The sequence below is a fragment of the Meles meles genome, chromosome 8 (genome assembly GCF_922984935.1).
Source record: "Meles meles chromosome 8, mMelMel3.1 paternal haplotype, whole genome shotgun sequence".
Lineage (NCBI taxonomy): Eukaryota > Metazoa > Chordata > Mammalia > Carnivora > Mustelidae > Meles > Meles meles.
Genome location: NC_060073.1, coordinates 31,053,432 through 31,197,610, shown reverse-complemented (window position 1 = coordinate 31,197,610; position 144,179 = coordinate 31,053,432). Strand labels below are relative to the sequence as shown.

Here is a 144,179-nt window from a genome sequence, read left to right as displayed (position 1 = left end):
AATTTTAATCTTAATAGAAGCAGGGTATGTTTTTTCTAAATCAGAGAACAGCAAAACCCCCTTCCTTCTATTGGGAATTAAGCATCACTCCAAATATAGGCATGCTTAGTTTTTTATTATACAGTGTTTCCATAGGGGAGTGATTGACTAACTACATTGTAACCAGTTCTTTAAAAGAAAGATTTCAGTCATTGGATTTAGAACTGCTTGTTCTGAACTTTGAAGTCACAACCTGACATCCCACTCATTGTTTATCTTGCTATGTGTGCTCTTAGGGTCCCTGCCCTAAATGCTCTGTGTATATGCCTTTTATTAAAGAACGTAGATGATTAGCTTAGTGGGTGTAACTTACTATTAATTCACGGCCTATAAAGACATTAGCTCTCAAATCCCATTCATTGTAAGCAATATTATTTTTTGGCTAACTGGAAAACAATATTGTTAAGTCATTATCTAATTTACTAAGTACCCATTCTGTATGAGTTACTTTGCTTTTGAGATTTACAAAATCTCGGCAATAAAAATTAAGATGAAGATAGGCTAATTATTAACTAGTAGTGAAAATAGAAATTATTTCTTCGGGATACTTGGTCCATTCATCTTAGGTCTTTTTATTTTTTTAATCTTTAAAGATTTTTTTTTTAAGATTTTATTTATTTATTTGACAGAGAGAGACATAGTGAGAGAGGGAACACAAGCAGGGGAAGTGGGAGAGGGAGAAGCAGGCTTCCCGCCAAGCAGGGAGCCTGATGCAGAGCTCGATCCCGGGACCCTGGGAGCATGACTCGAGCCAAAGGCAGACACTTAACAACTGAGCCACCCAGGCGCCCCTATTTTTAATTTTTTTTTAAAGTTTTTATTTATGCATTTAAGAGAGAGACAGAGAGAGCACAGGCAGAGGGAGAAGGAGAAGCAGACTCCACGCTGAGCTGGGAGCCCGTCATGGGGCTCCATCCCAGGACCCTGGGATCATGACCCGAGCCAAAGGCAGCCCCTTAACCAATGAGCCACCCAGGCATCCCCTAAAGATTTTTAAAAAAGTAATCTCTACTCCCAACTTGGGGCTCAAATTCACAACCCTGAGATCAAGAATACACACTGAGTCATTTTTCTCTTTCTGGATTTTTTTTTTTTTAAGATTTTACTTACAGGGGTGCCTGGGTGGCTCAGTAGGTTGAGCCTCTGCCTTTGGCCCAATTCATGGTCTTGGGGTCCTGGGATCGAGCCCCGCATCAGGCTCTCTGCTCAGCGGGGAGCCTGCTTCCCTCTCTGTCTCTGCCTGCCTCTCTGCCTATTGTGATCTCTCTGTCTGTGTCAAATAAATAAATAAAAATTATTAATAATTAAAATAAAATAGATTTATCAACAATTTTAATTAACTAAATTTAATTTATAATTCTAAATTATATCTTTATAAATTATTATTATATTTAATTTGTAGTTATAATTTATAATTATAATAAATTTAATTATTTGTTTGAATTAATTAATTTAATTAATAATAAAATTTAGTAATGATTAATAAAACAGTTTAATTAATTAAAATAAACATAAAATCTTTTTAAAAGGTTTAACTTATTATTTATTTAATTCTTAATTAATTTATTTGATTTTTTATTTATTTAATTCTTAATTTATTTAATTCTTTTTTTAAAAAAAAGATTTTATTTATTTGTTAGAGAGGGAGAGAAAGAGAGCACAAGCAGGGGAGACCCTGGGATCATGACCTGTGCTGAAGCAGACGATTAACCAACTGAGCCACCCAGCACCTTCTGTTTTGTTTTGTTTTGATAGATTTACTTATTTATTTATTTGAGAGAAAGCAGAGCAAATCCATAAGCAGACTCCCCACTGAGCATGGACTTGAGGTGGGGCTGGATACCAAGACCCTGCAGTCATGACCTGAGCTGAAACCAAGAGTCAACTGCTTAACCAACTGAGCAACCTATCTCCCCTTTAGGTGTATTTTTTAAAAACAGATTTTTCTCATAGATATGCAAATACAAAATTTTATATACAGTAAAACATCAAATACATAAAATATATGCATTGTTAAAAAAAATTTTTAATGCCTCAAATGTTAATAGTGATTGCTTTTGGATGGTGAGTTTTTTCTTTTATACATTTCTCAAGTTGCAAATGTTCTAGAGTGTGCAATTACTTCTATTCTAAGCAGGGAAAAGTCAATTTTGCTTAAAACACAACTCCTGGGCACCTGGGTGGCTCAGTGGTTTAAGCCGCTGCCTTCGGCTCAGGTCATGATCTCAGGGTCCTGGGATCGAGTCCCACGTCGGGCTCTCTGAACTGAAGGGAGCCTGCTTCCCTCTCACTCTCTCTGCCTGCCTCTCTGCCTACTTGTGATCTCTCTCTGTCAAAATTAATGAATAAAAATCTTTAAAAAACAAACAAACAAACAAACAAAAAAAAACCACAACTCCTCAGGGCGCCTGGGTGGTTCAGTCGGGTAATCATCCGTCTTTGGCCCAGATCATGATCCCGGAGTCCTGGGATAGGGTTTGTTGCTCAGCAGGGAGCCTTGCTTCTCCCTCTCCCTCTGCCTGCTACTCCCCCTGCTTGTGCTCTCTCTCTTGCTATCTCTCTCTCTGTGTCAAATAAATAAATAAAATCTTTAATTAAAAACAAACAAACAGGGGTGCCTGGGGGCTCAGTGGTTTAAGCCACTGCCTTCGGCTCAGGTCATGATCTCAGGGTACTGGGATCGAGCCCCGCGTCGGGCTCTCTGCTCCGCAGGGAGCCTGCTTCCTCCTCTCTCTCTGCCTGCCTCTCTGCCTACTTGTGCTCTCTCTCTGTCAAATAAATAAATAAGAAATCTTTAAAACAAACAAACAAACAAAAATTCCTTTCCTCTCCCAACTTGCAATCAAAATGCTGGACTTAGCTGCTGGCTGACAATGGAAGCAAGAGACATAGTGTTTGCCAAGACACAGTGTTAATGGCAGAGCCGTGACTAGAAACAAGTTCTCCTACCTTCAAGTCTTCATTCTTCTCTGGCTAGAGGCAGCAGGCTTCTGAGGGGGCTTGTCTGTGCTCATTGGCATATCCTGGCTCCTTCATCTCTAAGTCTGGAATATCTGAGGCAAAAAGAAAACTCATTGCCATGTCATTCTTGGGTCCCAAGACCCTAGCCAATCCCTTTCCTACACCCTTCAGAGTCTTCTTAGGTTTGTTTTGTACATTGTGTCTAGGGGTTTGGGTTACACTTACTAGGAGGAATGGGGAAATGTACTTCTAGTCCATCTTCCTGGAAACAGAAGTCTGTATCTAATTTTGAATTTATAATTTTATATTCTTCTCCTCCTCCTCCTCCCCCTCTTTCTCCTTCTCTTCTTCCTCCCCCCCCCCAACCCTTTTAAAGAAGGTCCACAGATTTGCAATAAGTTTCAAGCCAATTTGGATCCCCCTCCGGTATTGGCACATGGTAAGAAATCACTTAATATTTTTAAATAGATAAGTGATTTGATCCCATGATTAAGAGCTAATGAAATATGGTACTAGATATCTTCAGTATCTTGATATTCTAAGTAGTGCCTTTTGGTCTTGTGTTTTGTTTTGTTTTGTTTTTAATTTGTTTTTATATTTTATTTATTTGAGAGAGAAAGACAGAGACAGCAAGATAGAGCATGAGCAGGGAGGAGAAGGAGGAGCAGACTCCCCACTGAGCAGGGAGCCCAATGCAGGCTCGATCCCAGGACCCTGCGATCATGATGACCTGAGCCAAAGGCAGGCATTCAACAGACTGAGTAACCCAGCTGTCCCTGCCTTTTGGTTTTGGGAAAAAAAAGGGAACTGAAACCAAAAAAGCAGGCAAACGGTGACCAACTGAGGGTGCTACTTAAGGGCTCTCGGGTATGTTTATAATCAGCACAAGATTTTGCCTTTTATCTAAATCTTAAAGAGAAGCCTCACTGGTCATCTATTCCAGCAGTCCCCAAATCCCCTGAAATCATTTAGCAAGCTTATTTCCAGGGCAAAAGAGATGGGAAATTTCGCACACACCCTACTGGTAATTATTAAATTATATACTCTGTGGACTTCCAAGCACCAATTTATAGTTGGCTCTTGACAAACTGCAACTGAAAAGGCCAGAGGAACTTAAAAACAGGGGGAAAATCTTCATCAACAAGTCGATATAATCCAAATGCTCCAAACTTAAAATTATTCAAGCGGAGTGTTGAATGAGACGAGATTGAAGAAAAACACCAGAGATGACATTCAACCATTCTTCCAAACAAAGCAGGATGTTGATACAGTGAGTAAATAGAGATCTGGGCCGACTCCAACTCTCAACCTCTAATGCAAAGGAAGATAGAGGGGCAGAAAGGATGGGTCACAAGACTTTAATGGAGCAGTTCAATCGAAACACCCTCCTCACATTTAAAAGGCCTTCCAGAGCCACAGGAGTTGGAAAGCCTCATGGCAAGACGTTCATGTTAAACAGAAGCCAGCAGGTGGTGTGGTCTCTCCCCACTAGGAGGAAGTTGCAGTAGGAAAGACAATGAACAGTCACACCATGTATATGGAGTGGGGACTGGACCAAATATAAAGTTAGAAAGCTGGCCCTAATACAGAGATTTCTTCAAACACAAAAAAGAAGCTCTCAGGGTGTTGGGTTATCAACCTGTTCCTGTGAATTTACACCCACAAGGGACACCGTGGCTCAGTGAGTTGGGCATCTGCCTTCAGCTCGGATGGTGATCCCAGGGTCCTGGGATCAAGCCCTCCATCGGGGTCCCTCCTCAGCTCTGCCTCTCACCCTGGCTTGCTGGCTGGCTGTCTGTCTGTCTGTCTGTCTCTCTCTCACTGGCTCACTCTCAAAAAAATAAATAAAATCTAAAAAAAAAAAAAGTCAGTGTATGTATTAGAAAGAAATAAGAAATATGGAAAAGAGAGAAAGACCATATTAAGAAAGACCTGGAGTGCTGAGGTATGCTGTGAAAGATGACATTGTGAGAATAGGATGGTTAGGGCACCTGGGTGGCTCAGTGGTTTAAGCTGCTGCCTTCAGCTCAGGTCATGATCTCAAGGTCCTGGGATCGAGTCCCACATCGGGCTCTCTGCTCAGCAGGGAGCCTGCTTCCCTCTCTCTCTGTCTGCCTCTCTGCCTACTTGTGATCTCTCTCTGTCAAATAAATAAATAAAATCTTAAAAAAAAAAAATAGGATGGTTAAGGAGGTCCTTGTTGAGAAAGTGACATTTAAACCAGGAGAGAAGTAAGCGTGTGTTTATTTGGGGACAGAGCACAGCAGATACACTGAGCAGCTGTGCAGAGGTCCTAAGGCAGGCATGTGCCTGATATGTTCATGGAACAGGTGAAAGGTAATGTTTCTGGAATGGAAAGATGGAAAGGTAGAGTGTGCAGAGGCTTAATCTGTGGCATAATCTGATTTACGGTTCAAGGACTACTCCAGCAGCCTTGTTAAAAGACTGAGAAGGGTGGGGACAAAGAGAAAAAAGCAAGGTCAATGAGGAAGCTACTGCAGCAGTCCAAGCAAGAGACAACAGAGATTCAGGCCAGAGTAATAGGAAGGAAGATAGTGGGACATGGTCAGATTCTGGATATATTTAGAAAATGGAACCAACAGGTTTTCTTATGAATTGGGTGTAGGGGGTAAGAGAAAGAGAAAAGTCAAGGATGACTCCAAGACTTTTGACCTAAGCTACTAGAGAGTTGGCACTGCCATTAGTTGAGCTGGAGAAAGTCAGTGTGGAACAGATTTAGAGGGGGAAGACCTGAAGTTTGGTTTTGGACATGTTAAGTGCGGGATGTCTCCTGGACATCCAAGGGGAGATGAAGAGCTGACAACAGATATGAGGTTGGAAATATGAAATACTTAAGATATAATTTTGGAAGACTTCAAGAGGTTTTTACAAACATGAGACTAGATGAAGGAGTGAGTTAATAGAGAAGAGGACAGAGAACCGTGCCCTGGGACACTCGAACATTAGTAGGCAAGGGGAAGAAGAGGAAAGGAGACAGAGGAATAACAACCAGTGAGATACGAGGAACATTCTGTGTACTCAGCTTTGTGTTTGTGGCTCTTGGCAAAGGCTATTCTTACCATTTTAGTGTTAGGATTTTAAAGACCATCTGAAGAGAAGTTTGAGGGGCAAAGGCTATTCTAGAATGATGTTGACCCTTGGGTAATATATGAACAGCATCTTGAATTCCTTTTTTTTTTTTTTAAGATTTTATTTATTTATTTGACAGAGAGAGAGACAGCGAGAGAGGGAACACAAGCAGGGGGAGTGGGAGAGGGAGAAGCAGGCTTCCTGCCAAGCAGGGAGCCTGATGCAGAGCTCGATCCCAGGACCCTGGGATCATGACCCGAGCCAAAGGCAGACACTTAACAACTGAGCCACCCAGGTGCCCCTTGAATTCCTTTTTAATTAGAGAAATTAAATGCTTATGAATCTAAAAAGTTTCGTAGCTTTAAATACCAAGTGGTAATTTTTTAGACTCTATTGCTAGAAGAAAAATAAAGCTATATCCATTTTGCAGGGAGGAGGGGGGGAAGAAACACCATTTGCGAGAGAGAAAATGGTTGATCTAAGGCAAATCCTGGGGCCCTAATAAAATCATGGCAATGATGGTCATAGTTTATCTCTGTTTAGTAGTTTACCAGCCCAAAGTAGTTACACGACTTTGCTAGAAACATTATTGTGTTCTAAATATTAGTTGTGATATGTACCAGCTTTTAATTAATGGAAACTTGCATAGAACAGAAAGAGTAAAAAGTGTCTAGTGTATCTCACTGTTCCATGAGAAGGGTCATTGTTGATTTCTGGCCTATAAAGAACAAAGGAGGTGGACTGTGGATAACTGGAATATTTCTACAAAATACTTATGGTAAACATAGTTTATTCTAATTCTTTCATAGCATCCATAGCTTTCAACTAATAAGAAAATTTTAAAAGTCTTGTATTTGGAATCACATGAAGGGCTACTAATTTATTCCTCAATCTTCTATAATTTAAATACCCAAGTAAAATTGTACAGAAGCTTACCTTAAAATTTTATGCTTCTTTATTTTTTTTTAAGATTTTATTTATTTATTTGTCAGAGAGAGAGAGAGAGCACAGGCAGACAGAGTGGCAGAGGGAGAAGCAGGCTCCCTGCGGAGCAAGGAGCCAGATGTGGGACTCGATCCCAGGACGCTGGGATCATGACCTGAGCCAAAGGCAGCCACTTAACCAACTGAGCCACCCAGGCGTCCCAAAATTTTATGCTTCTTTAAAAAAAAACAAAACTTAGGGGTTACCTGGCTGGCTTAGCGGGTAGAGCATGTGACTCTTGATCTCGGTTGTGAGTTCAAGCTCCATATTTGGTGTAGCGATTACTTAAAAATAAAATCTTCAAAAAGTAATAATAAATAAAAATCTGTAAAACTTAGGATATACCGCTATATCAAGTATACTATGAATAGAGAAAATTATACATTCAGGATGGGTTTTTTGGCTTGGTAATTATTGCATTTGAAATTTTTTTTCAGGCATTCACAAAAATTGAGAGTTACCTACAAACTAGCTTCTGAACTAAATGCTGAGGATATACAGTAGTGAAAAGACAAAAATTTCTCTGGTCTTGGAACTTACATTCTGTGAAAAAAAAGTTCTATCAGGAAAAAGGAAACTTTAAGATTTTGGAGTAGTATTTCTCAAAACGCAGTTCACTGGGACACCTGGTTGGTTCAGTCGGTTGGGCATCTGCCTTCAGCTTGGGTTATGATCCCAGGGTCACTGGGACACCTGGTTGGTTCAGTCGGTTGGGCATCTGCCTTCAGCTTGGGTTATGATCCCAGGGTCCTGGGGATGGAATATGGCATCATCTGGAATACAGCAGCATCAGGCTCCTTGCTCAGCAGGGAGCCTGCCTCTCCCTTCTTTTCCTGTTCTGCCTGCAGCTCTCTGTGCTTTTACTCTCTGACAAATAAATAAATCTTTAAAAAAAAATGTGGTTCACTGACATTCTGCATTATAAGTATCAGTGGTGCATGTTAAATTTAATGAAGATGGGTGCCTGGGTGGCTCAGTTGCTGAAGCCACTGCCTTGGGCTCCGGTCATGTTCCCGGAGTCCCAGGATCAAGTTCTGCATCGGGCTCCCAGCTCTGCGGGAGTCTGCTTCTCCCTCTGACCTTCTCCCCTCTCATGCTCTCTCTTTCTCAAATAAATAAAGTCTTAAAAAAAATTCAGTGAAGATTTGTATAGTTTTACCATAATCTAAAAAATGATGGATACTATCAGGGACATCATCCCAGAAGCAGGAAATCAAAAAGTGGGGTGGGGGGGCGCCTGGGTGGCTCAGTGGATTAAGCCGCTGCCTTCGGCTCAGGTCATGATCTCAGGGTCCTGGGATCGAGCCCCGCATCAGGCTGTCTGCTCCGCAGGGAGCCTGCTTCCTCCTCTCTCTCTGCCTGCCTCTCTGCCTACTTGTGATCTCTGTCAAGTAAATAAATAAAATATTTAAAAAAAAAAAAAAAGTGGGGTGGGAGTAGGAGTCTGCATTTTCAAAAAATGCGTAATGGTAGAAACCGTTATGAGTAGAAAATTTTATTTTAGGCTGTGATATTTACTCTATAAGTAAGGTGCGTATATATATGTATATATACACACCACTTCCTCTATCCATTCATCTATTGATGGACACTTAGGTTGTAAAGCTGTTATTCTTTTTTAAACTCTGTATTTCAATATAAGAATATATCTATTATATGCCTAACACTAGGTACTAAAAGAAATCCCAAAGGTTAAAATATGCTCTCTGCCCTGGACAATTTTCCAGTTTTGTTAGGCAATCAGCATGTGTGTGCTGAAAGCATTAGGTAATATCTGTACAAGCTGGGAGAGGGTGCACTAAATAGTAATGGACTTGGTAAGTGGCATCGGTGGTCAGAGAGGGAATATACCAGAGTACAACCTCTCCAGCAGAGAAGGTGGGTTTTGAGTTAGGCCTCCAGGGTGCATAGACTGTGGTGAGGTAGAAAAGAGGAAATACAGCATTTCAGGTGAGATAAACAGATACAGCACAAGCTGGTAAAAATTATTTGAGATGTTATATAAATTGTCAAAATGGTCAATAAGGTCACCTGTCTTTTTCAAAAGACCCAATACTAGTGTTTGTCAAGACTTGTTTTTACAGGCACCTGGGTGGCTCAGTAGGTTAAGCCTCTGCCTTTGGCTCTGGTCATGATTCCTGGGTTCTGGGATTGAGCCCTGCTTTGGGCTCTCTGCTCTGTAGGGAGCCTGCTCCTCGACCCCACCTCTGCCTGCTTCTCTGCCTATTTGTGATCTCTGCTGAATAAATAAAATCTTTAAAAAAAAACAAAAAAACACTTGTTTTTAGAGTTTGGTATTAGTTACTTTCTCTCCCAAGCAGTGAGGATGAACATGTGTTTTTATTTAGTTATGCAGCCTGGGACAGACTAATGTTAACTGGCCTGTTGAATGCCTGAAACTGGTCCTAAATTGTTTCTTATCTCTGCAAGCAGGAACCAACTGAGAAATTACAGAGGAAATTCCTTGAACAAAGTGAGACCAGGTTTTACTACCACCAGGGGGAGAGAGTATATAAAAAAAGGCCTAACCAGCTGGCAACCTTTTCCAAATCTTAGAACAGCCATTGCCTGGGTCCCACACACTAAACTGGGATTCTAGGGTAAGAGCTTCTTAAGTTTGTATTCTTTAAAACAACCAAGTCTGTATTTTTAGTGTTGTATTCTTTGAACCGCATGTAGGAGCTTCTTCCAATAAGCTAATGAATTCCCACCTAAAAAGCATTCTGATTTACAATCTGATCACAAGGGCATCCTCCTTCTAACCAAACATTATATGTACCAATGGTTTAAAATCATTACAAAATTCCCAAATTTGAAAAAAAAAAATGGGCAAGTATCTAGCGGTTGAATTATTGGTCCCTTAGATCCTTTATCCTTTCAGGGACGCCTGGGTGGCTCAGTGGACTGAGCCTCTGCCTTCAGCTCGGGTCATGATCTCAGGGTCTTGGGCTCGAGTCCCGCATCGGGCTCTCTGCTTGACAGGGAACCTACTTCCTCCTCTCGGTCTGCCTCTCTGCCTGCTTGTGATCTCTGTCCGTCAAATAAACAAATAAAATCTTAAAAAAAAAAAAAAATCATTTATCCTTCCATTTTCAGGCATTCACAAATGTACCCCAGCACTAGACCCCTGGACTTTCTAGCTTCAGATTCCCGTTAACAACCCTCCCTTCCCGTCTTTCCTAACCTTCACTCCCTCTGCGTAGCAAACTCTATCCTTACCCTCCTGACCCAGAGTTACTTCGGAGGCGGCACCGATTTCCTTGGCAGTCAGCCCCGTGACCAGCCAGCTGCCCTCCTAACCATGACCTCTAGACATTGCTCTCCTGGGCCAGATAAAGATTTGTTTGTTTTTTTACAGGGAGGGGTGCGTGAAAAACTCGGTGCATTTGTCATGATGACATAATTTTAAGCATTAACTTTTAGAAAAAGGTACTAAAATTCTGAACATGAATTAACTTGTGTAATCTTCATTAAAAAAAACTCCACACGGGGCACCTGGGTGGCTCAGTGGGTTAAAGCCTCTGCCTTCGGCTCAGGTCGTGGTCCCGGGGTCCTAGGATCGAGCCCCGCCTCGGGCTCTCCGCTCCGCAGGGAGCCTGCTTCCACCTCTCTCTCTGCCTGCCTCTCTGCCTAGTTGTGATTTTTCTCTGTCAAATTAAAAAACAAAACAAAACAACTCCACACCAGGGATACCCCAGTGGCTCAACTGGTTAAGTTTCGGACTCTTGGTTTCTGTTTAAGTGATGATCTTGGGGTCTTGGGATGGGCTCTGCACCCAGCCCAGAATCTGCTCGACATTATCTCCCTCTCCCTCTGCTCCAAGCCCTGCTCTCTCTCAAATAAAATCTTCAAAAAACAAAAACAAAACCAACAACAAAAAACCCCAACAACAAAACTCCACTCCAAGGGCGCCGGAGGGGGCGCTGGTGGTGAGACTCAGTCGTTTAAGCTTTGGACTCAGTTTCAGCTCAGGTCTTGATCACAGAGTCCTGAGTTCAGTCCCCCCTGGGAGGACAAGCTGGGTGTGGAGCCCACTTAAAAAACAAAAACAAAAAAACAAACAAACCCCACGCCAGGTGAGGGCCCTGAGGCATAGAGCAGTTACACCCAGAACTAATCAACGGAGGGACGTCGTTTGCACCCAGGTGGGCCGCGCCTGCCGAGCGCTAACTGCTGCCCGCGCTCAGGAGACGCCGAGCAACGGTGGGAAGCGGGTCGCGTAGGTGTCGGCGCCAGTCACCGGGCCCACACCGAAATTCCACATCACAAGTGGGTAGCGCAGTCAAGGACGGCGGAGGCCGCACCTTTTCCCGGCCCTCGGGCGGCAGGTTACACGCTTCTTCGACAGCCACGTGACCCGTGGCGCGCGGCGCCCGGGGCGGGCCGGGGGCGGGCCGGGGGCGGGCGGGGGCCGGGCGGGGGCGGAACCTGGCGGCAGCCCCGCCCCGTCCCGGGCCAGTTAACTGGCGGCGGAGCGGCGGGCGCCGACTCTACCGTGCCACAGTCGGTGGCGCTGGCGACCTGGCAGCCACGGCCATGGCTACGGTGCGGGAGAAGGCGGCGGCGCTGAACCTGTCGGCTCTCCATAGCCCGGCGCAGAGGCCTCCGGGTAGGTGCTGAGGACCCCTGTCTGGGGCGTGGGGGCGGGGATGGGAGAGAGGGGCTCAGGCTGCGGTTCTCGCGCTGGACCGGGACCCCGCCGGGTCTAGCGGGTCGGCGCAGCTGTAACCACTCGCGCGGGTACCTCTCAGTGTCGGCGAATTGGATCCCCCTCCGGCGGGTGGGCTTCGGCCCGCAGACCCCGCCGCCCTCACAGCCCCGCTTTTTACTTAGTTGCCCAACTTGAACTTCGCCGCGCGCCCGTCAGTGGCCCGCTGCGTGCCAGGCGCTCTCACTCGGTCTCCAGACAGGCTCCACGGACTTACGCGTAGCGAGTGTCTCCGGACCTGGATGGCTCTTTGCCTTCTGTCTCAAGCACAAACCTCGACCCCGCAATATGGCCAGGGACCGAGCGCCTCTCTTGCCCACTCTGTTCTCCAGACTTCCCGGGAGTGATGAGTGTTTTTTGTTCGATGGGAAGGAACTTGGCATAAAAAGTTTTTATTCGTTAAATTTTCTGGATAAGGAATATTTCAGTGAATAGAAGTTTTGAACTTTTTTTTTTAATGGTTCTATGACATTAGGAGAGACGTTGGTGAATTCTGCCACCATATCTTTGGGGACAGCTTGTTTAACCTTTTGCTTTCTTTGAATATCCAAACAAATGAACGGAATGGATAATCAATTATCAATTCTAAAATTCTGATCCTAGCATATTACAACTCAGTAAATAAAGATATTCACACGACACAGCCTTCCCCCCCCCCCCCCCCCCTTTCTAGAGCAGATACAACTTTCCCCCTTTCTGTATCTGCTGTGTGGGATGTTATAGGTTCCCTGTCTGGCAAAAACGTTTCCTTTGGAAAATACCTACTAGTGAAATTGACTCCTTCCTCAAGATGACAGTAGTCAGTGAATTGACTCAGGTCATTTGGGTGCATCTCAATGGTTCCAGTCTTGTGTCGACTCACTAATACTCCTTTTAATCTTCAAAATGCCAATAAATTTGTGATAGCTACTTTTCTAAGAACAAGCACAATATTGACCTTTTCTCAACCAATTTAAAGGATCAGATAAGCATATGATGCCTACATTCAGAATTTCTCTTTGTTTTACTTTGTGAAGAGAAGGGATTCATTCATCATTTGAGAATTCAAAATTGGAAACAGTCTTGGGAAGTCTTTAGGCTTACTTTCTGAGTGAAAGCAATTGCCAACTTTTAAGTGATTAGAACCGTAGCACCCTGTCTTCTCTAACAGCTGAAATACCAGTAATGAGCTTTGGGCATTTGTGAACAGGTTCTTAGATGGCATAAGGGAGTATGTATCTTCAAAAGTAAGTAGGCGACTCTCCGAGGGAAGAGCGGAGGTGCTGGTAAGCAGCTCTAAACCCAAGGAAAAGACCAGTTTGCTGCCTGGCAGGTGCAGCAGGCAGAGAAGGGCCCACTGCCTTTTCTCATTTGTTTTGCTTGCTGGAGTTGGAACCCTACCTGTCAGCATTTGTTAATCCCTCTTCCACCCTTTAGTTCCCTGTCACAGTCCCAGGGAGCACAGTAATAGGAGCCTGTGCTGCTTGGTTCCTGCAAGCAGCTTTGTACTCTCCGTTCTCTATGGAATACTCTTTCCACACCTAAAGGGGCTGTAGTGATCAGGGGACCTGATTTATGTAGAAGAAATGAATGCTATAAGCTAGCCATCAGCACATTATTTGAAGATATTTGCCTTTCAATATAGACAAGAAAGTGGTGTGTTATCCTGTTATCCCTTCATACTGTAACCTAATTCCTTGAATTCACCTGGTATCACTTTTCCAGGGAGCTCAAAGTACTTCCCATATGCTGTCTCATTAATCTGTCTCAATTAAAGTAGGGGCCAATGCCTACTTTTGTGGATACTTCCCTTAGCCTGTTTTAAAATTGTTCTTATTAGAAAAGATTTCTTTTACATCCTTTACCTACTTGCAGCCTTCTTTTTAGAGGCAGTCTCAGGTTTCGCCTGACATCTCTAATACCACACAAGAGGAAAACAAACTTTGGACTACCAAAACCAATATACACTAAAAGCATTGCATATTGGTATCAGTGTCTAGCAGGTTTTCCCCACTCAGTCACAGCTGCCTCTTTGAACACCCAAATCTCAGTTCTCCACATTTATCTCTTTTCATAAGGTTTTGGTTAATGTCCAGTAGATTAGTTCTTTTCTTTTTTTTGTCTTCACAGTTCTGTGAGTAATGTTTTAAAACCTCTTGAAAAAAAAAATTCTTAAAATTCTCTTTAATCCGGGGCGCCTGGGTGGCTCAGTGGGTTAAAGCCTCTGCCTTCTGCTCAGATCATGATCCCAGGGTCCTGGGATCGAGCCCCACATTGGGCTCTCTGCTCAGCAGGGAGCCTGCTTCCTCCTCTCTCTCTTTGCCTGCCTCTCAGCCTACTTATGATCTCTATCTATCAAATAAATAAATAAAATCTTTTAAAAAATTCTCTTTAATCCTAAATGACTTAGGATTTTTAAAAAAATTTTGAGAGAGAGAACACGTGAGAGAGAGAGCATGAATGGGAGGAGGAGCACAGGGAATGGGGGAAGCAGGCCTCCTGTTGAGCAGGGAGACCAACTTGGGGCCTATCTCAGGACCCTGGGATCACAACTGGAGCTGAAGGCAGACGCTCATGACTAAATGACTTAGGATTTATTAGGATTTATTTGTTATTTTCTGATGAAGAGTTAAATCCTCTGGTATGTGACACATCTTGTCTTAATCTGCTGGCAGCCTTTATTTATTGAATTCTCTTTAAAGCCTGACATCCTCCGGTGGTCCGAATAGTTAAAGGATAAACTCTGAAGGTAGAGACTGTCCCCTTAATTCAGAGGAGGGAAGAAGTAAGATAGCTTCCCTTTTCTTTTTACTTTTTAAATAAACTTTTAGAATTGTAGAATAGATTTAGATTTACAGAAAAGTCATGAAGTTGGTATATAGAGTTCCCATCTGCCCTTTACTCATTTTTTCCTTACTATTAACATCTTACCTTTGTATAGTACGTCTGTCACAATTAATGAACCAAAGTTAACACATACTTATGAGCTGAAGTCCATACTTTACTCAGATTTCATTAATTTTTGCCAAATGTTCTTTTTCTGTTCCAGGATCCCATTCAGGATATTACATTACAGGGGCTCCTGGGTGTCTCAGTCGGTTAAGCATCTGCCTTTGGCTCAGGTCATGATCCCAGGGTCCTGGGATGGAGCCACACATCAGGTTCCTTGCAGAGCAGAGCAGGGATCCCGATTCTCCCTCTCCCACTCCCTCTGCTTGTGTTCCCTCTCTCACTGTCTTTCTCTCTCTCTCTGTCAAATAAATAAAATCTTTTTAGAAAAGGAGGGGATATCATATTACATTGAGTCTTTAGGCTCTTCCAGATTGTGACAGTTTCCCACTCTGGAGTTACACGTCTGTTCATTGCTGGGTACTGATGGTAGCCACTTAGCGTATATTGTCTCCTGTGATCCTCACAGTAACTAAGGGAAGTAGACCTAGCTCTTATTTTGCAACAGAAAAGTTAGGCTGTTTGACCAGGATTGCATTATTAGTAAATGATGGGGCCAAGAATAGAACTCAGGTATCTGGGACTCCAGAACTCATGCTTTGGTCTTACTCTTTTTTTTTTTTTTTTAAAGATTTATTTATTTGACAGATAGAGATTACAAGTAGGCAGAGAGAGAGAGAGAGGAGGAAGCAGGCTCCCCGCTAAGCAGAGAGCCCGATGCGGGGCTCGATCCCAGGACCCCGGGATCATGACCTGAGCTGAAGGCAGAGGCTTTAACCCGCTGAGCCACCCAGGCACCCCTGGTCTTACTCTTTGTATCCACAGAAAAGAGCGCTGTGCCTGCTGCATTAACACAAGTTTTCATGTCCTGATACTATTCAGTTAACCCCCAGTTTCTGAGCTGTGGGCACCATTGACATTTTCTCTGTTGTGGGGGCTGGCCTGTGTTTAGCAGCGTCCCTAGCCCCTCCGCTCACTAAGTGCCAGTTGCACTTCCCCTTCCTCAGCCTGGGACAACCAAGAATGGCTCCAGACGTTGCCAGATCTAGGTGACTATAAAATCATTGACTAAGAACCACCGCATTAACCCTCCTTTAAAAATTTTTAGTAGTTGGCAATCATCTACCACTCACAAGCATTGAATAACCAAAGCTATTATGTGAGGCAGTCTAGAAGACAATTAAATAATTTGAACTTTTGCAAACTGTAAGGACATTTGAAAAGCATTAGCTTGCTGTCCAAGTTTTGTGAAAATTGCCTAACAGGAGCTATCTGAATTCTTTTTTTTTTTTTTTTTCCTCTGTGGGGTAGGGGCATTCTAAAGCCCAAGAAGGAAAAGAAGATTGTTACATGTTCATGTAGAAGTAGCATTTTTTTTTCATAATTCTCTGTGCATTTACCTTGCACTGGGGTCCACTTTTGTAATGTGTGTATGATCTTCTCAGGAGGCGAATAATCCTACTAATTTGAAGTGACTATAGAACTGATTTTGCCCTCAGGTCGGTTTCACCAGCAGGGCTGTGGGAGGTGTGTTCCACAGATCATAGCTGAAGCTGATTTTCCCTTTGTAACTTCTGAATAAGTGTAATTTCTTGACATGTCTGCCTTATGACTTGATCTTTTAGGGAATTATTTCAATAGCTTGAGTATTTAGTGTGTATTTGTAGAAGGGAAGATATTAGTATAACACATATATATCAGAGTTCAATATTAGAAATTTAACTTTTTATGGTTGGTAAGCTTTTTTGGATAGCTTTCAAATACGTGCAAAGGACAGGTCTTGGCTTTGAAAAATAAGTATTGCTTCCAAGCAAATAAAGATGAGTGCTTGAAAAATGAATGTTAACTAGCCTAGATTTATATAGGGCTTGTGAGAACACTATGTTATAGATCTAGTTTAAAACAATTTCTGAGCCTCTTGTTAGGCCACCTTCCAAAAAGCTTTTTATTGTTCCTATTCCTCATTTCTTACCATATTTTCTGTGGTGTTCAATGTCCATATCTAAATGGAAATGGGTAGAATTTCAGTCTCTGAAATCCTATAATCCGATGTTTAGACCTGAAACCAACCTTAAACACAGTGTTCAGCTCTTGTATCAGTGAATGAAGAAACCAACCTATAGAGGTTAACTCTCTTATCCGAGGTCATCACAGCTAATCTCTAGACTCTTTGATCCTTTCATCATGATGCTTTTAGAACATTCCTGACCAAAGGAAATTAGGAAGCATCAAGACGCAGATAGTGCTGAATCTGATTTTATTAATTTACTTATTTTAGAGAAGGGGGAGAGAGTGGGTTGGGGCAGGAGCAGAAGGTGAGAGAGAACCTCAAGCAGGCTCCATGCCCAGCACAGAGCCCCATGTGGGGTTCCATCTCTCAACCCTGAGCTCATGACCTGAGCCAAAATCAGGAGCCAGATGTTTAACCGACTGGGGCACCTGGTTTAAGGTGAGCATCACAGGTAATTAGATAGTGATGACTTTTAAAGAAATGTCTAGCTCATATGCAAGTGAGGGCTGGGGACAAGCTGAAACTGAAATTTGATGCTAGACTTACAAAGCACTCTTTGTCTACTTCTGATCTCTTGAATCCTGTCCAGAAGTCACAGTAATTTGTCTCACTGGGCCGTGGTCTGCTATACCCATATTCACTTCAACTCTTCGATGATGAATAAGTTTCAAACCAGCATGTGGGGGATCTGTGTTCAACTGGTGAAGTCAGCATTAAAAAAACAGGTTATCCTGGTGTGGGTTTTGGCACTTGTACTTGTCAAGTGCAGGGTATGTTATGTGTTAAAGTATCTGTATGAACATGAGCTGGTTTGGGTCTGTGGGTGGTGATGCTTGAGGGGAAATATCCCAGGATGCAATGTTGGGAATTAATGGTCAGTGAGAACAGAGGGGACCTGAAAGGGCTGAATTGTATCATGCCTAGAGGACTCTGGAAACATTGTGTGTCTCAGAGGTGCCTACTATCCTGCTCTAACCTGTTCTTTAATCTTTTATACTGTGTTATCCAACCTGCAGAACTTCCTGATTTCCCATATTTAAGCAGCAAGTTAATATGCGGAAATTTATTCTTCTTACTTCCCCTCTGAAGATTAGCCTTTGTCGCTGAAGCTGTGTATCCCCTCCCTCCCACCCCCTCCTGTTGTCTTGTTGATCTCTAATTAGTAAGTGACTCAGCCTTAATTTTTAGGATTTTTATACTTATCTACTTGTAGCTCAACTCTTCGGACTGAGGTGTTTCAAATTTAGTATCATTACCAGCCAGAAGTTTATTTCACTGCTGCTTAAAAGGCCCTCTGATCTCTATAAGTTTGAATCTTATTTTCCTCTCCTCTCCAACTCCCTGTGTACTGTGGCTCGTATGTATTATAGAATTTATGATACCCTACTTTATTTTAGGTCTAATGGCTACAGTATTTATTTATTTAATGACTGCTTTTTTTAAAGGTTTTATTTATATATTGGGGGGGAGCCTGAGTTGGGGGAGGGGCAAAAGGAGAGGGAGAAGCAGACTCCCCACTGATCAGGGAGCCTGATGTAGGACTCGATCCCAGGACCTTGAGATTATGGTCTGAGCCGAAGGCAGGTGCTTACTTAACCAACTAAGTCACCCAGACGTCCATGGCTGCTGTTTCTTTCTTTCTTTCTTTTTTTCTTTCAAGATTTTATTTATTTGACAGAGAGAGACACGGAGAGAGGGAACACAAGCAGGAGGAGGGGGAGAGGGAGAAGCAGGCTTCCCACCGAGCAGGGAGCTCAATGCAGGGCTCGATCCCAGCACCCTGGAATCATGACCTGAGCCAAAGGCAGCCGCTTAATGACTGAGCCACCCAGGTGCCCTCATGGCTGCTGTTTTAAATAGCTTTGTTAAGGGTTCACAATCTTTTTTTTGGGGGGGGGGGCTCACAAATCTTAAAGTTTTTTGTTCTAATCTCATTGGCTCACTTAAAGCTCTTTCACTTAATCCTAGTCTTCCATGAAAAGTTGATGCTAAAACTCTCTGGTGATTTAATATACTTACATTTGAGAACTAGAAAAAGTATGCATTTACTACCTGTGTAACTGGATTTATTTAACTCATGAGCCTCGATTTCCTCAAAATAAGATTATTAACAAGTATTTCAGAGAAAGTTTATCAGAATTCAACAAGAGAAAGCAGAGCTTGTCATATCTATTTAAACATGAGTTGTTATTAATAATAATGAATACTTGGAAAGGCTAAAAAGTGGACATTAAGTTCACTTAAATCTCAGCTATAATCTCTAGTATTTTAAAAAGATAAGAATATTAACTATGAGGGTGCCTGGGTGGCTCAGTGGGTTAAAGCCTCTGCTTTTGGCTCAGGTCATGATCTCAGGGTCATGGAATCAAGCCCCATGTCAGGCTCTCTGCTCAGCAGGGAGCCTGCTTCTCCCTCTCTCTCTCTGCCTGCCTTTCTGCCTACTTGTGATCACTCTTTCTCTGTGTCAAATAAATAAGCAAAATCTTAAAAAAAAAAAAAAAGAATATTAACTATGAATACTCCTTTTATTTAGTTACTGTGGCTGGAAACAGTGCAGCTACTCCTGGGTTCTAAACACCAGGAATGAGCTGGACAGGTTTTAAGATTTCATCAAATGCTCCAGTCTGGCTCTGTTCAGTAGATATTAAATACTGTGCCAGTAGTAAATCTCTTACCAATGTTTATCTAACTGATTCTCCGTAATTCAGTCCTTAAAACTGCTCACATGATATTTGGAAAACTAGCATCAATTATTGCCTTCTTTGTTTGTTACTGGATTATGAAGTATCCTGAATTTTATTTTATTTTATTTTTTTTAAAGAAGATTTTATTTATTTGATAGAGAGATCACAAGTAGGCAGAGCAGCAGGCAGAGAGAGAGAGGGAAGCAGGCTCCCTGCTGAGCAGAGAGCCTGATGCGGGACTCGATCCCAGGACCCTGAGATCATGACCTGAGCTGAAGGCAGAGGCTCAACCCACTGAGCCACCCAGGTGCCCCTGAAGTATCCTGAATTTTAAAATATAAAAACAGTTTTGCTGATTATTTTAAACCAACATGGTAATTGGTAGATAGTTAAATTATCCATCTACTTTTGGTACGGGAAGTATACAAATAGTAAAGGATTTTATGTGTATGCCTGCGTGTATGTTAGTAATTTTCATGGTGAAGATGTTAAAATTTCTAGTAGCTACGAAATGACACTGTACGTGAATACAGTGTGATGGCCCACTGGGATTCTTTTATTATAATATCAAAGACTGAATGACCTACTTAAAATTTATGACCCTAGCACATTAAATGGAGTTTTAATGTCTTTCAGGAACTCAACTTTACCTTCATCTCATACATTCTATTTTCTCTAAAAAGGCAGGAAGGTAGTTTCAGGTAGCAGTTCTTTGGTTATAGCTCCCCTTATTCCTTATATTTATACTGATGCATAGTTTTCCTTTTTACATGACCTTAAGGGAAGTAATAAGTTTTCAACTTCTCTGTCAGAGTATCCTAAAAATATAGGAAGTAATACACTTAACAAAACTGGGGGCTTAAAAATCAGAACCACTGTGTATTCAGAGGATCACTGAAAGTTATAACACAAAAAAAAGGCATACTCTCTGTTTATGTAAAAAGAGAGCAAGCCAGGGTGCCTGGGTGGCTCAGTGGGTTAAGGCCTCTGCCTTCGGCTCAAGTCATGATCCCAGAGTACTAGGATCGAGTCCTGCATTGGGCTCTCTGCTCAGCAGGGAGCCTGCTTCCCCGCCCCCTCAAACCACCCCCCACTCCTCCCCATGCCCGCCTACTGCCTACTTGTGATCTGTCAGTCAAATACATAAATAAAATCTTTAAAAAAAAAAAAAAAAGCGGGGCACCTGGGTGGCTCAGTGGGTTAAAGCCTCTGCCTTCGGCCCAGGTCATGGTCCCAGGGTTCTGGGATCGAGCCCCGTATGGGGCTCTCTGCTCAGCAGGGAGCCTGCTTCCCCTCCTCTCTCTCTCTGGCTGCCTCGCTGCCTACCTGTGATCTCTGTCTGTCAAATAAATAAATAAAGTCTTTAAAAAAAAAAAAAAAGCAAGCTAGCCAGCTGGCCAACGAGCTGATGATTAGCTAGACTCTGTTCCATCAGCTTATTAAAACTGAGGTGCAGTTTTTTCCTCTTAATTGTTTCTCCCTTTCTTTGTAGTTTTGCCAAATATCCATTTATTACGATGAGGAAAAATGTGATAACTCTTTGAAGGCATGTTTTCTTTCTTTTCTGTTTTGCTAAAATCTTGCTCAGTTTCTGTGCTTTTCCTTTCTCTGTGGCAGGCTGCGAGCTCCTGTTGGGCAGAAAGCAGTCTTCCCTGCACAAAGTACTTAACTCCTAAGCCTGCATAATAGGAAGCTTTAAAAATATTAGTTTATTCCAACTCCTGTGTGTGTGTGTAAAACTATCCATCGACCTATTTACCGATAAATGCTTTAAAATGATACCATGAGCCAAATTCCAGTAGCACCTCTTACGGTATGTCTGGAAGTTATGCTTAACCTCTGTGCATCTGTTTTCCATCTCTCAAATAGAGATTATATCTGCCTCATAGCGTTGCTAATGGTCTAAATGTGAGACACTTAATAGAGTTCCTTCCACGTAATTCTTAACTGCCGCAAGGACCTACTTGATCTGCACTCCCCCCACGCTGAAGACTGTTTCTACTCCTCTCTGATCTCACTTCCTACTGTTCTCTCCCTGGTTACCCACTCATGCCATGATGGCCTTGTTCCTCATGTCCTGGCCAAGCACACTCGCTTCTCAGGCCTTTGTTCTTCCTGCTCCCTCTGCCCTTTCCCCAGATATCTGCACAGCTTGCTTCCTGGTTTTACTCCGGCTTCTGCTCACATACCACCTTGTCAGATCTTTCCAGACATCCCCTCCAAAATAGTGTTCTCCTCCTCACCAGGTTTTTTTTTTTTTTTTTTAAAGATTTTATTTATTTCTTTGACAGACAGAAATCACAAGTAGACAGAGAAGCAGGCAGAGAGAGAGGAGGAAGCAGGCTCCCTGCTGAGCAGAGAGCCCGAAGCGGGTCTCGATCCCAGGACCCTGAGACCATGACCTGAGCTGAAGGCAGAGGCTTTAACTCACTGAGCCACCCAGGTGCCCCTCCTCCCCAGGTTTTATTACCCACTCCCCAGCATTCATCCAACATGGGCATATTGTCTGTATCTTCCCACAAAGTAGAAGTGGGTGGGAACGGTACTTCGTTTTGCTCACCGATGTATCTTAGCCCATAGAACGGTGTTCAGCATGTAGTAGGCGCTACTGATGAAAAGTTGGGTAACAAGCTGAGCTCATAACTGTTCCTCATTAATAACTTCGGAAATTGCCGTTTTTGCATAAGGATTGCTTAGACCTGATTATTTTTTTTTTTAAAGATTTTATTTGACAGACAGAGATCACAAGTAGGCAGAGAAGCAGGCAGAGAGAGGAGGAAGCAGGCTCCCTGCTGAGCAGAGTGCCTGATGCGGGGCTCCATCCCAGGATCCTGGGATCATGACCTGAGCTGAAGGCAGAGGCTTTAACCCACTGAGCCACCCAGGCACCCTCAGACCTGATTATTAATGAACAAAGTTACTCTGAGTTTTTCCCATTGCAGGTTTCAGTGTGGCCCAGAAACCGTTCGGAGCCACCTATGTGTGGAGCAGCATTATAAACACTCTGCAAACACAGGTGGAAGTGAAGAGGCGGAGACACCATTTAAAAAGACACAATGACTGCTTCGTTGGTTCAGAAGCTGTGGATGTCATTTTCTCTCACCTAATTCAGAATAAATATTTCGGTGATGTGGATATTCCTCGGGCCAAAGTGGTGAGAGTGTGTCAGGCACTTATGGACTACAAAGTATTTGAAGCAGTTCCAACCAAAGTCTTCGGCAAAGACAAGAAACCTACATTTGAAGACAGTAGTTGCAGCCTTTATAGATTCACAACTGTACCTAGCCAAGACAGTCAGTCAGGCAAAGAGAATAAACTATATTCGCCTTCCAGGTTCGTATGAAATGTTGGACTGTCCTGGGGACATTGGCAGGCTTTCATTTACTTCTTACGGAGAGGCTGACCGGCTTTATGTTCTTTTGGAAACTGTAAACTAGGTTAATGGCTGGGTCTGTGGGGAAATTTGACAGAATACAGTGAATTTCTATTTGGTACCTCCTGGAAATTCCTACTTATTCATATTTTATATTTAGCAGAATAATCAACAGATTTTGATTTTTTTTTTCCTGCTTTAATTCACAATCACAGTGTAAAAACACGTACGAGGGTTTATACCCAAAGGACAACCAGAAAAGGGGAGGGAAGAAGGGAGGAAGGGAGGCAAGTGGGTTATCACTGGAATCCAGGACATGGCAGATGTGAAGTATGAAAGGTATGTGGGACCCAGAATGCAGAGGATTTCATATGACATATGACATAAGGAGTTTGCAATCAATCATACAGATGTTGGGGAGACCACAGAAAACGACAGTGCATCTTAGAAAGGCCATCCTAGCAGCCATATGGACAGCCTAACGGGGAGAGCCAGTTAGGAATCTACTGCAGTACTGCCGTCTGCAGATGAGGGTACAGTGCGCTCCACTGGGGAGGAAGGAATCATGTCAAGGGACACTGGGGGACAACCTATAGTGCCCAGTGCTTGAAATGGGTGTTGGTGATAAGTACGTAACTTGGTTATTTGTCATGAAATAAAACGTTTCCCTTTTATTTCTTTCAGCAATACTTTGTAGAGGTGACCATGTAACCAAAGCTCTTCTAATTCAGATCTGACCCGAAGAGTTAGTGTTACCAACTTTTAGTTATTTTTAATGTATCATGTATCAAATTTGGTGTATTTAGTGTTTCACATATCTTAATGTCTTAACTTTCAACACTCTTGTTTAAAAGATGATAACATTTACCTCTTTATAGAGGATGGAAATATGAGGGTAAGATAGGGCAAAATCACAGCTTTCCAAACGCAGGTGCACATTCTTTATCTGAAACCATTGGAGGCACGTGCATTTAGAAATTTGGAACTTTGGAGGTTTTAAAAAGATTATTTTTTACATAGACGATATATTAGATGGCCCTCCTAGATGGATCTGGGAGAGCATCTGGTAACCAAATGCAGTAATATTTCTGTGGTAAACAGAATAGTCATACTAACTGGGATAAGTAAAGACTATGCGGGCAGGACAGGTCTTGTTGCCATCTGAGTTCTGAATAAACTTCAGATTTCTCACAGCTTTTGGGGTTTCAGAATTGTAGATAAAGGATTACAGGTCTATATGTGGAAAATGATGAGCCCTATCCACCAAAAAATGCCCCCAAAATAGAGACGAGTGATTAAAAACAGTAAGCTGTTAAAGTTAGATTGTGTTTTAAAATTGGAGATCAAAATTTTAGTCATCGAATTACTTAAATCTGAATATTCAAAGGAAGATTTAGCGTATGTATATTTAGGCTTGAGAGAGAAGGTGGATATTTTTGTATTCTACTCTTAGAATTTGCATTTGTTGCGTTTTTGCTCTGAAATACATGAACTTTGTAGAAACTCAGCTCTCTGATAGTGAAGTATTTCTCTGGGCTTACTAATAAACAGTAATTTAAAAAATAAATTCATTTTAGGTATTCAGGTGCATTATTTAAGTCATCTGATATCAAATCAGCAAGTTTAGAGGATCTATGGGAAAATCTGAGTTTAAAGCCTACTAACTCCCCTCCCGTAAACATCTCTGCAACCTTGTCTCCACAAGGTAAGTAAAGATGATAAAAGTAAGAAACAGAAGACCAACTTCAGATCAAATAAGTTATTTAAAACTTTTCAGTCTTAACCTTTATTAGAATTTAAATGTTCAGAGCACAAAGAAAGAGTACACTGTGTATTAAAGCTGTTTATATTAAGTTTTAACAGAGGTCTATTATCTTTAACAAATAGATCAGTGTTGCAACTCTTGAACACTGACTTTTGTCCTATCAGCTGGCAGAGGTTCAAATCTGCAGTGTTTTGCGTGCAGATTTTTATTTATTTAAAATATGCTCTCAGATATTTCTTTTTATAACATTTTATTAGGTTAAATAAAATTTTGAAAATCACATTAAAGCATAAATAGAACTCTTATGTTCTTCCTTGTCTGTGGCAATGGAATGTAGATTAATGACCGATTTCCACCTTCCCTCCCCCATCCCAGTTGTGGAAACCCTGAGTGGAATAATCTGGAGCCAATAGTTTCAGACCAGTTTTCAGATGGAATAATGAATCATTCTTTCTTCCAAAGTCCTTATTAACATGTTATATGACTTGATCTCTTATCTCTGCCATATTGGTTTTACAGTAAAAGAATGAAAAGAATTCCTGTCATCCAAAGTCTGTTCTCCTACACTTTAAACAAATCTTGAATTGTTTTATGAAACCACTTCATAAATAAGATTGACTTTTTTTTCCTCTTCTTTTTCCTCTTTCTCTTCTTTTCTTTTCTTTTTTCTTTTGCCACAAATTTATACCTTAGACTTGCCTGGACAAATAGCATGGTGAGCATTTAGTAAATATTGTTCCTTTTTACTTTGTCATTTTCCCTGTGTAGTTATTAATGAAGTATGGCAAGAAGAAACAATTGGACGTCTACTGCAGCTTGTAGACCTTCCACTTCTTGACTCCTTACTCAAACAGCAAGAGGTTGTGTCTAAAGTTCCTCAGCCTAAGAGGCAACCTGACTTGGTCAACAGCAGTAACTATCTGGATCGAGGGATACTCAAGGCTTACAGTGACTCTCAGTATGTGGAAATACATCTGTCTCAATAATTTGAGGGTGTTTGTAGGAAAAGTCATAGATGGTGGTTTTCAGATAATCTTTTGCATTCTTCCATCCACAGCATCAGATAAGCATTAGTTGATAATTATCAGGACTTGGGAAAGTGAAGAACAAAATGACCTTGGTCAAAATCAGAGATCTAATTTTCATCATTTTTTATATTCATTTTTAAAATTAGATTTATTGATTGATTGATTTGACAGAGATCACAAGTAGGCAGAGAGGCAGGCGGGGGGGGGGGGTGGAGGGGGGAGGCAGGCTCCCCGCTGAGCAGAGAGCCCGATGCGGGGCTCCATCCCAGGACCCGGGGATCATGATCTGAGCCGAAGGCAGAGGCTTTAAACCATTGACCCACCCAGGCGCCCCAGCTAGAGAGAATCTTAAGCAGGCTCCGCCCTCACCATGGAGCCCCGAGGTGGACTTCAGTCCCACGACTCTGAGATCATGACCTGAGCTGAAATCAAGAGTCGAACACTTAACTGACTGAGCCTTCCAGGTGCCCTGCATACCTATAATTCTTATAAAAAAAAAGAAATAATTTAAATCCTATTTCTATAATCTAGTGTTTTTAAAGATTTTTTTAAGTAATCTCTACACCTATCATGAAGCTTGAACTCACAGCTCCAAGATTAGGAGTTGCATGAGCCACCAACTGAGCCAGCCCAGGTGCCCCATATTTCTACAACCTGAAGCAACATATGAAAACATTTTACAATTACCTTACATTTTAAATACAGTTAGAAATTGTGCTGGAAGTGACCTTAGAGATCATCTCACCGCATCCTACAATGACCTTGGTGAAGCTGATGTGCAGAAAGCTGACATGACCTGCCCAAAGTAATGCCCCTGGGTGCTGGCAGAATTTGTTGTCCTGATTCCTAGTGGTAGAGCACATGATTATTCTTTTTTAAAACCGTATACAAAATATATATAAATATATAGTGCATATTACCAAGTTGAGTACTAGAAGTTATTCTAGAATTCTGTTTCTTGAAAGGCACTGCTTTTCTGAGGTTACCCAGGTGGCATTTTAAGAGTAGAGTGTGAATTTTGATATCCTTTTCAGTTTGTCTTGTAGTGGATAGCTTCTGTTTCCTCTTCAAGAAGAAAAAGGAAGATCTGTGAAGCCAAATTTTTTGTCTGTGATACATGATCTAGCTGTATTTTAAAAAGAATTATACATATCTATATCTAAGTCTATGGAAATTTATCCTCATGGCAGATTTGAAAGAGGTAGTACATTAGGTACTGTGTGTATATTTGTTATTCTTTGCTTTTTAAAATAATTTAGATAATTTTTTAAAAAATAATTCTCTTCTCCCCCATAGGGAAGATGAATGGCTCTCTGCAGCAACTGACTGCTTAGAGTACCTTCCAGACCAGACGGTGGTGGACATAAGCAGAAACTTTCCTGAGCAACCAGAGAGGATAGACTTAGTGAAAGAACTTCTGTTTGATGCCATTGGCAAATATTACAGTAGTAGGGAACCTCTGTTAAATCACTTATCTGATGTTCATAATGGCATTGCAGAACTCTTAGGTAAGTAAGATCTTACTGGATACTGGAATTTGTCTTTTGGAGGAAACAGGAAAAAAGTTAATTATCCTCCAAATAAACCAAAGTGGTACTACTTCAAGCTCGAAGTGGATCTGGATTAATCCATGGAAAGTATGTTTATTCCAAAACTTCTAGGGCTCACTTGGAAGGAGGCTTTAGCAAGCTCTGCAGTTATGCAGGAACTTCTGGTTGGCACAGGAGAAAGCTGCCCTCATTCACTGGAAGTTTAATAGGTCTAGTGTGGTAGTTCTCTTCTTTAGAAGGCTCTACCAACACCTCCACTCCCTGCACTTCATTGTCTTCAAAGCTGCAGAACTCTGCCCCGCTACCAGTGAGCCAGACTCTTCCACATGGTTTGTTGAAAACAAATTGGGGTTTCAAAGACGCCTTTCCATTTTTCCTCAGGTAGAGTTGGCTATATCACTACTTTACACATAGTGTACCCTGGAAATGTGTTGGATTAATGAAGAGCAGGCTGGGGATTTATTTACAAAGCCAAGAGCTTGATTTAACATCCTAAAATGATTATACAAGGATTTAGGAGTCTGCCTTGATGGTTGACATTGGTCATTTATTGTAATTCCTAGTCGTTTGATTTGGTTTTGCTTTTGAAAATAGTTTTGAGTTAGTTTAGTGTTTTGCTTCAGCTTTACCTTGAATTTTGTTCCCTTCGATAGTCATATTTGGTCAAAATTAAAAGCAGTTTTTTCTTTTGGCTGAAGTGAACGGGAAGACTGAAATAGCATTAGAAGCCACTCAGCTCTTTTTAAAGCTTCTGGACTCCCAAAATAGAGAAGAATTTAGAAGACTACTGTATTTCATGGCTGTTGCAGCACATCCTTCTGAATTTAAATTACAGAAAGAAGTAAGTGTTTTGTCTAAATGTGAATTGTATTCGAGTAGTCTTAATACAGGACTCACATGTCAAATCATTTCACACTGGCATCAAGTATGCCATCAAGTATGAGTAGTGGCTATTAATATTCAACATTGCCTCTTCTATTAAACTCATTTATTTGTTTGTTTGTTTATTTGAGAGAGATCACAAGTAGGCACGGGCGGGGTGGGGAGAACCAGGCTCCCTGCTGAGCACAGAGCCCAACGCAGGGCTCCATCCCAGGACCCCGAGATCAAGACCTGAGCTGAAGGCAGAGGCTTAACCCACTGAGCCACCCAGGTACCCCTATTAAATTCATTCTTTTAAATATACACTGTTGGGTATGTTTTGTTTTATTTTTATAGAGCGACAACCGAATGGTTGTGAAAAGGATATTCTCAAAAGCGATTGTTGACAATAAAAATTTATCCAAAGGCAAAACTGATCTTCTTGTACTCTTTTTAATGGACCATCAAAAAGATGTTTTTAAGGTAAAATTCTGAAAGTAGTTAAATTGAGTTTATGTAGTAGATAACTGGATTCAAATCATTTGAATAATCTCTTGTGTCCCTTCTCTTGCTCGCTGTCTCTCTCTCTCTCTCTCTTTTTTTTTTTTTGTTAAGATTCCAGGAACTCTACATAAAATTGTTAGTGTTAAACTCATGGCCATTCAGAAAGGAAGAGATCCAAATAGAGACACAGGTAATGTGAGAAATACAATTTTCATGATCTTCCAAAGGTAAATCCCTAGTGTTTATTTGAAAGCGTTTTGTTGTAAGTAGTTGCACTTCAACCAGACTTTAAAACTCCTCAGAGTTATCCAGACTTAGCAGAGAGAGTCCTTATGTCAAAAAGGTAACTTGACCAGCGTTAGAGACTGAGCAGTGTTTAGCATCTTCAATGCATTTTACAAACTGGGGAATAAGAATACAAATGTAAAAATATTGCTTTTTTTTAAAATCTGAGGAATAGAGTAACTGAACTTTTTACTTTTAATCTTAAAGGATACATATATTGCCAGAGAATTGATCAAAGTGATTATTCTGACCATACACAGAAGACAACCAAGGATGAACTAATGAATTTACTAAAGACTATTGATGAGGATTCAAAATTGTCTGCCAAGGAGAAGAAAAAATTGCTAGGTCAGTTTTATAAGTGTCATCCAGACATCTTTATTGAGTATTTTGGAGGCTGAGTTTTTAATGTCTGTATATAACTTAATGTATTTTAAGAATAAATTATGTATCCTAAATATCTAATCACATTTGTAATCTTAAATGTTCTAAATATGAAATTGTACTTAATAAAACATTTTTGTATAACCTCCCGTGTCTGAAACTATTAGATGGTGTATTGCTGTTAAGTATTGACCTCTTTAAGGTGAGCTGATTTGTAAGTACTGTGCCCAGTACTTTATAGAACATCATAGAAATTTAATGAGATGACATTGCAGTCAGAAATTGAACTGTCCTAATGATTTCAAAAACTTCAACATCTTTTAAAGTTTATTGTGGGAACATTCAAGCATATATAAAAATGGGGGAGAATAGAATAATAGAATAACTTCTACTCATTTTCCAGTTTCAACAAGTGGCAACTCATGGCCAGTCTCATATAATCTATATCCCCATGCATTCCTTGCTCCCACCCTAGCAGACTTCAGACATCATAACACTTCATCTATTAAATTTCAGAATGCATGGCTAAAAGATAAGGACATTAAAAATATAACCACAGTATCAATATTATGTACATACGAACCCACAGTTCCTTAGTACCACCAAATATGCAGTCAACAGTCACCTTTTCTGATCTCAAATGATTTTGACACTTTATTCCAATAGGGATCCATTAAGGTCCATAAGTTGCAATTGCTTAATGTGCTCCTTAAGTCTCTTAATTTGTATGTTCTTCTTTTAACTCCTTTCTCCTCCTCTTCACTCTCTGCCTTTCTCATTAAATAAAACTGGTCAGTTCTTGAGTTTCTCCACAGTCTGGATTTTGCTAATTGTCAGCCTATACTATCTTTTATCATGTTCCTCTCCTATCCTGTACTTACTGTGAACTGGTGAAAATCTTCAACTTTTCATCCAAGGTCATGATCATTTTGGAACTGCACTATCAAGATATATTTCATAAATAGACAAGCAATATAATATAATTTGAAACCATTCATCCTTATAATCAAAAGATCAAAAGGAAACTGAATTTTTCTACTTAGACTTTTAAGGAGATGTAGGGAGGGGCACCTGGCTGGCTCAGACCTTAGAGTGTGACTCTTGATCTCAGGGCTCTGAATTTGAGCTCCACGTTGGGTGTAGAGATTACTTAAAACCCTAAAAGAGCAGTAGGGAAAACTTAGATGGGCCAAAATGCTAGCATGTCAGTCTTTTATTTTCTAGCATCTGATACTGACAGTCTTCCAATGGGAGAGAGTTGAGGACTCTCCAGTGTGTCTGTGATCCCAGTCCTCCTAATAAAGCAGGGAATAACTGTCAGCTTTTCTTGTTTTCCATTTTTGTTTTTATAGACAAGGGAAGGCAGCTGTCTTTCCCTATGTGAAAAAGAGAAGAGAAGCCGGTTCGTGATTTAAGTGTGGGGAAGTTTGCAGAAACTATGGAAAGTGTGGGGAGACCATATTCAGAGTGGGGAGGTGGTTCTTGCCCAGCTGCACACTCGAATCACCGGGGAAGCTTAACAGTTCTTCCCTGGCTTCACCCCTGCAGTCTCATCCTGCCCACCCCACCCCACCCCACCCGCAGGAGATTCCAAGATGTAGTCAGGGTTGAGAATAATCTAGAGACAATACATTAATATAGAGCAACTGTGTGTATACTCTGACTTGCAACCTTTACTTGGCACATAATTGAATGATTATTTGGCAAACAAAACTAATACTTCTACTTCAGGGGAAGCAGAACTACCTGTCTAGTGATTATATTCATGTTCCTAGAAGCAGGGGCATCCTAACAATCATTTCATGGAAAATTCTAGCAAGATCACAGTTTACCTCAAACTTCCTAAGCAAGGGTAGAATAAAGTTTTAAGAAAAATTGGTCCTGTTTACTGCAAGCATGGCCAAAGTTTTAAAGGGTGGGGGTCCTGTGCTACCCTGAATGCTGGGGCTCCCTTCCTGTATCACAAAACTGCCAGCTGCTTGCTGTGTGCCCTCATCCACTTTTCTTCTATGATCTCCCATGGGGGACCCAGCCCCACTTAGACACCCGATGGCTAAGTGATTGAGCCTTGCCATCACTTTAGCTGGGTAGACTAGGGCTAAGCACTGATCCAAGGACAGCTTGCCTATAGGCAAATGACTGATTTTGCACAAAAATGAGCTTGGCCAAGGAAATTCTATATAGAAAAATTCGAATTAGGAGGGAGAAACAACTAAGAAAACAGAGAAACCAATCTGTGAATCAGAGGAGTGCAGGAGATGGCAGCAAGGAGCAGAGGTGTGATGAGAACCATCCTGTGTGTCTTGGGGAGATGATCAAACAGTCCGGCTCTCTTGAACAGCTGCTGGCCTTCTCCTTCCACACCCTAAGTAGCCTTGCAGTGAGATCCCTTAATTTTGAAGTAGTTTGAGTTTCTAGTGCTTGCAGCCAAAAAAATCAAACAAGGTGTCAATATGTTTTTCATATTCAAAGGAAACAATTCCAAATATATCAAAAGATAACAAGTAACCATTACAAGTCAAATCAATGGTTTTGATATTGTAACACCATCCCCTCCACAAGTGAAAATTGTTTATATTAATCCTTCAAGGAAGGTAGTGGACTCTCTCTCGGGGTGTGGATCTCTCTGGGGAGGTGGTTCTTGCGGGGCTGCACATTCGAATCATCTAGAAAGCTTAACAGTTTTCCCCTGGCATCACCTGCAGAGTTTCAGATGATCCTTTGAGAAGGCCCACACCCCACACTATTTTAGGGAGTAGTCAGGGTGGAGAACACTAGTCTAGAGACCCTATGGTATATTAGTCTGGACTCTGCAATGAGAGCTTAATGTTTTCTTGACGAATCTTTATTCCAGTTAGTTGAGTATCTTAAGGGTATCTTCTTTTTTTCTTTTTTTTTTAATAGAGAGGCAGGCAGAGAGAGAGAGAGAGAGGGAAGCAGACTCCCTGCCGAGCAGAGAGCCCGATGCGGGGCTCGATCCCAGGACCCTGAGATCATGACCTGAGCCGAAGGCAGCGGCTTAACCCACTGAGCCACCCAGGCGCCCCTCTTAAGGGTATCTTAAGGGGTTTTTTTCTCTCTTAAAGTGAATCCTCATCTGAGGACTTTAACGTGTATGTTATTAAAAAAAAAAATACCTAATGTTCTAGTTCGTGAATGACTTGAAGGTATACCGTCCTCAGCCTTCAATACTTTAGGAATAACTGCCCACGTGTTATCTATTTAGTAGTGTTTGAAAAAACTAATTTCACGTCATCTTGTTTTTCTAGTTATTTAAATTTAACAGGTTTTATAGGCTATAGGTAGGAGACTTGATTATTACCTTCATTATGTTTAATTAAGGCATGCATGACTTATGCTCAGTCGTATAGCATCTTTACAAATGAACAGTTAAGAATCACATAGCTTTTATTTTTTAATTTTAGGTACAAAAACGATCTCAGTTCACGTAGTTTGCTATCGTGCCGCTAAAAGATGAGAAAAGCATGTGGGGGGTTTTTTGGAGCAGCCTCCAGTCCAGTGCCCAGATAATCACGGCCCCCACTACCTGTGATGAAGGAGATGAGGCTCCAAACGGGCTTGTCTTAGCACGATATTTTCTTTTTCTAGAAAGCAGTTCATAAAATGCACCGTGCCCACTGTTGTTTATGTTACCTACACGGAGTTGAACCCACACGGGAACCGTCCGTCCCTTTGCCTTGCGTCTCTTCGGGCTGAAGTGTGGCTCTATTGACAACGTGTAGCAATCACTTAGATAAAGGAGAGGAACCCCAAACCAAAATGGCTCTGTGCCGTTAAAGTGAGGCTGGGCTATCTAAGTGGTTGGCATGGCTTTTTTTTTTAAACAGCCCAAATGAGGTAGAATAAGAAACTACGTGTAGCTACAAAATATGAGGATAATATTGAAGTTTGAAATCCCGGGCAGGGAAGGCTTTGAATGAGGTTGCGAATAAGCGGCCTTTTTCTTTCATTGGACAGACTCCGCGCAGGCTCTACCACGTGTTCCTCTCCCGCCTCACACTCTCTTAGCGGCGCCCACCTTTCCGTACGAAAACATGGCGCCGCCCTGCGTGGGGCAGGGACGACCTGTCTCCGAGCCACCGCCCGCTTGAGCGCAGTCGGCCGACTCGGAGCCTACCTCTCGCATCTCCGTACGGAAACATGGCGCCTCCCGGCTCGAGCCCCCGCCCACCGAGCCCCCTCAGCCCTCACCGGACCGCGCCTCCCGCCTTTCCGTACGAAAACATGGCGCCGCCCTACGAGGGGCGGGCGCCTCCCTGCTAAAGAGCTGCCGCCTCCTTCCCGACGCTTGAGGAGCGGCCACACTGGCCGCTACCCACCCGAGCCTGGCTCGGAGGACCGCCCGCAGCGCGGCGAGGGATGCAGCCTCGGAAGGACAGAGGCTGAAACGTCCCGTGCTCGCCGCGCATCGCTCCGCGCCTCCGCCGCTGCGCCGGCGGCCGTCTCATTCCCCGCCCGAGCGGCAGGAGGGCGAACTCCGCGGCAGGTGAGGGAAGAGGATGCAGAGGCTGGCAGCCCTGCGGGGCGCGCGCGGGAGGCGCCAGGTGGCATTCCCAGGCATTTCTTCGCCCCGTCCGCGCCGGTCGGGTCCCGTGCTGTCGGGTGGAGGCGAGGGAGAAGCAGGGGCGGCTGCGGGGTGCGGCGTAGGGCGGCCTTTGTCCCACCCCCTCGAGGCCGTGCTCCTAGCGCGCCCCTCTTCCATCGCTTGCAGCCGGCCCGCCACTCCCTCGCCGGCCCGAACAGTTGTTTACAACGGAATCCGGGCGCCGAGAGTGAGTGGCACTGGGTGACAGAGGGAGCGGGTCCCGGCGTCGGCGGACCGAGCGTCTTTCCTTGGCGGAGAGACCCTTTCTGCTGGGGAGTGTCTTGTGGCGCCCTGGGCCGGGCGCGTAGCTCGGATAGAAGGTCTTTCGGGCCAGTGCGAGGAGCCTCCTACCCTGGTTCCCTTTTCGGGCGGAGCCGGAGTTGGTGGTGATTGTTGAATGAATGAGCACGCTGTAAGCAATCCCTGGTTCCTGTAGCCCGTAATTACAGCTACCATTTGTGGGAAGCCTGAGGTGTGCAGCTGCTGTTATGCACATTCCGTCGTCTCATCGTCCCCCAAATCGAAGAAGTAGGTAGCTGCATTTTACAGAAGAGGAAACTGAAGTTCCCCAGCTAGTAAAGAGCCAGAATTGGAACCCAGGTACGTCTGAGACCAACGCCCATCCTTGCCACACACGCTGACATCACAGAGATGACACAGCTGTCAACAAATACTTAACGGGCATCTATTTGGAAGATAGGCTTACACGGATGGAGCATATTAGGAAATGTGGTTGGTGCTGGGCACGAAGAAGTTAAAAATCTAGGTGAAGAGGTGTGTGTGTGTGTGTGTGTGTGTGTCTGTTTTAAATAAAACTAGCAGTTTTACAGGCTCGCCCCAACCCATCTTCCCTCTTCATCTCCTGCCACTAGGTCTCTTCATTTTCGTGTGCCTTCACATTTGCCCTCTGAGTGAAATACTCTCCCTCTCCACCTCCTCTCTCACTCTAGACATTTTTTAATTGGGTGAAATCCTCTCTTTCCAAAAGAACAGCTCAAATGTCACCTTTTTCCGGAAGGTTATCCCAGCCTTCCTCCAGGCAGAGTTCGTGTCTCTGTCTCCTGTGTTCCCTTAGTGGTTTCCTAGCATGCCACCAAGACCTAAGCTTCACTCTGTTTCCTTCTGCGCATGTTTCCCTCTCCAGACCTATTTAAATAAGTATAGATAGATAGATAGATATAGATTTTTAAAAAAGATTTTATTTGACAGAGACACAGTAAGAGAGGGAACACAAGCAGGCGGAGTGGGAGAGGGAGCACCAGGCTTCCTGCCGAGCACAGAGCCAGAGTCAGCTGGACTTGGGGCTCGATCCTAGGACCCTGGCATCATGATCCGAGCCGAAGGCAGCTGCTTAACGACTGAGCCACCCAGGGGCCCCTAAATAAGGATATTTTGAATTGGATTTAAGGCAAGGATGCATGCCAGATGTTCAGTAACTAGCCCAACAAGAGTTCAGGGAAAGGTGCAGACATTGCTGGGAAGTGCCCTGGGAGGAGTAGGACTTGAGCTGAATCTTAAAAAGATGGGGTTAGTTTACTAAACTGAGCGTTGGAGAAAAGCATGCCTTGCTCCTCACTGCGCAGTAGGAGTTACTTCATCCTTTCTGAGCTCATTCTCAGCATGTGAAGAGGATAAAATTAGAAGTGTGTGTGTGTTTGTCCTTTCTCATAGAATATGCTGGCAATGTTATCTTTTGGATTGGAGCTTATCCAGAGCCTAATAGGATTTGGGACAGAGGAGATGGGTGTCTGGAGTGGGATGTTAGAAGGTAAGGGGAACTGCTTTAAAGCCATCTTCATATTAATAATACAGGCCTGGAAAAAAAAAATGCAGGCCTGAAAATGTCAATTCCAGTAACTTGATTTTATTTAATGGAGGGATCTGAAATTTCAGATAATTATATCAAGTGATGCTTCTCTGTTTAATGTGCCAAAGAGAGTCTGCCAGACCTTTTGGAAGCAGTCAACATTTCTTTTGATCCCTGGATTACCATCCAGGTGTATAATAAAGACTAATTAGTGTTTATGAAATGTTTTGTGATCTCCAAGTGCTGATGGTACAAATTCTAATTATTTGCAGTATTGTGAATGCAGAAACTTTGTGTCTGTCTTCTCCCTTAATTAGAAACACCTTAGGAAGAGAGAACTCTAGGGGAAAACCTCGGGAAGGAAAAACTTGACAAAACTTCTACAGTAAAAAGAGGCTACAATTTCAGGCATTTTTTTTTTTTTTAACTGGCCCAAACCAATGTGTTAAATATTATTCCTGTTCTAACCAGCAACTTAAAAAATTAAAGCCCCACCCAACCCCATACATTGTGGTTGTTTGCAACTTCCTCCTTACGGTCTTTTCCTGCTCACTGACAAGAAGTTAATAAAAATATTTGCCCCGCATATTCTTACATGCCTTTTAAGAGTCTACCTTCTATGTGTCATCTCTAGTCATCCACACAACAGAATCAGGGAAGCAGCTCATCAGCCCAGTGTATGGAAGCAGAAGTTAAAAGCATGGTTTCGAAAGACTTCATATGAGCTCTCAGGAATGAAAGTAGTGATGAATTGAATCACTCTTTGATTAAAATAGAAGCGGGCGCTTGGTAGTATTATCTTCCGACAATGTAAGGTCCTGTCCTGTTTTCTTTTGACATGGTACTTAGGAGTGGGACAAAAATAGTCAAACTTGTCGCTCTGTATGGGAGGTACTGGTCCATAAATTTGATAAATCACAAGCGTCATTTTAGAGCTATCTATTTAATCATTGATATAGAATATGATAGCTGGGAAAGAGCTTCACAAGCCCATTCATTTTCACAGGTGAGAAAATTGAAACCCAAAGAGAATAAATGATTTGCCCAGAGTCTTACTACTAGCTAGTGACAGAGCCAGAATATTTGGTTCACTTTTTTTTTTCTTTCCTAGGAAAGTGAATTAAACTTAATTGAGAATGTCCGAAAACCCTGACAAGCCCAATATAAATGAAGCAGGAAAATCAAAATCGAATGATTCTGAGCAAGACCTTGAAGATGCTGTGAAAGGTTCTGATGCCGCTCTACAGAGAACAGTAAAGTCGGGCTCTCCCAGCACCCAAAGAGTGCAGAGACCTCACTGTAAGCAAATTTGACTTTGGGTAGAAACCCTAATGTCATGTTTTGGGATGATATTTTGATTAGACTTCCTTGTACTTGTGACCCTGACCTGGGTCCTAGTAATATAACATTGCGGATAACTAGTAAACTATAATATTTAAGAATAGCAAGTTTCTCAACTGGCAGCCTAGTCATGTGGGTTTTTTTTTTTTTCCAAGATTTTATTTATTTATTTGACAGAGAGATCACAAGTAGGCAGAGAAGCAGGCGGAGAGAGAGAGGAGGAAGCAGGCTCCCTGCCAAGCAGATATCCTGATGTGGGACTCGATCCCAGGACCCCGAGACCACGACCCGAGCCAAAGGCAGAGGCCCAACCCACTGAGCCACCCAGGCGCCCTTCTTTTTTTCTTTCTTTTTTTTTTTTTTTTAAATTTCATTTATTTATTAGAGAAAATGCCCGGTGGGGAGGCAAAGAGCAAGAGAGAGAGAGAGAGAGGAGCAGACTGAGCAAAGAGCCCTGCGGGCCCATCCCAGGACCCATAGATCCGGACCTGAGCTGGAAGGCAGATGCTTTACTGAGCCACCCAGGCGCCCCCCACTTGTGGGTTTTCAATTGCTTGAGAAATTAAAATTTTAGGATCCTGTCCAGAATATTCCTGTCTTCCTGCGGTCTCCGTGGCATTCCACTTTCTCTGAAGTGCTCTGAGAAAGAGGGTGGAGTGCAAATTGTAGCTTTAATTTAAAAAAGCGTCTGAAAAGTCTGAGGCAGGTTCCAGCCAGGACTGTGCTTGTGCAGGTTAAAAAAGAAATAGGTTTTGAATGTGAGTGAGGTCACCACACCCTAACTTCATTGCCTGGGGGCTTAGTTCCCACGAGGCTGAGGGGATTCAGTTTGCTGAGTGGTCGGTGAAGTCATTTCAGAACCCTGGCAGGGAGCCGGCCTCACGGATGAAAAGGTGGTAATTTCCGCAAGTATTCCCAGCAGTCGCCCCAACTCATGTCTTTTATTAAGAATACTTAAGCTTTCTGAAGTGAGTCCAAAAATGAAAGTTTTAAGAGGGAGTGTCATAGTCTAAGAATGTCAGTGCTGATGTTATCTCTTTAAAGTGGAGGTGATCAGTAGTTCTTCATATTTGAAAGAAATATGAACATTTTTGGGGTTTCAGGTGTGTTTCTTTTAAAATGATCAGGTAGTTTATTAGTCCACACAGTACTCTTTTCTTTCTTTTTTTTTTTAATTACGGTTTACGCCCAGTGTGGGGCTTGAACTCACGAGCCCGAGAACAAGAGTGGCATGCTTTACTGACTGTTCCAGCTAGGCACCCCTCAACAAAGTATTCTTTTTTTCTTTTCCTTTTTAGATTTTATTTATTGGAGAGAGAGCACGCGCACACACATATACACACGGGTGCCCGTGGGGCAGGGGTGGGGAGGTTACCAAAGAGAGGGAGGAGCAGACTTCCTGATGGGCAGGGAGACCAACACAGGGCTCAGTCCAAGGACCCTGAGATCAGGACCTGAGCCGAAGGCAGATGCTTAACCGACACTTAACCACACGGGTGCCCCTCAACATAGTATTCTTATTAGCAAACATTATGGGCTCCATTTTATTGTGGCTTAGTATCACGTAAATTTTGATAGATATACCAGTAGGTTCAGGAAAACACGCTGTTGATAAGTCTGTCATGCATGTGTTACACCTTACAGAAAAAAATTATTTTTGCGGAAAAAAATCAGGTTCTAGCACCCAAAGTGTACAAACCTCACTGTACGCAAATATGGCTTTGGTCATACTGGTCTCTAATATGTATAGTTAGAAAGCTTCTGTTGTCTCATTTTTGTTTATTTTTTAAGATTTTATTTTTATGTAATCTCTATACCCAGCGAGGAGTTTGAATTCATAACCCTGAGATTAAGAGTCCCATGCTTTACTGACTTGAGACAGCCAGGCATCCCTGTTTTCTCATTTTAATTTTTTTATTTAAAAAAAATTTTTTTTAAGATTTTATTTATTTTTTCAAAGATTTTATTTATTTATTTGACAGAAAGATCACAAGTAGGCAGAGAGGCAGGCAGAGAGGCAGAGGGAGAAGCAGGCTCCCTGCTGAGCAGAGAGCCTGATGGGGGCTCCATCCCAGGACCCTGAGATCATGACCTGAGCCCAAGGCAGAGGCTTAACCCACTGAGCCACCCAGGTGCCCCTGTTTTCTCATTTTTAAAATGAGGAAAATACACTTATCTCTTAGGATAGCTGTAAAGATTAAATGAATTCATGTAAAGTGTTCAGAATCATGCTTGGCACCTAGTAAATGCTCAATAAATATTAATTGTTAATACTACTGGCATGTCATCTGTAGCGTTTAAAGATACCAGGACTGAGTGCTGTAATTGGGTTGTATATGGCTGACATGATGGTTTTATCACCTACAGTTTCTGATAAAGGAGGATCATTGGTATGGATCTTTAGTCATTCTTTGATTGATGGCCTTGCTTTGGTATCCTGTCAGTCTAATGGAATGACTCCAAATTAATGTCAAGCCAACATTAGACTATATTATCTGAGACTGTATGTAGTTATGTTCTTAAGGCAAAAGTGCTTATCTTGGGACCCATGATTTTTAGGGGTTGTAGGAACAGCCAGAAAAGTATATCAACATTTGTGTGCATATGCATTTTTTAGGGAAGAAAGTCATGGAAGATCTCATTAAATTCGTATAGAAGTCTATACCAAAACGATATATAAAATCAGTGCCCTACAATATTGCTCTGGCTTCCTTGTTCTTTTTCCTTATAATAATAGGTAGGCACAGGGCTGTGGACCTCTGTGTCAAGCTCAGACCCTATAGTCTGGGGACCACATCAGGAAGCCTCACTCATCACCTAGAGCATAAATAAGAATTTATAAAATATGAAAGAAACTGCAGACATTTGAGTTTATAGTAACTGTAAAATTACTTCTGGAATTCTATAAATTAAAATGTAAATAGCAAAAAGATAATCTTTAGCCTTGCAAATTATAATAGAGTAATATTTTAAGGGCAGAATTGCTATTGGTAACTGGGATATTGTGAATTATAAAACAAGAAAACTCTGGGTTTTGGCCAGTTCCTGGCAAAGAGCTCCTTTGGAATTTCCTAAGTGATGAGCGCTAGAAAGGTATCTTTTGTTATGTTAATGAGTGACCTCTGGAAAGCATTTAGGTCACCCAAGGATGGGGGCTAGTTCCTAGGGGGACCCAGTCATATGATTAATTGGAGGGTTGAAACTTTGTTTTTCTTTTTTTTTTTTTAATTTTAAAGATTTTTTTTTTTTTTTTTTTTTTTTTTTTTGGTTTGTCAGAGAGATTGAGAATGAGCACAGACAGGCAGAGGGAGAAGCAGGTCCCCCACCAAGCAAGGAGCCGGATGTGGTACTCCATCCCAGGTAGCTGGGATCATGATCCCAGCGGCTTAACCAACTGAGCCACCCAGGCGTCCCAAGGGTTGAAACTTTCAGTCTCATCCCTGAAACTGCAGACTGGGGAGAGGGGCCGGAAGTTAAATCAATTGTCAATGGCGAGTTTTGTTGTTGTTGTTGTTTTTTTTTTTAAAGATTTAAGAGAGGAAGAAAGCGGGAGCCTGGGCATCTGGGGGGAGGGGCAGAGAGAGAATCCTCCAGCAGATTCCCTACCAAACAAGGAGAGAACAGGGACCCAGACCCGGGGTTTGATCCTAGGACCCTGAGATCAGTACCTGAACTGAAATCAAGAGTTGGCCGCTTAACCAACTGAGTCACCCAGGCGCCCTGCCAATGGCCAATGATTGAATCAATCATGCCTATATAATGAAGCCTCTATTAAAAACCCCAGAGGACTGTGTTGGGGGAGCTTCTGGGTTGGTGAACACGCGGTGGTGCTGGGAGAGTGGGGTGCTCTGAGCACGGACACTCCTCCCCCCTTGCCCCACCCATCTCTTCATCTGGCTGCTCCTGAGTTCTAGCCTTTTATACTAAACCAAGGATCTGGTAAGTGACAACGTTTCTCAGTTCTGTGAGCTGCTGTAGCAAATTAAGCGACCAAGAGGAGGGAGTCATTGGAACCTCTGATCTATAGCATAGGGGACACTGTGGACTTGGAACTGGGGCAATTTGGAGAACCCAGCCCCTAACCTGTGGGATCCCATGCTACCTGAAGGTAGATAGTGTCAGGACTGAATGGAATTGTAGGACCCCTGGCTGGTGTGTGACACCTGCTTGCCTCCACACACATTGGAATTTGGGTGCAGAACCTTTAGTAGTGATAGAGAATATTGAAAAAGAAAAAATGGCTGGCTTGTGAGAATTGGTTAGCCCTAATCTGAAGTGGCGATTTCATTCTAACAATGATCTGCTCCTTAAACACAGAACTCCTCAGAGGAAGGGTCAGTCAGCTGTAACTCAATGTCCCCTCTGAGATTCTCTACTTCCATATGCTTCTCTGCTCACAAAGCACCTTCTGTGCTGGTGTTTCATCACTGATGGCCAGTGAAAGACGCTGTATTCAGAGGAAAAGCATCAATTGCTATTTCAGTTAATATTTTCCATTTAGCTTTTTGGTTTATTAAATCAGGTCTTTGTGAGTTTAATTAGTAGATCCCAGGCATCCTTAGATAAAGGGATGACACTAAGTTCTTACATTTTAAAAAAAGTTTTTATTCTTATTTTTTTTGAAGATTTATTTATCTTTAGAGGGAGAGAGAGAAAAAGGCACACACGTGCATGTGGGCAAGGGACGGACGGGGTTAGGGGGAGGGGGAGAGTCTTAGGCAGACCGCAAGCAGAGCATAGAGCCCAAGGCAGGACTCAATCTCACAATCCTGATATCATGACCTGAGCTGAAACCAAGAGTCAGAGACACTCAACCGACTGTGCCACCCAGATGCCCCTAAAGATTTTATTTTTAATTAATCCCTATATACAACATGGGGCTCGAATTTACAACCCCAAGATGAGAATCGCATGCTCTACCAACTGAGCCAGCCAGGCGCCGCTGTGAATTTAATTAGTGTATCCCAGGCATCCTTAGATAACTGGATGGTACTAAATTCGTACATTTTGGTTTGTTTATTTCAGTAATCTCCACATGCAGTGTGGGGCTTGAACTCACAACCCGGGGATCATGCCGCAGGCTCTTCCAACTGAGCCAGCCAGGCTCCCCTAAGTTCTTACATTTTTAAAGCTCATTACTAGACTTTGAATTATGGTGTGTCTGTGTTCAGTCAGTATTTATTAAGTGCATGCTGTGTATCAGGAACCCAGCAGTGAGCCAGCAGGTCCACACGGTCTCTTTGCTCATGGAGCTTGCTGTCTAGTGAGGAAGACAAAGTAACAAGCAAAATTCTACACAGCACTCTAAGTTCTGTGGATAAACTTGACCCTTGCTTCACCGCACTCACTCTATAGTAGTTTGGGTGACATTTGCTATTTGAGAATTTGCAAACACAAAACAGTCAACCCTGTAATTAGTATGCAGTGAACAGTTCCTGTGGGTGTATATCCATAACGTATCCTGATCATATCTTAGAATTGTAGCTCTTATCACTTTTGATCAGGTACCCTTCATTAATAAGTTTGATTTTTTTTTAAGATTTTATTTATTTATTTGACAGAGAGAGAGAGATCACAAGTAGGCAGAGAGGCAGGCAGAGAGAGAGGAGGAAGCAGGCTCCCTCGGAGCAGAGAGCCCGCCCGATGCAGGGCTCGATCCCAGGACCCTGAGATCATGACCTGAGCCGAAGGCAGCGGCTTAATCCACTGAGCCACCCAGGCGCCCCAAAGATTTTATTTATTTATTTGACAGAGAGAGAGATCACAAGTAGGCAGAGAGGCAGGCAGAGAGAGAGGAGGAAGCAGGCTCCCTCGGAGCAGAGAGCCCGCCCGATGCGGGGCTCGATCCCAGGACCCTGAGATCATGACCCGAGTCGAAGGCAGCAGCTTAATCCACTGAGCCACCCAGGCGCCCCAATAAGTTTGATTTTTAAGTAGTCCCTAAATTGGGCAGTGCCTGTAAACTGGTGTCTGATGTTCTCAGCACTTAGTACAAATGGTTTTGTCCCAAGTATGCCCAAAACCCTGAGAACACACTAAACTATAATTTGGAAGTCTCCTCTTTCATAGAACATTCCTTCGGTTGTCTTCTTTTTGCATATTAGTAAATAATGGCCCTGGAAGATTTAAAGATTTAGGAGCAGAGGGAGACGGAGAGACAGAATCCCAAGTGGACTCCCCACCTAGTGTGGGCCTCCTCGCAGGGCTCGACCCCACGACCCTGGGATCAAAACCTAGGCGGAAACCAACAGTCAGATGCTTAACTGACTGAACCAGCTAGGCGCCTCTAGCCCTGGAAGGTTTAAATGACTTGTTCAAGGTCACATTCAAGAGTCTTAGTTAGAGGGAATTGAATTTCTCCCTGCGTGCTCTGTCCATTGTGTTTCCTGACTAGGTAGCATGAGAACAGTGTCTATTTCTCATCACCCAAATGCCCCAAATTGTTGAAAAATGGCAAATTTACCGTGAGAACTGTGTGTGTTTGTTTTTTTTTTTTCATAAGTTTAAGATGATCAGACATTTGAAGATTTTTTTTGTAAAACCAGGGCTAAAACAAAACTTGGAAGCCTTGGTGACAATCCTGAGCCTCTTTAAGTCGGTGGAGCGTGTGGCGCTTGATCTTGGGGTTGTGGGTTCAAGCCCCACATTGGGTGCAGTGGTTACTTAAGAAAAATAAAATCATTTTTTTTTTTAAAGATCTTTCTTTATTTGACAGACAGAGATCACAAGTAGGCAGAGAGTCAGGCAGAGAGAGAGAAAGGGGGAAGCAGGCTCCCCGCTGAGCAGAGAGCCCGATGTGGGGCTCAATCCCAGGACCCTGGGATCATGACTTGAGTGGAAGGCAGAGGCTTAACCCACTGAGCCACCCAGGAGCCCCAAGAAAAATAAAATCTTAAAAAAGATAAGAGCTCTATGGAATTTAATAAAATCTTTTAAAAATTTTATTTATTTATTTGACAGATCACAAGTAGGCAGAGCAGCAGGTAGGGTGGGGGGTATGCAGGCTCCCTGCTGAGCAGAGAACCCGATACGGGCTTGATCCCAGCACCCTGAGCTCATGACCTGCGCCGAAGGCAGGGGCTTAACCCACTGAGCCACCCAGGCGCCCCTGGAATTTAATAATTTCTGATGCTTGCTGTTGATAGGCCACAGTGGAAGTTCCATTTTCTGATAAATGGAAAGAGAAAATATTAGCTTGAATAAATTTAATAATCAGTATGCATATAGCAAATTCCTGCTCAGTGCCTTTGAATTTTTTAATCGACTTCATTGAGGTATAATTTATATATAATGAAGTTGAATTTTAAATATGTATTTGAGTTTTGACAAATGTATTTACAGTTGTGTCACTGCTGCCACAGTTATGAGCTGCTGGAACATTTTCATCACCTCCCCAAATCCCCATGTCCCTGGACAGTGAATCTTTCTTACCATTTGATCACAGCGTTTGACCTATTTAATGTATTGTTGAATTTGCTTTGCCTTATTTTGTCGAGGATCTTTGCATCTATGTTCATCAGGGTTGTTGACCTGTAATTTTCTTTTCCTGTAGTGTCTGGTTTTGGTATCAGGTAATGCTGGCCTCATATAATGAGTTCCAGCCTTTGGCAACCACTTACTTGCTTTCTGTCACTATAATGTTGCCCTTTTTATGATTTCAAATAAATGGAATCATACTGTATATAGTCTTTGTATCTGACTCGTTAACTTGAGATGATGCTTTTAGGATTCATCTGTGTCTTTGCATGTATTAGTGTATTCCTTTGTTATCACAGGGTAGTATTCTGGTGTATGGTTACAATTTGTTTATCCATTCTGCCATTGATGGACATTCGGATTAGTTCTAGGTTTTGATTGTTAGGAAGAATGCTGCTATTAACATTTGAGTACAGGTCTTCACATGGCCATATGTTTTCAGTTTTCTTGGGTGAAGACCTAGGAGTGGGTTTGCTGGGTCATGTGGTAAGGGTATGCTTTACTTTATAAGAAACCAAAAACCAGTTTTCCAAAGTGACGGTACCATTTTTCATTCCCATTGTTTATGTATGAGAGTTCCAGGTGCTGCACATCAATGTCAAGACTTGGTATGATCAGCGTCTTTCATTTTGGCCATTCCAGTAGGTGTGTAGTGGTTTCTCAGTGTGGTTTTAAATTGCGTTTCCCTGAATCGAAAAGGAAAAACCTACAGTTTTCTACCTGCGTGGGGCAAAACCCTGTCCTTCCTCTTGGGTTTTCCTCCTGGGTGTCTCTTTTACTACTCACACAGAGTATATCACTTCTAGTTACCCAAATGTGTGGGGTTCCCCTCTGCCGCCACCACCAAGCAATTTTCACACCAGCTGGGTGTCTTACATTGCAACTGAATTCTGACACTGTTTACCCACAGATACCATCAGATCTTACAGGTGAAGGGCTTAGTCCCACAGGAATACTGCCACCCCCCCCCCCCCAGTCCCTCCGCTTTGGCCACCAGTCACTGTGTGCTATAGCCTCGAGATTCCACCGACCCGTCCATGGATTCTGTTGATTTGCTAGAGTGGGACAGAACTCAGGGTGACACGGTTCACCGGTTTATTAAGGTAAATACAGAAGATGAACAGCTAGATGAAGAGCTACCTAGGGTGAAGTGTGGGGGTTTCCTCCATGCCGGAGCTTCTGTCTCTGGAGTTGGGGAGCATCACCCTCCCAGTATGGATGTGTTGGACAACCTGGGAGATCTCTGAACGCCCTGCTATTGGGACTTTGCGAAGTCTTTCTCCTGTAGGCCTGATTAATTATTAACTCCATTTCCAGCCCTTCTAACCTCTCTGGAGAATAGGACTGAAAATTCCAGCCTTCTGATCCTGGCGTGGTCTTTCTGGTGACCAGCCCCCATCCAGAAGCCATCCACGAGCTCATTCAGAGTCACCTCAAAAGAACAAAACCTGTTCCTTCTGCTTATCGCTTCGGAATTAACAAGGGTTTTAGGAGCCTGCTGTCAGTGAGGGGGTCGAAAACCAAATATTAAAATTAGATGTTCCTGGTGTTCTTATCACTTAGGAAGTAAGAAGGACTTTAGGAGTCTTGTGCCAGGAACCAAGGGCAGAGACCAATGTACATATTTTCTGTTATCTCACACTGATGATTAATGATGGTGAATAGCTCTTCGTTGCCTACTGGCCACTTGTGTATCTACTTTAGAGCAATGTCTCTTCAGATCTTTTGCCTGTATTTTACTGGTTGTCGTCTGTTTTTGTGTTATAAGAGTCCTTTCTGTATTCTACATACAAGTCCTTTATCGCATGTGTGTTTTGCATAGATTTAGATTCTGTCCTATCTGACATGCCTTTTCATTTTCTTTGTAGGAGTCTTTCACAGAATAAAAGTTTTAAATTTTGGTAAAGTACACTTTGTCAATTTTTTTCTCTTAATATATTGAGTTTTTGTATCTTACTCTAAGAAATTTTACCTAATTCAAGATAAAGATTTTACCTATCTTTTCTCCTAGGAGTTTTATAGTTTTAGCTCTTATATTTAGGTCTGTGGTCCATTTTGAGTTCCCTTTTACTTATCATGTGAGGTTAGGGTTGAGGGTCATTCTTTTTTTTTTTTTTTTTAAAAGATTTTATTTATTTATTTGACAGACAAAGATCACAAGTAGGCAGAGAGGCAGGCAGAGAGAGGAAGGAAAGCAGGCTCCCTGCTCAGCAGAAAGCCGGATGTGGGGCTCGATCCCAGGACCCCGGGATCATGACCTGAGCTGAAGGCAGCAGCTTAACCCACTGAGCCACCCGGTGCCCCGAGGGTCATTCTTTTATATACTGAGAACCAAGTGTTCCAGCACTGTTCAGCTAAACTAGTCTTGCCTCGTTGACCACATGTATATGTATGTATGTATGTGTGTGTCAGTCTGTTTCTGGGTTCTCTCTTCTCTTCACTGGGTCTGTAGATCTATCTTCATACCAAAAAACACTGTCTTGATTGTTGTAGCTTTAAAGTAACTCTTGAGATCAGTTAGTGTAAATCTTCCAACTTTATTCTTTTCCACAATAGTTTTCATTTCTGTAGGTCCTGTGCATTTCCATGTAAATTTTAGAATCAGTTTGGCATTTTCAACAAAAAAACTTGCTGGGGTTTTTACTGGGATTGCATTTTATGAATAGATCAATTTGGCAAAAATTGACATCTTAATAATACTGAAAATTTTTATTTGGGCTTTGATTTTTGGATATATTTTGCTAATATTCATGAAGCAAGATTTATTTATTTACTTATTTATTTAGTATTCCTATTATTATTCTGTGGAAACATTAAAAAGACTTTTTGTTGAGTATTCCCAACTTCCCCTTACATGACTCAATGAAGATTTTTACCAGATAGGATATGAACAGCTCTTAGATTTAGTTCCTTTTTTTTTGGTGAGCAAAAGAAAAAAGTAAAAGAGGAAGGTAAATAATTTTTGAGTAACCTAAGAAGATCTTTATAACTGCTAAACCCTGTGCAAGCCAGTGACACTATTTATCTCATTTTAAGCCTAGGTCTTATCCCCATTATAGAAAATTAATATACCTTCTTAATTATCTTCTAGGTCAGTGCTTTTCAAATTATGGTTTCAAAACATTTTTAGTATCACATACAGGGTAGTCTAGTGGCTTAGTTTTCTGAGTAGCATCTGATGTGCTAAACTACTTGATTGAATTTTAATTTGGGGGAATTCGCTCCTGGTGCAGTATTCGTGGTGGCACAAAATGTAAACCGATGATGGGAACAAATGAGGAAATCCTAGATCTGGGGTCTCCTTTCTTAAACTTAGAACAGGTTAAAAGCAAAGAGATTAGAAAACACCCCTCTGCTTCTTGGACAATTTGATAGTCTGTGACTTAAAAATCTTACCTAAGTCTCAGTTTCATTTAGTCATTTCCACCGACCAGCCTTAAGTAAAAAACCGGCTATTTTCAATGTTGGAAGTGGTCTCTGTTTTTAGTTTTCTAGGTTAAAAAGAAAAAAAAAAAAGAATCAGGTAAAGTTCTGTTGTTTGAAATTGCCAGAGTATTTTCATAGAGGCATAACCAGAATTATTAGCTGGTATCAGAACTACTGCCTTCTCCTCACTTTAATGGAAATTTTCATCCAGAGAAGCAAATCTCTTACACTGGGTTTTGTTGCAGCTAGTCCTCCTCGATTTGTGACAGTAGAAGAACTTCTAGAGACAGCGAAAGGAGTCACTAACATGGCTCTAGCCCATGAAATTGTAGTAAATGGAGACTTTCGGATTAAACCAGTCGAATTACCAGAAGACAGGTAAGGCGGTTACTGAGTAACCTTGTTTAGTGGAACTCTGCCATTTCCCAGCTCTGAAAAGGTCTTCTCCGCTTGATGTCAGCATATTCAAATGTATTTTTTCCTTTTGGACGTTGTTGCTAAAAAAAATCCCTCAGTATGTCTGTGCTTGGAATCACTAGTGTTTGGAAATGGATCTCAGGACCACTGATCACAAATAAAAGGTCTAGGAAATCTGTAGACACCTTTCATGTCAGCTTCCCCCTACTGCATAGGGCTTAGCTGTCCTATCTTGTGTTTTCATTGTATTGTTTCATCCATTTCTTGTAACTATCACATCGTACTATGGTTGTCGGTTTACTGTGTTCTTCACCAGACTGTAATCTACAAAGACAAGGGTTGTACGTTATTTTCTACGTGCATAGCACCTGGCACACATCATATTGAATCTAGACCTCTTGAGTGTAAAGTGTACCTTCTAAAATGTATTGTCATAAGAAAGAAAAATCATTGCCCATTATAACTGTGCAAGTGTCGTGATAAACATTGGAGGAGGAATGGCTGCTGGGTTGCCAAGCTATCGTGTCACACACATGAGCCTTTTATGACTTTATAGACCTTTCTTCTCTGTTCTGCGAAGATAGTACTTTTTCACACTAATAATGAAGAACTACTTGTTTTGCTCTCACAATATAAAGACTTTGGTTTTTTGAAGATTTTATTTGTAAGTAATCTCTACACCCTACATGGGGCTCAAACTCCTAACCCCGAGATCATGCTCTACTGACCAAGCCAGCCAGGTGCCCCCAGAGACTGGTTTTAATGAAATGTTATATGTTAGTGGTAAGAGTTCAGTTCCTAATTAAGCAAGTATCACATAGATCACATAGGAATAGGATATTTTCTGGAAATAAAGTTCTTGAGCATATATATATGCCGAGGTGTTATCTTAAACTGCTTAATCTTAAATATCTTAAGGAACTTGCAGCTTTCCGGGAATATTAAAACAGCTCTGAACTTTTCAATATGCTTTTTAGCCTATGGCACTGTTATACGCTATTAATTGGCCCAATGTCATCTGTCAAGTGAGTTGAAAGTTATTCTGTCCAATGAGGTATTTATTGAAATAAATCACTAAATTTAAAATAAGGTATGTGCTTGGTTTAAGTATATCCAGGAAATCTCTCCTTCATTCAAATTATTTTTAAAATTTCTCACCCTCAACTTGTAGAATTTGTGCTTTTGGAAGTGATTCGAGACTCAAATATTTTATTTGCTTGTGGTTTTTTTTTTTTTTTTTTTTCCATTTGTTTCCAGTTTGGAGAAGAGAGTGAAGGAGATTGTACATAAAGCTTTTTGGGATTGCTTGAGTGTCCAGCTAAGTGAAGACCCTCCCACATATGACCATGCTATCAAACTTGTTGGGGAAATCAAAGAGGTGAGGCAAAGAGCCCATTGTGGTGCTTTTCTGGTGTGTTTGGAGTAGTCAGCCTTTCTGTGTTATTGCACCAAAAGACTCGAAAGAAATTAAGGATAAGTTAAAACTTGTACTTGCTGAAATGTGGATTAAGCCTATTTTTGGCTCAATGCGCTTTTAAAAATTTGAAACAAGCTATGATAACTTGAAGGCTTTACTTTTGTAAATGAAGTTGTATTTGTGTGTATATATTTTTTTAATATTTAAAGATTGATTTATTGAGAACAAGAGAGCACACGTGGGAGCAGGGTCAGAGGGAGGGGAGAATCAAGCAGACTGCGCTGAGCAAGGAGCCCAACATGGGGCTTGATCTCACAACCCGATGACCCTGAATTCATGATCTGAACTGAAACCAAGACTTAAGGACGCTTAACTGACTGAGCAAACCAGGTGCCCTTAAAGATTCATATTTTTAGAAAGAATTATTTAAAGAAAACAAAAGTTATAATTTATAATGGCCAAAAAATGATTCAGTCCATGGGATAGAGAAGGCATTATGTAGAAGTTAATTCTTTTGCAAATACCTTTAGCAGTAGTATCAAAGAAATGTATCAGTGGAAATTGACATCTATGTTGGCTCAGAGGCTCACATTAATTATGTTGTTTCTCACTTTTAACAGTTTATCTTTTATCTGAGGGACTGCTACATAAGCCTTAAATGGAAGCTTAAATAACTAATCTAAATGATTTGCAAACAGGGCACCTGGTTGGCTCAGTCAGTAGAGCACGCAACTCTTGATCTCAAGGTTGTGAGTTTGAGCCTCATGTTGGGCATAGAGCCTATTTGAAAAATAAATAAATGATTTGTAAACATGTTTTCTATCCACTGTTAAATAAAAGGTTAAAATATGTACCACAGTAACAATTATATTACAGTAACAATTGATAAGCCCTTATTTGGGTCATTGTGAATTCCTTTGCATGTACTCAAAAATGATGTCTGACTAAGAAACTTTGATTTAACTTAGCTGTGCTCTTTTGTAGACTCTCTTATCTTTCTTGCTGCCTGGTCACACTAGACTGAGAAACCAGATAACAGAAGTCTTGGATCTGGATCTGATAAAGCAAGAAGCAGAGAATGGGGCCTTAGACATTTCCAAGCTGGCAGAATTCATTATTGGCATGATGGGGACCCTCTGTGCACCTGCTCGAGATGAGGAAGTCAAGAAACTAAAGGACATTAAGGAAATAGTGCCCCTTTTCAGGTACAGGAATCATGTTAATCACCTTCAGTGTGCTTAAAATACAGAACCTTTTCTCTTTTTCTTTTCTTTTTAGATTTATTCATCTTGGAGTGGGGGGAGGGGCAGAAGGAGAGAGTCTCAGACTCCATGCTGAGCGTGGACACAGGGCTCGATCAGAGTCTGTTTTCAAATTTAGAATTCAAGTGTAGATACAAGTGAATTAAAAAAAAATTAAAAAAACAAACATTTTGTAAAATACAGTAAAGTAGAAAGAAGGAAAAAAAATCATCCATAATTTTACCATCTAGAGGCAAAATCACTGTTAATCATGGGGTTTTTTTTGTTTGTTTTTTCTCCCTCTCCCTCCCACATTTTATTTTGAAAAATTCCAAATGTACAAAAAAGTTAAAAAAAAAAAAAGAAAAGAAACCGTGCGGTTAATATTCACGTATCCTTTACACAGATCTCCCAGGTTTTTTGTTTGTTTGTCTTAAATATTTATATATTTGAAAGAGAGGGAATGTGGTGGGGAGGGAGAGGGAGATAGCTTGGAGCCTGTTGTGGGGTTCAGTCACGACACTGACATCATGACCTGAGCTGAAATCATGACAGATGCCTTAAACAACTGAGCCACCCAGGTGCCTCCAGACATTGCGACATTTTACCCTTAAACCTTTGAGTAGGTGTCTCCCAAAAATGTGGACATTCTTCTGTATAATTAAAAAAGAGGGTCATCTTGCTGGTTCAGTCACTAGAGTGTGTGGCTCTTGATCTCCGGGTTGTGAGTTCCAGCCTTACATTGGGTGTAGAGATTACTTAAAAATAAAATCATAAGCAAGGGGCATGTTAGTGGCTTGGTTGGTTAAGTGACTGCCTTTTGCTCAGGTTAGGATCTCAGGGTCCTGGTATTGAGTCCCACGATGGGCTCTCTGCTCAGTGGCCTGCTTGTGTGCACGTTCTCTCTATGCCAAATAAAGAAAATCTTAAAAAATAAAAATCTTAAAAACAAAAAACCAAGACAGTAAAGAAATTTAACATGAATATAATTGTATTAACAACAAATAATTCATATTAACTTCCTTTGGTCTTTTGGGTATTTATTTTTAAAGATTTTTTTTTTTTTTTTTGGTTTATTTTATTCATGAGGGAGACAGAGAGAGGCAGAGAGAGAAGCATGCTCACTGCTGAGCAGGGAGCCCGATGTGGGACTCTATCCCAGGACCACCCTGGGATCATGACCTGAGCTGAAGGCAGGTGCTTAACTAACTGAGCCTCTCAGGTGCTCGGGTGTTTATTTTTAAACATATATAATTATGATCAAATTTATATAATTTTTCAAATAAATGAATTAAAAAAATTTATATAATTTTTTAAAAGACTTTAATTTATTTGACAGAGATCACAAGTAGGCAGAGAGACAGGCAGAGAGAGAGAGAGAGGAGGAAGCAGGCTCTCAGAGCCCAATACGGGACTCGATCCCAGGACCCCGAGATCATGACCTGAGAGGCTTTAACCCACTGAGCCACCCAGGCGGCCCTATATAATTTTTTTTAAAGTAGGCTCCACACCTAAAGCTTTTACGCCTGACCCTGAGATCAAGAGTTGCATGCTATACCAACTGAAACACCCCAAATTTATATAATTTTTATGATAATATTATTGACAAACAATTGACATGATGCTGCATGAGAATTTGACTTTTGGCCAACTGCTTAGCTCTGTTTTTCCTGTAAACAGATAAAGGTGTTCTGCATCAAAATGCTACCCTGCCACATTGCTTGTGGGGAAAGTGACTCTGATTGGTACATTGCATCTGGACTGAAAGTAATGATAATGAACTATACGTAGTGACTGGGACACCACACTTTGGAAGTCCTTTAGGGGAGTAGCTTTTATAACAGGTCATGTCCCTAATGGAGACACTAGAAGCCATGCCGTAGAATTATTACAAACTCTATTAACACACATATATACATAAATATGTTAGCCGGGCAGCCCCCACACGTCTGCCTTCTCTCAGCTGTTACTGTAACCTGAGTGGTGCTGCCTTATTGGCCATCTGAGTGACTAGATGATACCAGACCTCGTGAGCCCAAATGCTCAGCTGACTCTAAGAAGTCCTCCTGGTGGCCATTGCGGGCCTGACTTTTTCTATAAACCTTACACCCTAATTAGGGGCGCCTGGGTGGCTCAGTTGTCAAGTGTCTGCCTTCAGCTCAGGTCATGATCTCAGAGTCCTGGGATCGAGCCCCGAATTGGGCTCCCTCTTCCACGGGAAGCCTGCTTCTTCCTCTCCCACTCCCCCAGCTTGTGTTCCCTCTCTTGCTGCCTCTCTCTCTCTCAAATAAATAAATGAAATCTTAAATAAATAGACAAACAAACATACCATAACTATTTCACTTTTTTTTAATTGAAAGTGTCATTGAGATAATTGTGTATTTGTATGGAGTTGTAAGAAATAATACAGTACACTTTATCCAGTGTCCCCCGAAGCTAACCTTCTGCAAAACTGCAGGGCATCACAACTAGACTGTTGATATGAATACAATCCAGTGACCTCACTCAGATTTCCAGTTTTACTTGAATGAGTTTGTATATGTATATTAAGTTTTATATAATTTTATCCCTGTGTAAGTTTGTGTATCCATCACTGCATTCAAGGTCCTGGGCAGTTCCAACACCACAGGATCCCTTTTGTAAAACCAATGTAGATTATTTCTTAAAACTCCCCGTAAGTATTTGCAATGGTTACAAGATATTTATTTGCATAGATATGGGTAACTATTGCCCTATTAAGATGGACAATTAGAGTACATATAATAACTTTAATCCTGTTATGAACATCCTTGCACATAAAACTTTTTTCTATATTTTAGGTTATTTCCTAACTTTAAGTTCTTTAGGGTGTGAGAGCACAAGCAGGGGGAGCAGCAGAGGGAGAAGGAGAAGCAGACTCCCAGCTGAGCAGGGAGACGGATGCAGGGCTTAGTCCCAGGACCCTGGGATCATGACCTGAACCAAAGGCAGATGCTTAACCAACTGAGCCACCCAGGAGCCCCTAAGTTCTTAAATAGGATTCCTGTGTCAGAGGATAGGAACAGTTTTAAGATTCTCACTGCATGCTACCAAGTTGCTTTCTAAAAGTTCCTTTTATTTTCAGCTTTTTTTTTTTTTTAAGATTTTATTTGAGAGAGAGCGTGAGCATAAGCGGTGGGTAGGGGGAGAGGGGCAGAGGGAGAGGAAGAAGCAGGCTCCCTGCTGAGCAGATAGCCTGGATGTGGGGCTCGATCCCAGGACCCTGGGACCAGGACCTGAGCTGAAGGCAGACACTTAACCGACTAAACCACCCAGGTGCCCTTTATTTTCAGCTTTCTTGATATCCTTATGTAAGGGTTTGGTTTGTTTATTTCTTTGACAGAGAGAGATCACAAGCAGGCAGAGAGGCAGGCAGAGAGAGAGGAGGAAGCAGGCTCCCTGCTGAGCAGCGAGCCCGATGCAGGGCTCGATCCCAGGACCCTGAGATCATGACCTGACCCGAAGGCAGCGGCTTAATCCACTGAGCCACCCAGGCACCCCTGTAAGGGTTTGGTTTGTATAAAAATGCTCTGCATTGTGAAGTTACCTCAGGGTTTAGAAAGCATTTGAAACACCTCCCAAAAAGGGGCACCTGGATGGTTCATTCCGTAGAGTGTGTGACTCTTAATCTCAGAGTCATGAATTCAAGCCCCACGCTGGGTGTGGTGATTACTTAAAAATAAAAATCTTATTGGGGCTCCTGGGTGACTAGTTGGTTGGGCCTCTGCCTTTGGCTCAGGTCGTGGTCCTGGGGTTCCAGGATCAAGCTCTGCCTGGCTTCCTGCTTATCGGGGAGCCTGCTTTTCCCTCTGCCCCTCACCCCGCTCGTGTTCTCTCTCTCTCTCCCCACCTCTCCGTCTCTCTCTCAAATAATAAAAATATTTTTTTAAAAAAACCTTAACCAAAAACTCCTAAAAATGAATGTGTTTATTCATGCAACAGGCTCTTACTGAATCTCTCTCATGCAGTGGGCCTGGTGCTAAATGTTAGAACAGTTAGAAAGAGCTTCTAATAAGGCCAATTGAGGGGTTCCTAAGAAGTGAGTCCTCTGGGGAAATAACTTGGAGCAAACGCAACCTAAACTCAAATTCCTACTGAGAAGAGAAGGCCCGGGGAGCCTGGCAAAAATGGGAGTCCGTACACTGTTGAAAGAGAGGCACCTGAGTGTGGGCCCATGTCAGATCTTCTCATTGCTCAGGAGAGGCTGGAATTGGACGTCTTTGAAAACACGCTAGGAGCACAAACGCTTTGATGGGCTACTCCAGTCAGTGGCTGTCAGTGGGCAGTTTCTGGCCGTCACTGGTCTGCAGTAGGTGGATTTAGGGAATCGCTAGGGAATGCTCAGAGGAGAGGCAGAATGTGCCCTGAAGAAAGGGGGCTGCCCCTTGTACTTGGGAGGTGGACAGGATGGCAGGGGAAAGGCCACGAATTGTTCTCAGACTGTGTGTCTTTTCCGTAATAAACACCCGCACGTAAGGTCATTGTATCATAGTGTTAGGTCAGTCCCAGAGGGCATCAGGGGGACTCAGAGGACATTTGACCCTGTTCTTCCGTCCATGTGGGGCCACACCCAAGCCTATACCTTGGGTTCTCAGCCACCTTCAGCAAATAGGTCCCTTAGCAGCTCCCAGCCTCTGGAGAGAGAGGTATGGTACCTGACAGGAAGGATTCGAGGTGTCCTGAGCGTCGGGTCAGGTCTGCCCGTCGGGCACATTCAGAGTGCGAGCTTGCAGTTCTGCTGCAAAACTGGAACCGAAAGTGGGCCCTGAAACGAAGATCCCGGGGGGAGAGAGGAGAGAGTTCTTATTCTTTCTTTGCTGGGAAAGTGAATTAGCCTGTGTGACAGTGAAGACTGGGTGGTCCCGTGTCTACCCTTGACTTCGGGTCCTGGCTGACCTTCCTCTGTGCCTCCAGGAGGGCCGTCCCAGTGCCAAGGAGCGAGTTCCAGCCTAGACAGGCAGTGGGGGAGCCGCGTTTGCTTGGAGGTAGGCCGTGGGGGAGTGGGGACAGAAGGCAGCTTAAAAACTTAGTCTTTTTAATCTGTTACTTAAATTTTTGTGTTCTCTAAATTTTTCTTATTTTAAATTTATTTTTTATTAAATAATCTTTTTGCCCCATGTGGGGCTCAAACTCACGACCCCAGGGTCGAGAGTCGCATGCTCTACCTGCTGAGCCAGCCAGGCGCTCCCGCTAAATTTGTTTTTCTTAATCTACTTGCTGCCCTTTTTGAGATGAAAAGCCTCTCTCAAATCTGCTGCCTTCTTTCCTCCAAGACAGTGCTTCCTTGACACGTGCCCACTTCTAAATGCTTTTCTTCCTTTTCTCTCAGGGCAATTTTTTCCGTGTTGGACCTCATGAAAGTGGACATGGCGAACTTTGCCATCACTAGCATTAGGCCGCATCTCATGCAGCAGTCCGTGGAATACGAAAGGAAGAAGTTTCAACAGCTTTTGGAGAAGCAGCCAAGTACGTCCGATGCTTTGTGGCTCCTGCACTCTTTCTCCATTTCAGGGCCGTAGCTGGTTGCACAACGACACTGTTTGCCAAATAAAACTCAAATTTTGTATGGGAGCGTTCTGATTTCAAGATCGAAAAGCACCAGACTTTGGACTTGACAATGGACAAACAAGAGAAACGGAAGTAGAATATAAGAAAAGAAATTTAAAAGAACGAAGAAGTCCTAAATTAGGTTTTTTTTTTAACTTTATTTTTTTTTTAAAGATTTTATTTATTTACTTGACAGACAGAGATCACAACTAGTCAGAGAGGCAGGCAGAGAGAGAGAGGAGGAAGCAGGCTCCCCGCTGAGCAGAGAGCCCGATGTGGGGCTCGATCCCAGGACCCTGGGATCATGACCTGAGCTGAAGGCAGAGGCTTAACCCACCGAGCCACCCAGGTGCCCCCTAAATTAGGTTTTTAATGAAAATATCAGTTTGGGGTAAATCGTATGCTTGGCCTTAATTTTTAAAACATGACAGACTTCTTGTGACTGTTTAATTCACTTGCCCTTGGGGCACCTGGGTGGCTCAGTGGTTTAAGCCTCTGCCTTCGGCTCGGGTCATGGTCTCGGGGTCCTGGGATCGAGCCCCGCGTCGGGCTCTCTGCTTGGTGGGGAGCCTGTTTCTCCCTCTCTCTCTGCCTGCCTCTCTGCCTACTTGTGACCTCTCTCTCTGTCAAATAAATAAATAAAAATATTAAAAAAAAAAAAATTCACTTGCCCTTCTCTCAAAGGTACAAGAAGAAATTTTACTTTGCCTCCATTCTATAGGCAGAAAATCTTTCTGGTTTTATACCCGAAAAAGTCTCATTTTCATAAGCCTCTCAGATGACTGCAGGAGTACAGAGGACTATAGCACGCAAAGCTGTGTTGCATTTCTCGGATGGTTTTGGGGGGGTTCTCTGCATTGACGGCTGATAGTCCTGGTTAATTACAGTCTTTGGATCCAATTTATTTATTTATTTTAAGATTTTTATTTATTTGAGGGGCACCTGGGTGGCTCAGTCGGTTGAGTGTCAGCCTTTGGCTCAGGTCATGATCCCTGATGATCTCTCTCTCCTTCTGCTTGCCACTCCCCCTGCTTGTGCTCTTGCTCTCTCTCTCTCACTGTCAAATATAGAAGAGCTTAAAAAAAAAAAAAAAAAAGATTTATTTGAGAGAGAGCATTGCCAGGGGGTGGGGCAGAGGCAAACAGAGAGGGAGAAGCAGGCTCCCCGCTGAGCAGGGAACCAGACATGGGGCTTAATTCCCAGGACCCCGAGATCATGACCTGAGCTGAAAGCAGATGCTTACCTAACTGAACGCCCCTGGATCCAATTTATTATGAGTTCCATTTAGCCACTAACTGGGGTGGTTAAGAAAGAAAATGGTGGTCTCTGCCTAGATTGTGTTGCTGGCCAGAGCAGGTGCTCATCCCGCCACAGACAGAGAAGGCTGAGCTGGCCCGGAAGGGGTCAGGACAGAGCAGAGCAGAGGAGACCATATGGGGAGAAGAGCGGCTAATGTTCCCGGCACATACACAAGGCATGGGCTGGGGGCGTGGGCCTTCCCGCGCATAACCCTCCTGCCATGAGCCACTATTTTTTTAATTCCAGTTTATGGATGTGGACCTCAATTTTTTTTAAAAAGATTTTATTTATTTGACACAGAGAGAGAGATCACAATAGGCAGAGAGGCAGGCAGAAACAGAGGGAAGCAGGCTCCCTGCTGAGCAGAGAGCCCGATGCGGGGCTTGATCCTAGGACCCCGAAACCATGGCCTGGGCCAAAGGCAGAGACTTAACCCACTGAGCCACCCAGGCACCCATCGATTTTTTTTTTTAAGGTGTTTTATTTATTTGACAGATCACAAGTAGGCAGAGAGGCCTACTTTTCTCCTACAGGGAGAAAAGGAGAAGCAGGCTCCCTGCTGAGCAGAGAGCCTGATGTGGGGCTTGATCCCAGGAGCCTGGCATCATGACCTGAGGCAGAGGCTTTAACCCACTGAGCCACCCAGGCGCCCTTGGACCTCGATTTTGAGAAATTTTTGACCAGAATGGATTGACCGCCTGGTTGATTTTCTCGCCAGGGTTGTCCTCAGGAGGCATCCAGGCTGCCAGTTTTCCAGGCCAGAGAGCCTTAGTGTGAGAGTCCGGTGCCAGCAGCCAAGGGCCTGGTGAGGAGCTGCTGCTGTGGCCCCTGCGCCAGTCAGGTGCCCCCTGCCTCCTCACATGTCCACGCTGGGGGACTACAGAACCTGCCGCCTGCAGAAGGCTAAAGGGACAGCACGGCTGCCCGCCAGGACCTCTGCGCCGCTTGTGCGTTGACACAGGTTCTTCCTGCATGTTCCAGGAGCCGTCAGAGGGATTTTCTTCTCTCGTCATGTGGATAAAAACCTCCTCTTTCTGTTGTGCCCCCTCAGAATCCCTGGTGCATTTCTTAGCTTAGAAAAGGAGGGAGCACCCGGGGGCAGATGAAAGACACCCGCTATCCTCCCGGCGGTGCTCCGGATGCCGCAGAAGCCGCATCCTAGGGGTGGCAGAGCTCCCCTCCCTTAAGGTTGAAAGCAAACGAGCTTGATGGGAGACTCAGATCCAGACAAGGAAAAGGCCTCATTTTCAATGTGGAGGGTACTTTATACTGGGAGACTCTTGCCTGTGTCTCTTCCTGTGTTTGGGCAAGAATTTTTGCATCTCCCTGAGCTGGAGTCCTCAGAGCCCCCCCCCCCCCCTCTGGTGGTGGGGGTGGGGGAGAGGACCACAGTCTGCAGGACGGCTGTAGGTTGCCTGGTCTGGCTGTGTGCTTTGTATTCACTATCTTATTAATCCTCTGAACTGCCTACCAGGTGGTGGTGTCCATCTCTTTGTAGGAGGAATCTGATCACCCTTAGCTGATAATGGCAATACTGTGATTTAAACCGAGTTCTGTTTGGTTCCAAAGTCCGGACGTATTCTGTATTACTCAGTATATACGACACCTTCAGGGTGATCGTCCCTAACGCCATTCCGAGAAGTGTCCCTCCTGAGTGTCATGGTAATGTGGGTGGCCTTGTTTTTCAGATTCCCTGGACTTTGTCACACAGTGGCTGGAAGAAGCCGCAGAGGACCTTATGAATCAGAAGTATAAAAGTGCCCTGCCAGCTGGGGGAGGGGCGGCCGGCTCTGGGGACTGCCCCACGCCAAATCCTGTGGCTGTCCAGAATTATGCATACCTGAAGCTTCTGAGATGGGACCACCTGCGGAGACCTTTCCCGGAAGTAGGTGCTGCAGAGCGGTCTAACTGCTCGTTTTTTTTTGTGCGGCAGAACTTTGAAAAAATAAGTTTTGCGATGATACAGTTCTCTTACCAGAAAATGTCCCCTTTTAAATTGAACAGTTCGGTGGGTTTTCATCAATTTACAGTTAGAGGACCAAAGCGTTTTCATCACCCTAAAAAGAGACCCTGTGCCCTTTCCCCACTCCCCTCCCCAGTGGCAACCACTAATCTACTTCCTGTCTCTATGGATTTGCCTCTTCTGGACATTTCGTATAAATGGGATCCTGCACCATCGGCCTTTTGTGTCTGGCTTCTTAGACTGAGCATAATGTTCATCCATGTCATATGTATGAGTACTTCATTTTTTGATTGAAGTTGTATTTTTTTAACCGTAAAATATGCATAATACAAAATACACTGTCTTTTTTTTTTCTTTTTAGTTTTTTAAGTAAGCTCTGCACCCAGCGTGGGGCTCGTACTCACAACCCCCAGATCAGGGGTTGTGCACTCCACCAAGTGAGCCAGCCAGGTGCCCTAAGATTTCCCATCATTATGTATACAGTTCAGGGCGTAAAGGACGTTCTCACGGTCGGGCCACCATCACCACTGTCCTCTCCAGAACTTTCCCGTCTTCACAAATTCAAACTCTTTTTTTTTTTTTTTAAGATTTTATTTATTTATTTGACAGCAGAGATCACAAGTAGGCAGAGAGGCAGAGAGGAGGTGGGGGAGCAGGCTCCCTGCTGAGCAGAGAGTCTGATTCGGGGCTCAATCCCAGGACCCTGAGGTCATGACTTGAGCCGAAGACAGAGGCTTAACCCACTGAGCCACCGAGTCATCCCTCAAACTCTTTAAACACACCTCATGCCTCCCTCTGCCTTGCCCCTGGCAACCACCGTTCTTCCTGTCTCTGGGTCTGAAGACTCCAGGTGCCTCATATGAATGGAATCCTACAGTGTTTGGCCTTTTGTGTCTGGCTTCTTTCACTCAGCAAATTGTCTTCAGGCTTCACCCGTGTTGTGGTGTGGGTCAGCGTTTTCTTTTTAAGTCCGGACAACACTCCACTGTATGTTCCACATTTTGTTGAGTCATTCATCAGTTGACAGACGTTTGGGTTGTTTCCACTTTTTGGCTACTGTGAACTGTGCTGCCCTGAACAGTTTGTGTACAGGTTTTAGCAGGGGGGCATGTGTTTGCAGTACTCTTGGGTGAATACCTAGGATGAGAATTGCTGGGTCACATGGTGACTTGAAGTTTCACACTCAGAGGAACCGAGTTTTCCCCGAGAACTGTCTACTCCCCCCACCGCACCCCAAGTAGCCGCACCACTTTCCTGTCCCCCAGCGGCGCGCGGGCCTTCCAGTGTGCACCGCTGAGCCGCTGTCCTGTTTTTACATGACTTGATTAGAACCATAACAGTGATGTCGCTTTTCAGTCTTATGTAAAAAATACTGCTTCCCATTCCATGTGCAGGATGAAAAAAAACCAACCATAAAGGTTTTTCACAATAAGTACTTCTTACTAAGAAGATGGTAAACAAGGGATTTCCCCCATTTTTGTCTGTAACCTGCTGGTTTGGTGTGTAGACTGCCTCATTTTTGAGGGCCCTCAGGCTTCTTATCTCTAGCCTCAGAAACTGCTACTTCTCTAAATCTTTCTCCTCTAAGTTCCTTATTTTTCCTTTGAAGACGCTGTAAGCCCACAGCTTCACTCTTGCCTCTGAGTTCCCTGTTCCGTGCCAAAGGAGGCTTTAAAGAGGGTGTGGTGTTGAGGGGGCTGGGGAGGCCCCTTTCCGAATGGTGACATGTTCTCTCCTGGAGGGCAGTTCGCAGCCTGACATTTCTTTTAAAATACTGCTCTGAGGAAGATGGTGTTTTCGTTGGACACCAGTGTCTACCCTCAGGATTGATCGTTGGAAATGTTTTGTACCCTAAACCCCAGTCCCGCACAAAGCCGGAATGCTGCTGTGTAACATGGTGAAGTCAGGGAAGAGGCTGAGTCTGGGGGAGCATCGTTGTTTAACAGAGGATCCTGCTCTTTAAGATTTTTAAATTTTATTTGTTTATTTGACAGAGACACAGCGAGAGAGGGAACACAAGCATACAAGCACTGGGGAGCCGGGGAGGGAGACGCAGGCTCCCCGCTGAGCAGGGGGACCCCGGAATCATGACCTGAGCCGAAGGTGGACACTTAACGACTGAGCCACCGGGGGCGCCCCCAGGATCCTGAATCTTAAAGATAGTTTTCAGTGCTTGAGAAGAACTCTAGGCTAAGACCCTCAGTTGTTAATGTCTTGATTTGGTGTGCCAGTTTCCTATAGCAAGACTGGCCCTTCACATTTACTTGGGTTACCTGTAGAAACTCCCATTGGAAGGGATATCTCGTCAGCCTTTCCAGTGTTCTTTCCTTCATCCCACGCAGGGCACTTTGACCTGGTAGGACGCATGGATGTCTGCCACGGGGGATGCAGTCGGAGAAATTCACTCACTGCTTTCTGGGTGGCTTTGGTTTGTTTTCTGTCATTCCTCCTTTTTCTACTTGCCATTTCTTTTTTTGTTTTCTTCATTCACTTGCCGACTCTGAGGGGCCTCCTTTGTGCTAGACAGTGAGGGGGACACCAAGGTGAATCATGTAGGGTCTCCCTTCCAGCAGCTTCTCTCCTCCTTCCCTCCGGGGCTCTGGCTGGGGTGCCTAGCTGCCTGGTTTGCTCTGGACTGGTGTTGGCGGGGAGAGTGGTCACAGGAGTTGGGAGTTCCAGTTTTAAAGCTGGGGTGGCCCTGGACAAACCGGGGTGAGTTGGTCACCCTAGCCCCATATCTCATTACTCTTTCCTGTCTAACGGTAGAACTCCTAGTTACTGAGTGTTGGCTCCGCCAGCCCACTTTAGATCCATGGCCTTCCATCTTTAGGACATTCCTGCGAGGCAGGAATCCCTGGTCTGCACAGGGCTCAGGCGGCTGAAGAAGCTGGCGTGAGGTTATCCTGCGTTTCAGTGGCGGTCTGCCTCCGGTTCTCAGTGGGCTCTAGGGCAGCCTTCCTGGGGAGAAAGCGGCTCTGAGGGGAGGGATGACTCACCCCTGACTCCGTTAAGCTCTCAAAGGACTGGAAAATTCTGAGGGAACCTGTGGAGGCATGTATGGGGCTGTGGCCCCACCGCCCCCTGCTGGCCGGCCTGCATCTCCCGCTCAGGGATGATTTCTGCCGCATCCCTTACAGACCGTTTTGATGGACCAGGCTCGCTTCCAAGAGCTCCAGCTGCAGCTGGAGCACCTCACCGTCCTGGGAGCCGTGTTGCTGGTCACGTTCAGCATGGCAGCCCCAGGAATCTCCAGCCAGGCCGACTTTGCTGAGAAACTCAAGATGATCGTGAAGATTCTGCTAACAGATACGCATCTGCCGTAAGTGCCCCCTGTGGGACGGCTGGGAGGCAGCCGTGGCAGAGAGCTGATGGGGGCGGGGTCTCCCGGTGCTGGGGGGGTCCCCGGGGCCGCTCTCTAGGACCGGAGAGGAAACCTTGCTCTCTGGTTTTATCCCCCCAGCAGAACTGATTTGGGTTCCTAGGAACGGCGTCAGCCTCGATTCTGGGGTCCGCGAGGCTCTAGGAGGGTGGCTTTCACATGTTTAGGACCAAGACCCACCGTAAGAAATTCATTTTCCGCTGTGTACATGCTTCAAGCCCACCTGTAACTGGAGTAAAAACTTCACACAGGGAAACTTAACCCAAACCATGCTTAGTACAAATTCTTGTAACATTAAAAACAAGAATACTGCTTGCTGTCCACTGAATTGCTCTCACAGCCCCCTAAGAGTTTGGGTGGCACAGCCCTGGGAAAGGTCCTCTAAGAAGTGGGCGGCGTCCCCTGAAGTTGCCAGGCCACAAGCAATTTCTGCTTCTGCCCAGACGGCCCGTCAGGTCCATGTGGTTCACGGCCCGCAGGATATGTTTTACTGGTTCGATGTAAATACTGCCTCTGACAGGCCCGGTTCAGAGGATTCCTTGAGGAGGATGTCCCCATACATTCTCATCCTTACGAAACGGAGGCCTTTTCCTGCTGAGTTCGCACAGAGCTTGCCCGTGCTGGGTGTGGTGAGGGGTGTGTGCACAGACCAGCTGAGGCTGGGAGGGGTTTGCTGAGCTGAGGCCCTGGCACGTCACTAGGTCTGTCCCCCACATCGTCTGTCCCTCCCCACCCCCCAGCAGACCTAGTTGTCTACTTTTAGAGCTTCCGATGAGGGGCCCTGTGTGGGGCTTCCATACAGGGGTCCAGCCCTGCGGTGTCCACCCTGGCTCTCGGGTTGGTACCCTCAGAGTTGGTACCAGCAGTGAGTCCCCGGGGTCACTCATTTGTGCCCATGACTCCTGCTGTACAGAGGGTTTAGGCCCAGAACAAAGGCCTCACAGGACACCCACCAGTAGGAGGACTCCCCACAGATACTCCAGGAGAGCCCTTGGGGGCTCATTTTTTTAACTTCAGGATTTCAGTGTCATTAATTTCTTAAAGTAGTTAATACCTTCCCATATTTCACAAATCAAAAGGGACAGAAGGATATCTAATGAAAAGTTTCTCTTCCCGTTCTGTTCCACAGCTCCCTGATTCTGGGTTCTTGCGTGTTACTCCAGTGGGATTCAGGATACTCGTAAGGCAGTTTCAGGATTGTTTCAGCACACAGATGCTAGCAAGAAGTTGGGTTTAGGGTTGTTAGCGCTGGTATATTCTGAGCCCTTCCCTTCCCATTGTCCTTTCTAGTAGAGAGTGAGAGGGACTCCTGAGTCAGGTGTCCGCAGCCTGGAAGGCTGAGGGCAGGGAAGAGAGTCCTAGACTTTCTCTTTGAACACGATAGTCCATGCACTGACTCAGATCATGACTCTTACCAGGGCTCAGGCTCGCTCTTGGCCTGAGCTGGGTGGATGTGCACTTTGCTTACCGGCCCTCTCCTCCCTGCCTTCTCCTCCCTGCCTTCTCCCTTCTCTTCTGTACTCAAGCTCCTTCCATCTGAAGGACGCCCTGACTACCATCGGGGAGAAGGTCTGCCTGGAGGTGAGCAGCTGCCTGGCCCTGTGCGGGCTCACCCCCTTCACCACGGAAAAGGAGGCCGTGCTCAAGGGCCAGATCCAGGCTGTCGCCAGTCCTGACGACCCCATCCGCAGGATCATGGGTACGTTTGTCGGGGGAAGACGGGCAGCAGGGATGTGCCCTTGGAGGGACTGGTGGACCGGCCCCTCTGAAGAAACCTAGAAGGTTTTGGTAGCTTATGAGTGCTGATGAGTGAGGAGAGAGTAAGTAATCACCACGGCGAGGGCAACCCAGAGTTCTGGACAAGTGACGGGGCAGCTGTCATTGTCTGAGGGCTCTGACTTTGGAGTCTCAGGCTTTGTTCAGAACCCTGCTCCAGCACTGTGAGGTAACAAAAAATAGAAGTATTGGTCTCTGCACACCGCCCCCCTCCCTAGCTCAGGGCTCCTAAAATTCTTGTAGTTTCCTAAGTGATAACAGCACTAACGGCATCTTTTGTTCTAAGATTGGTCTTTGACCTGGATCCTGACATAGAACTCTTAAATCCTTTGGAATTTCCTGGGTGATAGGAGTGTCTTTTGTTTTAATGAGGCAACTCTGCTTGGGCTCTGAAAGACCAAGCCAGGATTAGAAGCCTGGAATTTTCAGCCTCCTCCACCCCCTCCAAGAGAGGAGAGAAGCGCTAGAAATGCCCATGATGAAGCTGCCATGAACATCCCAGAAGTACAGGGTTCGGGGAGCATCTGGGTTCTGCACGTAATGGGAGGGCGATGTACCCCCACCTCCACAAAAGCGCCTGCCCTCAGGACTCTGTGTCTTTTGTTCTGGTTTTCATGTGTATCCAAATCCTTTATTGTGTAATAAGCGAGTAAACAGAGATGTTTCCCTGAGTGCTGTGAGCTGTTCTAGCCAATAATCAATATCCAAAGAGGAGGAGGTCATGGGACCCTCCAGTTTGTAGCTGGGGGGTCCTTGGGGACTTACTGCTTGCAGTTGGTTAGCTTCTGAAATGGGGGCGGGGTGTAGCCTCCTGGGACTGAGCCCCTGGCCTCTGGGGTGTGATACTCCCTCCACGTAGTGTCAGAACGGAGTACAGCAGTGGGACACTCTGCTGCTGTTGCAGAGTATCGCTGGGTGGGGGAAGCCCCTGCCCTCGGCGCGCTGCCCTGACGTGCTCGGGATGTGCCGTGAGAGAGGAGGAGAGCAGGGCTTTTCCTCAAGCGCACCAGCGCTGTGGCCCGAGCGGGTGACCCGATGTCTGAGGCTCCTCATCTCTAAAAGACATAATACCGACAGCCCTGTGCGGTTGCTGGGAGGACCACAGGGCATTAGGTGCATAAAGCACTTATCAGAATAACCCCAGCCCCTCGCAAGTACTCGCTAGAGAGGAGCTGCTGGTAAACAGCTTTCTGTGCTGGCTGTTACTCTTCCTCATCCCAGCCACAGCACTAGAGAAAATTCTGTTCACTGGTTGATCGAAGAATACAGTGTTCCTCATTTGGGGGCGCTTGGCTGGCTCAGAGGACGTGACTCTTGATCTTGGAGTTGTGAGTTCAAGCCCTGTGTTGGGTAGAGAGATTACTTAAAAATTAAAAAAATTTTTTTTCGTCTACGGGTGCCTGGGTGGCTCAGTCTGTTAACTGTTAGACTCTTGATTTCAGCACAGGTCCTGATCTCAGGGTTGTGGGAACGATCCCCGAGTTGGGCCCCGCACCCAGCACGGAAGACTGCGTGAGATGCTGTCTGTCCTCTCCCTCTGCTTTCCCCCCACTTGCACTTGCTCACTCCCTCTCTCAAATAAATCTCTAAAACATTTTTTTCATCTCATTTTAAAAACTCCTATTTCTCTTTAGTATAACTTAAATGTGAAGTCGTTCTTCAGCTACTTTATGAAAGTGAATAGGCGTGCAGCAGAGCAATAGTGAATAGTTAGCAGGCTTCAAGCTAAAGCTGAATGATCCGCGGTTACTGGATTTTAGGTTGGACAGAGGCTGAACCAGTGACGTGAGTGTCCTTCTACCTCGGTGACTTCCTTTCTATCCTTAAGTAATATTTTATGGAAAAAGTTCCAGGGATCGAGGGTTTTTTTCAAAATTACTTCACCCCAGCCCTACCTCGCTCCCAGTGTCATCTGTGGGTCACTCAGGAGGAGGGTCTTGCAGAGAGAAGGACCGTCAGGATTAGTGTTAGTGACTGCGGTAGAGAGGCACGGAAGGCGGTGAACAGCCCGCGGGCTAACCCGGGGCTCCGTGTCCTGCCGTGCTGAGTAACAGCTGATCCCAGACCTGCGGCTAAAAACCAGCCCCGGGGTAGGGATGCTGTGAGCGTCTCCAGTTCTGCGTGAGGCTTCCAAGCTCTGAGAACCTTAGAAAACCAAACTAACTTGGGGACAGGGGTGAAGGGACCCATCCGGTCTGCAGTTGCTCTGTCACTGTGCATTGGGGTCTGAAGGGCAAAGGCTGTGTGCTCCAGGGAGGGTCCCGCAGGGCAAGTGGAGGGCGTGCGGCTTGAAAGAACTGGATGAATATAGATGCGCCTGTTGCTTTTCTGAGAAAATCTGCGAGAAGTGTGGCTTTGTGCCCTTGGCTGATGAGGACAGTGCAGAAGCGGCCTGGAGAGGAGGGACTTACAAAGCATCGGCCTGTGTCGTTCCTCAGAGTAGTACAAGTTCGCAGATGCCTGCAGCTCCGTGGCCTGCCCTGGAGGCGTTACAGAGGGAAGTTCACGCCCTTACATGTGGGCTTAGTGGGAAAAGCTCACAAACCCATGATGCTGGAATCTTCTTTTTTTCTCTTTTCATTTTTGACCTTGTAATTCCTGCTTTACCTCCCCCCTCCCCCCCCCCCGCCCCATTTCTTATGTGCTTTTCAGCAGTGGCTCATGGTGGTCTCCGGGTGTCTTTCTCCTCAGCCTGTCAACACTGCAGTCTCCTTTTATTGATTCATACATTTATTCTTCCTTTCCGAATGGATTTCGAGCTTCTCCTGGGGCCAGGTCTCCTGCCAGGCTTTGTGCTGCCGGGGGGCGGGGGGCACTTCTACCCTAACGGTCTAGAGCAGGAAGGGAAATGTTCTAAAGGGGCTGAGTGTTGGACGTGCACTTGCTGTGGTCCACACCTGGTCCACGGGGTGGGCAGGGGAGACTTCCCCGGAAAAGGGATGTCTAAGCTAAACACTGAAGCATAATCAGAAGTTTGCAAAGTCACCCCGAACCAGAAGCAACCAGCTGCCTTCTTTTCTGTCACAGATTCCCGAATCCTGATCTTCTTAGAAAGCTACCTTACCTCGGGTCATCAGAAGCCACTGCCCACGGTACCTGGGGGATTGGGTCCAGTTCAGAAAGAGCTGGAGGAAGTTGCTATTAAATTTGTCCGCCTGGTCAACTACAACAAGATGGTCTTCAGTCCCTACTACGACGCCATCCTCAGTAAGATCCTTGTGCGATCCTGACGCGCCTGCGCTCTCCGGCGGCGGTATTAGCCTCTCGATACAGAATACCTATTCTCCACTCTCGTGTTGCTTTGGAAAATGGCTATTTAGTACATTTCTGTGTAACAGCCCTGATTCCAAAGGGAAGAATACTGTGTATCACTGTTGAAAAGGGTTGTGGAAAAAGGCCCTGAATTCCAGTTTGAAGGTTTGTATTTATGAGTGCAAGTTTACAAATCAAGAAGATTCTTGTTGTCTTGCGTTTGAGGGGGCACTCCGCTTTTAAACAGTTGACAGCCGCGTGTCTGCACCCGACTCTGTCCTGATTACAGCTGCCTTGTCTTTCCCGGGGGGCTGGGGCCTCTCTTCCACCATCTGGGTAGTTTTCCTTTCAGACACCCAAGAAGATCTTCCAGCCACCCGAGAATGAGAGACCAAGCTATGACCGTGTTGAGACTTTGCCCCCTGCCTGGCACCGACCCTCACTCCCCCCCCCCCCCCCCCCGCCCGGCACCGACCTTCACTCTTCCCTGCTCCCTGGCACCGACCCTCACTCTTCCCCCCTGCTTGGCACCAACCCTCATTCCTGGCACTGACCCTCGCTCTCCCCATCCCTCCCCCCAGCTGTTTTGTGTTGGAAGGGCTATACCAAGGCTTATTGCCTCCCTGTACCCCTTTGATTGCTTTCTCCCTGCCTGGCCTAGCCAGAGCTCCAGAGCCCTTTTGTTCTAGAGGGGAGTTAATTGATTTTAAAAAGCTTATTCTTTTATACAGAATTATTTCTGAGCCTGGATGATAGCAGTTATGACTTCTGGGATCTAGAGAAAGGAAATTACTTTGACTTTTAAGCTTTGAAAGTTAAGGAGGAAATATTTTTTTAAACCGTATACATGCTGGTGTAATTTAAAAGACACTGGAGTTTTTACTGAAAAATTCACTGATACAATACACAGATGTATTGATTGGATTCAAATTTCAGAAATAGATTTAAAGTGTTTTAGATAAAACAGTATAGCGTAAGCTCACTTATTTCTGGGATAAAGGAAATCCTAGAAAATCCCTGGTTTGGGAGCAGTATTTTTTGAGGAACTTCAGTGACTGGAATTCCTGACATACCTGTCGTGTGGCTGAAAGGGTGGCTGGGCTCTCACAGATGACCCACTCTGTTAGAATAAAAAGCAAAAGGTGTGTGTGCGTGTGAGTGTGTTTACGTGCGTGTTTTAGACAGGGACACTCTATCAGAAGCAGAGCCATGAAGTTGGGTGTGAACTCCAAGTCCAGGAACAGCACAAGGCAAAATAATGCAGGGAATCCCTCAAAGTGGTGGGGGCCACGGTGCGGCCAGAGGCAGGCGTGGTGGCCTCCCGCCAGAGGAACGTTTGTTCTGTGACTGTCGAGTGGTACCGAGCTTCGGGAGAAGGTACGCTGGTGCTGGGGCGGGGGGGGGGGGACGGGATTTCTCCAAATCTATGCTACAAACTATGTTCTAATAGTGTTTTCTACTTGCCATCAGAAAAGTATGCCACGTTATGTGGTCAGAAGTCCTATAAAGTTTATACTCAAGGACAAATCTTCCCTGGTTTCATTGGAAGTGAATAGAAATTCAATAAGTAGAACTTCAAAAGGACGAAATCATGTCTTTTATAGTGTGTCTTCAAATGAGGTCGCTTCTGGAATTGTTTCCGGAGCTGAGGTTGCTCTGTGGCAGCCGTGCTTGTTGGTCCTGTGGGCCCCCCAGCCCCAGGCTGAGAAGCCCGAGCGCGCTTTAAGTAGGCTCCATGCCCAACATGGGGCTTGAACTCACCACCTGGGGTTCAGGAGTCACATGCTCTACTGACTGAGCCTCCAGCCTGTCACAGCCTGCCCCCCCCACCCCCCAGCACTCTTTCATACTCTTGCCTGCCTCAGCCTCTGAGTGTTTGGGGTCTTGTCCTGCCTCAGCCAAGGATGAAAGGGAGGAGATTTACCCTTCGTCCTTGGGTGAAGGGGTGGATGACCACTTCCTGTAGTCATTCTTCCTAAATCTTTAAAGTTCTTTTTTTTGCTGCCTTTTCTAAGGGTTCACTTTTTACCAGATTTCCCGCCCCCCACCTTGGGTTCCTAAATTCACAGAGTTAAGTTTGTACCATTTGAAATCTTGATGCATATTTTACAGGGACCCACACAGACTCTCCTCTCCCTGCACCCCCCCCACCCCTACCTCAGTGTCCACTGGCAGAGTTCTCCAGGTAGCAAAGCCAAGAATGAAGGAGGCAAAGTTCAGAATCACAATATTCATATTGAATTTTGTTGTTCTTTGAAGACAAGTAAGCTACTTCCTGGAATCTCCTAGGATTATCACTAAGGGCCGGGAAACTTCATTTAGCCCCTCAGGAAATGTTTTTTGAGCATCTCCTTGTAATCCACGCCCCCCCCCCCCCCCCCCGCCCCAGCTCTCCCTCCAAGATATGTATCCTTTGGAGCAGAACTTATCCTTCAGAATTGAACTGGTTCTATATAATGCATTCTGATTGGATTTGACGTGATTTTCTACCTAACAGGTTTGTGGAAACAAGCGTGTTTTGGGAAAGTGCTGGGTTTATTTGGCGGTAGTGCTTTACTGTGGATAGAACAGAGCGCCTTGAGAGTCCGGTCCATCATCGCGGCTGTGTTCGATTGATCTGATGGTCTCACGGACGAATGAGCGTCTCGAGCAGTAACTGGTACTTTGTCAGCTCTTGGTTGTGTGGATGGATTCTCAGCCTAGGTGTTTTTTGAAAATCTCATTACATTTGTTTTATTTATTTTTTAAAGATTTATTTATTTATTTTATTTGACAGAGATCACAAATAGGCAAAGAGGCAGGTGGGGTGGGAGTGGGGAAGCAGGCTCCCTGCTGAGCAGAGAGCCCAACGCAGGGCTCCATCCCAGGACCCTGAGATCATGACCTGAGCTGAAGGCAGAGGCTTAACCCACTGAGCCACCCAGGCGCCCCTGAAAATCTCATTACATTTAAAGCAAGCTGTACAATGCGATTGTTTAGGTAACCATATAACCCGACTGAAAGTATACTTCAGCTATGGTTGTCTTACTGATTGAACGCAGTAAGCAGGTACATAAGAGCCCTTTTCTCGGGAGAAAAGTTATGAATAAGTCTGACACAGCAGGCTTATAACGTGCAGATACTGGCTGATGAGTGGTGGGTTATTTAGCAGTTCTGGTTTTGGGGAGGTGCTTATGTTCATTTCTCTAAAACCGCATGATTCCTGGGAATCAAGAGGTGTTGGTGCACCACCTTTCCTGCCGAGTTACAAAGGGAAGAGGTATTTGCTCTTTGATTTCCAGGGATTTTCGGCATGCTCTGGTTTCTGTGTAGAACGTTTGCATTCATTTTCATTTTGAGGCCGGGTGGTAGAATGCAGAGTCTGGGAGCTGCCAGGAAACCAGAGTTCTGACCCCATTTCTGTTACATACTAACTGGGGCAAATCAGGACCTATGTCTAGCACATGTAAAACGAAAGGAATAGACTTGATTGTTAAACCGCTTTCCAGTCCTGACATTCTGTGATGTCTCGGGGGAGTGATTAAGTACACTGTAGTAGGATCGGGCCCAAAGCTCCTGATTGAGAGGACCGTCTGGGTTGGAGCCCCTCCTCTGTTGCCTTTTTATAAGTTGTGTGATATTGGGCCAGTCATTGTCCCTCGGGCTCCTGCGTTTTCATGTGCAAAACGGGGAAACGACTCACTCACACTTCCTGTGAGGATTCCATTTGAGAATGGATATTAGAATGCTTTGTACACGGGAAGGACTATGAATTGCCTTGTTAACAACCGAGGAGAGCATATAACCCCCTCCGCGTAGGTGTACCTGTGTCTGCACTTCGCTTCCCTTCAGTCAGTGCATTTTGCAGGCTGGGCAGAAGGGTTTCCTCCTGTCCTGGGATTTGTGCTTTCTTCCGTCATCTCTTCTGCACTAAAGCTGGTCTTCCCGCTGCTCCTCTCCCTACTTCCATCACCACCCACCGATTCCTCCCCACTCTCACCTCTGTATTATTTGAACTAAACGACTGCATGAGTGAACAAATGAAGGATGGCAGATGATTGGCTATGAAACTCCTATTTAAAGGCATTTATCTCATTGAAAACATAATCTAAATAAAGAACCACAATGATGTTTGCAACTGTGTCTTAATATTGGATTTTGTATTCTAGAACTATTTCGTTCGTAGTGCTTAAGACCACTTCATGGGATGGAGGAGGAGATACTGTGTAAGCTCAATAACCTCTTTTAATTTGTCAAATGCTCACTGATTCCTTCCAAAAGAGCTAGAGCCCTGAAAAGTAAGTGTCTGGAACCTGTTAAACAGGCAGGATTTAGTTGTTCCCAGCACCGCTGGGGTTTCAATTTCTATTGCCTTCAGAACCTAAGAACTAGGACTCATGTGCAGGCCTGGTTTAGGTTTGAAATCAGATGTGTCTGATGTTAGTAGCACTAGCCACATTTCACCATTTTTACGTTTTTTTCTGAACTAAACACCAAGAATGGTTTAAGAGTAACTTCTGACTTAAAGAGCAACCCCAGAACTGAAGAAGCGCCTTCATTTCCGTTGTTTTCATTCCTGCCGCCTCCGCTTTCTGAAGTACTGTTTTCGTCGTGCTCAAAGCAGAACTCTGGTCAGGGTTCAGGGAGGAAAATTTAGAAAATGGATGAATTGTTTTTCTTGGCTTTTATTCCCAAAGCTTGGTAAGCTGACCCTTTTGTCGAATATGTAAGATTTTACTTAGATCAGGAACATGGTACCGGAGTTTTGTTACTTCGTATAAATGATCTGTCAGGACTTCTGAAATTTTTATTAAATAGAACTTCACTTAAAAAATAGTAAGTAGAGGGTGCCTGGGTGGCTCAGTGGGTTAGGCCGCTGCCTTCGGCTCAGGTCATGATCTCAGGATCCTGGGATCGAGTCCCACATCGGGCTCTCCGCTCAGCGGAGAGCCTGCTTCCCCTCCTCTCTCTCTGCCTGCCTCTCTTGTGATTTCTCTCTGTCAAATAAATAAATAAAATCTTTAAAAAAAAAAGTAAGTAGAACTTCCCTTGCTGAGTGTCAGGTAAGAGGACTACCGACATTAAGGAAGTTTGCTTTGGGAACTGAAATATTGTAAAAAATTTATGAACATGGTAACTATGCTTTTACTGTCGTGTACATGAACTCTTGGTTTTACGTGCTAAGCACAGGCCAATAGAGGGTTATAAAATTACCAAATAAATTTATAATTATTGATCAAGGTTATTGTGCTGACAAAAGCGTATCTTTTCATTCTTTTCTAATGGTACAAATTTGGTTTTGAGGTTTTACATTTACTTAGTAGCTACTACCTTTTACTTTACTAGGAGTGACAACACAGAGAAAACCTCTCATGTGAAATTCAGTGCTAAAGGCTAGAGTTTGATTTTGTTCAGGAAGGACTTAGAGTCTTTCATCTTACTGGATTCTAGAATTCTCTAGAAAATGTCCTTGCTTTTGCTTTTATAAAAAGGAAAAATATGGATATCTTTTGGAAATTTCTGGGTCTAGCACTATGGACACAGGAGAGTTCCTGGACAAGTGAGACCGGCTGTACGAGCATCTGCACGTTAGAGTTCCAAAAGTAAGTGCAGATTTCTAACACCATGCTGCTTGATCAACTGTGTCTATAAAAGGAATGATCAAATATGCAGAATCATGTTAAAATCTAAACATTCATATATGTATAGCAGAACACTGGTTTCTCCTAACAGATAATTCTTTTTGTGTTTGAAGATCAAACGACATTCAGGGGAAAAAACACCTTAGAAATAAATGGAGTAGGAACAATTATAATGCCCCACTGGCTGCTCAGTGGCACTTTTCATCAAGGTCGGTGCGCATGTGTTTTCTCTTTATTACGATGCTAAAAAAAAATCATTTTTCATGGATTCACATAGCTTTGTTTTGTCGTTCATGCAGACATTACAGGCATTTGAAGCCATTTGTCTTTAAAACACTGCCCAAAGTAGCTGGGTGATGGACACTGGGGAGGTATGTGCTATGGTGAGCGCTGTGAATTGTGTAAGACTGATGAATCAGACCTCTGCCCCGAAAGAAATAATACATTATATGTTAATAATAATTAGAAACAAAACAAAGAAAACCCAGAAACACCCAAAGATAGCACTTCAGGAGAGCCTGCACCTCTGTATTTTAATTCCTAGGAAGTTATTTGGTACTACTTGTGCCTTTCAGATTGTTTTGATGACAACCATATTAAGAAAAAGCTACCCAGCTTAAAAACAATACTTGAGAGGATAATACACTCTGAATTAGAGCCAGCTGACTTTGTTTATAGGATAACATTTTAGCCATAATGGGAAAAATACAGGAGACACACGCTTTGAATTATGTCAATATTACCTAGCTACATATAAGCTTATGCAAGAAAAAGATTCAAGATAACGTCTTTTCCATTACAAGCAAGAGTTTTGTAGAAGTATTTGAAGCTGATTTTAAAATGTATTTAATCACTTTTGAATTCAAATTCTAAATTGCATACCCAATTTGTAAGTTTCTTTATAACTGTTATACTTTTCCTTTTTTTCCCCTTCCTTTTAGCTTTTATTCTAAATCACAGCCCTTAGGCTCAACTAGTTCTGTGTCTAGTAGTTTTTCTAGAAATGAGTCAAGAGGAGGTAATGTTGCTAACAAAGCATGAAACCGAATTCTTGGGACATAGAATTTAATGCTGTCTGCGCGTAGCTCCTGAAGAACATGTTCTTGAGCACGGGGTACCTTCTGAAATACATTTGTGAGAACAAGACAGTGGGTGGTGAGAGGAATTCCCACACATTGCTTTTAAGAGACATGAAAGGTAATGTATCTGCCTCAGACTGGGGGAAAGGACATTCATATTTGAGGATTTCTGAAATGTTTAATTTGTCTCTTAAAATCAGATCCCTCTGTTTATAGTTAGCACTGAGGCCAGGAGAGGACAAGTAGGTAAGTGTACATAGAGTAAATACAAGGTGACTTTTCTTTGTATTGGCTGAATAAGTAGCTATTTTAAATAAATTCTGAATGGAAGCAGCAGGAGGCATGACATTTTTGAGATCCTTTTATTTTTTTAAAGGATTTTTTTGTTTTAAAATTTTAAACTACAAAACCGGTTCCATACATTCTGCCATAAATAAAAACAAACAATAAGGCAGGACTCTACATAAGCAAACAGAACTGTTTTCAGAAAATGTGATAAAATGCTTTACAATCATAAGCCATCCAGTTTTTAAAATAAAACTGTCGAAAACTCACAAATCTTCAAGCGGCACATACAAGACACCCTTGAAGAGGGAACAAAATGTGGTTCTATCATTTTGTGCTGTTCTCACATTTTTGAAAACCTAGTTTTGCTTAGAGCACAGATCTGTTCCATATTCTAAAATTCACACAGGTTGGTTGGTTTTTTTCTCAAGAACCATATGATAGAGGCACCAATGACAATACAACTTTGTCTCCAAGAACCTTGTAACAAAGCATTGTCTCTTTCAAACATATGACTTAAGAGGCAAAAACGGAATCCTGCAGTATTCTTCCAGAGGCTGGTTGGAGCCCGCCTCACCGAATTCGCTTCTGCTGCCGCGCTCTGTAGATGTCATGAACGGGGGGGACGACGGCTCCCTTTTCTTCATCGTCGTCGGAATCCTCATTGGGCCTCTTGACCGCTTTGGTGAGTACGGTGTTGCTCTCCACAGGGCCGTTCCCCTCCACAGCCAGCTCCGGGGCGCCGCCCGTAATGATCCGCACGGCTTCCTCGACAGCTGCCCAAACCACACAGAAAGGCCTGTTGGGGGCGCTGCAGAGTCCGCTCTGGGGAGAGACTCTGCAGGCGCTACCTGAGACATTCGCGGTTGTTTTCAGAACCTGCTACTGGGAGAGCAAGGGAGGGCAGTACTGATAACTACATAATTAGAGGAAAAGACAAAAGCGGCTCTTACAAGGACTTTCAGAAGCCCAGTGTCCTAGTGCGTGTTCCCATGAATAGAAAAGACCTGCTTTTGTGAGGTTTTAACTCAGTGGGATTAGATGTGAAGGAGCCTCTCTGTACCAAAGAGGGTTTGATCGCTCTGAGGCTTCAGGGTACAGCGAGATGGCTAGCTGGATTTGGAAACTTCAGGGGCAAAGAATAACGATCTCCTGCCTAGAAGACGGAGTGAATTCGGCCCTAAAGCGGAGCCTTCATCACTTACTATTTGGTATCTTGCATCTTCGGAAAATTTCCATCAGTTCATCCACTTGTACAAAAGGACCCTATTTTGACACAAATAAATTTTAATCCCCAATAATTGACAAGTTGAAATCACACGACTTTACATCTTCCGTAAAACCAGAAAAAGCACACGAGTATTATAACCCACAGAGCAAGTACTATCAAGAAAATAACAGTAAACAAACCTGGAAGCAGATGGGAGGAGGGAGAAGTTTCATTAGAACGACGGCTGCAGGCGGCACTGGGAAAACGCCACCGGGAACAGGGTGCAAGCCGGGTGCTGTGACACAAGGAGAAGAGGGAATCAGACAGGATGGAAGAATTTCTACACAGGGCTAAAGTAAATCAGAAGTAATCTATATAGAGAGTTCTAGGTCGATGTTGCTTTGTTCTGAACATTTTAAATTGCCTTTCGTGCTTGACCAGCTGAAGTGGAGGAGAGAGCGCCCTCTCACCCCGACGGCCGCTGGGAGGCAGAAAAGTAAACACTCCAGGGGTGCAACGTCAGTCAGTTTTTGTCAAAGACCATTTCTAAGCCTCGTTAGTCATGTGTGCGGCAATCCTGTTTAAAGTCGGTTACTCAACAGCATGTTTAATCATAAGGGCCTTGTTCAAATAGGATCGAGAGGCGCTACTACCCATTAGTGTAAGTAATACCAGACAGCATCGCTGGAGTGAGTGTCCAGTTGTACAGGTAATTTGTAGGGAGTAGCATTTCTGCCCAAGCTGGTTGCTGGAATCTGAATCGTTGAGGGTATTTTTTTTTTTTAATATTTTCTTCACAAAAAAAAGATTTTTTTTAAGGACATTCTTAACTCAATTTGCGGCAAAGATTACAGCCAAGTCACTTGTCATAGTGACCCTGAGTCTAATAATTAACCTGCAATGGAAAGGTCACATCAGTCCCCCCCACCTCTGGATTTGAACCAACACACAGAGGTCTCAGTACTGGGTCTAAAAGTCATGGCTTACGTGCTAAATGTCGTGGCTGAAATGGAATCATCTGCTGAGTGTCTGGTTTAGGGTATTCTGGTTTTCTATCCACTTCATCTTTCAGAACAGGCACTATAGAAGGAGCTACCACTGGGTCTGGAATGATAGCTGCTAGCTTAGCACGGGAGACATCCTGAAAATGCAGAACAGAAGAATCCTAAACCTGAAAAAGGGACTTGAATATAATTGTGCAACTCTACAATCTTGAGGATACACTGAGAATAACTGGGTTCAAACCACAGAAAGAGAACTGAGAGGGAACAGAGAAGTTCCTCTGCTGCAGGCACTGGTGTCAGGCCGCCTGTCCAGAGCCCCTTTTGCCCTCACAGAGGTCGAGAACATCTCACTTTCTCAGAATCTGCTCATATGCCACCTCATGGTGGCAAATCTCAATAAGTAGGCCCACTGCGGATGGCTTTTTTTCTCTTCCCCCTCACATTTTATACACATAGGGATATATTTAATTCTCCCCCCAATAAAAAGAGTTAAAATAGAAATAGAAGATGGAGAATTCATATTTAAGAAGTAGTTCAACTTGGAAATAGAGCTCTGTTTTCATTAATTTCCATTTTCATCTTGGCAAAGTTGAAATAGTACTTGCTAATAGGTGGTCTTAAAGGTCTTTTGCTTTTCATTGAGAAGTTAAACTAGAAGCTAAATTTCCTGATCCCTGAGCAGTCAGAGTAGTTACAGAATAGGAAGCTGGGACTGGCACAGAACTAGGGCTTCCACCAATGAAAAGGTCTGAAGCTTCAATTATGGGTCATTTTCCCCATTTAAATCTGGTTCACACACCAAACCAGCGAGACACAGGCCAGAAGAGGCTCCTGAGGAGAATGATGGTCAAGAGTATCCTAATGCTGGTTGGCTTAAAGGGACCCAATCTAGGATCTGTGGCTATAGCTTCCCTTTGGACTTCCATCTTGGTCTTTGTTTTCAAGACACAGGAAAAATCAAGAAACAATAGAACAATGTTTTTCTCAGCAAGGGCTATTTCTGGAGCTGCATAAACATTAATCTTAGCCTGAACAGGTTCAGGGGCCAGATTTCTTATGATTCTGTTGTCTATATAGATAAATTCCATTCCCAGATAAGCTAATTTCCCCAAGAACCCTCTGAAGTACTATGTTAAAATACAAAACCCCCCTCGGGAACTCTATGGACTTATTAACAAGCTGTGAGGTTTCTTCATTATGCCTACAGAAGCTACATTTGGTTTAAGGTCTCTCAAAACATGTTCATCAGTTTTAAGAACTACTAGAAAAAATGTAATACCTAAAATGACATTTTTTCTTCCTTCCACAATACCTTCATGTGCCCAGAAGACAAAAGATACAGGGCACTGGCGATTTCAGGAGAAGGCTGAAATTGTTAAACCTCACTCTATTATTTTGTTCAGTACTTTTGATACTTAACATTTCATAAACTCAAGGAAAAGCCCTGAAGTTTTTTCCCATTTTCTGGAAAATCTTTTCTAAAACTAATTTCTAGTTCAGAATTTGCTTTAAATGGATGTGTATCCATAAACTATTCTAAAACATGGGGCAAGTAGGGCTACTACATATCTCTTGATCCCAAGTACATACCTTATAACCAAGTGCTTTTAGTTCACTTGCCGAGCAAGGATATAAGTCCATGAACTTATATCTATCCACCAGTAAAGCTGTTTCTTTGCCTTCATACTCTTCTTTGAATGCTGTAAACCGTCTTTTCTCCACTTTGAGTATGCTAGCTAGATCACCAATGTTACTTTCAAAAGCTAGAAATCGGGCCCAGATTTCTCTGTAATAAATACAATCAGTACTTAATTATTCTAGGTTTGGAATAGGGAGTCCATTCACAAAAAAAGCCTGAAGTTCCCTCATCCCTTTTTTTAATTAGAAAAAGCTCTTTTTTAAATTAAGATTTCTAAACTTAAGGACAGTAAAACATACCTATAGACCATCATCGTTACCTAGATTTAATCATTGTTAATATTTTGCCATATTGGTTTCACCTTGCTTTTGCTTAAGGACTTGAAAGTAAGTTATAGATAACACTTCATCCTGCACATTTGTGTGTTTAAGCTTTTTTTTTTTTTTTTTAGATTTATTTAGCACATTTTCCTATCCCTTTGTGGTAAGAGCCACATTTACCTTAAAGAGGGTAAGCTCTTGGTGGAAGAGCTGCAAAAGGAACATATACAACTTCCAGTTTCTCCTGAGTAAGGTGCCTTCACCACTTTTAGTGGCATGAATTATGTGGAATACAGTCTTCACTCAATGTATGAATAAAAATATATTCTAAAATCTAACATGCTTCCTTTTGTTTTCTCATTAACATGGGTTATTTGGGACATATTTGTACCTCAGAACTGTTGTTAACAGCCAGAATTAATTTTCTGAGACTCAAATGTCACTAAACACGTTTGTACTCAAGTAACACACGGAATGCCTACTGCATACCAGGAACAGGACTACTATAAAAAGCCTGTGTTGGCAGACATTATTTGATGAGCTAAGGTTTGGAAAGGTTATGAAATGTATCTAGGGTATCATCGGCTGAGCTGGAATTTGAACCCAAGACTCCAAAGCCGTATTATTTCCACTGTACCACTATACCATATTCCTTTTTGATAAAACTGACCGTCAAAAGCATAAACCAGGGATGTAATATAATCAAAAACAAACTTTCAATATGTAAGAGTTTTTGCCCTCAACTATGGTAAAATTTTCAGAAATTTTATTTGTATCAATTTCTAGGGCATAGTAAACTAGGAAGAATGTTAAAATATTTAATAATAAATGGCTAACACCTCTCTCAATTCTACTCAGTATATAAACATTTTTTAAAAATCTTAAACAGGCAGGTATTTGTAAATTAAGCATCAAGAGAGAAGGGAAATTTCTTCTGAAACTTCTAAACATTCATCCACAGATCACGATTCAAGTATTAAAACTGCCATCAGAACCCGACCAACAAGTTTTCCCAACAGCTTACCCAGACTTCTCAGGAGGAAGGCTTCCAGAGGTTAAGACTCGTTCAAACAAAACTCGGGTATTATTGTCCTCTAGGATACAAAAAAGACTTTAAATATTGAAAAGTTACATTTTACAATCAATAGTGTATTTACACATGCTTCATCTCGTTCCTCACAAAATCCTCTGCAGAAAGGTAACTATTTCCCCAGTTTTTGTAGATGAATTAACCTGGGGTTCAAAACGATTGAGTTGGGGATGCCTGGGTGTCTCAGTCGATTAAGTGGCTGCCTTTGGCTCAGGTCATGATCCCAGGGTCCTGGGATCCCATCCTGCATCAGGCTCCTTGTGCAGTGAGGACCTTTTGCCTCTGCCTCCCTCTGCCTACCTCTCCCCATGCTTATGAGCACGCTCTGACAAAATCTTAAAAAACGATTGAGTTGACCTGGCTTACTGTTACTGAGTACAGCTGCAACTAGAAGCCAGGTCTTTTTTTTATCTGTAGTATGGCCCTCCTTCTATATGTACTGCATTTATGACAGACGATTTATAACTGGTATCTGTGTGAGGTATCCCACTGGCCTTTTTTCTTTTCTTTTTCTTTTTTTTTTTAGATTATTTATTTGTGAGAGAAAAAGAGAGAGTATGAGTAGAGTGAGGAACAGAGGAAGAAGCAGACTCCCGCAGAGCAGGTAGCCCAATGCGGGACTCAGTCTCAGGACTCTGAGATCATGACCTGAGCCAAAGGCAGATGCTTAGCCTACTGAGTCACCCAGGCAGCCAATGAACGTTAATTCTGTAAGAGAAAATTTCTTTTTAATTAAACGCTCCACTGTCTCAGTTTTTGGAGTTAAAGTCCTTTTCCAGAGTATAAAATCACTCAGCTAAAATACCAAATTGTTTTTAAGTTTTATTCTTTTTTACTATATAGGTATAAAGAATGCTGTATATTTAAAAAATATCAAAGCATTGATAGATAGCTGTGATATCTAACTCATTTAAATGGCACATAATTGTACATTTCTTTCTTAAACCAACTTTTTTTTTTTTTTAAGATTTTATTTATTTGACAGACGAGATCACAAGTAGGCAGAGAGGCAGGCAGAGAGAGTGGGGGAAGCAGGCTCCCTGCTAAGCAGAGAGCCCGATGCAGGGCTCGATCCCAGGACCCTGGGATCATGATCTGAGCTGAAGGCAGAAGCTTTAACCCACTGAGCCACCCAGGCGCCCCTCTTAAATCAACTTTTACGCCAGATCATTTCTAGTCAAGAAATTACATGTACTGGACTGTGGGTAACTAGACTAAATGAGACACATACATATGTATTCATTATATGAATCCCTCAGCCCTGTGCCGGGTATAAGGTTGGATCTTAATATTACAACAGGGTAGAGAAATAAAGATGGTAATAAACATAACGTTTCTTTTTGAAATCTCTAATAGCCTCCAAGCATTTCACTTTACTACTTGGGCATCTTTGAGTTTTGGTGGCTAAATATTTGTTGTCTGTTCCTCCACTCCCGACCCAGGAAATAAGAGATGAGCATGAACAACTCTTTTTCCCAAGTCTGAATTTGTGGCTTTATCCTACTAGTGATGGGACTTCACTGATGAGGTATTAAAGACCATTCTGCAGAGTCAAAGGCATCTACCATTACTCAAATATAAATTTATGGTTGTTAGGCCACAAATATTTCCTGAGTGCCTAGTATATGCCTGGTTCCAGTGTGATGACCGAATTATAATACATTTAAGCAATATATTTTCAGAGAATGATACTGAGGGTTTAGTATTAATTACATAACCATTATAGATCTAAAACTGACTTACCATTCAGGTGGGAAAGATAATCAATATAGGCCAAGACATATTCTGGAATGTCTCCATATTTCTTTAGACCCAGCTCAAAAATCTTAAAGGCAACAGATTTGTCCTGGAAGTAGAAAGGAATGTACTGATTTCTATGAAATGTCAGACAAGATACTCAAAACAATATTAAAACTATGACACCTAAGCAAGTTACATAAAGTATTAAAATGGAAATTAGAATCATATTATGGAAATTAAAATCATATTAAGTAAAAACTGCTGCGTTCAAAACCAAGGTGTTTAATAAGGCATCAATTAGCAGACAGTGGGGATTTGGATGATGCTCCATATAATTTTACACAGATACACTTAGACTTCCTTTATGATGCAGAGCAATTAAAACTTAAGGACAGAAACTAAGACCACCTTTCTTTTTTTTTTTTTTTAATGTATCTCAGATGAAAGAAACTATTTTACCTTTCTATTTTATTTCATCACTTACCTTACTACAGTAATACTCCATGAGTGCTGCAGTAACATAGACGTGGTGGCGGGTTCTGGTATCTTCTCTTGCTTTTTTAAATATCATTCTTCCAGATTTGATACCTTCTGCTCTTCTTGCAAATTTCATATATTGGATATATACCTATGCAAAAAAAAAGGAACTTGTTTTCTACAGATTAGGCAGAATGTGATCCCTGTAGCATCCAAAACAATCTCACCTTATTCTTATACTAGTATGTTTCCTGTATTAAATACCCAAGATACCAGAAAGTAAGCTTATAAATAGTGCTCTCTTTAAGTCCACAAGCAATTTTTTTCTGGTATTAAAGATCATGCAAATTAAATTTTTTAATGCAAATAAATTTTTAAAAATTGATACATAATTCACATACCACAAAATTCACCCTTTAGAGTGCACAATGGTTTTTAGTATATGCATGAGGTTGTACAATCATCACTACTATCTAATTCCTGAGTATGCAATTAAATTTTAAGGAGGTAATAAAAGTAAAACCATTAGAAAACATTCCATTAATAAATACCAACACCTAGAAACTCAATATTTAATCTAATACAAGCATGTTTAATAGTATATGTTTAACTTTACATTTTCTTGGTTTATTGCTTTAAAAGCCCACTAACTCTATTTTTCCAAAGACCATATAATGTAACTTTACTGATAAACTATTAATGAGTCATTTTATACTAAGCACCACAGAGTGCACAATACATGATAAATATGTAATATTTGTTCAATGAACAAATGTTTCTGGACTAAGAGTAGAGTCCTGATTTGCCCAGTTTTCATGATGTCAAACTATGTTACCCAGTTTTGATAGATGTATGGATGAGTAGGTGAATGAACTATGAGTTCCTTAAGGAGAGGGATTTTCTCTAGTTTGTCATTATACTTCTGGAATCTAGCATGGTGCACAGAACAGTTCACTAAGTGAATTTTATTTATATTTATTTATTTTAATTTTATATATTTGGCAGAGAGAGACACAGCGAGAGAGAACAAAGGCAGAGGGAGTGGATGAGGGAGAAGCAGGCTTCCCACTGAGTAGGGAGCCCGATGTGGGGCTCAAGCCCAGGACCCTGGGATCATGACTGAGCCAAAGGCAGGCAGACAATGACTGAGCCAACCAGACTCCCCTAAGTGAATTTTTTAAAAAATATTTTATTTATTTATTTGAGACAGGGATCACAAGTAGGCAGAGAGAGAGAGGGGGAAGCAGGCTCCCTGCCAAGCAGAGAGCCTGATGCAAGGCTCGATACCAGGACCCTGGGATCATGACTTGAGCCGAAGGCAGAGGCTTTAACCCACTGAGCCATCCAGGCGCCCCTGGAAATGAATTTTAAAATGATGAATAAATGCAAGCAATCAAAACAGTGGAATCCCAATACAAATAAACCAAAAAGCAGAACAGATCTGACTTCAGGAAGAGGCTCTAGAGCTGCGCCCACCCACCAGTGCCCTTGCCCTCTGGATCAAAGAACTTCACTGCATTCTAACAGAAACTCAGGGCTTTGAAAACCACTATTATGGAGCAGAATTCAGGATATAGTGAGTTTCTGTCTAATTCCTTCCCAGAATGTTGGCTTCTCTTGTTCCCACTTATTTAAAAAGAAATATTTATTAGGCAACAATTATGTGGCATAAATGGCTTTAAACCATAATCACAAGGAAGGTGTTAGAGAAAGCACCACTGCTTCATACAGCTGCATTAAAAAAAAAACCAAAAAAACAAAAAAACAAAACTGAGGGGATGCTTAGTTGGCTCAGTTGGTAAAACATGCGACTCTTGATCTCAGGGGCTGTGAGTCCAAGACCCACACTGGGTGTGCAGCCTACTTAAGAGTGGCTCAGTGGGTTAAGCTTCTTCTGCCTTCGGCTCAGGTCACGATCTCAGGGTCCTGGGATCGAGCCCTCCATCGGGCTCTCTGCTCAGCAGGGAGCCTGCTTCCCTCTCTCTCTGCCTGCCTCTCTGCCTACTTGTGATCTTTCTCTGTCAAATAAATAAATAAAATCTTTAAAAATAAATTAAAGAAAACAAGAAAGAAAGAAAGAAGAGAACAGATCAGTAATTGACTATGAAGGGGTCACTTGAGGGAATTTCTGTGAGGTGATATAAGTGTTTTGTATCTTAATTGTGATGGTGGTCCCATGACTCAATGTTACTGGCCTAGATTCATAGAACTATACCAAAAAACCAGTGAGTTTTAATATATGTAAAGTAGGGGCGCCTGAGTGGCTCAGTGGGTTAAGCCTCTGCCTTCGGCTCGGGTCATGATCCCAGGGTCCTGGGATCAAGTCCGGCGTCGGGCTCTCTGCTCAGCCGGGGGCCTGCTTCTCTCTCTCTCTCTCTCTCTCTGCCTGCCTCTTTGCCTACTTGTGATCTTTCTCTGTCAAATAAATAAATAAAATCTTAAAAAAATATATGTAAATAAAAATTTTTGTTAAAGCTGCCTGCAAAGGTGGTAAAGAGACATAATGTTACTCACCAAGGTTGGGTCAATATCCTCAATTGCCAGAAGTCTGTTATATATACTGTGAACTTTCTCATACTTCATGCGACTCTAGGGTGGTAGAGAAGAAGTAGATATAAGTAGACAGTCATAAACAAGCTGGATTCGAGCTCTGAGGAATTTAGAGGCTGTACCCCACAATGGCACCTGCTTTGAACATAAATATGTAATGAGCTGAGGACTAATAACTGTTCATTTTGCATCATCTCTACCAAAAGCAATATGCCTGGCAAAGAAGCAGCCAGAAAAAAAGTTAGTCTTGCAGTAAAAAATACAATTATAAGAAAGTTCTAAATATTGTTACTGACCTCTTCATAATCTGCATATGCAAAATAAAGAAGCATATTCTTCTTTAATAAAGTGCTTATAGCTCTTTCATATATATTAGCAGCTTCATCACTAAATAATTTGGCATTATTCATATCCTAGGAGAAAAAAAAGAAAGTTCACTCTTCAATAATTTTCATAGAGTTGAAAGAGAATGAAACAGAAACTCACATATATACATATGGATACATAGGCACTTCTGGATTGTAAAAAAATTCCAAAGACTTCTTAACACACAGAAGAATCATTCAAGTATTCTAAATGGCTCATCATTTTAATAGATTAAAAACAGTTCCTGTATTTTAATTCTGACTAAGGTAGCCACATATAACAATGTCACTAAGCTTTATATTTTAAGATTAACATTTTCAATACCTATACTTCATTACCAAAATTCAGTGTTGTATTTTTAGCAAATTATTGCTCTATTAAAGCTATGAAAAGGCCAAAGATAGGGAAAGGAATACGTACCCCCTTTTCTGCAAGCAGTTTACTTGACTGCTCAAGATACTGGGCAGCTTCATACCAAATATCAGGGTGATGGCCAAGTACAAGCAGGCACTGTTCATAAGCAAACATAACTAGGGAAGACATTCACAACATTTAATTAATTAAAAAAATATTATTTATGAAACTATCAGTACAAGCATCATTACTAACTTAGTAGGCTAAAACAGCCCTCAATTATGAATGATTAGAAATAAAACTGTAATGATTTCTAGCACCATTATCTACCGAAGCCCTCTCTACTCATCCATCATTTATCAAATTAGTACTTATTGAGCACAAAGTATATGCTGGGGAATGTGAGAGATACTGAATGTATCAGTGACTAAGACTTCTTATACTCAGGGGTGCCTGGGTGGCTCAATCACTGGGCATCTGCCTTCGGCTCAGGTCATGATCCCAGAGTCCTGGGATCGAGCCCTGCATCCGGCTCCCTGCTGGATGAGCCTGCTTCTTCCTCTCCCTCTGGCTGCTGCTCCCCTGCTGTGCTCTCTCTCTGTCAAACAAATAAATAAAATCTTAAAAAAAAAAAGACTTCCTATACTCAAGGAGTCTGTCCTGTGTTGGAAAGATATCATGAAGACAATTATAAAACGTAATAACTATTATGACGAGGAAAGTACAGTGTACTCTTGAACCTGCAGCAACAGAACTTTGCATAGTTTAGAAACTCAAAAAAGGCTTCCCTAAGGAACTGACATCTAAAGCAAAACCTGAGGAAGGAAAAGAATCTGGTCAGATCAGAGAGTAAGTGGAACTCAGAAAGGAACAGGGAACATAGTGTAGACAAAGGAAATTATCTGCAAAGACTTACAGATAAGAGTAAGGCAACACTAAGGAGTTGTTTAAAGTTCCAAATTCTAGTTCTGACAGTAGCAGAGTTGTTTCTATCAGACTAACTCTCCTAAAAATAAAAATCATAAACCAAAATAACAAAAAAAAAACAAAAAAACCCAAAAACTATTTCAAGGCATGGGAGATTGATCTAAAGAAACTTATGGCCAAGACAAAAACCAAAAAACATTGAACCCTTAAAAAATCAGAACCACACAGGGTAAGGTCCATATTTAATATGACTTTTCCCCTCAGGGACACATCGCTGTGTGTACATAGTTCTGGGATAGCTAGATTTCAAGTCAAATACTGAAGTCTTATGGGCTTGAGGGAAGTAACATGGCATTCTGAGCTATGAGAACAGGTAGAAAGTTAAGGGGGAAAATCCTCAGCAAAGAGAGAGCCACAGAGAATGGTGCCTGAACATCTGAGCATAAATGCCCTCAAATCTTTAGTTGGCCTCAAAAATATACTTACACAGAGAAGAATACAAAGAGCTCAAGTAGAAAGCAAAGCTGGAAGGCTAAAAGAGCTAAATAGGTTTCTTAGCAGCTGCCCACTGTAACGGAGATCAAGTTTAGAATTTGAGTCCCATCAAGTTAGAGGTTCTGGGCAAACACCTTGAACTTCCCACTCCATTTAAGGAGTAAAGACTGTCCCAGGACAAAGAGATTTACCATAAAATTAAATGCAAAACTAGATCCATCCTAACAAGGTCTAGGTGATCTGTCAATAATTTAACTCCCTGCTAAAATAAAACTCAATATTTTTCAGAGGAAGATGAGAGAACCCAGTCTTCACAATTTATCATCTGTACATCTGTATAATGTCCAAAATAAAAATTTTAAACATCTAGACTCTGACAAAATAGGAAGATGTGACCCACACTCAAGAGATAAAGGAAACAATTCCATGATGGCAGACATCTAGAACTTCAGAACTACTCTTATAAATATGTTCAAGGATATAAAGAAAAAGGTGTTAATAAACACAGAATCTCAACAGAGAAATGGAAACTATAAAAAAGAAACTATAAAAAAATGCAATATATTTTTTTAAGTAGACTCCATGTTGGGTATGGAGCCCAATGGGGGTTTGAACTCATGACCCTGAGATCAAGACCTGAGCTGAGATCAAGTTGGATGCTTAACCTACTGAGCCACTCATTCACTCTCCAAAATTCCTAGAATGGAAATATATAGAACTGAAAAGTATGATATCTGAAATGAAGACTTCATTGGATGGGTCCAACAGCAGATTGGATATGATAAAACAAAGGTCAGTGAACATGGATGGAGAAAGATCTATAGAACTTATTGAATCTGAAGAACATAAGAGAAAAAAAGGACTGGAGGCAAAAAATAGCCTATGGGATAATATCAAGTGGCTGAACATATATGTTATTCGAGTCCCAGAAGGGTTAACCCTGTTACCTCTTTTTGTGATAAGTGTCTGATCTTCTGTACGAAGAGGGTTGCTCTTTTCCCACTGTATGTATTTCTTCCACATATCCACCTGCTGGGCTTCTTGGGGAGTATTCTGAGGAGGCACTGAGGGAGCATTGCGGTCCAAACCTTTCATTACTGTCTCATATTCCTAGATAACAAGCGTTTAGAATTCTGTGGTGAGCCTCGGAACAACTCAGATATATGGAATGGAGTTGATCAGTTTGGAATACTTTGTTCAAAATGCTTATTTTCCCCAAATACCACTTGATTAATATAATCTAAAAACTACTAAAGAACAGAGAGAAAGATAACAGAGGATGACTTACCCAAGAACAGGTCCTCAGGCCTGAGTGAACAGAACATCTCTGGGCCCTTTCTATAGGTGATCTAGGAGGTCACTCTCCAGGACAGAGGAGTTGACAGATCAACATGACTGATGATCTGGTGGCATCACTACTGCCATCTTTGGAGAAACTGTCTTTTAAAATTTCAATAGTTTGTATTACTAGGCTATCTTCCCTGCCTCTTAATAGTGTCAATGAATGGAAAGGTATGCACATAAGACAAAAGTCTCATCCTAAGAGCTATGAGACCACAAAGTAGTATAGTATTCAAGTATGTATGAGCAGATAGGAGGAAAGCATAGACCTCTTCGTCAAATGCAGGTAGAACCTTGTCTCCATGTCCTGGTCAGGTATTTTTAAAAGTTTCTTCCAAACGTGATTTGTTCTGTTTTTATCCTTTAACATGTGTGTAAAGAGGCATTTCATTTCAAATATATCTACTCAGATGATGAAATTGTCATTGGTTAAGACTGCTAATAATTGAAAATGCCAAGAGGAACATTAAACAGGGAAAGCTCTTGCATAAACAACATACTCATTAAAAGAAGTGATCTGTTGGAATTCCATACCTTTGCTACACGTCTAGCATTCATGTAATCTCGACTCCGATCTTCAATCATTTTTTTAGCTAAATGGATATTGATACCCTAGGAAAACAAAGAGAAATGTGCATTATTTTAAAATTAAGTATGTTTTAAAATTAGTACAATAAGTTAATTTATGCATTTACTAAATCATTTTAAACTCTATATTTTAAAACATTTTGTTAATAAAATAAAGGTCAATCACATTACATGCTTCAGGGATCAAGGAGGATCTGCTTATATCTGTTAGGAGGGTGTAGTAAGTCTCCATGCGTCAGGAATTTCTAAAGATAAGGAATGATTTGGAAAGAGTCTATTATTTCATATAAAATTCTATTAGTAAAAAAATGCTATACAGATTCATCAGATTGAATAGCCAGCACTTTGCTTTAAAATCCCATTTCTAACTAGGTCTGTGTAACTTTTTTTTTTTTTTTAAGATTTTACTTATTCATTTGAGAGAAAAGAGAGAGAGCATGTGTGAGGGGGAGGAGCAGAGGGAGAGGGAGAAGTAGACTGCTCGCTGAACAGGGAGCCCTGATTCAGGACTCAATCCCAGAACCCTGTGATCATGACCTGAGCTGAAGACAGACGCCCAAAGGACTGAGCCACGCAGGCACCCCAAGAAAACAGTTTCAACACCCTACATAGTTCTTCCTCATCACAATAGATATGAGAAACTTGTAACGATACAGCTTATTTGGCATGTATGTTCCTATATATAAGCTGATTAGCTCAGCTAGTTAAAAATATGCCAGTGAGACAAAGATCTTGGACTGCAGCTCCACTGCAAGCCAATAAATCACAGCACTGTAACTACATGAAAGACTTGCAATGCAACTAAACATGCCTACTGGGAACAATTCTAATAAGGTCCCATTTCATAAGTGATGAATGACAATGTGTATATATGACTGTGTGGATATGGTTTAGCATTGATTATAAGTGGTTTTGTAAGAATTACAATTTCTCCCAGGGTATTCTCTGAAAAATAATTCAGTAATATTAGAAGACTCTCAAAACCTTACGAAAACATTAGGAGTAGTTCTCTGATTACAATCAATATAAAAACAGACCTGTGTAGCACCAATATCCAGGTACCTTATACTAGAGAGGCTAGAATCCGTAAATCCACTACCTAAAAATTAAAAATGGCTTAGTTATAATAATGAACTACTCTGGCTAACTTACCTCTTCATACTTGTTATAGTCTCTCCAGAGTTGTTCAATGTTGATCATTGGATTAACACAACCTCGTTGATAAACTCTTCGGACAGCTGTTATTCTCTGATTTTCTGCGTAAGACCCAACAGCTTCCCTGGCATTGGATAAAAAAATGCCAACAATTATATTGTAGCTAAAGCAACTGTTCACATGGAAGGAAAAAAAAATCTATAAAAATACTTACACGCCTTTTAAGAAATTGATGTAATCCACCCAAATCTAAGAAATAAAGTAAAATGTCAGTATCTTTCTTGATATTTTCAATATATTAAGCGTAAATATGGAAATAACTTAACTCTACCTGATAAGACATAATTTCCATTCCAATTTTATCTAGTGCAAAGTCATATGCTTGAGCCATTTTTTCTCTGAAATAAATGTGAAAGACATGTTTATTTTTAAGATTTTATTATTTTTTTAAGATTTTATTTTTAAACAATCTCTACATCCAACGTGCAGCTTGAACTCATGACCTCAAGATCAAAAGTCACATGCTCAGGGTGCCTGGGTGGCTTAGTCCTTAAGTATTTCCTTTGGCTCAGGTCATGATCCCAGGATGCTGGGATCCAGTCCCACATCAGACTCCCTGTTCAGCAGGAAGCCTGCTTCTCCCTCTCCCACTCCCCCTGCTTGGATTCCCCCTCTCACTGTCTCTCTCTCTGCCAAATAAATAAAATCTTAAAAAAAAAAAAAAAAGTCACATGCTCTACCAACTGAGCCAGCAAGCCACCCTCCTAAAGATTTTATATTTAAGTGATCTCTACACCCATCATGGGTTTCAAACTTATAACCCTAAGATCAAGAGTCATAGGCTCTACTGACTAAGCCAGCCAGGCGCCCAGAAAGACATGTTTTTTTAAAAACAAGTATTTGTTACTAAAATATATCTACAACTAAAACAAAACTGAAACTAAAACTAAATCTAAAATTTATCTACAACTAAAAAATATATCTAATACCGACTGGCTAGCTCAGTTGATAGAGTATTGACTCTTGATCTTGGGGTTGTGAGTTTGAGACCCATGCTGGATGTAGAGATCACTTAAAAATAAAAACTTAAAAAAAATTATAACTTCTGATCATATGACCAAAACAGCATTTGGACCTCTGTATAAGCAAAAATATAAAGATATCTTTGTAAGTACATAAAGAAAGCAGTTCTTTTATGTTTAGTCTGTCGATGTCATTAATTTATGTACTTTTTTTGTCCTGTTTGTGAGCTTATCAAAGATAAAGCCCATGTTTCACTTAACCTTGTATCCTTTAAACTGCCTAATCTTGCATGTAGCAGATTCAAATGTGGAAATATCTTGTTCTCTGATTAAGGAGGTAAGTTATGTCTGAAGATGTATTAACTCTGAAGTAAAATTTACGAAGAAAGAACTTCCTCTTCAATATAAGATAATAAAAGATAATGAGGAAAAGGAAATACAGAATTCTAGTTACAGAAATAACTTGCCTGTTTGTTATACAAAAGATGAACTATTTGAGAAAGTCCATTACTGAGTTTTCATGAGGATGGATAGGTGGGTGTGAGTCATCATGGGGAGTTACGCTACAAGAGAACTGTCAAAGACACCTTGGAATACGTAGGCAGCATACTGCATAGTAAGCTGCCAAGAGTAGTGCTATGACAAGTAGTAAGATGTTTTCTGTGGAGTTTGACAAGTCTGCCAACAAAGTGACTTGGTGTTGCAAATGTAGTGTTTTGAAATAGAAGGGCTTGGGTAAAGGGCTAGGGTGATTCAATTCTCCAGGATAAGACTTTCTTTGAAGCACTTGTTCTGAGTTTTACTGACTTCTCAGAGAACCCTGAATTTCTGAAGTCACCCCAGAGTTAAGAGAAGGTGTGAGTTTATGTGGGACTGACTGTGCCTGGAGAGGAATTGTTTTCTTAAGATCTTTTTTTAACTTACTTGTAACTTGGCAGTTTACCCTTGGTTTCTCGAACATATGAAAGATAACACTTCCATAAATCAATGTGCAAAACCTTCATAAGGCATCTCTGAAATAGCTATAAACACAAGAAAATATTATCAGAATCCACTGTTTAAAAATTCCACATGTACATGGGCAAAATGGAATATTGAAAAAATGAATTCAGCTCTTTTCATGAATTTATCTTCTTACAGATAAATGGCAAATTTAACAAATCCCTCCTATTTTCAGTTTAGATAATCAAAATCATTCTGATGACTTTTGCCAGTGGAGTATATTTTCTTTTCCAAAATTTTTATTATGAACATTTTCAAGCATACAAAAAAAGTTGAATAAGTACAGTGAACTCCTATATAATCACTACCTAGTGATTGTTGGGTTGTTACAATTGTTACAATCGTAACAATTGTTACGATTTTACTTTATTTGCCTATGTGTGTTAAGTCCTAAGTTACACTTCAACATAAAATTGAAAATATGTTTATGAGGACTCACCTTTTCAACCTTGTCATAATTTTTAGCTTTTATCTAAAGAGAAATAGAGAAAAATACAGAATTAACATTATTGTTTCTAGAGTATTAAAACACCATGCCAGAGTTTGACTAATCTTGCAAATTCATCCCTACAATTTCCAACTAATTCTGCTTTACAAAATAATAAGAGAATTTTGAGCATGACATGGATAATTATGCATTATAAATATGCCTTATATAAACTGAGTCTACACATACTGCTTTTCATATAATTATCTGTTGAAATTTTATTTCAGATTTTGTAAAATTATAGTCACAAGGTAGATACAGAAATATATACAAGGCATCCTTGAATAAAGCCTCATACATCTACTAAAGACAAACTTTACTTAAAGCTTTATTTTCTTTGAATAGCTAGAACAATCTGAGTATGGGAGCAAAAAGATTTGCTAACTTTGACTACAATTACATTTTAGTGACCCAGTCAACCTACTATATTCTAGGCACTGTGGTAGGAACTGTGGCTACCACAGTGAACAAAACATGCATAGTGTCTGTCTGTGTCCTCAGAGGACTTAGAATTTTATGGGGAAAAGTAGTGCCAAAACGGGGAAATACGGGATGCTACGGGTACACTTAGGGGGAGTATAAAACTCAGACTTGGGGACGTGCAAAAAATGTCCTGGAAAAGGTGAAGATGTTAAGGATGAAGGTAGTCTAGTAAAGAAAGGGAGGAGTTATTCCAGGTAGGAAGAATAACATATGCAAAGACCAAGATTAAATATTATTAGCTACCCCTTTCTCTGAGTATTTTCATCAAATGGTAGGTGGATAATTTGATTGGTTTGAGACATCTTGGCTTGTGGTCCTTTTCTCTTAGTCTTTATAAATTTTCTCTTTCCTGCCTTAAGGTGATGCAGATAAAAATTTTACTTTTTTTCTTTTGCTGGTGACTTGTTCTTTCTCTTCAGAACTTGTAAGATTTCCTCTTGATCTTCAGAGTTCATAAATTTTAAGAGAATATGCCTAAATTTTGCACTTTGAGCCAGCTCAGTCAAGCTTCGGAGTCAGACCTCTTGGGTTTACATTGACTATCCACTTAACCTCTTTTTTCCTCATCTGAATAATGGGGATGATAGTGCCTATTTTGCAATGCCATTAATAAGGACCCTGAGTTAATGTGAAGCCATTAGAATGCTGCCTGGCAAAGTGAGGACATAGTAATTGACATTTATTATTCTATTAGCATAAATTCTGCCTGGAATTCAGCATGCCCTTTCAAGTTACAGAAACAGGTATCTTTCAGCTCAAGAATTTTTTTAAAAAATTACTGCCTTTTTTCCATTTTTTTTTTTTTCCTTTTAGAACTCCTTTTATACGCACTAGATCTTGTTGTTCTATTCTCAAAGTCTATTAAGTTTACCCTGTCTTTGAATTTTGGTCCAGGTTTAAAACTATTTCTTCCACTATATTTTCCAGGCCAATAATTTAGGTCTCCATGTTATCGTTTTCTTCCATTTGACTTATTGCTATAGTAGTTCAAAAATAGTGGGGTTTTGGTTTTTTTAAAAAAAATACTACACTTTTAATATTGCTGTGTTCATAGCATTTTGTTGAAGTTATTGTCACTCCTCTGCTTTGTTAGGGGCCTGTCCCAACAGTTTCAGCTAGCACTCCTTTCTTGTTGCTGGATCCTTAGAGGTGTAGCTGTTTTTTTCTATTCACTGAAGCTCCATGTTGGCAGACCTGGGTAGCGACCCTTTCTCTACCATGACAGCTATGTAGCAGGTGTAGACAGCAAATAGGCTGTTCATAGTCCTTGGGCATAGAACCGAAAAGAAATCTTTGCTCAAGAGTAGGAGGATTCAGCCTGCTGGTTTTCCTCCTTTTCAGTTTCTTGGAGTCAACATCCCTCTGGGGGTAGAAAGGCAGTTGAGGCATTCCAAATAATTTCATGGGTCAGTTTCTTACTTTTTGCCTTAAGTTCTCCACCAGCCATCTTCTTTGAGGCTGCCATAAAACCTGAGGTTTCCTTGCATTCCCCTGCTTGACTGATTTGAAAGTGGAAGCAAAGTCAAATTCAAGTGATCAGTTTCCCAAATGCAGATGACAAATTATATACAGTTCTCACAATTGGCCAGGACAACCAACACTTAGAGAGAAAACTGGCAAAGAATATGAATAGGCAATTCCCAGAAGAGAAAATGCAAATGGTTAAAAATAATGTGGTAATACAAACTTCCAAAATGGGAAAAGCAAAATAATAGATATCACTTTATACCAATCAGTATGATAAAAGCTTAAAAAGGGTATTAATACTACTGAAGTGGTATGAGGAAAGGGAGTTCATCCACTGCTCAAGAAAATATTGTTATAACCTTTATGGAAAGCCTTTGCCAAAATCTATTCAAATAAAAAAGTATACTTTTTGACCTAGCCATTCTGTTCTCAGATCTACCCCACAGAAACAAAAGCACGCAGGATACAATGGTGTTATACACAGTTATTTACTGCTAACTTCACAGCAGCAGAAACAGTTAACAAAGTAAATGTCCAACAGTAGGGAAAGGGTTTAATAAATTATGGTGCATTCACACCATGGAATATTATATATCCATATAAAATGAATTAAAGCTATATGTAACAGGTAACTTGGGAGAGTTTCCCTATGATTTTATAGAATCAAAAATGATTAAAATATGTATGTAGAATTCATTTTTATGAAACAGTGATCAAAAATAAATCGACTTGTACATATCTATGTTTGTAGATGATTTTATGAGCGTGGAGATAATATGGTATACACACAAAATTGATAATAGTTATAGCAGACAGAGTACTAAGGGTAGAAAGAATAGAGACAAGAAAAAAGAGGCTGTACATATATGATTTCATTTATGCACTTAAGTTAAAAAAATCATTTTTGTGTAAGAAATATAAACCAAAAAAATCTGGTTTTTTTTTTTCTACATGAATTGGTCCTCTATCTTGGATTCATTATTTATTGCTTCAATTGGTATTACATTCAATGTATGTTTGTAGAAAAACTGTAGAATTCTCTGGCCTTGAATACCTGGTCACTGATTATCATTTATTAATTCAACCAGTAAATATTCAATAGCCCCTCTTGAGAGCTATACTGATGGCTATAATGTTAATACATAGCAGCTATAATCTTACTTTTTAAACATTCAAATTCTAAAAGTATCAACCTGTTTTGGTAAAGCAGTGTGATAAAAATGAAAAGAATTTCATCACCTTGTATCAAATACTGGGTTTCTCACAGCATCAGTGTTGACACTTATAAAACAGGAACGATAAGAACGTGTCCTATAAACACTTTCCAAGGATTGAAAAGAAAGCATCTAGATATTCCAGATGTATAAATTATACCAATTAACAAAACTGTGATCTAAAGGAGTATAAGCTTTTCATTACATATTCTTCAAATAGAGCTATATAAACCCAATAACCAAAAAAGCAGTTGTTATAATTGACTCCATTTGAGAGAAAAGCAAAGGTTATGCTGCAGATCATATTCAAATTCCATTTTGGTAAAAAATTCCACATTGGTGAAAAACCAGCACAAGAACATATGAACAACCAGCTTACTAGTCCATTTTTCTTCTTTAAAACATTATCATCCTAGGTGTTACTAACTAGTATTTGCATGAAAACATCTTACCTAGAAGTTAAGTATTCTTAATATTTAGCAGTTATATAGGCTTGTACAGGAATCTACCTCATAACATAATCTTAAATTTTTAAAATAATGAAAGAAAAAAGAAAATAATGTAAATTCTAGATACTGCCTTAAATTTTACATCAGAGACTCTTGCATCTGTCATTAACCAAGGGAAAATGCCTCCATTTAATAAGCCCATTATATACATACACATAATTTTACAAAGCTCACTAGAACTTGCTCATATCTATTAAAAGTAATGTTATGGGGGCACCTGGCTGGCTCAGTTGGTAGAGCATGGAACTCTTGATCTTGGGGTCATGAGCCTAAGCCCCACATTGGGGGGTAAAGTTTACTTAAAAATAAATAATAAAAGTAACATTATGTAATTTTAAAATGAAACTAACAGGGGCTCTTAAAAAATTATCTTTCTTTTGTCTCCAACTCTCAAACTTAAATGTGCAATCACCTGAGTAGTGTGAACTTCTGGAGCCTGGGTGGCTCAGATGGTTGTCTGCTTTCTACTCAGGTCATGATCCCAGGGTCCTGGAATCCAGCCCCCCATTGGGCTCCCTGTCCAGTGGGGAATCTGCTTCTCCCTCTCCCTGACCCTCCTCCCTGCTTGTACTCTTGCTCTCTCAAATGAATATTCTTAAAAAAAAAAAAAAAAGGAAGTGTGGACTTAAGTTTTTTAACAGGAATCCCAAGTTATCCTAATGCAAAGATGTTTTAAAGTGTACGGATTTATACCAAAATATGAATAACTTATGTGTCAGTGTGTGATGAAATGATGATTTTTTCAAAATTTCTAATGTGGTTATATTATTTTTATAATTTAAAACATGATTATAAGAAAAAATTAAGGATAATTTCTAATACATATTCCTCTGACATACCTACTGTTTATCATATAATTACAGTATTACTTTTTTTGATAAATCATTTGAATTTTACCAATACATGAAAAGTTGCTGTGGGGGACACGAGTAAAAATTTTTTTTTAAAGATTTTTTTTAATTTGTTTGTCAGAGACAAGAGAGCGCACTAAAGCAGGGAAAGTGGCCGGCAGAGGGAGAAGCAGGCTCCCCACTGAGCAAGGAGCCTCATGTGGGATTCTATTCCAGGAACTTCAGATCATGACCCCAGCCAAAGCCAGACACTTAACCAACTGAGCCACCCAGGTGTCCCAGGAATAAAAATTTTCTAGGTGTCAACTTCCTAGGAATCATTTTTATTTTATAAAGGGGGAAGAGAGATAAATAGAATACTACCAAGATTAATTAAATTTTAAATTGAATTGAATTTGGGGTTATCGGGGTTACTGGTTATTTGGGGCAGGGTAAAACAAGTATAACACTGAATAAACACAGATCTATCCCTAACACTTTTTTTTTTTTTTTAAACATTTATTTGACAGAGACAGATCACAAGTAGATAGAGAGGCAGGCAGAGAGAGAGAGAGAGGGAAGCAGGCTCCCTTCTGAGCAGAGAGCCCTATGTGGGACTTGATCCCAGGACCCCGAGATCATGACCTGAGCCGAAGGCAGCGGCTTAACCCACTGAGCCACCCAGGCGCCCAATCCCTAACACTTTTGAACATTTCCCATTTCCAGTCATTTCTTAATTTCCACAGTTATTTCCCAAGCATTCATTGAATGTTGTCTTTTGGAACTAAAACTATCCTCTGGGTAATTATTGGACATGACTTACAGCAGATTATTTAATTTTGCAAAATATAAACTGGGTCAGCAGTGAAAAAAAGTTTAATAAACCTTTGACTAACTATGGTAACATTCATTTTTAACAGGTTAGATTAACTATGCCCTTACCTGGAATATTTTTATATGGAAATCTAAAGGAGCTCCAACATTTAGCTGTTCAAAATTAAATTAGTTTTTTCTGGCTGATGTTGGAAAATTTTTCATATTTCACTGAACTTTTTATAAAAAAAGTTTGGTGTAAATGCCTATAAAACTAACATTTTTCTTATCAAATAAACCTGTATATATCAATAGCATTTTGACCTATTTTGCCAAATTCATTTTTTTTCTTATATCTTGGGAAAAGAGATCCCATAACATCAGAATATTTTAAAAAACATTATTTGCAAAATTGTCAATTATAATAATAATTGTAAAATTAATTTTAAATGGTTCAAAAACATATCTAACAAATAAACCCAAATGACAGGGTAACTATTAATAAGCAAAACAATCTAAAAGGAAATCTTTACATACTTTTTTAGGTTTTTACATAGTAACCAATTAAGAAAAGTCAGTGCTTATGGTTTGGTTTTCTAAGATTTTACTTTTCTCTACACCCAACGTGGGTCTCCAAATTACAACTTGAAATCAGGAGTCTCATGCTCTACCAACAGGCCTCATCTCAAGTGAATTTACATGGCAGTTGCTTATTATAAATGTGATGAATAATTGAATTAATTATAAACCTGCATTCCTAATTTGTTCCCCACATCTTTTTCAAAGTAAAGCACAGGCACTTTTGTGGAATTTAAGACAATATAAACTAAGTTTGAGCTACAGAATTTGCCTCATCCTGCTTGTCTTAATTATCCAAAGTTTGGGACTCTAAACCTGAAAGTTGAAAACAAATGGCATCCTAATTATAAACCCTATCTTCCAATCCTTTACTCTCCCACTGCTCTCTATCTTATATCCTGAGGAAAAAGTCTTGGAAGATTACAGAATATAAGTAGTTTTTAAGGAATGTGGGAAATACTGAAGAATGACACTTTAAGATATATCAACAGTTTTCAAGTTGTTGGAGTAGCTGCAAAACATTCTCCTTTCCACCACCCAGTCCCAATATCAGCGAAGGACTGTCTTCAAATAAATTCATTTTTATTTAAACGAATAATGGCATGTCTACGAGGCAGGCTCTTTTCTAGCACTGGAGATAGTAGTAGATTAAGTTTTATAACCCATTGAGTTCTATTTTAGTGAAGGAGCCAGGTAAATAAAGAAACTAGGTAGTTTTAAATTTTTGTTCATCTATACTTCCTATTCTTTCCTATATTATAGGGTATTATTTCTATAACATAACTTTTCTATTAAATGTAGTTACAAATGTATGCCAACATACACATATACAGATTTAGATAAACCTGTTTATGCCCCATAAATTTCAGTTCTCCAAGCATTTAAAATGTGTCACAGAAATATGTTAAACATGAGTGGAAAGTATAGACCATTGTTATAGTCTCATTAGGATTGAAATTAAAATGTGCTGAGTAGGGGCACCTGGGTTGCTCAGTCAGTTAAGCCTCTGCCTTCAGCTCAGGTCATGATGCCAGAGTTTTGGGATCAAGCCCTGCATTCAGGCCTGCTTCTTCCTCTCCCTCTGCCTGCAGCTCTGCTGTATGTGCTCTGTCAAATAAATGAATAAAATCTTTAAAAGAAATATGCTAAGCAAAGATGTGATTATCTTCCGTTCTAGATCCATTTCAATAATTCATGCTAACCGCATTAAGTATTAATTGACCTTCCACTTTTCTGAACTATAAAGTATCCTCGGGGCACCTGGGTGGCTCAGTTGGCTAAGCAACAGCCTTCAACCCAGGTGATGATCCCAGAGTCCTGGGTTCCAGCCCTGCCTTTGTCAGGCTCCCTGATCAGCGGAGAGCCTGCTTCTCCCTCTCCCTCTCACCTGCTCGTGCGCGTGCTCTCTCTCAAGTAAATAAATAAAATTAAAAAAAAAAAAGGAGTATCCAGTGTGTGCATAGAATTTATGAAGTGGATATGAAAACAGGAAACTGAGCTCTATTAAGGAGCTTATAATCTACTTGGACACATAAAAGTAATTATTGGAAAGAACAGAGGACTAACTTGAAATTATTTTGTCTATGTTCCATGTCCTATAAAATTCAGAGGAAAATGAGTTCTATGCAAATTGGAGTTAGCAAGGGAAGTTCCACTGAGCAGGCGAAATCCGGGCCATTAATAAGAAAAAAGGTTTGTATAAATCAATGACACGAGTTTGTGGAATTTTCTGTGGAACAGTGAAGACATCCCCAGGAGAAAGAACACGTACCAGGAAAGCAGCATGGCTAACTGTAATAGAGGTCCACTACAAAGGGCCTAAAAAGCTAAGCAGAGTTTAAATCTGACACAAAAAATTGGATGTCACCAATAAGGAACATAAACAATGGCTCATCAGTAGTAGGGTGGGAGGTGCAGGTGAGAAGACTGCAATGGCATTAATGCTATGGGATGAAGCAAGCAGGCACTAGCTGACAGAATAATAGCTAAGAGGCTGTTGCTGTCATCCTTTAGTAGCCTGAATTTGGGGGAGGGGAAATAGGAAGAGAAAACCAGTAATATAGAGGGAAGAGCAACAGAAGTCTTTTTTCATGAGAATAAAAATAAAAAATGTTATGGTAGGTGTTGTGAAGTTTAGTTTTTATTAGATTTAATATGAGATGACCATACAAAGGTACCTGACTAGAAACACCTTAGTCAGGAAATAAGGTATTTGTTTTCAAATTAGACTGGGGATAAGGAATCTGTATTGTAGTCATTTGTTTTAAAAGAACTTACATATATATACCAGAGTCTATAATGCCTAAGACATTAGGTATATTCCCTAAAGCAGAGAAAAAGAACAGAAGCCTAACGAGTACATAAGATAAGAGAAAAAGGACAAAATCCCATCTAAGTAGTTAACATTGTAAGAAAGGGAACTGGTGAATGGTAGGATATGCCACAGGTCAAAAGGAATGTGGGAGTAAAAAAGATCAGTGGATATGGTAATAAAATTTAAAGCTTATCTATTACAAATTTAAATTTAAAAGTTGAAAGAATTAAACTTGTTGGAAGTTGAAATCAAAATACTGCTAACACTAGCAGCATTTATTAAATATTTAATGTATGTTAAGCACTATTCTAATAAGAGTATATAGACATATTAACTCATTTAATCCTAAAACACCACTCAAGTAAATAAAGTACTATTTTCATTACTTAAAGATGAGAAAACTGAGAAGGTTCAGTAATTGCCCACAATGGCACAACTGAGCTCTTAACGAGCTCAGTTATTAACTTATGTTAACTTATATTAACTTATATTAAGTTATTAACTTATAACGAGTCACTCTATATTGCTTTTTAGCAAGATATATGTATGAGGATGTTCACTGAAAAGACTGCTTCTAATACACAAATTTGGAACCTTAAATGACCAAAGGCAGAATGACTAAATTATGCTTTGTCTATGGGCTCAGTGGGTTAAGCCTCTGCCTTCAGCTCAAGTCATGATCTCAGGGTCCTGGGATCGAGCCCCGCATCAGGCTCTCTGCTCAGCAGGGAGCCTGCTTCTCCCTCTCTGCCTGCCTCTCTGCCTACTTGTGATCTCTGTCTGTCAAATAAATAAATAAAATCTTTAAAAAAAAAATTATGCTTTGTCTAAACAATGGAATGGGGTATACATATATACATAAAATTCAAAAGCAATGATGTAGATTTATAATACTAAATAGAAATATCTTCAATATACTAATTTAAAAGTGGAATTTAAAAAATACATACACATTTGGTATGTTTTTTTTTTTTTAAAGATTTTATTTATTTATTTGACAGACAGAGATCACAAGTAGGCAGAGAGGCAGGCAGAGAGAGAGGAGAAAGCAGGCTCCCTGAGGAGCAGAGAGCCCCACGTAGGGCTCGATCCCAGGACTCTGGGATCATGACCAGGGCTGAAGGCAGAGGCTTTAACCCACTGAGCCACCCAGGTGCCCCCACATTTGGTATGTTTACCCATCTACTTATCCTCCTCACCACCACCCCTAACTCTAGAGTACAAGAAACATAAACTAAGGAGAAACGCACACAACACTGTTATCACTGGGAGAATTGAGAGTTGTCTCAGTTACATATTTCCATAACACATTTTCTGTTAACACAATTTTACTGCAGTAAAGAGTTGGAGAGAAAATCATAGTTGATTTGGGGCAGTGAACTCTTCTGAGTAATTTTACTGGTATTTTTCTCTGGTTATAAACATCTCTATTTTAGATTCATTTTTAAATGCTCTGAAATTCTCAGCCAGGCCTACAAAACTAAAAAAGTTAAGTAAGTGATAGGTAAATCAGGCAAAATTGACTTCAACCAAAACCACCAAAGCTAAAACTTTCAACTAAATTTTTTTTTTTAAAGATTTTACTTATTTATTTGATAGACAGAGATCACAAGCAGGCAGAGGCACGCAGAGAGAGAGGAGAAAGCAGGCTTCCCGTGGAGCAGAGAGCCTGATGAGGGGCTCGATCCCAGGACCCTGGGATCATGACCTGAGCTGAAGGCAGAGGCTTTAACCCACTGAGCCACCCAGGTGCCCCTCAACTAAATTTGATTTTGCCCCAAATACAGGGCATTTGTCAACAATCCTCACTTGACATCTATAGACACAGCCTGTTTTACTTTATGTCTATAAATTCTTTGCTCCCAGGAAAAAATATTTTGTCAACATTATGCCAAACATTATTTTTCAAGAATATCCTTCAAATTTTGAGTAAGGAAAATAGAGCAGGATATTTCACTTTTTGAGCAAAGTAATTTTCTCATTTGATATTTAAGTATCAAAATCACTTATTTTTTTAAGTATCAAAAATCACTTATTATCAATGGGCTCAATTGGTTTTGCTACTCTAGCACCATTATGCCACCTCTCCATCCTCTCAAATCTGCCTTGTGGGACAGAAATCCTTACATTAGAGGCACCTGGGTGGCTTAGGCAATTGAGCATCCACTCTTGATTTCTGCTCAGGTTATGATCTCAGGGTTGTGAGACTGAGCCCTGCGCTCCTTGCTGGGTGTGGAGCCTGCTTGAGATTCTGTCTCTGTCTCTCTCCCACCTCCCTTTGTCCCTCCCCCACTCATTCTCCCTCTAACCCCCCCCCCCCCACAAAAACCCCAGTACATTAAAACTGAGAATGAGAAGTATGTACAATCGTTTGAGATCTTTCAGCTAGTAGGAACGTCAAAAAACCAATTTTATAAGCTACTGATCGCAAAAACAGTTATCGATCCCAAAATATGCACCCTGAGTAATGCTTAAGCAGAAGTACTGATTTGCTTCCCTCAAATGTCTAACAGCTTCTTTCCAATCTATTTATACTGTTTTCTATGCTACCTTAGTTTTCAACTTTTATGAATTGTCCTCTTAATAAAATGAAAACCCTTCCAGGCTAACTTAAAAATACTATTCAGTAATATAACTTCTCTAGCATTATTACAAGAACTTTATGTATCACCTTAGAAAGTATCTTACTCCACTCATTTGCTGAGTTAATCTTCCATGAGTATAGTTATACAACTTTTTAAAAAACATGTGGAGTGGAATTTTTTTTTCCAATGATCTCTACACCCAAAATGGGGCTCAAATTCAGGACCCAAGATCAAAAGTCGCATGCTCTTCTGACCAAGTCAGGTGCTTCTAAAGGGGAAAATTTTTGAAATGGAAAACCATTTACTTAAAACTCTTTACAATTCTTTCTTCTCTTAATATATTTCTCACTACATAAGCAATTTCACAAATTGAGAATTATCATGGAACAAAAGCCGTAGTCACTCCTCTACTGTGAATCATTCTAGTTTCACTAATCAATTTCCTTCCCATTTTGATAAATTCGTAACAGTATACCATTTTGCTTGCTAATTCTCAATGACATCATAAGTTTTTCCATTCATTTCCATTTTTCCATTCATTTTATATATGCTTTTACATTGCTAAATCAAGTATAACATTGATACTAGATATGTAGTTATCATGGGTAATGCATCATCTGGACTTTCCTAAAATCATTTCTGGAAAACAAGATTATGCTTCCATAAAAAAGTGGAATAAATTTAGTGGATTACATTTCTCTAGTTTTGGAGCAACTTGCCTACTCTTCAATTTCTTTATCAACAGATTCATGAACGTAGAAAAATCCCATTTCTACAAAACTTACACTGCATGCCTCAGCCTAAAATATTACATTTTTAAAATCAGTGCTTCTATTCAAATACTTTTAATTTTAGACCAGAAATTATAATTAAGTTCTGCAACTCTGCCCTTCATATCCTTCTCATTAAAAAAAAAAAAAAACCCAAATCAACATTTGTATCACTCAATTCAGCTTTCTCAATCCTACATGCATAGTTATTAAAATGACCTAATTCCCTACTGCATTGAAATATATGCTAACCAAATAATCTCCCAATCATCTTTCCCACCAAATTTGTACATTTATCTAATCTTTTCCTCTCTATTCCTGGGCAAACTATACAGTGGCCATTATTACTAAAATTTGGAAGCAATTTAAAAGGCCCTTACCTGGCTCATTTGAAAGATCATGGCAGCAACTTTTGATAGTGAAATAACAATTCTAAATAGTCAATCTGAAGAAATTGTTATAAATGTGTAAAGGTAAAATCGTATTTGTTAAGTTTCTTATAAAGCAAAAAAACGGAAAACGATATAATGTACAAGAATAAAGGACAGGTTACATAACACATTATCTAGAATGGACTACTTTGGCTTAAAAGCAATTTGGTATAAGTAACACAGGTAGAAAATCTTAGTTATAAAAAGTCTTAAGATTTTACACATAGGTACACATAGAGAAGCCAACAGTGGAGTAAGGTAGTAGCAATATGATTTTTTCCCTTTAAACTTTTCTAGCTTTTCTGTAATAAACATGTATTGTGTTACCCTTTTAAAAAACTATTTGTTTTCCCTTTTAAATAATGACAAATTCACTATCCTTCTCATCTCTTTCCTCTTAACTTCCATTTATTTGATGCCACTTCATTATGCTTGACCTTTAAAATTGAGCCATTTCATTCCAAAATTTTTATTCACCCACATATTTAGCTTTTGTGACAACTGTATACAAAAGCCTGCTATAAGAACTGTTTTTCAGTATTCCATTGGCTCATATGAAAATGTCATCATTAAAAAAAAATCCCACAAAGGCACTGACTTTCACCAGTTTATTTTGCAGCACCTAGAATAGTTCCCAACATAGAACATTCAATAAACAGTTGCTAAATTGAAGTTACTTGTGGAATTAATATTACACTAATTTAAATAACTATGGAACTGTAAAAACATAAACATGTAACTTTTATAAAAAGCTATGAGTTCTATAATTCTTGTTAAAACTTGAACTGAAAAACCCAACCTCCATAAAGTGGTCCATAAAGAATATTATACTGTCAGTCAATTTAGAATAACAATTTTATAAAATAGATTAAGGACTGACTAAAATGCTAATATGGATTTTGAAAGTAGATTTTTCACATGGCTTAGATAATTCCATGCAAATACCCAAATCAATTTTTTCATTAATTCTTTTAAAAGTTTTTATTCCCAATGTAACACTGCTTCAAATAACCACGTGAAAGATAAGAAACTGGGGCTCCAACATGAGGTTTAAATAAGTAGACATAACTAACCAATTATAAAGAAATAAGATTGAGACCTGAATCTTCTTCTTCTATGATGGATTAGGTTCCAAAATTCAAATTCTGGTTCTATTTTATGAGTTAAGTCCTACTTTAAAATTTTAAGTATTTATTATCTCCAAAATGTTTATAAAATAACCTAATAGGTACTTAAATTTTAAAACTTTTTTCCTTACTTCATAAAGTTCCTAAGTGACTTTCTCTAAGCAGGCCTATAAAGGCTTAAGAGAAGTATGCCCTATTTTTCTGCAATTTATATAGTTTGAAATGTTTGGCTTATATTTTACATTTTATCTCCTCCAAATACATGTTTGTGAGGATATTTTCCAAAGTGATACCACCAAAAGTGAAGAATTAAGCTCAAGTTCTACGTGGAACGCTGCCATTAAGGTTTCAGGGGACAAGAACGAAGGATTATGGTGGCATTCTTGTTATACAAAATAGACCCCCACGGTGCTCACTTAAATGTAAAGAAAGCTGAAGGGGGGAAAAAAGCTGAATAGGAAGCTCTGGATCAAGATAATATTTTAGCTTATAAATGAAGTCTGGAGGCTTCTGTCATCTAATAAACAGATGGTCATTTTTTCCCAGTGGATTCTAATACAGGTCTACTTTTGCCTGGGCTTTATGTGACAGGTTAGTGCAGCTGTCAGATTATCAATGTTTGTGACACATAGGAAGTAACAGGAAAATAAGTTTCCTACTGCTCAGAGTCTCTAAGAAGCTGAGCTGACAGCCCTTTTCTAACCACTACCTAAATCTAAGGGAGGACAGAAGCCTGGGACAGGACCATTCTTGCCCGAGCCCCATGCCCTCATCCAACAAAATGCACACAGACAAGGCATAAAATAATGTAGGGATGGACTTCCAAATTGCTACATTTGAGATACACTGATAGATAGGAGGGGATGCATGTTGGAAACCCAGACTTTATAAGTGTTTAGTTACCTCAACAATTGGGAAAACTAATTTTAAAATGTTTAATATTAAATAAATCAACAAGTAAAAAAGTTTTACGTTAAATAGTACAAATATAATCTATGTAATATAAAATTCACTTCAAAGTGATTTCCATAATTCTTAAAAGTGCCTTCATGGTTTTGATGCTTGTTTTAAATTAATAGCTGAAGAAAATTTATACTGTGAATCAAGACTGTTCTTCACAAATATTTTATAGTCAAATCAATTTAAGGGAAAAAAGCAAGTAACTAGCAAAAGTATACCCTTACAAAATCTTCTTAAAGGGGCACCTGGGTAGCTCAGTCATTAAGCATCTGCCTTTGGCTCAGGTCATGATCACAGGGTCCTGAGATGGAAACCCTCATCAGACTCCTTTCTCAACTCCCTATAGATGCTATTCTGCCTACTTGTATGCTTGCTCTCTCTGTGCCAAATAAATTAATTAAAACAAAATAAAAAATTATTTAAAACTATTATTACATTCCGGTATTTGAGTTTTCTCACATCTTTCTAATGTTGAGTTGCAAGAATATAGAAAGCTCAAGACATGTGAGAAAAATAACTTGTAAACGTATTTAAATGGGATATTACAGGGTTGATCAACTAAATGAAAAGCTAAGCACAAAACATGTATTTGAAAAAAAAGTATATTGAGAGCAAGTCAAGAACACCAAAATAACAAAGAGAAATACTGGCTTTTCATCTCAGAGCATATTTATCATTTCTTCCAATTTGTCCCTGAGAAAAATATAAGCAATCAATAGAATATACTATTTAACTTTTATGTCAAAATTACTTCAACCTTTAAATAGCAAATTGTGAAGAATCCCTTAACTCCCCCAATATATAATGTTTTCGCAAATAAGAAAAAGCAAAACAGAAAAATGTGGTAAGGGTATCATATCAGGGCTCAGAAAAAGAAATTCAGTCTTTAAACATGCAAACATGCTCAATCTCATTCATAAGAGAAATGCAAATTAACCACACAGAGATTATTTACCTATAAATACTGGCGAAAGTTTTAAAGTATAATAATATATTGTATTAAGAGGATGTGAGGAAGTGAAGTTTTCCAAGGATTATCAATGGTATTGCTACCACCTCTGAGAAAGGGAATTTGGATATAGAAAATTCAAAAAATCCCACATACTCTTTGATCCAGCAACTCATCTAGAAACTTGATCTACAAAATATTCACACAAATGGAAATTACATATAGAAAGACATGCAACGGAGGCGCCTGGGTGGCTCAGTGGGTTAAAGCCTCTTCCTTCAGCTTAGGTCATGATCTCAGGGTCCTGGGATCGAGCCCCACATCGGGCTCTCTGCTCAGCAGAGAGCCTGCTTTCCCCTCCCTCTGCCTGCTTCACTGCCTACTTGTGATCTCTGTCAAATAAGTAAAATCTTAAAAAAAAAAAAAAAAAAAAAAGACGTTCAATGTTCAATGCAGTAATGTTCATATTACAAGAAGTCTGGGAAGAACCTAAATATCCCTCAGTAGAAGATGGGTTAAGCAAAAAAAGCACTTGTAAAAAAAAAAATTTACTTTTAAAATTCATTTTAAATAATTTAAAAAAAAAGCAAGTGCAAAATATAAGAGGCAATTATTCATATAAAAGTACAGGAGAAAAACATAGGCTGAACATACTTCACTGAGAAGATGGGTGGCTCAAGGACAGGCAGATGAAAAACCTTTCGCTGTAGGCCTCGCTGGTAACTTGGATTTTTTAACCATATTTTTACAAAATGTATGTACTTTAAAACCCTAAACAAACCCTCCAAATACTCTAAAAATGTACAAAAGACATGGGATATGTATTATGCATGCAGAAATTAATCTCCCTATTTCACTCATTTTTTAAATTAAGTAAGCCCTTCACCCAACATGGGGCTTGAACTCATGACCCTGAGAACATGAGTTGGATGCTCTACCAACTGAGCCAGGCAGAAATTAGATGTATAATACTGTTTAACTATTTAACTAACAATATATTTTAAGGCAAATAATTACTTTTTCAACTTCCACTTATTAGAATTTAAGCATTTTAAAAAGAAATCTATCACAAACTGATGAAGTACAGAAGTATTACCATAAAAATTTAACTCATAATTTTCAAACATAAAAATGGTATTAACTAATGAAATAAAATACTGGTATAATTCAAGATTATTTAAGAGTGTTTTATCAGGTATTAATAATACTTAACTACTATTGAAATGATTACAAATGGATAAAAATATGACTGAAGGTCAATACACTGTTATACACAAACTTTATAAGCTTCGGCACTAAAACAATCAAATAAGATTTATCAAATTTATAATAAACAAAAAAATTCGTAATTGCTTTCTTCTTAAAAAATGAAACTAAAAATAAATATTAACTACAATTCTAATAAAGGCCCACTCCAGAGAACTTTCATTACAACAGAATGAATTTGGGGGATAAAACTTAATAAGAAAACAGATATTCAGGGTAACCTCATGGATACTTAAAATTCCTTAACATTTATTTTTTTAAGCTTGAGGAAACTCTCTATATAATTGGAAATGTCCAAAAATATGTATCTTTGATGATGCTGATGTTGTTTTATTAATGTTGCCTAGAATTTCTTTCATCTCCATAAAGACTTTTTTTCTGGATATAGAGCTTTGACAACTATTTTCTCTCAGCAAATTGAAGTGCCAATTCCAATGTCTTCTGGCTTCCATTGCTGCTGTTGGGAAGTTGTTGATCAACCTGCCAGTCCTTTGCTCATTTGTCTTTTTGTAGATAACCGTTGCTGTGATTTTTTTGGTCTTGTTTTCTATGGTTGCATTTTCATGTATCTAGGTAGAAATTTTCTTTTTTTTTTTTATTTGGGATCCATTGAGCATCCTGAATTCTGGAAAATTAGTATTTAGCTCTTCAAATTGTGCTTCTGCTCAATCTCTCTTCTACTTCTGAAACTTCAATTAGACACATTTTCACTCTATGCTTTGTGTCTCTTAATCTTTCATATTTTCTATATCAAACTCTAATCTGGATTTCTTCAAGTCTCTCTTCAGTGTGCCTCATCTGTTTTAACTCAATTCAACCTTAACTGAAGTCTTTGCTGATCTTTTTCTGCTGTGTGTGGTTTCCTTACATGCTGTTTTTAATAATTGAAACCCTTCTCCTTGGAAAAATATTTGTGGAGATTTTTTTAATGGCTTTTGATGAAAATACATTCTTCCAGAAAGGGTTTGAGTAAACTTACTGGTTTATTAAGAGCCTAAACTCAGACTGAGTCCACCCTACATTAATGGGGTTTTTGTTTTTGAACCACCCAAGTGCTACTTATTTTAACCACAAATCCATTCAAGGGCCAACTCTGCTGTATCATATCAGGACTTCCCCATTCCACTCTGGTCAGGATCACAGTAAATGTCCTCAGTCTCCTCAAGTTAGGCTGATAGCACAGAGTTTTTTCTGGTTCACTGTCATCCTGAGTATTACCTACACAGTTTTAAAGGGGAAGAATATCTTGAGCAGACTTGAGCCCCGATTTTTGTTGCCTGAGCTCTTGGAAGCATTAACAGTTGCAGCTTGTGTTCTCCCAGTGTGGCAGACTCTCAGGGTAAAAACAACTGAGGTATTCTGCTTATCTCCCAGTGCTCCTATTTTTGTTTTTCTGTGTTTGTTTTCCAGTTAGTTTTGGCCTGGCAAATCCTTACTATCAGTTCTTCCATCAGGCTTTTATCAAATTCAGTCCAGCAGTCTTACTTGCTTTCAGTGAGAGCTGATCTGAGTAATGAAGTTCACCAAACTACCCAAATCTTCAATGTTTCATACCATCTAGCTTTCAAAAAACTTGGGGAAAAAAATTGTATACAAACTATCTTGAAAAGTAACTTAAAACTTTAAAATCCAATGTTCACTGAAACACTGAATCCCAAAGTTTAAAAAAAATATATAGAATTAAACAAACCCTATATTACAGAATTCCCAAGTAAGTGTAATTCAGTTCTCTGAAACACTTCATGAATCCAGCAATTTGAGTTTAATGTTTGCTATGCCCAAGTAAGTGAAGCTTGGGTGAAAATCACAAGAACAAAAAGTAAAATGATAACTAGTATTTAACACAGAATTCTATAGCCTTTTTTTTTTTTTTAAAGATGAAAGCTAAGGTAGTTATCTTTTATATTTATTTGTCTTTAAAAATAAATCTACATAAAGTTGTTTATGGATTTAAAAGGCCTTTATATATTTCAATATTTAATATTTTAATGTAGTATTTTATTTTTGCAAAAAGAATTCCCACTCATCAATCAGATGTTGGCATTGTGTACATACATCTTAGTCAAAGTTGTGAAAGGGGCTGGGGAGTTAGAATGTCTATGCTTTACTAATTTGACAAAACCACCTGTGAAATCTCATAAATCAACATGTGAAAACTCAAGTTTTAATCATATATATACACATACAAATGTCTCAGAAATTTCACTCCAATATAATACTGCCAAAACTTTATTATAACTTGCCAGGAATTTATTTTATACCAAGTTTTAAAGTTTTATCTGCAACTATTTCAGAATCACAAGCAATTTTTTTAAGTTACTTCAAAATGGTAGGTAAATTAGTAATACCCTTTAAGTTGAGCAATTCTTTAAAAACACTTTTGTGTGATATATCAAGATAATTCTAAATAGCAATAAAGCTTAATCTATGATACCTAATCATCTTAGGCTACCAGACAAAAACATTTCCTTTGCATTCTTAGACAGACTGTAAGAACACATTTTTTTAACCTGATAACAGTAAAGCTACTGGATGTTTAATTTTATTAAAAAAGGATACATTTTGTCATAAATTGGTACCATACTCTGATTCTTAGAAATTAAAATTCAAGGGGCACCTGGGTGGTTCAGTTGGTTAACTCAGGATTCTGGACTCCTGGGATCGGTCCCACATTGCGCTCCCTGCTCAGGAGAGTCTGCTTCTCCCCCTCTCTCTGTCCCTTCCCCCAAAACTTGTGCTCACTCTAATAAAATCTTTTTAAAAATTGAAATTCAAGTTGTAAAACAATATAATCTCAATTTTACTTCCCACTGCAATTTTTCGTCCAACAAATATTTAGAGTACCACTGTATGTCAAGCATCATTCTCAGTTCCAGAAACCTAACAGAGTACAAAAGAGAAATTATAAACACCGTTAGGTATTTTTTTTTTTTTAAAGATTTTATTTATTTACTTGACAGACAGAGATCACAAGTAGGCAGAGAGGCAGGCAGAGAGAGAGGAGGAAGCAGGCTCCCTGCGGAGCAGAGAGCCAGATGCGGGGCTCGATCCCAGGACCCCGAGATCATGACCTGAGCCGAAGGCAGCGGCTCAATCCACTGAGCCACCCAGGCGCCCCACACCGTTAGGTATTATAGGTGAAAAAAATAGGAGATTTGAGTTTTGATAAGTTGGGAATAGGGTGGAAAGTTTTCATTCAGTAGCCATAGCCGATCTCTCAGTGAAGATAACACTTTTTCTTGCAGATTTGAAGAAAGCAAAAGATTTACTTAAGCAGCTATTATCTTTAGAGCAGACAAGAGAGCCAATCTGTAAAGAAAAGCCTGGAGCTGGGAATATGTCTAGAACATTTAAGGAGACCAGGGTGACGAAGAGACTTTACTACGTGAATTATGTACCATACAGTTATCAAGCACAAAATTTTATACTGAATCTGGTATCCCAGTATTTATCCCTCAAATAGACTAATTAAAAACTAATCAACCTATCTGCATTTGACTAATAACTGATGTTTAAACATAAAATTTACAGATATGGGGGCGCCTGGGTGGCTCAGTGGATTAAGCCGCTGCCTTCGGCTCAGGTCATGATCTCAGAGTCCTGGGATCGAGCCCCGCATCGGGCTCTCTGCTCTGCAGGGAGCCTGCTTCCTCCTCTCTCTCTGCCTGCCTTCTGCCTATTTGTGACCTCTCTGTCAAATAAATAAAATCTTAAAAAAAAAAAAATTTACAGATATGAATTCAGTTAAAATGTATGAATTTTGTTATTGCTATACCAAATTCCACTTGGAAGAGAACCCTAGTTATTGTAATGGTTTTGAAGGTTCCAGAAAGCAGCCAAACCCAATCAAGAACCAGAACTCACTAATTCAGTGATCAAAGTTGCAGTATAATCCTCAATTACTCTTACAGTTATAAAAACACTATTTCATGTAATACCATTCTAAAATGGGGCACCTGGGTGGCTCAGTGGGTTAAAGCCTCTGCCTTTGGCTCAGGTCATGATCCCAGGGTCCCGGAATCAAGCCCCGCATCGGGCTCTCTTCTCGGCGGGAGCCTGCCTCCCCCTCTCTGTCCCTGCCTCTCTGCCTACTTGTGATTTCTGTCTGTCAAATTAATAAAATCTTTAAAAAATAAATAAATAAAATAAAATGGGGCACCTGGGTGGCTGAGTCGTTAAGCGGCTGCCTTTGGCTTGGGTCATGATCCCAGGTTCCTAGGATTGAGCCCCACATCGGGCTCCCTGCTCAGCGGGAAGCCTGCTTCTCCCTCTCCCACTCCCTGTGCTGTGTTCCTCTCTCGCTCTGTAATAAATATCTTTAAAATATATATAGATCATTATCACATCAATATAATTATTAACACTTCCCTCCTTATTAACTTAACATACTGCTGTAAGTAGACAATACTCCCACCCTAATAATTTTTGGACTTTACGAAAATTTGAAAACTTAGAAACTGGCACAGATTTACCAAAAATATGTTTGGAAACCAGCTGTTGTGCTTTTTTCGTAATTTTAGCCAGCCTATGTATTCCAAAAATATTCACAAGGCATCAGGACATGAGTTCCAGGGTTTTCCTCAAAATAAGTTTCAGTAAGTGTAAGTGGCATTTAAAAGCCTTGGTTAAATGTCCCTTTGGTTCAACAGTCCCTTTTATTGCACACTTGCACATTAAACCCCATGTTTAACCAAACTGAGGTAGTAAAGTCTCAAATTTCTTTCATTAATAGAGTTCATAAAACGAATGAGCAATCTTTTCCTGTGCATGTCAATCTAGAAACTCTACGTTACTGAGTAAACTAGACACTGGTATGTGGTGTCCTAGGACTGGCATTTAGTAGAAACATTTTACTTATAGTGAAAACTTTTCTAGGAACCAAACTGTTTAAAGCAAATGCTCAGGGGAGTCTGGGTGGCTTAGTAGGTTAAAGCCTCTGCCTTCCGCTCAGGTCATGATCCCAGGGTCCTGGGGTTGAGCCCCGCATCGGGTTCTCTGCTCAGCAGCGAGCCTGCTTCCTCTGCCTGCTTCTCTGCCTACTTGTGATCTCCGTCTCTCAAACAAATAAATAAAATCTTAAAAAAAAAAAAAAAGCAACCGCTCAGATTTTATCTACCTATAAAAAAAAAAAATAACTAGTTTCTACCTTTGAAAAGAATTTTTCCTCCCCCCAAAAGAACATTTGGCCAATTGTTACATTTTCCTCAAGCTATTTTGAAGACTATTTCAGGGAATAAAAGGTTTCATAGCTTCTTAAATTCTCTTAAGTCTGAAATGCCAAGTTAAAATTAATGAAACCAAAAGAGAATTTCTAACCAGCATGTATCTGTCTTTGAAAAGTGAAAAGGAAACTTCCACTCAGTTAACATCTAAATTTATGTAGGCGTGACTTAAAACAAGTACCCAGAATTATGTTTTCTCAACTTGCTGTTTTCCTAGAGCAAAATTACATTCACCTTACTATTTAAGCCATTAAAGTTTCAGATATTCAGGCTTTTTCTCCAGTTCTATTTTCTAACAGCTTGGGTGCAATTATTAACTATAGAGCTCATGTTTTTGTAACTAAGAAATATTTCAAGTAATAGTCATAAGTCATCTGGTCATCTGTTTGAAATAGTGGGAAGGACTAGAAGTGAAATTCAGCTTACCAACAATCAAGCTGTTTCAACTGCTCAAATAAAGCAATGTTCTTTTTTTCTTGCCTCTGTTGAGGCCTCAGCACTAGTGGTTCCCTTTGCAGGGATTTACAAATTTCAGGCCTGTTTAGAAATCTTGCTGTTCTACATTTCCTGGACCACCCTCCCATATTGTTTTCTCTACCATAGCACCTATCAGCCATATTGTAGTTTCTCTACTACAACAAACTATAAACTTGTTCACTGAGATGTTCATAGCATCTTGGTGTCTAGCATGCATTTATGCTAGAATTAACCTGAAAGTTAATTCCCCCATCTTCTCCTGATACATTTAGTGAAAGCAGGACCTGAAATAACATATTTTCATGTATTTTGCTTAAGGCAGGACCTGAAATAACATATTTTCATGTATTTTGCTTAAGGCCAACTACATAAAAACCTATGAAAATATACCCAGTGACTTTTTGAGAATCTGTAATTCAATAGTCAATTGTACTACAGAAAGAGTATAAGACTTTGGGAAATTTTAATGAATATAACCCAGGCAAATGCATCAATAGACATCTGTTAAGTCTTCATTCTAGTAAACACCCACTGATTCAGGGTACTTTTAAAGAACCCACATATAGGGGGGGCGCCTGGGTGGCTCAGTGGGTTAAGCCTCTGCCTTCGGCTCAGGTCATGATCTCAGGGTCCAGGGATCGAGCCCCACATCGGTCTCTCTGCTCAGCAGGGAGCCTGCTTCCCCCTCTCTCTACTTGCCTCTCTACTTGTGATCTCTCTATATCAAATAAATAAAATCTTAAAAAAAAAAAGAACCCACATATAAAAATACTTGCCAAAGGGTTTGCTAATAAAATTCTGCATATTTTAATCTGCACATAATTTTCTAGAAGTTAAAGCTAGTCATACTTTTCTCCCTATTCAGAAAGGATTAGAATAAACATCACTGTATACACTGAAGTGAATTTCTACAGTTCTTCAATTATGAGAAATTTAAAACTGCAGAACTATTTTATAGGTAAGTAATTTGAATTTTTACATTTCATAGATTTATTTAGGATCAATTGTGCAGTATTAGGAAGATGAAAAAACAAGATATTACAGTATTCAAAAATATTTGTACTCAAAAATATTTAACCTTCTAAGTCTGATAAACTACAAATTACCAATAACTGGAAATTTTGGCTCTGTTTCAGTAACTATGACTTTCCCATTAACCACAGAAGTTAAGATTCTCGGCGTCCCTGGGTGGCTCAGTCATTAAGCATCTGCCTTGGGATCCGGTCAAGATCCCAGGGTCCTGGGACTGAGCCCTGCATCCAGCTCCCTGCTCAGCAGGAAGCCAGCTTCTCCCTCGCCTACTCCCCCTGCTTGTGTTCCCTCTGTCTCTGTCAAATAAAACCTTTTTAAAAAGTTAAAAAAGAAAGTTCTGTAACTTTTAAAAAGAGCACTAAATGTTGTGCCCCTCTGACTTCAATTTTTCATGAGTTTTTCCCCCCATAATTTCAAGTAAAGATTTCCCCTCCAACCCCCCCCCCCCCACACGTAAAATAGTCTATCCTACCAGAAAGACTTATCTTGCAAGACTTCCACACTTCTATGGAAAGAAAAGGTTAACTATATAGTAAGCAGATATTCAAAGGCTAATATTCTTCACTAAATCCTAAATTCTGGTCTTGGTTTAAGAAAATTCCACCCTAATAAAACTCACTGCTCATTATGTAGAAAGTAAAATGTACTATTCTCATATTAATGTTGAATATAGTTTTAAAGACCACATCCTTACAAATTAAAAGTCCAGAAATAGTAAGATTTCTGTTAGTGTTCAGAATTCCTTTGTTATCTGAAATTATATCAAAATACAGAAGGTTAAACTTTTTTAAAACTGTGAAAGGTTAAAATACATAGAGTAACAAAGTAGAATTTTAGAAGATGTTACAAACCGTAAGATGAAGCTGCATGGAAGTTATGGTACCATGCCAACTTCTAAAACACTTTTAACAAATGTATGTGGTTGTTGAGTGGCTATACATAATCTATTTTTCAAAGAACTAGATGCTCAAACCCAAGAATTACAACACTTGACTATAAACCTCTTTCCCACTTTAAGCATGAGTTCTGTTGATGCTAACAAAGTTGTTTAAATAATCTAAATCTCAGAAAAGCTGGTCATCTGAAAAAAAAAAAAAAAAGAGAGGTAATACACACATACCTCAAAAGGTAAACTGTGGTTAATCAAATATCCCATATAAAGTACTGAACACAATGCCAGAGTATATTAAAAGAACAATATATTTGAGCTATTACCATTGAGGTAATCATAATAAAGGAAAAATCACTATAGTAAGATACAATTGAAAATCAACTATGAATTTGTAAAATGTAACTTGAACTCTTTACTTCTAAAAATCTGTTCTAGAAAAATCTTTCACCTCCAAAAATATTACTTCATTAGGTAATGTCCACAGATTTTTGTTTTCCATAAAAGTTTTGTAGATCTACAACGAAAATACAAAATGAAAAAACATTTGCTTACATTTAAGAACTCCAATTCAATTCCATGCATATTTTAGGTAAGAACTGCAACAACTTTAAGTTATTGCAAATGTATTTAAATTTAGAAATTTAGAAATTAAATTTAGAAAATAAGTCACCTCTTGGTAAATATAAAAAACTCCCACCTTACTAACATTACATTTCTAAAGACAACTTTTGTCTAGAAGAGTTAATGGGACTTTTCCATTTTTATATAGATTATTGGAAACAATACTTGAATTCACATTAGTTTTTCCTATTCAGATAGGGAAGAGATGAAACTGAGAATGGAAAAACTGTGTGGTAAATTTAACTTAAACACAAAGCACAGGAGAAAAATGATCATTATCGGGGCAGCTGGGTGGCTCAGTCGGTTAAGCAACAGACTCTTAATTTCAGTTCAGGTCATGATCTCAAGGGTTGTGAGAACAAGCCCCACGCTGACTCCACAATGACCACAGAGCCTGCTTGAGATTCTCTCTCTCCCTCTGCTTTCCCCACCCCCTGTTCACATGCAATGTCTTCCTTAAGAAAAAAAAAAGTAAGTTTAAAAATTGGAGCATTGCTGGGGCGCCTGGGTGTCTCAGTGGGTTAAGCCTCTGCCTTCGGCTCAGGTCATGGTCTCAGGGTCCTGGGATAGAGCCCCACATCGGGCTCTCCGCTCAGCGGGGAGCCTGCTTCCTCCTCTCTCTCTGCCTGCTGTTCTGCCTCCTTGTGATCTCTCTCTCTGTCAAATAAATAAAAATTAAAAAAAAAAAATTGGAGCACTGTAAGGGGAAAATTCAAATAATCTTATCACAGAAACAGGAAATTTTAGAAAAAACAAAATCTGGGACAGCTGAAAAATGTAAACATGAGCTGCATATTAACTTGTATTAGAACACCACTTTTCTTTTTCAGTGTGATAATGGTATTGTGGTTATGCAGTAAAATATTTTTTATATAAGCAGAGAAAGATAAAGCAGGTATGCCAAAACATAACATCCAGTCAAGGTAGAAGGTCTATAGGTATTTAATATTCATGTTATTTTTTCAGTTTTTCTACTTTAGAATTTTCATAATAAAAATCTGAAAAGGGGAGAATACCCAGCCGGTTCCATCAACTCTTATCTTATGGGGTTGAGTCCCACATTGGGCATGGAAGATACCTACTTAAAAATAAATAAATAACCTGGGGCATCTGGGTGGCTCTGTGGGTTAAAGCCTCTGCCTTCGGCTCAGGTCATGATCCCAGGGTCCTGGGATGGAGCCTGGCATCCAGCTCTCTGCTCAGCAGGGAGCCTGCTTCCCTTCCCCTCTCTCTGCCTGCCTCTCTGCGTACTTGTGATCTCTGTCAAATAAATAAATAACCTGAACCTTCTTATAAACAAACAATGGAAGAGCTTAAAGTACAAAATCCTAGGTCACCAGATTTCAAATTCTGTGCCATTTCTATTTCTCCATACTACCCTTTATAACCTACAAATCTCCCACATTTCTTTCAAGAAATGACCAATTCTTCAAACATCTTTTCTGCACTACCAAAAATTGACAATGCCACTGTTGCAGTAACAGATAATCAGGGATAAATGTACTCCTGCAGTTGAGACACAAAGCAAATAACCACCCCTACAATTAAAGGACTGTGTTGCAGACACCTATATATAAGTTCTTTTGACTTGGAATGTCTATTCTTTAAATGTAAATCTCACTATTCTGTGAACTCACCAATTCAAATTTACAATCAAACAGCCGGCTTTTAGGAAAATACCACTTCTATGGTTTAAACAATCTTTAATTGCTAATAGAGAAATTATTTCCTTTAAAGTGTTAGCTTTCAAATTTGTGCCTCAAGCAGCAAAGAAATTATTTAAGTACTTAAAAATGCAGCATTTGCAAACACAATGAAATACTTATCTAGATAACTTTTCTTTCCTAGACAACTTTTTAAACTCACTTCCTAACCTATTTTAAAGTCAAAGACCTGATGATTTAAAATATATATATACTTATTTGAAATAACTTGCCACTTGGCTAATAAATCAGGAAGATACTAATTTTCTGTGGCCTACAGTGATTCTCATAAAACTAGTTAAGTTTTTATAAACCTTTGGGTTGAGGAGCAAATGTTATCTTCCCCATGTGATTTATGACAGAATTTAAAGGCATTACTGATAGAGTATGAGATATGAGATTTGGAAAACTTGCTACAATCAAAAACCACTGAAATCCTGTAAATCATCATTTTTCTAACTCACTACTGTTTAAAAGAAAAAAGTGAAGGGGAGCCTCGGTTAAGCGTTTGCCTTCAGCTCAGATCCCAGCATCCTGGGGTCCAGCCCTGCATCAGGCTCACTGCTTAGTGGGGAGCCTGTTTCCTCCCTCTCCCTCTGCCAGCTCATGTCTCTCTCTCTCTCAAATAACAAAATCTTTAAAAATTAAAACCAGTTACTATTTTTTAAAAAAATGTGGAAGCAAGTAAAGAAAAAGCTGGTACTTTCCAACAGTTCTCAAATAAACTTGAAGTTTGAGTCTATTGAATAGAGTACCTACTTACACTCAACAACACACACACACACACACACACACACAAACTAGATAATCTGTCAGAAGAAAAACATCAATGATTCCTGACAAAATTATTTAAAACTTCAAAATGAAGTGTGTGGTTGCTGAATGAGAAACAGGAGTTTTACAGTCATAGTATATCCCCATTATTTTATTAATGACAAGAGGAGAAATAGTGACTATACAATGGAGAGAATGGTCAGCACGGACATCACCAGTAAGAACATCATGTGCCTCTGCATGAGACAGTGAGGACACACAATCATTTACAGCTTCTCAGCTATAATGTATATAACCCGAATCTGATGAGGAAATACCAAAGCTCAAGTTGAAGAACAGTTCAACATCAAAAGAGACTAAAGAAGAATGATAATTATATATAGTAACTTCGAAGATGCTAATCTTACTAGGAAGTTGCTATAAAGGGCATGATTAGAACAATAATAAAAGTAGAACATGGACTATAGATTAAAGTTTGATTAATGATAGGGTTCCAGAATTTTTAAATGTTTATATATGAGAAGATCTGTTATTAGAAAATACACTGAAATGGGGCACCTGGCTGGTTAAGCAACCAATTCTTGATTTTGGCTCAGGTCATGTCAGGCCCAGCCTGGAGCCTCCTTGAGATTCTTTCTCTCCCTCTCCGTCTGCCCCTCCTTGCCTCTTAAAAAAAAGGGGGGAGAAAAGAAAATACACTGAAGTATTAAAGGTTGTGATGTATGCAACCCAACCTCCTATGGTTCAGGGAAAAACAGGATTGATAAAGCATGTCAAATGTTAAAAACTGGCCAATCAGGGCAAAGCATGTGTAAGAGTTCTTGTATTGTCCTTAAACTCTCCTCTAAGTTTAAAGTATTTTCAAAAAACAAGTTAAAAAAGCAAAATGGCAGTTTATAACGGAAAAAAGCAAATCTCTTACTATTCAACCCATAATAAAGCTGATTAAATCACGAAATCCCCAGTGACTGGCATGCAATTTGAATCTTCCACTCTAAATGATAATCTAAATAGTGATGTTTATGCGTTTTCTCACCTACTAACGTATCCTAATTAAGAGAATGACAAAACCCCAAGAAATCACTTATTAAATGAGTTAAATAGTTTAAAAAATGGTAGATGAAGAAGTTAAAATAAATGTACAGATAGTACAGGAAACGTTTTTTGTTGACAATCTTTTCCCAAATACTTTTAAGCTCCCTCCTGCAATATTGTCTACACTTTTATGAGATAGTTTGTTAATGTAATGAGATTTTGACATTTAAGTTTAGTGAAATTTAGGTATTAGTCCAGCTCTTCCACAAGTATCATTTATGCAAAAATTCTCAATTTTAAGATGAAAAGAGCCAACTCTCCTAAGGACAACTATAGGCTGGAAATAATAAAATTATTATTTTTTAAAAAGTCTTATTTGATTTAAAAGCTACCAAAAGCCAGTGAGGGAAAATTTTTTTAAAAAATAAGTTAAAGTGAAAAATGGTTAAGAAAGAATACACTCCTCTGTGTGGTGAAAAACTCAGAAACCTAACTACAAAAATAGCTAGAAATAATGACCAGTTCTTTGTTGGAATACTCCATTTCCCAACCCGCCCAAAGAATGAGTGAGTAGTATATATAAAGAGTCAAGTACTAATTAAATGCATGGATATTGGCTAATAATCTGAAAATAGTAAGATGTGGTGGTGTTCTTGTTTAAAGACTCTCAAGGGTTAAGGGTTACTTATCAAAAACAAACAAACAAACAAACAAAAACAAAAAAAACCCCTGCAGTGACGTAAAGCCATACTCTCCAGCTAAAGTGGTCTTCCCTGAACACATGGGATTCAAGAGTTTGTTACTTCAATGATTATACTGTTTTAAACAAGTTTAGAGGTAGAAAATTGGGTTTCAAACCCACAAATAAAGTCAGCAACTACAAAACTGTCGAAGTTCATTAATAAACAACCACAACCCTGCCTGCAGATCTAAAAAAAGTCACCATACTGTTGGGAATACTACCAAGTACACAACAGACACTTCTAAGATTACTTCTAGATTGATTATATATTGAGTGATCTATCACAGTGTAGTCAAAAAAGCAAGCCAGGAGACTAATGAATCATGTTATAGTTCAAATATAGGTAGTATTCTGTAAGGTATGAAACACACTCACAGCAGTAAGATGCAATTATTGCCTTTTTAGGCCTCAATTTCCCAAACTAGATGCCAGAACACCTGAGTTTCCACCTGCCCATCCCGCGGAGACTGAGTCAGCATTAATGGTATGCTAACTGCCAAACGTGCAGGGTTTAAGTTTCCCAGGTGACCCTATAGCACTGTAGTTTCTAAACTTTTCTTCTAAGGAACAATATCTTGATATATTTCACTCACATATGAGTTGGCTAAACTAATTCATCTTATCTTCCAGCTATGAATTAAGGATTTAAACTTAAAGTCCTCTTGGGGTTTAAATATCCAATACTTGCATATTCAGTTTGTTGAATAAAAAAAAATTTTTCAAGAAAATCATAATCGCAAAAGGGTCAATACTCTTTTTTTCTTAAAATTCAACATGAAAAAGTTACAGAAAATGTTCCCATTACCAGATTCTTTCCCTTGGTATGATGTGAGGTGATGGGTATTAATATTGTGGGTATCATTTTACAATATATGTATGTACTGAATCTTTATCTTGCGTATCTTAAACTTACGCAGTATTATATGCCAATTATATCTCCACACTACTGGGAGAAAGACTATTCCCCATATAGACATATGTAAAGACTAACAATAATATTATCTGTATATGCTAAAACTAAAATTTTATATTAAGGGGCGCCTGGGTGGCTCAGTGGATTAAGCCGCTGCCTTCGGCTCAGGTCATGATCTCAGGGTCCTGGGATCGAGCCCCGCATCGGGCTCTCTGCTCTGCAGGGAGGCTGCTTCCTCCTCTCTCTCTGCCTGCCTCTCTGCCTACTTGTGATCTCTCTCTCTGTCAAATAAATAAATAAAATCTTTAAAAATAATAATAATAAAATTTTATATTAAAAAAAGGTCATAATTGAACACATTCTACCACATAAAAGTATTAGAAAGCTTAAAAAAAGGTTTGGGACTATTCTATTGGCGTTAATACATTTCAAAACTACATTTCAATCCTGTCTTTGACATTAGATTTTTGTTTTGATTTACATCACTGAGTATTACCAAATTGAAAATTTTTCCTTGTGGGGTGAGGGGGTCACATGGGTCTCCTAGCATACAAGTTGGTAAAACTTACCCCAGGTTACGCTTCCCTGAGCCTTAGAAAAGTCGTCTAGTTTCTCAACAAGTTGTATTCAAAGATAATATTCACAATTTTGTTGAAACTGCTGTGGATTCTGAATATGTGGGGGAAAAAATTTATACAGACTTCAATTTATGCCATTACATTAACCAACTGTTTTATGTTCCAAAGTTGCTAAGAGCACAACTGTTTAGTAATAAAAATTAAAGTTTAAAAAGTTAATTATTTACAAGCAAATACATGCATTCTTGTCCACATTTCAAAATACAGCTTTTTAATAGACATCACCAGTATATTTTAGAATCTTCAGTTCTTGGAAGTGCCTTGAACCAGACTCACTCAAAAAGGAAGAGCTGTTTGCAAGTTTAAAGCACAAACTAAACAAATACAATGAACCCATTAGAAAATATTTAAGCCTTTGACTTCAAGAGGTCTTTTTGCTTTTTTTTTTAAGAGAAAGTCAATTAATTGCCACCTGGTTTCCTTACGCTCAAGTTAGAACCAAAAATGCAGAGCACCCTCAAAAGGCTTTTCTGTTAGGATTAGTTGTATTTCCAATTATGGAGCTTTTACTCTATATTAGAAAGGGCTTATGTGTGTTTATTCGTGGATGCCATGCTGCAGCATAATTTTAATTAATACTTCTTGGAATAGGGGAAGTGGGTCATATACCAAAATAGTCCCCTAAGATCTTGTATGATGCCTCACACTTGAAAAAAAATAACACTATTAGGTATTATATATTAAGTACTGTTATTCCACAAATGCCCAAGAAATTTAGGCTAGAGCATTATCCACAGGGAAACTACAACTGCATGACCAAAGAGCCCTTTTTGTTCCATAAATTTTAGAATATGTATGCTTTTTATTAAAATCTGGTTAGAGATGCCTTTTCCACATTTTCAGAATATACCATCAATCTTATTACACAAAATAAAGTAGGATATAAAGAAGTTGGGTTAAAACTTTTGAGTCTTTTCCAGAGGAAAAAAGATGAGCATTGCGTTTTCAATGTTTATCGGTGACTGCAAAGATTATAATTTTGCTTTATGAAGTGGAGAAATAGAACTATACAAGCAATTAGGTTGATTAGAACAAGGTTTTGCTTGAAAATAAATCACTACATTTCACATAAGATACTAAACTATAAGATAAAGAATAGAAAATGAGATTTTTAAGAAAAGAAATATTATCTAAATTAACTATCTTTCTGCAAAGTAGATTTATTATACATTGCCTGGTTAAAGAGAAAAGGCCTCATGAGAAAAAAAAACATACAGATCAAGTTAGTATCAGTGAGAAACCTAAACATCTATGCTACAATAATGGAAGGGAATATGGACGAGGTAGTTCAATAAAACCCGAAATAAAAGTTTGCGACTTTTAATAGTAAACACAAATATCTTCTTTGTTTTTAAAATAGTATGTAATTATTCAAAGCACTTTCGGATATATGACTACTCAGTTCTGTGTTTGCAAATCATTCCTGTTTTTTTTACACCCCTACACTATATTTATACATGCATTTGAGAAACTAAAGGTTAAAGATCACGTTGTGGTTTAGAGTACAATCTGAATAATCACACAGACATGGACCAACATTTATTACAAACAGGAAAAGAGCAGATCTAAAGAAAAGAGTACAGGTTTTTTAAAAGAGATTAAAAGATGAAGTAAAGAAATTATAATCTACATGATAATGCAATAATTTTATCTGCATTTAAAAAATCACATTGCTCAGTATATACAAAACATTATAACAGTAGTTTGAACTGCTACTTAGAGGAATTAAAACAGTATTGACAGTGGAGAAGTTTATTTCAATTTAGGTCACTCATGTTCCATGCTGAGTTCACTTCCATTTTCCAAGAGGAAAGGTATTTTTAAGAGTCATTTTTTCCCAAGTAGAAAGGTTATTTTGAAAAACTGAAATGTATACTTTACAACCCATTTTATAAGGATTCAGGTTTTTAAAATCTTTTAAATAAAAAGCAATCAATTCTCTACATACTTTTATTAAAGAATTACAGCTTTCACAGATAGCAAAATACATTGTTGCTATTACCAGCAGCATTACCTTCTTCATTTCTCCTTCAGCTACCAATAAAAATCATCATCCTTTTGTAGGTAAATTTCTTATGAATGTGGCCCAATTCAAAACAAATTACTTCTACCAGTAAAATATTGTATCTTATGTGTTGTCACACTGATTACCTAGCTACATGAAAAGCTACAGAAACCACGAGGAGAAAAAAGAACTTCAAAAAGAATATGGCAAAACCATAAATGTTCTCAATTTTGTGACATTTAGTAACCCTTCTGACTACTCCAAAAAGCACTGAGGCTCTGACTGGGTATTCCACTTACATCTGATGTTTCTATACAATTAACATATGAAACACGAAAGTAATCTGGCCTAATTCCGAATTTATGTAATTATAATAAGTACATAGATGTTGGTCCTAAATGTCCTTTCATTATAAACAGAATTTTATCTCCAACAATTTCTATGCTTTAGCAAAAAAACTAAAAGTAGGTAATGAGCTATCCTTTTAATCTTACACAAGTAGCAAGGTACAGCAGATGCCACTGAAGAGAAAAGCTGATACACTGGCAAATACGAAAAATAATCAGATTAGTGTCATTAGCTTCTTCACTAAAAATTATTTATATTATACTCTCATTTGCAACTGATGCTGAGGTTTCAAATTTAAAAGCAAAAAACCCAAAAACCACTTTTTGCTACTTTGTTCTGAAGATTTACAAATTTCTTTGCAGAAGCAAAATTATCTCTTGTTACCAGTGATGTATGTATTTTCATTTGAAAAGAACTAAATGTATTAGGACTCATATGCAGTGGTTTGGCTGACCATAAATAAATGAAACATATTTTTCCCACCACGAAGTACCGAGTTACAACGAATGTATTAAAAAAAAACTTTATTTTCTTGAGAGTGCATACAAAGATGTTATGTAAACGCTGTTAGTATTACCTTTAATGTGAAAACATTTCTTATTACTTCAGATTTTAATGTTTTATAAATAGGTCATGTGTCTCCAGAAACATTAAAGGCCACAATGGGTGTTATGACCGAAGAAAACTTTAGCCTCTTACAGGCTAAACAAAGTACAAAATGTGAAAATAAAAAAATAAAGAGCAAATCAGGAAAGAGAAAAACACAGCTCAGGATATGCATTTCTGAATCAGCAATTTAACATTTTAATTCCTAAACCAAAAATGTCAATTTTACAAAACACACATTAATATATATTCTTTACCATTTTTCTCAAAAGATGTTTTATACATACATTCATATTTGTGTGTGTATGTGCGTGAAATAACTGCAAATATTACCAATTAAATAAATTGGGCAACTGCTAGCAGCTCTGAAACAGTAAATGGAATGAGCTTGTTATGTAGACAATTTTCAGCCCCCTGAAATAACATCTGGTCTTAGGATTCTTTTTTAGAATGCAGTTGGTATTTTAGCTAGGAAATGGGAGAAACATACTGTGTTCATACAGAATGAAGTACCTAACTGCCTATTTCAGTTCAACTTATGCTATAATAAAATGCATGAATAAATACCTGAACATTTGAGAAATTTCTAAAACTAAATGAAGTACTGTTTCATTATACAAAAACTATTATGTATCAATTATGTTCATTTCTGATGAGTTTGCATATAAGCTAATGTGTTTGTGAAATCAAACTGGAATGCAGACCAAGTACAGGTGATCCAGGTTTCTTGCTTCAATGAGTATTACAAAGCAGCACTGGGTTCAGCATACTTCAGACAGGCCTACTCACTCACCTGGTGAATTCCACGCCAGTCTACTCTGATGATTAAATATATTAAGGAAAGAAATGGTCCCAAAGGGTAAGTGATGAAACCTTAAGGATATGGTCTTGGGCCAAAACCACAACCAAACTCCATGTAAGGTACAATCTCTCACACATACAAACACACACACCACATACACAACCACACACAAAAAATTTAACACACACACACATACACACACACACACACGCACACAATGTTCCTGCTATTGTCCAGTAATTCCCTCCCACTCCCAAAGTAATACACTACAAACTACAGCACAAATACAGTAAGTACACTGTAGCCTCAGTTTAAACTGGGTGTTGGTTGGGTCCATTATGAGAAACACATCACAGGCAGCACTGTGTTGTGAAGTCTGTTTAGTACTACTGGTGACTAACACGCTCTGAATAGGTCCAAAACAGACCCATATATTACCAAATTTTAGTCATTATGGAAAATGTTATGAGGCTGCAGTGTATTTGATAATGTTGAGAATTTAGATTACAAAATTAACATTCAAAATAAGAATACTTCATAGTATAAGTTATAAAGAGAAATGGATAGAATTTTCACTGTAATGTTGATACTACTTCCATCTTACCCTTTCCATCCTAATAAATTATAATCTGAAAGATGATTACTTGGTGCCACTGGTATCTATACATTAACACTTTATTATCATCTTGACTGCTAATTCCAGTTGTCAAAAATGAACATTTCCCTTCTAATCATAATCAAGAATGAGGACCTTACTCTTTAAAATAAACGTGCCTGATGTAAAATTTTAAGACAGTTAGAAAGCAAGAAAAAAAAAGTATCACTGGGTAAATTATGATTACACATATTTGAATCACATTAGCTTATTCCCGAATAATGTAAACTTTATCCTATTAAAAAACCTTATCTTTAAATTACCGAAATGCTTACATTTATTGACAAACCATGCATTTTCACAAAATTAAAAACTGAGATAATTTTTCACCTAACATGTTTCATTTCACCACTCAATATACCCTATGAAACTAAGTTAATATTTCTGTATTTTCTCATAATACCATTCATATTAGTTTGTAAGTAGGAATAAAAAGAAATGAGTTCTAAATAAATGACACAGGAGGCAATAAATTGACACATGACAAGTAAATAAAAGGCTAAAGCACTCCAATACCATTGAAACTGTTTTAATGTTGTTGCAACTCCAAAATGCAACAATCATCAGCTTGTAAAGACCCAAATTTCAAAAATTCATTTTAATTACTCCTTCAAACCTATTTTACAAAATAAAGGCAAGAGACATTTAAATCCTCCTTGTCCTAGTTGTGCTATCTATGTTCCTAACTTGTTTTCTATCACTCTAGTGTATGCTGCAATTCCCATCAGATGCTATATAAGAAAAAATAAAATAAAATATTAACCTCTGCTTCAATGTATAGTTTCCAGAATCTGCCAGAACTGGGGAACTGGGCAACAAGGCGTTCATAAGTCTTCCGTGCTTTGTCTATAGGTTGATTCTAAAATTGAAAACCAATAAACAGCATTTACAATGTTAAGATTATGAAAATATTATTTACTGCAGAACCAAGTAGTGTGATTGGACCCATAGAGAAGGAAATGTAATCCTATATCACTAAACCTGTGCCTCTCGAATGAGAATGCTCCAAGCGTCAAGGTCATATGGATTCTCTTCTAATTTCTTTTCTGCTTTCTTCACCTTCTCTGGGACATACTCAGCTGCCTGGAGGAAAGAAAAATAAGGAACTGATGTTACTGTCTTAAAACTTTCATGCCTAATTTAATCCAAGCACAGTTATCAGTCCCCATACAAAGCATAAAAATGTCCTTTCACAAAAGAGGCCTGCATTTTCTACAATCTATATATACTATGCTATAAGTCACCTGCATAAAATCAAAATTCAGTGATCATATACTTTTAAAGCCATTATTAAATTTAAGCAAACCTATCTTTTACATTAAACATAAAGCAGCCATTCTCAAACACTGTGGTCTCAGGACCCCCTTTATACTCTTAAAAATTACTGAGTATGCCGAAGAGCTTTTGTCTATGTGATTACTTCAATATTTACTACATCAGAAATTAAAACTGACAAAAAAGTTAAATATTTATCCATGTACAATAAAAAATTATTTACATGTTAACATACTTTTATGCAAAATAAAAAATTCAGTGAGAATATCCTATTTTATATATTTGCAAATCTGTTTAGTGTCTGATTTTTTTAAAGGTAGGTAGCTGGATTTTTCTGTCTGCTTCTGCATTCAATCTGCTGTGATATCACATCATGTAAAAATTTCACTGTACTCTCATAAGAGACTAACAGTGAAAGGGCAAAAGTAATTATCTAAAATTTATTATGAAACTATGAACTCACAGATCCTCTGAAAGTCTTAGGAACCTCCCAGGTCCCTGGACCAATTTTGAGAAACACTGCTATAGAGCATTCATCCTGAGCCACAAAAGAAAAAGCATGAAATGACATGGAAATTGTATTTTGATGTAAAGGTTTTCAAAACATGATTCACAAATTGTAATATACAGCATCACTAAAACTATATTAAAAAGAAATCTGCAGTATTATAAGATCATACTAAAATGTTTAGTGGTCACGTGTGGGTGACAGTTTCATTTTTATTATAAAAATATAATCTTAAAAAAGAGTAATGCCTAAAATAGCCAGCACCTGAGGCAAAAACGTGAGTACTACTCTAATTGTTCAGAATACCACCTGGGTGGCTCAGTCATTAAGCATCTGTCTTCAGCTTAGGTCATGATCCCAGGGTCCTGAGATTGAGCTCCCCCATGGGGCTCCCTGCTCAGCAGGAAGCCTGCTTCTCCCTCTCCCACTCCCTTGCTCGTGTTCACTCTCTGGCTGTCTCTCTGTGAAATAAATAAATAAAATCTTAAAAAAAAAATACCACTATGTGCCAGAAAAAAAAGTGATATTCAACTAAGTCAGATAAATGTTAATTTTTAAAGTTGTGTTTTCTCTTTTTACAGGACTTCTTGAAATCTGTATGGCAATACAGAATAATATTTAAGAGGAGATAGAGAGGGAAGCACTGCCCCTAACAGCTTTATTTTTTTCAGTGGCAATGAACAATTCATAGAAACATAATGTCAAGGGGGACCTGGGTGGCTCAGTCATTAACATGTCTGCCTTTCTCTCAGGTCATGATCCTGGGGGGCGGGTCCTGGGATGAAGCCCCACGCCTCAGGCTCCCTGCCCAGCGGGAAGCCTGCTTCTTCCTGTCCCACTCCCCCTGCTGTGTTCCCTCTCTCACTGTCTCTGTCAAATAAATAAATAAATAAATCTTAAAAAAAAAAGAAAAAAGAAAAATAATGTCAAAACTCCAGATGGGAAAAAATTTTAGTCGTGGGTTTAGGGAAAAAAATATACCCGGGAGAAGTACACTCTTCTTTGGAATAAATTAGTGTCTACCACTGATAAGTATACATTTTGTTTAGAAAGAAAAACACGTTTTAGAAGACCAATGTAGGGGCGCCTGGGTGGCCCAGTAGGTTAAAGCCTCTGCCTTCGGCTCAGGTCATGATCCCAGAGTTCTGGGATCACAGCGGGCTCTCTGCTCAGCAGGGAGTCGGCTTCCTCCTCTCCCTCTGCCTGCCTCTCCACCTACTTGTGATCTCTGTCTGTCAAACAAATAAATAAATCTTAAAAAAAAAAAAGACCAATGTAATTTTGTATGAAACTATTTTACTAATATATAAGAGCTCTGTAAGTAGGCTAGCTCAAGAAACTAAAACTGGAAAAGTTTAATAAAGGAGGACTATTGGTCCCAACCACACATTAAAACACACAATGACATGGTAAAATGGTGTGCTAATGGTTCATGAATCACTGGTTCGTGACAGTTGAAAAAAAGAATGATATATATGGAAAATGAACAAATAAAGGTGATATTTCAAATCAGAATAGCGGCTTATTCAATGTACGGGGTTAGAATAACTGTATAACCATCTATTAGAATAACTACAGTCAACTTTACCAAAATAAAGTTGAATTTCTATTTAACCCTTTCTACCGAAGTAAATTTCACATGGGTCAGAGATTTAAACACTAACAACAAAAAAGAACTAGAGGAAAACATAGTGAAGTAGATCTAAGGCTTTTCAGAAGACCTTGAAGAGAGTACACTTAATTCTGTTTAAATTGTGCATGAAAAACTATCAAAGTCAAAAGACAAACCTAAAAAATAGCCAACATATTTGGCAGAGTACTAAATTTATTCATGTACAGTCAATAAAAGATCAGCAACTCACAAAATGGGCAATGTACTGGAACATTTCACAGAAAAAGAAATAGAAATGTAAGCCATAAGACAGAGATCCAAAGTGTTTTATAATCAACACTACACTGGCAAGACATTCTCACACTGTTGGCGGGGGCAAATAGTAATGTGATCAAAATTTAACATGAACATTGACCCTGAATTCCACTTTTGGCAGCTTCCACTGTACGCATGCACAAAGATGTATACTGACGAACTACTACTCGGCTGTTTGCTGTTGCATAAAACTAAAAATAATTAAAATAATCACATATAAAAGGACTAAACAGAGGGATTTGTAGTCACAAAAAGAACAGAGCAGGGAAGGTCTATAGATAGCAACATCGAACTATCGCCATAATACTGGGTGTAAAAATAAAAACAAAACTGGGAGATGAGCTGGGAAGAGACAGAGACAGACTCATGGAAACACTCCCTTTACAATGTATATACTCTTCTACTATTTTAATTTTTACTATTCACCCAAGAAATATTTGCTCAATGTCCAGTACGTGCCACACATTCCTGAGGGGACACTTTGGGATACAACAAAATAAAGTCTTCTCCTTTCAAAGAGTTTACTTACTTCTTAAAAAAACAAACAAGAAAATATTTTAAAATAAAACCAGGATCTTAGTTTATAAGATACCAAGTATGAAATGTTCATGATAAAAAAAAAAAAGAAGTGTGATACAGGAACTTTAAATCAGGAACTAAAAAAGAGCTAAGCTATACTTGAATTGCTTTGCTAACAACCAGTGTTTCAAAGCAGTCTGATGGGAGGTCTTATACGCTCAAGATCCACCTACTGAAAATTAACCTACCAAATTAGGTAACGTATACCACAATCTGTAAAAGAGAGAAAACTCAAAAGACAGTGTCTAATGTTCAACTAGCAAAATCACAGCAAGAAGTATAAATGTCTCCTTGCTAAATAAGCCACTCCTTTAGTGACTGTCAACCCCTGCAGCACATTAGAATCGCCTGGGGCTAAGGGGATTTTAAAGATGCTCAAGCCCCACTATGTAATCAATTAAATGAAAATCTCTGGGAACAAGATGAACCATCACTACTTTTACTTTTTTATCACTATATATATTTTTTTAACTTCCTAGATGGTTCTAATGTGCAGAATCAGGTGAAAACCACAGCTCTCCAAGGGCTTCCTAATCCTTCTTGTTTGCCTCAGAACGTTCCAACAGTCTACTGAAGCCTATGGGCTCTTTCTCAGAAAAATCTTCTTTTTCTTTAAGTAGGCTCTACACCCAATGTTGGGCTTGAACTCACAATCCCAAGATCAAGAGTCACATGCTCTTGATGGGGCCAGCCAGGTACCCCTCTCAGAATACTGTTCTTAAATACACAAAATGAACTGTGAGAGACTTCAAAGGAAACCAATTATATTCAAATGTAATTACTGAAATATTTTTAAACAAAATTTTACACAGTAATAGATACTTAACATATTAAATAACAGGATCTAGTAATGAATCTAGTGATGAGGACAATAATATTTGGAATATTTATGTCTAGTTAGTTATTGCTAACACTGCCAGTGTGGTTTCTTGCCTACCTTCACAATAGATTGAAAGTTTCAATTTCAGTTAAAGATTAGTAAAAATATTTTCCTCCATCCAACTTCACAGAATCCCTAAAATTCTAACCAGACACCTGGGGGATGGGATTACAATGGACCTATGAACCCTGGCAAAGGATGCTGGAGAGCAGATGTTAAAAAAATGCATTAATCACTCATTAAATAATAACCCCATTTCATAATAAGAAATATAATCAAATTACATAATTCTACCCAAAATCCAGTTAGAATCTGAAAGAACCATAGCTCACCCCATTTTAAAATCTGTTATACTCCTAAATTATTCTCCTCTACCAAGGATGTAGTTAAATGTTCGTAAAACAAACTACATAGATAATTCTCAATCAAGTGCATTAATTAACAAGGAAGCAAACCAAAACGCCCCAGAATATACTCTGGTAGTTATGGCCACATTTAATTTCTACAACAAAAAGTCATTTATCATCACGAACCAGTTGGGTAGCCAACAGTGTTAACACTTTTGCTCTCTTGCCTGGGCATATTTCTATAGGGCAAAGGAAATCTGAGCAGTTTTCCAGTATTCCACAAGGGGACTGGACCTCCAAAAAGAATGGAATAGTAGGGGTGCCTGGATGGCTAGTGGGTTGAGCCTGTCTTCCACTCGGGTCATGATGGGCTCGAAGCCGGCACTGGGCTCTCTGCTAGGTGGGGAGCCTGCTTCCCCGTCTCTCTCTGCCTGCCTCTCTGCCTACTCATGATTCTCCCCCTCCCCCCCGCCCCGTCAAATAAATAAATAAATAAATAAATAAATAAATCCTTAAAAAAAAAAAAAAAAAGGGAATGGACTTATATTACTATTTCCTAAATCCACTGCTGGATCAGAGGAATAGGTCAGTTTAAGAAAATTTAGGACAAGTTTCCAGTACTCATTTGAAATGGAATGAGGTCGGAACTCTGCTTAGTATAGCCAAAGAACAGCTGTCCCATGGTTACACATCCCCAAAAAACGTATTTCAAAAAGAAAGTCTATAAAAATCCAGCTTTTGTCTTTGGAATAAACTATCATCCCATTATCATTCTTTAGGGAATGTTAATGGGGAGTAGGTTGGAACTCCAAATGACTAGAACAAAAGCTGCACTAGTTCTCAAGGCATGCATTACCAATGGTATCAGCTGGACTCTGGGAATGTCTTTGATTTGCATAATTTTAAAACCCAGAAAGATAACACAACTGTATGGCGTATACAAAGATACATACCAATATACACTATTTCAAATGGGTACAAAACCCAGAAAAATTTTGAATAGATGATGTACTTTTTTTTGGTACAGGGACACAATGACATGACATAACATGACAATGTTACTTAGTACCTATCCCGAGCATCTGTTGTATGAATTGATTTTCTAGTAGTAGGGTACTGCTAACATGACAACTAATTTTTTTCTCTGTGAATAGTAACAAGTGTAAAACTGGCTAAAAGTATGAAGGAAGGATAAATCCATTACACAGACTTTTTTTAATTTTCTTTTTAATAATGGGTTTTTTAAAGGCATAATCATATACAAGCCACTTATTTAAAGTATACAATTCACAGTAAATTTTTTAATTTTTTAATTTTTAATTTTTTAATTTTTAAAAGATTTTATTTATTTATTTGACAGACAGATCACAAGGAGGCAGAGAGGCAGGCAGAGAGAGAGAAGGAAGCAGGCTCCCTACTGAGCAGAGAGCCCGATGCGGGGCTTGATCTCAGGACCCTGGGATCATGACCTGAGCCGAAGGCAGAGGCTTTAACCCCCTGAGACACCCAGGCGCCCCAACAGTAAATTTTTTTTTTAAAACATCTTATCGTCCGACAAGAACCATCCTAACCGCCATTACCTTTCCCAAGGCCCTAGCCCTAGCCCTAGGCAACCACCAAACTACTTTCAGTCTCCACAGATGTGCAGGTATTCCATGTAAATGGTATTGTACAATATGTTATTGTTTCTAGCTTTTATTTTGCGTGTTTCCAAGGTTCATGTTTCATCATGTATCAGTATTTTCCTAATGCCAAGTAAAATTCCACCATATGGATAATCCCACAAATCCTACATTTTATTTATCTACTGATGGCTGTTTGGATTGTTTCCCAGTTTTTCAGTGGAGATCATTTTGTGTTTTTTACACATACACACACACACCCCTCCCTACAGGTGAAACTGATAGGGCATATAGTAATTCTATTTTTTAAAAGATTTTATTTATTTGACAGAGATCACAAGTAGGCAGAGGCAGACAGAGACAGAGAGAGGGGGAAGCAGGCTCCCTGCTGAGCAGAGAGCCTGATAAGGGGCTCAATCCCAGGACTCGGGATCATGACCTGAGCTGAAGGCAGAGGTCTTAACCCACTGAGCCACCCAGGTACCCCGATAATTCTATTTTTAACACCGAGAGACCGCCAGACTGTTTTCCAGAGTGACTGAACGATTCTACATTCCGGGCAACAGTGTTAAGAGGGTTCCAATTTCTTCAGATCTTTACCAACACTTGTCTTTTGTTAATTCTGATCATCCTACTGGGTATAAAGTGGTTTTGATTTACATTTCTCTTGATCGTTAATGAAGGTCAGCATTTTTTTGATGTTCTTATAAACCATTTGTCTTTGGAGAAATGTCTTTTCAGATTCTTTGCCCATTTTTAGTTGGGTTATCTTTTCATTGCTGAATTGCAAGTCTTTTGTATTACAGATACAAGTCCCTTGTTACCAGATTTATAAAAAGTTTCTCTCAGTGGGGCCTGGGTGGCTCGATGGGTTAAGCCTCTGCCTTTGGCTCAGGTCATGGTCTCAAGGTCCTGGGATCAAGACCCACTTCCGGCTCTCTACTCAGCAGGGAGCCCGCTCCCCCTACCCTCTACCTGCGATCTCTGTTGTCAAATAAGTTAAAAAAAAAAAAAAAAAGTTCCTCCCATTAGATGGGTTTTTTCACTTTCTATGATTAATCTTTTGTTTGTTATGTGAAGCCAGCTAGAGACACAGAATTTGACAAGGGCCTCACATACACTACACACCACTTCAATGTTTCTCAAACCTTTTGTAAAAAAATCACTCTACATTCTTAAAAACTGAAGAACTGAACAAAACCTTAAAATGTGGCTGTATCTATTAATACTATCATATGAGATAGTAAAATTGAGAAAAAAGTTTTAGTTCATTTAAAAATAACTTTATTGAAGAATATTTTCCAAAACAGAGGCGCCTGGGTGGCTCAGTGGGTTAAAGCCTCTGCCTTCGGCTCAGGTCATGATCCCAGGGTCCTGGGATCGAGCCCACATCGGGCTCTCTGCTCTGCGGGGAGCCTGCTTCCTCCTCTCTCTCTGCCTGCCTCTCTGCCTAGTTGTGATTTCTCTGTCAAATAAATAAAAGAAAAAAGAAAAAAGAAAAAAAAAGAATATTTTCTAAAACAAAAAAAATAATTAGTGAACACAACGGCAGTTTTATGTTTTTGTGACACTTAAATGTCTGGCTGAATAGAAGACATTATCTCCTTCGGCTTTCAATCTACTGCAGTATATTTTTTCGGATGAAGTATGACTACGTAACTAGAGTTATGAAGTATATGACTATGTATGTAGATGGGAAAGGAAAAGCACTTTTAATAGTCTTTTCATATAATTGTGGATAGCTCATGTAGCCTCCGAAAAACTTAAGTTAAACTTTACTGAAACTGGGGGCGCCTGGGTGGCTCAGTGGGTTAAGCCTCTGCCTTCAGCCCAGGTCCGAACAGGGTCCTGGGATCGAGCCCCGCATCGGGCTCTCTGCTCCGCAGGGAGCCTGCTTCCCCCTATCTCTCTTCCTGCCTCTCTGTCTACTTATGATCTCTCTCTCTCAAATAAATTTAAAAAAAAAAAAAAAATTAAAAAAAAAAAAAAAAACTTTACTGAAACTGCATACCAGTTTCTATATGGCAGCTTAACTAATATTAGGGGGTGAGTTAACTCAGGTGTGAGGGGGGAAATGACAAAAATGATTAATGATTGAAAGAATAAAATAATCTAATTTATTTTTCCCATCCCCACCAGGGAAATGCAACTTTCACAGAAAAAAAAAAGGTAGTTCTCCTCCAAATATAGCTATTTTGGGGGTAAATGAGGAGGGTGTGATGCTAGAGGTCATACCTAAATTAAAGATCAGTGAAAATTTAATCCAAGGGATAAACAAAAGTACAGGGGGAGAAGATGGTAAATTCAAAGATTTAAACCTATATAAATAGTTCTTGACCAGGGCGAAGAGAACTAGAGGATGTCTCTAACATGGTTTTGTAATGAATATTTCCCACTATTAAGGGTAATGACTGACTAAATATACTACAGGGAGGAAAATCACAAAATACTATCAAAAGCCTAACCATCCTCAAATAATCTACAGTTTTTCCTCCACTTATTTTATCAAGAATGTATTCAGAAACAACTTTTAAGTTTCAGATATCTTCAACCCCTACGTGGTTTGACGTTTTACATAAAAATCACCCGTGGTACTTGTTTCAAATGAAGATTCTCAAGTCTCACTTAAAGAATCTGTCATAGTAAGTCTGAAATTAAGATGTACGCACCTATAGTTGTATAATAGCACCTAAGTGATTATGATACAATGGGCCACAGACTCCATTTGGACAAACACTAACTAATCTGTTCTCTACATACATTTTCCAAAAGTTGTTTCTTTCTTTATTTTTTTTTTAAAAGATTTTATTTATTTATTTGACAGAGAGAGATCACAAGTAGGCAGAGAGGCAGGCAGAGAGAGAGGAGGAAGCAGGCTCCCTGCCGGGCAGAGAGCCCAATGTGGGGCTCGATCCCTCAACCCTGGGATCATGACCTGAGCCGAAGGCAGAGGCTTTAATCCACTCTGCCACCCAGGTGCCCCCAAAAGTTGTTTCTTTAAAAATAAAGTAGCATCAGACCTAAGTCAATCCATGTTTTCCCTAAAACATTAATAAAGCTGCATAAATTATACTATCTATGTGAAGTCTTTAGTCTCCCTTGGTAGTTAACCTTTATTCAAAATTAAAAATAGACAAGAGTGGCACTTTGCAAGATTATCTGCAAGTAGTAACTGAGCAGTTTATGTGACAGGTGACATTAGGACTGAATGCCAGTTTAGTCCGATGTGTGTTCCTTTACCAGTGCAATAGAACTCTACTAGATTTTTTTTTTTTTTGGTAAATGAATCTGATTGTATTCTGCATATCATCCCTTCAGCCCTTCCAGAGACTAAAAATCTACTAAACATGTAAACAATTCAAAACTCAAGAATAAACAGGCTAAAGATTATTGGCCAAAATAATGATAACTATCATATTTGCTTATTAAATCTGCTTATTAATTCCCTAGGAAACAAACAGCTGCAACTACAAATAAAAATCTGAATCTTTTAGAATTAAAAAAATGTGGCTTTAGACCAAAAGTAGCCAAGATATTAACTCACTAGATAAACTAAATAAAACATTAGCAAATCATCAGTTAGGACATAGTTTTGTCCTCCTGGTTTTATTCAGTATATACTGATTATAAACTATCCATTAATCTAAAAATCTGCTAACTCAAATCCATTTTTACATCAATTCTCACTCCATTACCAACTGCCCAGCAAAACAAAACAAAAAAGGACTCAAATTCACAGGCAGGACTTATCTACAGAGAAAAGATTTAGAGACAATGGCAGAAAAGTTTACAACTATGAACTGTTTTCGGCAATTATCCACTTAATAGGTACAAACAGCTCAACACAGATTTTGCAATTCTGGAAAGTCTATCTGGGACGTAAGGTGTATTCCTGAAACTCCTACATTCTTAATGCTGAAGGAATGCAATCTCTTAACACAGCACCCTTCTACTGTACTTCTAAGGAAAATCAATACTTATATAAACACAGATCAGTCTCTTTAGGAACAACTATTGCCAACTAGAGTATTCTACATGGTCGAAATATTAACAAAAAAGATGAACTCAATTTTGGCTGCCCCAAACTGTTATACCGAGTATCACAACAGGAGAAGGATAAGTAGGAAAGGCTATTACAGAAAGATTGTTAAGAACTGATTAAAACTAATTGGGCCCAAATAACAACACATCGTTTAATATATATACCTGGCCCTCTCCCTTACCACCCCCACCCAATCCACTTTGGCCTTTTTTTTTTTTTTTTAGATTTTATTTATTCAGGGGCCCCTGGGTGGCTCAGTGGGTTAAAGCCTTTGGCTCAGGTCATGATCCCAGAGTCCTGGGATCAAGCCCCACATCGGGTTCTCCGCTCCGCAGGGAGCCTGCTTCCTCCTCCTCTCTCTGCCTGCCTCTCTGCCTACTTGTGATCTGTCTGTAAAGTAAATAAAGAAAATCTTAAAAAAAAAAAAAAGATTTTATTTATTCATTTGAGAGAGAGAGAGAGAGAGAGAGAGAGGCAGCACAAGCAGGGGTAAAGGCAGAGGGAGAAGCAGACTCCTCAGCAAGCTGGGAGCCTAACATGGTACTTGATTCCAGGACCCGGAGATGGTGAACTGAGCTGAAGGCAGACACTTAACCACCTGAGCCACCCAGGCACCCCTCCACTTTGGGTTTAAAACTGTTTCTGATAGGCGCTTGGGTGGCTCAGTTAATCGACTGCCATCGGCTCAAGTCATGATCCCTGAGTCCTGGGATCGTGTCCCATATCCCGCTCCTAGCTCCACAGGGAGTCTGCTTCTCCCTCTGACTTTCTCCCCTCTCATGCTCTCTTTATAAGCACTCTCTTTCTCAAATAAATAAGTAAAATAATTTTTAAAAAATTGTTTTGATAATACCATTATCTTTTAACTGCTAGTAAGTAGTAATGGTTACCCAACAAAACCTTAAACCAGGTTTTGTGTTTCAACACTGTATGCGTTCATCCTTCATCTTTAAGTATATAGCAGGGAACATTTTTCATTATTTTCCACATTGTCCCAAACTTATCTTTCACCAAAAGACAACAATGGTTTATGGCTCCAAGTTCCCCTCATTAAGAACTACTGATAATTATGCTTCTTCAGGTTATGCAAATTTTCCAAAGTGAGGATCACTGTTTACAATATAGGCCTTCCTAATCCTAGGTTGGTTATAAGTTGTTTTAAAAATGAAGTCTTATTTCTAAAAGATGAGTGCAGAAACAATTTTAGGGATTTAAAGGTTCATTTGAATTGGCCTGGCTGAACACATTACTCTCCCTCTTCTTATCTAACAAAACTTAAAACCCCACTCTTATGCCCAAATTATTTTTTTCTTATTTATGCACCTGTCCTCCTGAAATTAAATTCTATGGGAATTTCTAATGTATCTCATGCGGCCTAAATACAAAATGCATCCATTAATTTACTGAACACCTTTAAGTATCAAAACAGAATTTCCTAGATTCCTAGATGCAAGGATGAATAAATAAGGCAGTCCTTTCAACTCACGTACAAACCCAGTGGAGGAACTCCAGACAACAACTAAATGCTGTAGGGGTACTGCACAAGGTAAAACGGAGCAAAAAAAAGAACATGATCGAAAGTTGAACCAAGGGGCACCTGGGTGGTTCAGTGGGGTAAAGCCTCTGCCTTCCGCTCAGGCCATGGTCTCAGGGTCCTGGGATAGAGCCCCACATCAGGCTCTCTGCTCAGCGGGGAGCCTGCTTCCCTTCCTCTCTCTCTGCCTGCCTCTCTGCCTACTTGTGATCTCTGTCAAAAAAAAAAAGTTGAACCAATCACGAATGTATGTGTGTATGTGTCTATGTATATACAGAGAAATATATCCACAGAGACACACACACAAGACAAAAATATAGCCATAATTCCACACATGAACCAGATGTGTTTTCATTAGGGAGTAGAGAGGAACCTACAGGCACATAGTTTTGTATCACTGAACTGGCAAAAACAGTAATAAAAAAATACTGATGAAAAACGCCAAGGTAAATTAAATAGCTCTCTATGCAAAAATAGAACTTCCTCCCAAGTTTAAAAAAAAAAAATACAATAAATCTTAGCAAGCCATCCTGCTTGTTTACAATCATTTCCCCATTTCAGAAGGCATAAATTTATAGATTCAGTACCAAGAAAGTAATGACCATCCGTATTTTTGAATAACAAAGATACCAGCAGGTTTGTTCAACCAAATTTTTTTTTGAGCTTCAATGTTATAAAGCTAAAAGAAATCTACAACTATCTTGCCATATTCTTTGTCCATAACATCCTCTGACATCTTTCCAAAGCAAACGCCCCATTCAGAGTGGCTTTGAATTTTTTTTTTTTTTTAATGATTCTTCAGTTGTATTTAGTCTCTTTTTGTCTACCATTTCAGCTCATTTTAGGAGCTCTTTCCTCTAAACAGTCACCAATTAATTAAAAGGGTATTGAGGAACACATCATCAACCTACAGAATACTAACTGCAAAGGGAAAAATAATCCTCTCTCTCCAAAATAAATAAAATCTTTTAAAAAAGAGAGAAAGGAAAAAAAATTCTTTACAGAAAAATACGAGCCAGTCAGAAAGACCGAGTAGAATTTTTAGAACACCACCATTACCACCTCCAATGTAATAACTGATTTATTCAAGAATTATTAACTGACAAATAACTAGTTAAAAGGTTACTGAGGAACACAAAACCCACAGATTACTAACTACAAAGGAGAAAATAATCCTTCACAATGATGAAACCCAGAGTCATCACCCTACCCAAATAATCAAACCTAACCATCACTAATAGTGGAACAACCTAACCACTTGGCATGAAGTGCCTTTTGGTGTAACATTATACCACTCTACCCAAAAATATTTAAGCCAAATATTATCAGAGCTCTCAGTTTAGACCTAAGCAACCACAAAGTTTTCAGGAAATAACAAAAGATAAAGGGACAAGTTCAATGATACCACACACACAAAAATCAAATCAACCCAGAAAATGAGAAGTTTTTACTAGAAAATTGTCCTGGATTCTTCAGACAAACAATATCCCTGGGAGAAAAGGGGGGTGGGGGGACTGTTCAAGAGATACAACAAAATGATGCATGTAAACCCAGATTAGATTCTAATAAAATAAAGTAAAAGAAAATATAGAAAAAAGAAAGAAAATCCAATGAATCCTATTTCTGGGATAATTGGGGAAATGTGAACAGAAACTGGGATTCAGAAATGATACATTACTATTAATTTTCTTAGGTGAGAAAACCGTATAATTATACAACTGTATCAATGTACTTATATAAAAGAATGATGAAATTTAAGGGGCTGAAATATGTGTCAACTTACTTTCAAATAAGTATGTATGCAGAGATAAAACAAGTAGGGAAAAACGGTTAACAACTGCTGATTCTAGGTGAAGAACTGCATTGCTAGCATTCACTGCACTTCCAACTTTTCTCTATGTACTAAACTTTGCACGGTAAAACTTTTAGGTTAATTTCTCTTCCTGTAAATTTTCACCACCATCTCTCCCATTTAAAACACCACAGTTCTGAAATATTCAAGGTCATGACATTTCAGTGTCTTTATAATAATTTTAAATTTAAAAATTAACAAGTTCTGGAAACCTTCAATAAAATCTTAGGACATCACTACTCCTCATCTTTCAAGTGACAAAATAAGAGCCCATCTCAGAAAAACGGTAGGTATACATAAACAGATTTGATAAAATAATTTTGAGACTTGAGACTTTGCATTTTGGGGCACTGTGACATCATGTAAAAAATGTAAACGGGATTTCAGTACTGAAATCAGTCAACGAGCAAACACAAAATTTAATTTAGCAAGCCTTCCCGACATAATGACATTTACAGTCACCCAGACCATTCAAGAGGAACTCCAACTTTGCCTCATCTCTGTCAACCTCCAAAACAGCCTCTACCTTCTAAGCTGGGAATTTAAAAAACAAAAACCTAAGTGTAGTTCGTTACCACGGCAACGGGAAATTTCAGGAAATTGAGACTCTGCAGGTCTAGCTAGCCTCCATTTTAAAAACCATTTACCTAAACATACCAGGACTTAAATCGAAAAAACAAATGGAATGACATCTCTCATAAGGTATCAGTTTCCTCTTTCAAACTAAAAGGTACTATTTACCCAAATTCTGAACAAAGAGCAAAAGAAACAAATCACTTTACTAAATACCTGATTTTTACAGTATTTATAAGACGCTTACATCCAGTACTAAAGCAGACGCTTTTATTTACAGGGGCCGAAACCAATTTCTCATTTCCGATTTATCAAATTCTGCAATATTTGTGTCGCTTTAAAAACGAAAATGAAATGCATACAGATGAAAGAAAAAGAAGGAAGCAGAAGAAAGCCACACAATTCCTGAATCTCGGCAAAACCATGCTCTTCTACACTGCTTTCTTCTTCATTCGCACTGGCAAGAGACTATTTCTCCAGGTAAGTTTCATCTCCGATTATTTCTCAAAGTGGTAACCTATTTCTTGGTATATCGGAGAGATGGCAGAGGAAACACTGTCAAGTTTTTCGAAAACAGCGACTACACGTTAAAGTAATCAATTCCTAACCACCCTAGTATCAAAACAAAATGGTATCAAAGGAAGGTATCTCAGAGTAGTCCCATGAACCTAACTAAACAGGACGAAGCAACTTCCCGGCTATTGTCTACATTAAATATTTGTTCGTATTAACGCCTAAGGCAGAGAACCAAAAAATAACTTCAGATCTCAGTCAGCCCCTGCTCCCCATTCCCACATTGTCCTATACCCGGTTCTCCGGGTCCATTAGACCCCGATTCCTTCCTCAGGCGAACATGGCTGGAGTACTCGGACGAACACAGACTTGAAGAGAAGAGGTCGCCACGAGGCCCCACCACTCTCTTTCCTCACCTGCTCCGGGGCGCCGTCTCCTGACATGGTCTCAGTTGACTAGAAAGGGTGAACTGGCCCGCGATGTGAAGCTAGAAAAGAGAAATTAAACTAAAAACCACCCCAAGCCAGTAAAGTTACCCCCTGCCCAGCGGAGCCAGACCGCCAACACGAAACGCCACCGCCCACTCAGATATGAATTAAAATGGCTGCGCCCCAGCCGGATGAGAAGAGAGGTGTGGCTTCTGCATTAACTTCCGGGGCAGTGGGCGGAGCTAAGATCGCAACTCGCCAGTTACTCGGCCGCGCAGATGCAGAGAGAACCCAGAAGCGGGCCCAAAGCCTGCGCTGACGTCACGACCCGGGGAAGGGGAGCTGTTGCTGAGCTGGCTCTAACCGGCTGGGAGGCGGGAAACTGTTTAGCCTGGAGGCTCGCGCGCCTTTTGAAGTTTAATTATCAAGCTGTGGAACCTGGTTTTTCGCTGTTGAAGCCTGACT

The 144,179-nt window shown here is 40.1% G+C and overlaps 3 protein-coding genes across 9 annotated transcripts; 2 read left to right on the top strand and 1 right to left on the bottom strand.

The window, feature by feature from the left end:
- Positions 1 to 11,530: 11,530 nt before the first annotated feature.
- On the top strand, positions 11,531 to 29,304 carry DEPDC7 (DEP domain containing 7). The gene is made up of 9 exons (XM_046016657.1): positions 11,531 to 11,683; positions 22,348 to 22,738; positions 24,356 to 24,483; positions 25,312 to 25,501; positions 26,868 to 27,079; positions 27,820 to 27,962; positions 28,340 to 28,465; positions 28,598 to 28,676; positions 28,979 to 29,304. The coding sequence occupies exons 1-9, from the start codon at positions 11,611 to 11,613 to the stop codon at positions 29,170 to 29,172; spliced, it is 1,536 nt and encodes a 511-aa protein (XP_045872613.1). The 5' UTR covers positions 11,531 to 11,610; the 3' UTR covers positions 29,173 to 29,304.
- Positions 29,305 to 32,189: 2,885 nt separating this feature from the next.
- On the top strand, positions 32,190 to 69,010 carry TCP11L1 (t-complex 11 like 1). Of its 7 annotated transcripts, none has more exons than XM_046014510.1 (11): positions 32,190 to 32,210; positions 33,134 to 33,662; positions 36,680 to 36,867; positions 48,057 to 48,189; positions 49,486 to 49,606; positions 50,630 to 50,850; positions 56,234 to 56,370; positions 59,439 to 59,635; positions 62,851 to 63,032; positions 64,619 to 64,791; positions 67,896 to 69,010. In XM_046014510.1, exons 3-11 carry the CDS (start codon positions 36,705 to 36,707, stop codon positions 68,096 to 68,098), a joined length of 1,530 nt encoding a protein of 509 aa, XP_045870466.1. In that variant the 5' UTR covers positions 32,190 to 32,210; positions 33,134 to 33,662; positions 36,680 to 36,704; the 3' UTR covers positions 68,099 to 69,010. The 7 variants fall into 7 exon arrangements, with proteins under 7 accessions (XP_045870466.1, XP_045870469.1, XP_045870465.1 ...); XM_046014513.1 differs by lacking the exon at positions 32,190 to 32,210 and adding an exon at positions 35,433 to 35,529 and having other exon boundaries at positions 33,021 to 33,662; XM_046014511.1 differs by lacking the exons at positions 32,190 to 32,210; positions 33,134 to 33,662 and adding exons at positions 34,292 to 34,361; positions 35,433 to 35,529.
- A 4,549-nt stretch (positions 69,011 to 73,559) lies between these two features.
- On the bottom strand, positions 73,560 to 143,882 carry CSTF3 (cleavage stimulation factor subunit 3). The gene is made up of 21 exons (XM_046014508.1): positions 143,703 to 143,882; positions 128,616 to 128,717; positions 128,398 to 128,493; positions 92,825 to 92,857; positions 92,308 to 92,405; positions 90,693 to 90,759; positions 90,576 to 90,610; positions 90,359 to 90,485; positions 89,153 to 89,230; positions 88,225 to 88,387; positions 85,922 to 86,031; positions 85,432 to 85,548; positions 85,100 to 85,174; positions 82,593 to 82,736; positions 82,112 to 82,214; positions 80,303 to 80,372; positions 78,910 to 79,105; positions 77,303 to 77,456; positions 76,516 to 76,610; positions 76,311 to 76,371; positions 73,560 to 75,881 (listed from the first exon to the last, which is right to left on the bottom strand). Exons 1-21 carry the CDS (start codon positions 143,727 to 143,729, stop codon positions 75,679 to 75,681), a joined length of 2,154 nt encoding a protein of 717 aa, XP_045870464.1. The 5' UTR covers positions 143,730 to 143,882; the 3' UTR covers positions 73,560 to 75,678.
- Positions 143,883 to 144,179: the final 297 nt, after the last annotated feature.

Coding starts and splice junctions, on each gene's coding strand:
- DEPDC7 (XM_046016657.1), top strand. CDS start 11,611: ATGGCTACGGTGCGGGAGAAGGCGGCGGCGCTGAACCTGTCGGCTCTC. Junction 24,484..25,311: donor TGCAACCTTGTCTCCACAAG/GTAAGTAAAGAT, acceptor TTCCCTGTGTAG/TTATTAATGAAGTATGGCAA. Junction 28,677..28,978: donor AGATCCAAATAGAGACACAG/GTAATGTGAGAA, acceptor TTAATCTTAAAG/GATACATATATTGCCAGAGA.
- TCP11L1 (XM_046014510.1), top strand. CDS start 36,705: ATGTCCGAAAACCCTGACAAGCCCAATATAAATGAAGCAGGAAAATCA. Junction 48,190..49,485: donor GTCGAATTACCAGAAGACAG/GTAAGGCGGTTA, acceptor ATTTGTTTCCAG/TTTGGAGAAGAGAGTGAAGG. Junction 49,607..50,629: donor TTGTTGGGGAAATCAAAGAG/GTGAGGCAAAGA, acceptor GCTCTTTTGTAG/ACTCTCTTATCTTTCTTGCT.
- CSTF3 (XM_046014508.1), bottom strand. CDS start 143,729: ATGTCAGGAGACGGCGCCCCGGAGCAG. Junction 85,175..85,431: donor CATATGCAGATTATGAAGAG/GTCAGTAACAAT, acceptor CTACCACCCTAG/AGTCGCATGAAGTATGAGAA. Junction 82,215..82,592: donor TGGAGTATTACTGTAGTAAG/GTAAGTGATGAA, acceptor TTCTACTTCCAG/GACAAATCTGTTGCCTTTAA.